This window comes from Dendrobates tinctorius, unplaced genomic scaffold, assembly GCF_039654945.1.
Source record: "Dendrobates tinctorius isolate UK_male_01 unplaced genomic scaffold, ASM3965494v1 ptg000019l, whole genome shotgun sequence".
NCBI classification, from domain to species: domain Eukaryota; kingdom Metazoa; phylum Chordata; class Amphibia; order Anura; family Dendrobatidae; genus Dendrobates; species Dendrobates tinctorius.
Window position 1 is genome coordinate 86,553,856 of NW_027361687.1, and position 144,179 is coordinate 86,698,034.

Sequence of the window (144,179 nt, forward strand, 5' to 3'; positions counted from 1 at the left end):
ATTCCGATACCAGAAGTCCCATTGACTTGAAGGGGACTTCCGGTATCGGAATCGACGATATCCTATATTTTTTTCGTATCGGGCGATACCATCCGATACGATATTTTTGGGTATAGAACGGTATCGCTCAACACTAGTTTTCATCCATTCCAGATCCTGATGCCAGTGCAGACCGTGCACCAGCTGGATCCAGGTGTTTGGGTGGTCATACACAGACATGTGAGGAGTCTGGACCCACGATTTGACAGCCCCTTCCAAGTCCAGCTGACTACATCCACCTCAGTAAAACTTGATAGAAAGCCCACCTGGATCCACGCTAGTCACTGCAAGAAGGTCCTTTCACCAGCAGAATGACTGTTCTAATCATCTTGCTGGCAGTGACAGGGTTATTGCACTCTACAGAAACACAGGATAAACTCTTAAATGTTGAGTCTATGGTAGGACTTTTGAGTTTATACCAATGTATACAGAACCCGGGTCACATTTGTGATCTCCCAGAAGGAGTGTTCTTAGTGTGCGGACATCGTGCCTACAGGTGGGTGAGCCCAGACATAAGAGGGGTTTGCACTCTTGCCAAACTAACACCAGCCACTGTAACGGGCTTGCGGAACGCACCAAATAATAAAGATGGAATAAGGTGTGTTCGCAGTCTGGGGTCCACAGTGCAGAGATGTTAAACTGCTTCTTGGTAATGGCAGAGAACTTAGTTAAAACCGGGGAGATATCTGCTGACCCGGTGTGCACAGGGGCGAACTCTGTTACCTCGCAGAGCGGCAGAAACAAATGCCGGAGCCTGTTAATACTCACAGGGCTCGGCTGGGTGAGCACTAGCTAATGGTCACAGAACTCTGCCTCAGAGACTCGGGGTAGAGTCCCTTTAGACCACTAGCGCTCGGTGCCACAGCTGCGGTCCAGCAAGAGAACAGAAAATATAAATTGCACCAAGTGCGCACTGCACGGCTTCGGCGGACGCCACTATCCACCCTGAGCAGGGAGGAAAGTGCTTAACTAGCGCACAGCGCGCTGTAAGGAATGCTGCTGCTCGTGCGGTGCAGAGGTGCCTTGTGCTGGATGGCACTGTATGGCGCTAACGCTTGTGTGGAGAGCGGGATGCTCTGTGGCACATAGACTATGCCACTGCTGGCGCATACTCTGACTCTGTAACCCCTATACAATACACAAACAAAGGGAGGGGATCTTAATGAGTCAGTCACCAGTCTCATGAATCCATCTTCACTCACACAGCTACCCATAAGAGTCTATACTAGAGCATGGCCGAGCGGCCATGCTGCTCTTTTATAGCGATGTCCTTCCGGGACCTTTCCAGTAGTGGACCAATCCGAGCAGGAACGGGACCTGCGCATGTGACCTCCAATGAGAGGTCGTCCCAGGGGCATGCTCAGTACCCAAAAGACGGGACTTAGTCCCAGAAGCGTCTACTTTCTTTTGACTCAAGCATGGATTATAGCAGAGCCAGAAGGAATAAGCAGACGCCTAGCATCAGCCTGGGCAAGATGTCTGGACTGACATCTCTGCTGAGCAGGAATCTCTGTGGCTGCAGAGGAATAGGAGACCGCAGAGGACATGGCTTGAGATTCCCCCCCCCCCCCGTGCAGTGGGAAAACTTGACGCCTAACAGCCACTTTCTTAGTTCCTCATAATAAAATAGACACAGCAGCAGTTCCAATTCATACTTTGTATAGAAGGGCTGCAGACTATAAACCCCACCCAAATGGTAGGCCACATCTAGTAGAAATGAGGATAACAAACAAAATATTCAGTAGTATGCTAATATACACAAATGTGGGATAAATTAGTGGAAGCTACCGACTGCCTGGATGATCAGATTCTTGAAGTTCTTAATGAAACTAATACAATACAGAGACAATTAATCGTAGTTACTAACCAACATACTATAGTACTAGATTACCTGAGAGCAAAAGAAGGAGGAATGTGTCAAATAATTGGTCCCACCTGTTGCAATTGTATCGACCCTGCTGGCAATCTCCAGATCAGGGCCAGTATAGACAAAATAGGTGAACTTAGAGACCAATGGTTAAAACAACACAGTGCAAATGGAGACGCTTGGTGGGGTAACTAGTGTTGAGCTTTTCGATACCGCAAGTATCGGGTATCGGCCGATATAAGCTGTATCGGAAATCCGATACTGACTTCCGATACTTTTTTCATATCGGATACCGGAATCGGAAGTTCCCATAATGCTATCAGCCCGCTCGCTTTGATTCAGCCAAAGGGATTCCTCAGAAGTAAGGGCACATCCTGTTAGGCATGTAGGCATGTTAACTATTGGCATGGCTGTGATTGGCTGCTGAAATGATGTCATGATGCACTATAAAAGCCACTGCCGCCGCCATTTCTGGTCACTCTGCTGTGAATTCAGTTAGGGACAGGCTGCTGTTGAAGACTGTGAGGGACAGTTAGAAATAGCGATTCTCAAAACAATATTGTGCTTTACTCAGGCTACATAAACCACCACTGTAGCTTGCTTTTCCCTAGCAGCAGTTTTCACAGCTGTCTGCAAGGCTGTGTGAGTGCAGCTCACGCTGTGGAGTGGGTCCTGCAGCCACATCTGGTTGTAGGCCGCCCAGCGTGCCTCACTGCTGCCTCATACATATTTTTCTTTTTGAGCTGCTTATTTAAAAAAAATTAGTGTGCTTCCATCCGTATCCATATACGTTGGTTGCAAACACTAGCAGTAGACAGCGGAGCCTTTCTGCAGCCTTCCAGTGCTAGTGCCCACTTAGCTGCACTGTTCACGGCTGTCTGAGAGGTCTCTGACTGTGTGTGAGTGCAGCTCATGCTGAGTAGTGTGTCCTGCAGCTACGTCTGGTTGTAGGCCGCTCAGCGTGTCACTGCCTCACACATTTTTCTTTTATTGCAGCTCATTTTTTCTCCTATTAGTGTGCATCCATCCGTATCCATATACGGTGGTTGCAAACACTCTAGGAGTACACAGAGGAGCCTTTCTGCAGCCTGTCAGTGCTAGTGCCCACTTAGCTGCACTGTTCACGGCTGCCTGAGAGGTCTCTGACTGTGTGTGAGTGCAGCTCACCCTGAGTAGTGTGTCCTGCAGCTACGTCTGATTGTAGGCCGCTCAGCGTGCGTCACTGCCTCACACATATATTTCTTTAATTGCAGCTCATTTCTTCTTCTCCTATTAGTGTGCATCCATCCATATCCATCTACATTGGTTGGTTGCAAACACTATATAGGAGTAGATAGAGGAGCCTTTTTTCTGGCTTGTGCCCTTCAGCTGCAGCCAGATTAGTATTACCCAATTTTTTTGGAGCCTCATCTTTTGCATTGTAGGTTACCTGCCTGCATTGCAATAGCTCCAGAAAATTGGTGATACTCTGACTTTCAAATCTTTGGTCACATCCTTTTAGTTTTTCCCCCCCCAAAAAAACAACAAAGTTCACCAAACACTACATTTGAAAGTTGTGTAGGCCACATTATCTCCTATTAAAGTGTAGTCGACACACACACTTCATAAAATTAGTGTTTCTTATACCTGTAACCAGCTGATCAGGAATAAGCACACTAAGGCCCCCTTTTGTACTTTTCTGCCTATCTTTCTCAGTCTAGCAAGATGAAGATGGCAGGGAGTAAGGCACGTGGCCGTGGGCGTGGAGTTTCAGCAGGGAGAGGACGTGGGGATTCTGCAGGGAGAGGACGTGGGGATTCTGTGCCTGCTGTTGGCACCAGTGAGTCAGCATCCCCCAGTTTTAGCAGGCAACAGTCCTTTATGCGCAGCTTTGTAGGACCTCACCGTACTCCACTGCTGCGGGAGGAAAAAATTGAAGCCGTGGTCGGATGGATGGCAGCTAACTCATCGACTTCAATTACTTCCACATCCTCTCATGGCCAGAGCACCGAAGAGCAACCATCTGTCTCTTCAGCACCTGACAAAGTGTCCAGGCAGTCAGAGAACCCTGGACAGGAGCCATCACAGTCTCTACTTCTGTTCTCGGAATCTGTTGGTTTTGAAAGAGTGGGCCAGCCAAGCAGCATTCCAGAATGTGAAGAGGGAGTATGCAGTGATGCGCAACTTCTTAGTCCCTCTGAATTTGAAGAGGCGGTTGGGCCAGTGCCTATGGTCAGCACACCTCAGTACGCATCAGATGATGACTAGACTCAGTTACCACTTTCTGGTGCGTACGGTGCTGGCGAGACAACCCAGGAGAAGCAGATGTTTGAAGAAGGGAGTGTAGATGATGAGGTCCTTGACCCATCATGGTGTGAGGAACAGGATGGTGGTGGGAGCAGCTCTGAGGAAGAGATTCCCCGAACGGCCAAAACCGGAGGGAGAGGTCGGGGGCAGACATGTTTGCCTGTAGCCTCCACTTCGGCACCCGTTAGGAGCATTCCACTTTCAAAAGGCAAAAAGGGCGCTCCCAAGACTTACAGTGCGTGGTCCTTTTTTGACACAGTTGCAGATGACATTTGCTTTGTCAAATGCAAGCTGTGTCATCAGAGAGTCAAAAGAGGGAAAAATGTCAGCAACCTCAATACCACTAATATGTGGAAACATGTGCGGACCAAGCACGAGGTGGAGTTACACAGACACACTGAAGACGTAGGCCAACGTACAGCACCACCTACCACCTCTTCAGGCCTCTTCCTCCAGCTCACACACAGCTGGTTCGGCTTCCTAACAGGATCGCCAAGCAAGAACATCTGGCACTGTTGTCCGGAGACCCTGTGACATTCCACCCACAGCACCACGTTCCAAGTCATCCTCACACTCCCAGGCCACTCGGCAGCCATCGGTAGCACAGGCATGGGAGAAAAGGCGGCCATACTCGGCAAACCATCCCCGAGCACAGGCTCTGAATGCTGGCATTGCCAAACTACTGGCCCTTGAAATGCTGTCATTCAGGCTGGTGGAGACTGACACCTTCCGGGACTTCAAGGCATTGGCAGTCCCACAATTCACTGTGCCCAGCTGCTTTTATTTCAGCAGGCGAGCCGTCCCTGCCCTGCAGAAACATGTGGAGGCAAACATAAAACATGCGCTACTAAACGCCGTCAGTAGCAAGGTCCACCTGACCACCGATGCGTGGACCAGTAACCATGGACAGGGACGATACCTTTCCTTCACTGCCTATTGGGTCAATGTTGTGGAGCCGGGTACAGATCTGGAGAGTGGCGCTCTACGTGTTCTGCCAACTCCACGGATTGCAGGAATCCAGTCTGTACACATTGGCTCCTCCTCCTACTCCAGTTCCTCTGAAACAGCGCAGCAGGAGCCTGTTACGACCGATATGAGCACAGCCGTGGCCAAGCGTCAACAGGCCGTACTGAAATTAATTTAATTGGGGAATCAAAACCACACAGCGCAGGAGCTCTGGAATGCCATCAAGCAGGAGAGCGACGTGTGGTTTCTGCCAGCGAATCTCCAGCCGGGCTTGGTAGTGTGTGACAATGGCCGAAATCTGGTGGCAGCTCTTGGCCTTGGCAACCTCACTCACCTCCCATGTCTGGCACATGTGCTCAACTTGGTCGTGCAGAGCTTTCTGAGGGACTATCTGGATCTTGATGCACTGCTGCACAAGGTCCGCATAGAGTGCGCTCACTTGCGGCGTTCCAGCACGGCAAGATCGCCCCTTGCTGCTCTGCAGCACCGATTACGCCTTCCGGAACATCGCATCATATGTGACCTACTTACCAGGTGGAATTCAACGTTACATATGTTGGAGCGGTTGTGTGAGCAGCAGGTAGCAGTCATGGAGTACCAGCTGCATCAGGCGCAAACAAGTCGCAATGTGCGCCGGTCACACTTCAGCACCACTGAGTGGGCCTCTATGAAGGACATCTGCTTCGTTTTGCGTGCCTTCAATGATTTCACGTGGATGGCGAGTGCAGATGATGCACTAGTCAGCATGACTGTCCCCCTTATCTGCATGCTTCAAAAAACACTGCAAGCACTAAGGGATGAGGTTTTGGAAGAGGTGGAGGATGAGGAGTCCCAAATGCCATCTGCTTCTGGACAGTCTGCGCTACATGCTTCCTCACAAAGGCCTAGGCAGGGGACACTTTGTGAGGAGGATGAGGAGTAGTCGATGGAGGAGGAAGACATCTCTCCACAGGAGGGAGGTACACAAAGCTGTAGTCAGTATGTACAGCGAGGGTGGGGTGATGCAGAGCAGGCAGAGATCACGCCTCAAGCAGGGGACAGCGGTTCTTTGGCAGTTGGGAGTCTGCAGCACATGGTTGACTTCATGCTGCAGTGCCTGAGAAACGACCGCCTCATCGCCCACATTCTCTACACGGCTGATTATTGGGTGTACACCCTCCTAGATCCTCGCTACCGGGACAACTTGCAAACCCTCATACCAATGTTGTACCGGGAGCATAAACTGCGGGAGTACCAAGACACACTAGTGCAGTCCATCATGTTTTCCATTACACCCGACAGCAGTGGTGCTAGTGCTTTGCAAAGCACCTCTGTGCGTCGACCCAGTGGAGAAAACTCGGCACAAAGAGGGAGCAGAGGCAGTGCCTCAGCACAAGGCAAGACCACTATGGCCCAAATGTGGCAAAGTTTTGTGTGTCCGCCACAATTGTCTACACCATCACTGACGGCTCCAGTCAGCAAGAGGCAACGTTTCCGTCAGATGGTGACAGACTACATGTCTTGCCCTGTCAGTGTACTCCCAGATGGCTCTTCCCCCTTCAAGTTTTGGGTCTGTAAGCTGGATACATGGCCAGAGCTTAGCCAGTATGCATTGGAGGTGCTGGCTTGCCCTGCTGCCAGTGTATTATCGGAACGCGTCTTTAGTGCCGCAGGTGGTGTACTAACAGACCGTCGCACGTGACTTTCTTCCGATAACGTCGACCGGCTTACTTTTCTGAAAATGAACTAGGCCTGGATCTCCCCAGAATTTGCCAGTCCTCTTCCCGACTAAATAATTGGTGGCAACTGTATCCGGGTCTCCTGTTGTGTTCATGTTTCTACCACCTGAACTATAATCCCTGGGCTTCAACACAGCCAGTTGTTGCTCAGATGTGTCATCTGCATGGAGAAAAACACTAGCTCCTGTGTTAGTGGGGTTCAGTAACGCCAGCTGCTCCCCTGCTGTGTGGACGGCAAAGTCTCCTGCTCCATCCACATTCAAACTACTACTGATTTTTAACCCTGCTCCACTTAGGCCTCTGGCTCCACTGTCTCTAGTATTTCCCCTGGCCTCCAACCCCGCCAGTGACAGCTCTTAAGTGGTGTCTGCATAATCCACACTTGTTCCAGTGTTATTTGGCCTCAGTCACGTCAGTTGATCCCCTGATGTGTGCCCGGCAAGGTCTCCTGCTCTGTCCACATTCCCATTACTAGTAGTGTGAATGAGGACAGACCAGGAGACCTTGCCGGAAATACATCAGGGGATCAACTGACGGGACTGAGGCCAAGTAACAAAGGAACAAGTGTGGATTGTGCTGACGCCACTTCAGAGCTGTCACTGGCGGGGTTGGAGGCCAGGGGAAATACTAGAGACAGTGGAGCCTGAGGCCTATGTGGAGCACAGTTACAATCAGTAGTAGTCTACAACCTCTATAAAACGTGCTGCAAGTTGGCCTCAGCCTGCTCCATGCCTCATCCTGGGCTCCAACAACGCCAGTTGGTGTTCAGAAGTGCCGTCTTCGCAGAGAAAAACACAATCGCTACTGTGCCTGTGGGGTTCAGTAATGCCAGCTGTTCCCCTGCTGTGTAGAGGGCAAAGTCTAGTACTGCCTCCACATGCCAACAACATCAGGCCTCAGCCTGCTCCATGCCTCATCCTGGGCTCCAACAACATCAGTTGGTGTTCAGAAGTGCCGTCTTCACAGAGAAAAACACACTAGCTCCTGTGTTAGTGGGGTTCAGTAATGCCAGCTGTTCCCCTGCTGTGTAGACGGCAAAGTCTCCTGCTGCCTCCACATGCCAACACCATCAGGCCTCAGCCTGCTCCATGCCTCATCCTGGGCTCCAACAACATTAGTTGGTGTTCAGAAGTGCCGTCTTCACAGAGAAAAACACACTAGCTCCTGTGTTAGTGGGGTTCAGTAACGTCAGCTGTTCCCCTGCTGTGTGGACGGCAATGTCTCCTGCTGCCTCCACATTCAAAAAACAGCAGGCATCAGCCTGCTCCATGCCTCATCCTGGGCTCCAACAACGTCAGTTGGTGTTCAGAAGTGCCGTCTTCGCAGAGAAAAACACACTCGCTACTGTGTCTGTGGGGTTCAGTAATGCCAGCTGTTCCCCTGCTGTGTGGACGGCAATGTCTCCTGTTGCCTCCACATTCAAAAAACAGCAGGCCTCAGCCTGCTCCATGCCTCATCCTGGGCTCCAACAACGTTAGTTGGTGTTCAGAAGTGCCGTCTTCACAGAGAAAAACACACTCGCTACTGTGTCTGTGGGGTTCAGTAATGCCAGCTGTTCCCCTGCTGTGTAGACGGCAAAGTCTCCTGCTGCCTCCACATGCCAACACCATCAGGCCACAGCCTGCTCCATGCCTCATCTTGGGCTCCAACAACGCCAGTTGGTGTTCAGAAGTGCCGTCTTCGCAGAGAAAAACACACTCGCTACTGTGTCTGTGGGGTTCAGTAATGCCAGCTGTTCCCCTGCTGTGTAGACGGCAAAGTCTAGTACTGCCTCCACATGCCAACACCTTCAGGCCTCAGTCTGCTCCATGCCTCATCCTGGGCTCCAGTTGGTGTTCAGAAGTGCCGTCTTCACAGAGAAAAACACACTAGCTCCTGTGTCAGTGGGGTTCAGTAATGTCAGCTGGTTCTCGGAAGTGTCTTTGGCACGGGCTCTCCCTCCTGCCCAGCCTTGGTTCCAGCACGCCTGCTGTTTCCGGGTAGTGTCATCGTCACTTTGCCACCGATACGTTGTCCTGTCGTGTTGCGGTCTGGTTCGCCGAGTCTATGGTGCCTGCAATTTCGGTGCTTCCTATGTGGGCTGCGGGTTCTGGTAATAAAGGCTGGTTCCGTAGTGCCAATAGGACAAGCACCCCTGTTTTTTGAATGTGGAGGCAGCAGGAGACATTGCCGTCCACACAGCAGGGGAACAGCTGACGTTACTGAACCCCACTAACACAGGAGCTAGTGTGTTTTTCTCTGTGAAGAGGGCACTTCTGAACACCAACTGACGTTGTTGGAGCCCAGGATGAGGCATGGACTGTGGGTTTTGGTAACTGCGGCCGGCTCACGGCCTTGCAACTTCAAGGTGGTTCTTGGCAGAGCCTTTGGCCTGGGTGCCTCCTTCTTGGTATCCGAGTTCCAGCAATGTCAGCTGGTCCTTGGTAGTGCTTTGTAGCACAGGTACCTCCTGCTTAGAAACCCTGTTACAGCACTGTCAGCTGCTCCACGGTACTCCCATTGGCTCTTGTTCCTTCTGCTGCCCCACTGGGTTTCAGCACCATCAGCTGGTCCTCGCTAGTGTCATTTGCTCTTGCAGCTTCTGCTACCCATCCGGGTTACAGCACCGTCAACTGGTTCTCGGCAGTGCCTTTGGCCTAGGTGCCTCCTTCTTGGTATCCAAGTTCCAGCAACGTCTGCTGGTCCTTGGTAGTGCTTTGGAGCACAGGTACCTCCTGCTTAGTAACCGTGTTCCAGCAACGTCAGCTGGTCCACGGTTGTGCCATTGGCTCTTGTTCATTCTGCTGCCCCTCCGGGTTCCAGTACCGTCAGCTGGTTCTCGGCAGTTCCTCTGCCTTCTTGTACCTTCTGCTACTTTTCCAAGTTCAAGCTTGTGGAAATGGTTTTTGATTCTCTCTCTGGATCTCCCTGACAATGACCCTGAAGACGACGACCCTGAAGACCACACAGAAGAATACCTAAAAGATGACCCTGAAGAAGATGACCAAGAGGACAAAGAACAGGAAGACAACCACCAAGATGCAGAATAACAAGAGACAGAAGACAAGAAGCATAAAAACCAAAAGCAGAAGAACATGAAGCATAAGACTAATAATCTGAGCAAATGATATTATCTAATTTATAAGTAGAAGAAGACTAAGCAGTGTATGGGGGTGAGTCCGTTCCTCCTCGTGGTGCCCTTGGAAAAGGCCTGCTGCTGCAGGCCAAACTGAACGCGGACAAATCCTGTTGTAAATCTTTTGTGACCGGCTGAACGGAAGGTGTAATCTTCAAACTTTTATAGATAACAACTACAGGAATGCCTGACACAAATAAGAATATGATGAAGAAGAATAGGAAGAAGATGAAGAAGTAGAATATGAAGAAGAATAAAAGAAGAAGAAGAAGAAGAAGTAGAATATGAAGAAGAATAGAAGAAGAAGAAGTAGAATATGAAGAAGAATAAAAGAAGAAGAAGAAGAAGTAGAATATGAAGAAGAATAAAAGAAGAAGAAGAAGAAGATACTGCTTCTGCTGAAGATGATGTAGAAAGTGTGGGAGAAGTAAAAAAGAAGGTGAAGAGCATGGAAGTAGTGAAACATACATATCTGACAAAAAATTAAAGACTTTAACATAGTCAATATCTTTGTAACTATGAACGTCTTAAAAAAAAAATACTGCGATTCCATTTGATTGGGCTAAAGCTCTATGGCTTTAATGTCTCCTACACCTCCCACAATACATTCTACATTATTATTACTTGTTTTTCTCCATGTAGAATTAACCAACAGGGAAAAAAAGGTTTTTTTTAATTCCGATATTTCTGTTCCTTTGACTTGAATGGGACTTCCGGGATCGGAATTGGCGATACCCGATACTATTTTTTAGATCTTCCGATACGATATTTTTCAGTATTGGGTGGTATCGCTCAACACTAGGGTAACACATTTTCTTATTTTTTTAAATCCAGCAAATTAGTTTACTAGCCTAGCAAGATAGATTTTTTGTATTGTACAGACTTGCATGCAAATTTTGTTTTGCTTATTGTTTTATGTATCCGAAAAAGCGCTAATATATGTATTACTTAAGCTACTGAATAATGTATGTGTGAAAAAGGAATCTAAGGCTGAACCTTCCGTAGTGTATGATAGACCCCAGATAGCCATTGCTGACAGGGAAAGTGAGTGTTCACACTGAGGGTGGATGGGCGAAGCAGGTAGGAAGCCCCCTTATGGGTACTAGACCCTTGAGACAGTAGCTCCTATGTGGACATCAGCTGACCCTGTGTCAAAGGTTATACTATTTACAAAAGGGGGAAATTGATATAGAAGGGTTAATTGTTTGCCTTTAACTGTCTTTAATTCTTGAATTGCCTTTTGCCTTTCATTGCTAGAATTTATTCTCATGATGCAGCAGTCTGTCAGTCTCCTCTTCAAGGAGACTATATTTCTTATCATATATGTTCTCAATAGTCAGCCACAAAGTGTTCTGGGTACATGGTAAATAAAGAATGACCCTGGGTAGCGGTGGGGGCTACATGAGCTACATAGAGCTACATTTGTTGTAAATGGTATAAAATATTGCCTTGTGTTTCATTATGTCAGATAAAGTGACTTGCTCACAACCTGTGTGCAGTTTCCTTTATCTCCAAGCGCTTGTAAATTAAGGGCATAAACTCCTAATTTGGCCTCACAGGTGATCTGGCATGCCTGACTTTGGGTCAAAACGAAAACAGCTACAACATGTGACTTTCTCTCTTAAATCTTTCTAGGCGTGCTTTCTCTAATTTAAGTTGCATTTCTTCAGCATAGCTTGCTCGCATTTTGGCAGCTTCAGCATTGCGTGGTCAATGGCAACCGCGCTGCTGATGGATACAGTCTTTGAGGAGACGGATGTAGCAGATTTTGTCCTGTGTGAGTTTTGGGACATGGTGTCTTGAGGGAATGCTTGCCTGTGCAGAGGTTGCTGTAGCTGTATTAGTCTCTGTATAGCCGGTGACTTGATTCTCACTATATGGATGGCTGCAGTTTCACTAGTTCTTGCAAGCTGAATGGAAGGCTGTCTTTTCCCTGAATTGCACTAGCTGGATGGCGCTGTGTAACTGGCCTCTGCAGGATGGAAGACTCTTCTATCTCTAAGTTCCCACTAGCTGGATATCTGCTGTTTCACTGCGGTCCTGCAAGATGGAAGGCTCTTCTCTCCATATTCCCACTAGCTGGAGAGCCGCTGTTTCACTGTTCTGTCCTCACTAATTGAAGCAGACTTCATGTAGCTTAAACAGGCAGCTAAACCGCTATACCGGGGTCCAATAAGGAGACTGTAGTTTGAATCTGTATTTTATTGAATGTGGTGGTATATTGATGCAGTGAAACTACAAACAAAAACATATTTTTTCAAAAAACAAAAACATATATATACACTGAGTCAATACTGGGTACATCAGGGATGCATATCATACATAATACATTAAGAATCAACATCTGCACTACGAGCTGAGGAGGGGAAACTAATTGAGCAGGCTGATCTGTGACAGGAATTAGACACAGGAAGCATGTTTGCTTACCAGCGATGCTGTCACAAGGGGGGAAGAGAAATGAGATGCTTCCGGGATGCAGGCTGAGAGAAAATGGAGAACTGGAAGGAAAATGGGGGCTGGACTTACCATGATCCTTTGCAAAACTTACCAGGGTGCCTTGCAACCTTCTCAGAATACATTGTGAACAGAGGGAAATTAGAAGCAAAAATGAAAGTAAAATAGAATAACACTGCGGTTATGACTCTGGCCACTAGATGGAGCCAGAAACAATGAAAACAATAGAATCTATAGAAAACTGAACATTCTATATATTCTCAAGACATCATTGGAAATATTATCAAATAGACAGTCAAAGGTTGTTAATTAGATTTTGGAGACAGAACACCTTGAGTTGTTTACCTGATCGAGTCACGCTGACTGAGAGACCGCCTTCAGCTGTAACAGAAGTGGACATGCCTGTTGTTTTTGACCAATCTCAGAGAATGATCACTCCAGATGTTGCTCAGTCCACACTAGAATCTCCGCCTGCACCTCTCTCACGGTCAAGCAGTTTGTCCGTTTCACCGTACTTCGCCCTCTCATATCACTGCATCCAGCCCACGGTTTTGCAGTTGTCATCATGGGAAACATTGTTTCCTCCTATGAATGACAAACCAAAGAGGTTGAACTCCACCATCTCTGTTCTGTTGACCACGGAAATGATGCCTTTTCACCTGGAAGAGTTTCCGAAAGCTGATGCCCATTGCAGTCACCCAGTACCAATTGCCCAGTTGCCAATATTTTTCAAAGAAAGCTGTGCCTGCTCTACACCAGCATGTAGCAGACAACATCACCTATTCCTTGACAAAATCTATGTCTGCCAGGGTCCATTTCACCAGACACTTGGACAAGTAAGCATGGCAAAGGGCATTACATCTCACTGACTGGGCACTGGGTGACTGGTTTCTGTAGGGCCAGGTGCTGCCCCACAAGAGTTGGAATCCCCAAGGCTTGCAGGCCAAACCTCTACAGTAAACACTTCCTCCACTGCTTCTGCCTCCTATTTCTCATCTAGGGTCTCCACCTGCATCCTCAACCTCTGCCTTCACGAGACAAGCATTCCAACAGTGCATAGCGAACCCCTGCCACCTTCGCACTGCTCAGCAACGGTGCACCGAAATCAGGCATCTTAAAATTGATATGCCTTGGAGATCGCAGTCATGCAGCTCTCCAGGCTGAGTTTGATCAATGGCTGTCTCTGCTGAACCTGCATCCAGGGAAGGCTGTGTTTGATAACGGTGCAAACCTGCTGGCAGCTGTATGGTGAGGCAACCTTACACATGTACCTTGCATGGCTCACGTCCTTAACCTGGTGGTGCAGTGTTTTCCCAGCTACTATCCTGGCCTGGGTGACCTGCTCCTGAAAGCACGTAATCGATACAGAGGTCTTTGTCCATGCTAGTTAACAGGTTGATATGCCATGTGCCGGCATGGTAGAATTGCACTCTGCACATGTTGCAGTGACTGTGGCAGCAGCAACGAGCCCTGACGCAGTATGTCATGTCGTAAAGCCTGGGCCAATACAGTACGGAGGTGGTGCATATCACATTTACAGAGTGGGCACAGATTAAGGACCTCTGCACCCTCCTGCACAGTTTTGAAATAGCTACTAAGATGGTTAGCGCTGATGACGCCATCATCGTCATCACTTTTCCGGTGACTTATATGCTGAAGCAAACTTCGAAGAGCCTGCGGGAGGAAATGGTGGTCCCAGAAGAAAAGGAGGAAGCAGAGGAGGCTGGGAAAAGGATAACATTGTCTTGAAGTTCAAGACTGTCATCACACAGGCGGGTGGCAAGGAAGGGTGGAGTACTGCGATCAAGGGGGGCTGGTGATGATGATAACAGGCAAACTGTTATCAAAGGTGCAAGACCTGAGGAACAAATATAGGAGGAAGAGGTGATGGGAGAGCAATTGTCAGATGAAGAGAATAATCCTCCCTGCTCTGTTTGGGGTTGGAAGGAGGGTACAGAGGAAATTAGCTTCATTGTTATACAGCCACCAGCACATCATGGTCTCGGACCTTATGGTAGAGCCCAAAATATGTGTGCCTTCTTGCTGCACTATCTGCAACATCATAACCTTATAGTTATGATTATGAATAATGCTGACTACTGGGTTGCCTCTTTATTAAATCCACATTATAAAACAAAATTTTGCCAGATGATTCCTGCCCTAGAAAGGGACCTGCAAATGCTGAAGTATTGAAACACACTTGTATACAACCTTAAGAGAGCTTTTTCCAAAGACAGCAGTGAAGCACACAGTTCGCATCGCAGCTGTAGACTTCCAACCTCCGGCCCATGAATTCGTCAATGCCCAAACATTAGCAGAAGCAGCAGAAGCAGTGGAAATGGAAGAAGCAATGTCTGAGAGTCCTTTGACACTTTTTTTTAGACCAACTCATGCACCAGAACAACATAGTCCAAGTCTTACACGTCGTGAATGAATGGAGAGAATGGTGCCGGAGTATCTAGAACTAAATATCAATACCATCAGTCAGGGTTTGGACCCTTTCACGTTTTGGTCTTCCAAAATGTAGGAATGGACGAAGCTTACCTCACATGCCTTGGAGGTTTTATCATGCCCTGGCAGCCAGCGTTTTCTCAGAACATGTCTTCAGCACTGCTGATGGTTTCCTGACTGATAAGCACATCCGGCTGTCCCCAGAAAGTGTTGACCGGCCAACTTTCATCAAGATAAACACGTCATAGATCTTCAAGGATTTTTGCATCCCAATCACAGACTTTACAGACTAGGTGATATGGCATTTTTATTTGAGCAGCCATGACAGCACAACCGATAGAGGGGATCCACCCTTCAGGAACAGGAAACCTACAGATACAAAAGGGTGGCACCTCTACCACGCATCAGTTGGTCTCCTGTTCCTGGAGGACAGCGATCCCTACAGATCATCCCGTCAGAGGAGCGAGTTTTTCAGGTTTAGATTGCTCGGCTGCCCCTAGAAGAGGCGAAGATTCCTCAGAACCCTCTGCTTCTTCCTCTTCGTCTTCTTCAGAGGTAGACTCCAGCAGCTGTTTCTGTTTCTCCCTGAATCAGATGGACAAGTTAGTCAAGGCTGTGAGGTCCACCATGGGGGTAGCGGACATGAAACCAGAACGTTCAGCACAGGACCTGATGTTTGGCGGCTTAGATCCAAGAAAACGCAGGTCTTTTCCATGAATGACAAGGTTCAGAGCTTGATAGATAGGGAGTGGAAGAAGTCAGAAAAAAAGGGCTCCTTACCCCTGGCATTTAACCGAAGATACCCCTTTGAGGACCCCTTGGTGAACAGATGGGATAAAGCCATGGCTAAAGCCTCCAAAAAGTCTTACATATCCTTTGATGACATGGCCTCCTTAAAGGATTCGCTGGATAAAAAAGCGGATTCATTTCTAAAATGGACATGGGAAATGTCAGCCAGCGCCTTGAGACCAGCGGTAGCCGCTACCTGCACAGCCAGATCCATGATGGTCTGGCTGGACCAGCTTGGATCTCAGTTAGGAGACGGAGCCTTTATTTTATCGCAGAAGGTCGTCCAGAGATTGAGTCAAATGCGATGAAAGGAAGAGGAAAGGTACAGGATTTATTTTTGGAGGCTCATCTCTTGAGACTAAGAAACCATCCCAATGACTAGCTGCTCCGGTAGGGGGTAGACTAGCTGCCTTCTACCCAGCCTGGCCCATAATTTCCAATAGTAATTGGATTCTGGGTATAATAGCTTCAGGACTGCGGTTAAAGTTTTCCTGTGTTCCTCGGAATAGTTTTAGGATTATTCCCCTCAGATCTTCCTCATCAGAACAAGCTGCCCCGGAGTCTGAAATTCATGAGCTATGCAACGAAAAAGTCCTGATAGAGGTGCCGGAAACAGAGAGGGGTAGAGGTTTCTATTCCCCTCTGTTTCTGATCTGGAAGCCAGATGGTTCCTTTAGGACGATAATTAATTTGAAAGCCCTTAATGATTTTCTCATCATATGTCCGTTCAAAATGGAATCTATCAATTCCACAATAAAATTATTGTTTGAAATTTGCTTTATGGTGGTTGTAGATTTAAAAAAGATGCCTCTTACCATATACCTACCGTATATACTCGAGTATAAGTCGATCCGAGTATAAGTCGACCCCCCTAATTTTGCCACAAAGAACTGGGAGAACTTATTGACTCGAGTATAAGTCTAGGGTGGGAAATGCTCCATAGATTATTCCCCCATATGGTGTCCTCAGAAGAAGCTCCATAGATTGTTCCCCCATATGCTGCCCCACAAGAAGCTCCATGTCATGATCTGACAGTTTTAAATTGCACTGGGTGAACTTTTTTTACTTTGGAAAGTTCAAAGGTGTTTTGACTGTCCCCGGTGGTGGTTGTGGTATTGCACCTTAGGTTAGGTTTGTGCACTTAATTATGAATCAGGTGTGACACCCTATAAAGGTGTACTAGGGGGTGCAATCACTGCTTGTGATATTGTGAGTTTGTATTCACTCTGAGTTGGAGAGCCTGGAGGAAGGATGGAGCTGGTGAGGAGTCCTGTGCAGCTTAGCCAGGGGGGATGTGTTTCAGCTATGGTGTCTGGACGAAGGGCTGGCATGGCGTGGTGGAGTCGCAGTGATGGTGTCAGCGGGAAGTGTCTGCATGGGCTGGTGGAGTGGCGACTATGGAGAGTGACACTCACCATGTGGGACTTGGCTGCTGAACTGGACTCAAGCATGCTCGACTTCGGGTCAGAAGCTGAACTCATCCTTGGGACTCTGGTTCTAAGCAGCTGCAACTGGTGGTGGACTCTGCTCCAAGGCTGCACTAAGGTGAAGGATCCTGTTATGGTGATGGATCCGGGTGGAGGAGAAGACGCACGCAGGTGGTGGGCTCTGTTGCTGGGAGCGCACGCAGCAGAGCAAAGCTAAGTGGCATTTCCCCTGTATTGTCTCTTTCCTCGTGTGTTATTAGTGCAGTGGTGGGATTAGTCTCCGCACCGACCCATTCCCTAGTGAGGGTTTAGGGTCAGGGTGAGCAAGGGCGTTAAGGTACGCGTGCAGCGACAGGTGCGGAGCCTGTTTAGGGAATGTAAGGAGTGCAGGGACACTGGCTCAGGGGAGCTTAGGAGGTCTCCATGTCCCCATTCCCTATCGCAGGGCCCACCATTGTTAAAGTTTCCCAGGTTCCCCCTTTATTATTTAAATTCGCCATACTGGAGGCGGGGTTTCCAGATTTTATGTATATAACGTGTAATTCCCAAATTCGCCAGGTGGAGGCGGTGTATCCACCTGCACGTTTTATTATTTAAATGCGCCCCACTGGAGGCGGTGTATCCAGGGTCACGTGTGTCACATGGGTTCGCCTTGCGGAAACATCTGCGTCCAGACACACGTGACCATGACATTATCACAGGCCCTTCAGTTTTTTTTTCTGGTGAGCTTTGGCCATGTGGAGACCGCTGAGTAATTGCTGCCAGGCCTCACTGATGTGAGTGGGGAGCGGCAAGGTGTTTAGAGCCGCTGCAGCAGCAGTTATCAGGGTCTGGGGCCTCTGCTCAGCTAACCAGAAAATAAAAAAAATAAATAAATGGCGGCTTTGGTAAATTGCGGGTCTGGCAAAAGCCCCTGGAGTCGCTGCTGGGGAGCGGGACTTGCTCATGCACGTGGGCGTACCCAGGCAGGTGGGAGGAATGGTGCCCCACGGAGCTGCTTGGTGTTCCCCGAGGTGAAGGGGTGCGTTCCAGTGATGAGCAGACTGATGTAGAGTCCGCGGGGTTTACGCCAAATCTTCAAATACCACCGTAGAAGCCGCCCCTCCTGGCCGTGTGGAGGCGGCCAGTGAGTGTATATTTCCTCCATATGCGTTCCCTCTCCTCCTGGTGTGAGCAGCAGGTGTGCTGCGGGGGAGTAGGGACAAATCTCAACCCTCGCCATTAAACCAACCCTGGGAGGCGCAGACCTCATGGTGAAGAGGGTTGGAGGGTGGTGACCCCTTGGTGAATAGCGGGGGTGTGAGTGTGTTGACACAGGGGGACGCCTCTGTTATCAGGTCCTGAATGAGTTCACCAATTTTTTGACAATCGAATGTGTGTAATAAACGTTCAGGTCCGGACCTGTGTGTGAACGAGCGTGTATGTGTGCCACCAAAAAACATCCTGTGGAAGTGTGTTGTGGAGCCTGATCAGCTCATAACAAACAAACATACACATACATAAACTCGTTCCCCAGGTCGGCGCTGTGGAGATGTGGTGCCTCCAAAATGAACTTTATTGCCAATACCAGCGGTGCGTTTGTCATAAACCTGAAGTGTCAGGTAATGGTGGGGTGAACTCAGGGTCTGGGCGTCCCCGCTGTGGGTGTTTCCCTAATGAGGGGTGGTCTTGAGGGTCCAGAGGCCCCTCATTAAGGGGGGGGTACTGTCATGATCTGACAGTTTTAAATTGCACTGGGTGAACTTTTATTACTTTGGAAAGTTCAAAGGTGTTTTGACTGTCCCCGGTGGTGGTTGTGGTATTGCACCTTAGGTTAGGTTTGTGCACTTAATTATGAATCAGGTGTGACACCCTATAAAGGTGTGCTAGGGGGTGCAATCACTGCTTGTGATATTGTGAGTTTGTATTCACTCTGAGTTGGAGAGCCTGGAGGAAGGATGGAGCTGGTGAGGAGTCCTGCGCAGCTTAGCCAGGGGGATGTGTTTCAGCTATGGTGTCTGGACGAAGGGCTGGCATGGCGTGGTGGAGTCGCAGTGATGGTGTCAGCGGGAAGTGTCTGCATGGGCTGGTGGAGTGGCGACTATGGAGAGTGACACTCACCATGTGGGACTTGGCTGCTGAACTGGACTCAAGCATGCTCAACTTCGGGTCAGAAGCTGAACTCATCCTTGGGACTCTGGTTCTAAGCAGCTGCAACTGGTGGTGGACTCTGCTCCAAGGCTGCACTAAGGTGAAGGATCCTGTTATGGTGATGGATCCGGGTGGAGGAGAAGACGCACGCAGGTGGTGGGCTCTGTTGCTGGGAGCGCACGCAGCAGAGCAAAGCTAAGTGGCGTTTCCCCTGTATTGTCTCTTTCCTCGTGTGTTATTAGTGCAGTGGTGGGATTAGTCTCCACACCGACCCATTCCCTAGTGAGGGTTTAGGGTCAGGGTGAGCAAGGGCGTTAAGGTACGCGTGCGGCGACAGGTACGGAGCCTGTTTAGGGAATGTAAGGAGTGCAGGGACACTGGCTCAGGGGAGCTTAGGAGGTCTCCATGTCCCCATTCCCTATCGCAGGGCCCACCATTGTTAAAGTTTCCCAGGTTCCCTCTTTATTATTTAAATTCGCCATACTGGAGGCGGGGTTTCCAGATTTTATGTATGTAACGTGTAATTCCCAAATTCACCAGGTGGAGGCGGTGTATCCACCTGCACGTTTTATTATTTAAATGCGCCCCACTTGAGGCGGTGTATCCAGGGTCACGTGTGTCACATGGGTTCGCCTTGCGGAAACATCTGCGTCCAGACACACGTGACCATGACACTCCATAGATTGTTCCCTCATATGCTGCCCCCATAAATAGCTCCATAGATTGTTCCCTCATATGCTGCCCCCATAAATAGCTCCATAGGTTGTTCCCCCATATGCTGCCCCCATAAATAGCTCCATAGGTTGTTCCCCCATATGCTGCCCCCATAAATAGCTCCATAGGTTGTTCCCTCATATGCTGCCCCCATAAATAGCTCCATAGGTTGTTCCCTCATATGCTGCCCCCATAAATAGCTCCATAGGTTGTTCCCCCATATGCTGCCCCCATAAATAGCTCCATAGGTTGTTCCCTCATATGCTGCCCCCATAAATAGCTCCATAGGTTGTTCCCTCATATGCTGCCCCCATAAATAGCTCCATAGATTGTTCCCTCATATGCTGCCCCCATGCTGCTGCTGCATGTAAAAATAAAAAAAAGACATACTCACCTCTCCGTCGCTGGGTGTCAGATTCTCACCTGTCCTGCGTCCATGGCTGCTCACCGCTATCTGCACGTCATCAGTCAGTGACGTTCAGACAGCAGGGGGCGCGGCGCGCACTAATCACGTCACCGCGCCCTCTGCTGTCTGAAGTCACTGACCGATGACAGACAGCAGCAAGCAGCCATGGACGCAGGACAGGTGAGTATCGCTATACTTACCCGTCCTGAGGCTGTCGCTTGAGTCCCCAGCTTCTCCACGCTCTCTCTTCCTGCATTCAGCGGTCACATGGTGCCGCTCATTAATATGCGCATATTCATGAGTTTTAATGAGCGGCACCACGTGACCGCTGAAGGCAGGAAGAGAGAGCACGGGGAGAAGCTGGGGGCTCAAGAGACAGCGTCAGGGCGGGTAAATATGACCTGACACCCCCGCCCCCCCTCCCCCTCTGACCCCCTTTGTATATGACTCGAATATAAGACGAGAGGGGGACTTTCAGACCAATTTTTGGGCTGAAAATCTCGACTTATATTCGAGTATATACGGTATTCATGTAGCCCATCAGCGCTTTCTTAGAGCGGCAGTTCATTTAGGGAGATTAGTGCGACATTTCCAATATAGCGCCCTTCCCTTTGGCCTTGCGGTTGACCCTCTTGTGTTCACTAAAGTAATGGCCGAAGCGATGGCCCATCTACGAGAATCTGACATCCTTGAAATCCCCTACCTTGACGATTTCCTTATTATAGGCAAAACAGAGGACCATTATTTGGAACAGTTGCAGAAGGCATTGTCTGCCCTGGAATGGTTAGGATGGCTGCTAAATATCAAGAAACCCGGCTACAGCCCATGAAAGTGCAGCAGTTTTTAGGCCTAATTTTAGATTCACAGAAGCAGGAGTATCGTCTACCGCCCGAAAAGTAGATTCGCCTATGATATAAGGTTCTAAACTCCTCTAACAACCCCACCTTGTCCCTCAGAAAAGCCATGTCCCTATTGGGCTCTCTCTTGTCCTGAATCTCTGCGGTCCGGTTGGTGCAATTTCATACAAGAAAATTACAGGGCGAGGTTTTATTGCATCAAAGGATTCTTGGTGGTTGTCTGGAAGACCAAATGATTTTATCCCTGATCACTATAAAATCTCTGGATTGGTGGCTGAAAGGGAATAACTTATCTAGAGGGGTGACCTGGGAGTTTAACATAACCCAAATAGTCACCACAGATGCAAGCCCTACTGACTGGGGGGCTCATATTGGTGAGGTTTTTGTCCAGGGTCTATGGGAGCTTCATGACGTAGAGATGTCTTCTAACCTGAAAGAATTAACAGTAGTAGAACAGGCTATTAAGAGGCTCCTTGTGTATCTACAGGGTTATCACGTGCGAGTGCTCTCTGACAATCAGGTCACAGTGGCTTATATCAACCACCAAGGCAGGACTCGTTCCAAACCCCCGATGGAAGTAACAGACCGCTTGTTCCAGTTAGCAGAGCAACATTTTCTATCTTTAACAGCTGTGAACATAAGAGGAAAAGAAAACACCACAGCGGACTTCTTACGTCGCAATCTTTTAAAGCAAGGGGAATGGTCTCTAAAAACTACCATCTTCAACCTGATTGTACAAAGGTGGGGTCAACCAGATCTGGATCTCTTCGCCATCAGAGAGAACAGAAAAGTGAGACCATTCTGTTCACTAAATCCCAGGGAAGATCCTTTAGCAGTAGATGCCTTTCTGATAAAATGGGACTTCAGACTAGCCTATGCCTTCCCTCTCCTATCTCTGCTACCCCTAGTGGTGAGGAAAATCAGGTAAGACAAGGCGAAGATAATAGTGATCGCTTCATTTTGGCCCAGGAGAGCATGGTTCTCATGTCTCAGGACTATGTCCATGTCCGATCCTTGGGTCCTGCCGGACATCCCAGATCTCCTATCCCAGGGCCCAATCTACTATCCTCAGGTAGCTGGCCTTCATCTGACGGCGTGGATTTTGAACGGGCATTGCTAAGGGATAAAGTCTTTTCCCCAAATTTAATAAATACCCTTAAGATCAGGAAGGAAATTAAAACCAGAATCTACGTCAGAACCTGGAAGAAGTTTTTACAGAGTTCAGGAGTGGTAGCGGGAGAATCAGTTCCAATAGGTCAGATTCTGGAATGTCTTCAAAAAGGGCTAGACATGAGGCTTTCCACCAGTACCCTCAAAGTGCAGGTGTCCGCCTTGGGGGCACTTTTCAGCTACAAGATCGCCGGTAATTACTGAGTGAATAGGTTTAAGGTGGCTGGTGTAAGGAATGGAAGCGGAGGCAGAGATGGTGAAGTTCACATTCGTTTTTTATTTTTAAAGTGGAACCTCAGGACCACGGTCCAGGAAGCTCCGAAGGGGGCGTGACTAGTGAGCCCCGGGTACCCGTAGTAAAGCCCCTCAGACAGGATCAGAATGGAATACCCAGAGGACACAGGTGCTACCTCCAGATAGACCCCGGACACGTGGCAGCTGTCCGAGCGGGGCCAAAAGGGATAACAGAAGTGACAGCAGAGTCCATAATAATAAGAAAAAGAGAAAAGCTACAGACTGAAACCAGGATCACCTAAATAAACAAAATCATTATATTGGATACAGAAAAGGACATAACCCATTAAAAACAATTAAAAAGTCATAGATATGACAGTAAACCCTGCTAGCCCAAAATACAGCTAGAAAAGCTCCCCCAAAAAGGACAAAAGATGTACACAAATGGTTAATATTGGTTCACATCACAAAAGACATGGTTTTTGGAGCAAAATAATAAATATAAGGATCAATAGTAATAGCTCAATAACTATAAATAATTAAATATAGGTATAGTAAGTCAACTCCATTTAGGAAAAGTTAATAACCATTCATTAATCACCAACAAATAGATATAAAATATAGATATGCAACCATAAAAAAGCCTCAATAGCTACAATCACTATGTGAAATCATAGGAAATCACAAGCAGGGAAGGAAACACCATCCCACAAAATGTGAGATGCAATAATCACAAGGGATATACATACAGAAAACCGCATGAATGTCACAAATACCAATCCCTCCAGGTGGAAGCTGAATATAATCAGCTAGGTATATCTATTGCAGGGGGAGCTTGTGGAAATGCCTGACGCGTGTCGCCACAACTGGGTGGCTTTGTCAGGGGCAAGTGGTTATACCAAGACATATCCTATATATATATTCAACCAATTAGCAAATAAATGAAATGCAGCTGCAGTGTTACCTCATCGAACACGTGCCTTGGGACGCAGTGGCAAATCCTAAGAGAGTCCATGGTGATGTGTACACTCCACGTGTGAACAGAGATAGATTCCGTATAACCCGGAAGTACTAGAGAGTAGAGTTGAGCGACTTTTGTTTTTTTAGGGTCGCGTTTCGTTTCGTGAAACCCGACTTTTCCAAAAGTCGGGTCGAGCAAGATCGAAACATGAAACACGAAACCCAAAGTAAGTCAATGGGGAATAAAAGTCGGCAGTGAGAGGAGGACAGGAAACACACCTACAGTGCCCATTTGAATGCCAAAAGCATCAATTCTTCTTACTTAAGCTTGTCAACCTTAATTAACTTCATAATACAAGTTACGCACTGAAAAATGGGGGTTATTTGGCTAAAGTTGTGAGGGGGGAGGGCTGGCTGCAGGTTTTCATGTGCCCTGGGCGAAAGAGCGCCCCTTTAACACATACCACAACTCATCATGCTCCGATACGGCAGAGAAACAGCGGTATAGTACAATGAAAAATACCTCACTTTTTACATCTCATGACGAGGCCCATCTATTTCTCCATACAGAATTATTGGTCCCATATAATGTTTGAAACAGTATATGATGAGCTCCACATAATGCTACAGTATATGTTGGTCCCCATGGATGAAGCTCCACTGTCTTATGGGCCCAAATAATGCTCCAAACATAATTGGCCCCATTTCTAATGCTCTAGTGTATAATGGGCCCTGTAAATGCTGCTCCAGTGTCTGATGTCCACCTTTGGAATGTTCCAGTGTATGGTGGAATGTTCCAGTGTATGGTGGGCCCCATCTATCATTCTCCAGAGTATAGTGCTCCCCAAAAATTGCTGTCCCAACATTGAAAACAATCAAATAAGTCTCCTCGCTAGGGAATCCCTGTACTTGTCTGGACTCCTCGTCGTCCCCATCTTCAATCTCACTGCACAGTATTTCAACTTTGCAAGTGCTGTGATCCTGGGCAAGCAGGGGGGGCCCACTCATTGGCGACGGCACTGGCACAGGGCCCCTGATAGTACGGTGGTGTGTCTGATGGCGGGTGGGCCGAACCTGCACTTTCATCTGCAGCTTCCTCTTTGTCACCGTGTAAGATGGAACTGTATATGGGAAGGGTAACCTGAGTTTCATCAGGGTCAGATTCAGGTCGTGTAGCGTGCGAGGGGAATGTAGTGGTCTGGGTCAATGTACCAGCAGATTCATCGAGCAGTGGCTGGGCATCAGTGCACTTGTGTCGCCCCCAGGAGTACGGTCGCCACAGTGGCATTACCTTCTTCCTAGGGAGTGTGATGTCATGCTTGGGAGCAACGAAGGATCTCTCTAGCAGGTTAACTGATTGGGCGGCGTTATTCCCACGAGTCATGACCCTCCAAACAGCATTCATGAAGGCAAAGTGATTGTTTTACGTGGGCAGTATGGTTGCAAAGCTGAACCTTAAAGGAATGTCCAGAAGGACACCACCAGGAGTGGAGCCTACGGTTAAATTCGACTCCACCTGGGAAACCTCAACCATGCCAGCTACAGAACAGATGCACACATTGCAAGCTTAATTCCGTTAACGAACGAGACTCCGTCAGGCCCCGCGGTCCGAGTCCGGCTTACTAGAGGGACACATGAGGCTCTGGCACATGAGATTGGCCAATAACTGGTGTGTCATGCCCTTACATGTCCGTGGCTGCATGTGCGCTACACTGAAAAGGCCAGCGTTTGTCGCTTACAGGTGCAGATAACCCGCTGAACAACGTTAGTGATGGGGATCACTGATTACAATTATTACCCGCGAACAATGATTTCCCAGTAAGTGCAGGTCAACCGCAGTTCCGGAATTAGGCCTAACCGTCATTCCTGAAAAAAAGAAAAACTTACGTGTGCAAACCACAGGTGCTGTAGCTTGCTTAACAGCTCGCCAGCCGTTCTCACGCCCAGTATGGATTACACGTGATTGCACAAAGGTGAGAAAGGGTACCGTATCCCCGGATAACATGTATGGATAGCGTACACATTCAAAATATATGTCTATACATCAGGAGGCAGGCTCAGATGGTGTTAGGCCCAGTATGGATTGCACGTGATTGCACAAAGGTTAGAAAGGGTACCGTTTCCTCGGATAACATGTATGGATAGCGTACACATTCAAAATATATGTCTGTACATCAGGAGGCAGGCTCAGATGGTGTTAGGCCCAGTATGGATTGCACGTGATTGCACAAAGGTTACAAAGGGTACCGTATCCCCAGATAACATGTATGGATAGCGTACACATTCAAAATATATGTCTCAGGAGGCAGGCTCAGACGGTGTTAGACCCAGTATGGATTGCACGTGATTGCACAAAGGTTAGAAAGGGCACCGTTTCCCCGGATAACATGTATGGATAGCGTACACATTCAAAATATATGTCTCAGGAGGCAGGCTCAGACGGTGTTAGGCCCAGTATGGATTGCACGTGATTCCACAAAGGTTAGAAAGGGTACCGTTTCCCCGGATAACATGTATGGATAGCGTACACATTCAAAATATATGTCTATACATCAGGAGGCAGGCTCAGACGGTGTTAGGCCCAGTATGGATTGCACGTGATTGCACAAAGGTTAGAAAGGGTACCGTTTCCCCGGATAACATGTATGGATAGCGTACACATTCAAAATATATGTCTATACATCAGGAGGCAGGCTCAGACGGTGTTAGGCCCAGTATGGATTGCACGTGATTGCACAAAGGTTAGAAAGGGTACCGTTTCCCCAGATAACATGTATGGATAGCGTACACATTCAAAATATATGTCTATACATCAGGAGGCAGGCTCAGACGGTGTTAGGCCCAGTATGGATTGTACGTGATTGCACAAAGGTTAGAAAGGGTACCGTTTCCCCGGATAACATGTATGGATAGCGTACACATTCAAAATATATGTCTATACATCAGGAGGCAGGCTCAGATGGTGTTAGGCCCAGTATGGATTGCACGTGATTGCACAAAGGTTACAAAGGGTACCGTTAACCCGGATAACATGTATGGATAGCGTACACATTCAAAATATATGTCTCAGGAGGCAGGCTCAGACAGTGTTAGGCCCAGTATGGATTGCACGTGATTGCACAAAGGTTAGAAAGGGTACCGTTTCCCCGGATAACATGTATGGATAGCGTACACATTCAAAATATATGTCTCAGGAGGCAGGCTCAGACGGTGTTAGGCCCAGTATGGATTGCACGTGATTGCACAAAGGTTAGAAAGGGTACCGTTTCCCCGGATAACATGTATGGATAGCGTACACATTCAAAATATATGTCTATACATCAGGAGGCAGGCTCAGACGGTGTTAGGCCCAGTATGGATTGCACGTGATTGCACAAAGGTTAGAAAGGGTACCGTTTCCCCGGATAACATGTATGGATAGCGTACACATTCAAAATATATGTCTATACATCAGGAGGCAGGCTCAGACGGTGTTAGGCCCAGTATGGATTGCACGTGATTGCACAAAGGTTAGAAAGGGTACCGTTTCCCCGGATAACATGTATGGATAGCGTACACATTCAAAATATATGTCTCAGGAGGCAGGCTCAGACGGTGTTAGGCCCAGTATGGATTGCACGTGATTGCACAAAGGTTAGAAAGGGTACCGTTTCCCCAGATAACATGTATGGATAGCGTACACATTCAAAATATATGTCTATACATCAGGAGGCAGGCTCAGACGGTGTTAGGCCCAGTATGGATTGTACGTGATTGCACAAAGGTTAGAAAGGGTACCGTTTCCCCGGATAACATGTATGGATAGCGTACACATTCAAAATATATGTCTATACATCAGGAGGCAGGCTCAGATGGTGTTAGGCCCAGTATGGATTGCACGTGATTGCACAAAGGTTACAAAGGGTACCGTTAACCCGGATAACATGTATGGATAGCGTACACATTCAAAATATATGTCTCAGGAGGCAGGCTCAGACAGTGTTAGGCCCAGTATGGATTGCACGTGATTGCACAAAGGTTAGAAAGGGTACCGTTTCCCCGGATAACATGTATGGATAGCGTACACATTCAAAATATATGTCTCAGGAGGCAGGCTCAGACGGTGTTAGGCCCAGTATGGATTGCACGTGATTGCACAAAGGTTAGAAAGGGTACCGTTTCCCCGGATAACATGTATGGATAGCGTACACATTCAAAATATATGTCTATACATCAGGAGGCAGGCTCAGACGGTGTTAGGCCCAGTATGGATTGCACGTGATTGCACAAAGGTTAGAAAGGGTACCGTTTCCCCGGATAACATGTATGGATAGCGTACACATTCAAAATATATGTCTATACATCAGGAGGCAGGCTCAGACGGTGTTAGGCCCAGTATGGATTGCACGTGATTGCACAAAGGTTAGAAAGGGTACCGTTTCCCCGGATAACATGTATGGATAGCGTACACATTCAAAATATATGTCTCAGGAGGCAGGCTCAGACGGTGTTAGGCCCAGTATGGATTGCACGTGATTGCACAAAGGTTAGAAAGGGTACCGTTTCCCCGGATAACATGTATGGATAGCGTACACATTCAAAATATATGTCTATACATCAGGAGGCAGGCTCAGACGGTGTTAGGCCCAGTATGGATTGCACGTGATTGCACAAAGGTTAGAAAGGGTACCGTTTCCCCGGATAACATGTATGGATAGCGTACACATTCAAAAAATATGTCTATACATCAGGAGGCAGGCTCAGACGGTGTTAGGCCCAGTATGGATTGCACGTGATTGCACAAAGGTTAGAAAGGGTACCGTATCCCCAGATAACATGTATGGATAGCGTACACATTCAAAATATATGTCTCAGGAAGCAGGCTCAGACGGTGTTAGGCCCAGTATGGATTGCACGTGATTGCACAAAGGTTACAAAGGGTTCCGTATCCCCAGATAACATGTATGGATAGCATACACATTCAAAATATATGTCTCAGGAGGCAGGCTCAGACGGTGTTAGGCCCAGTATGGATTGCACGTGATTGCACAAAGGTTAGAAAGGGTACCGTTTCCCCGGATAACATGTATGGATAGCGTACACATTCAAAATATATGTCTCAGGAGGCAGGCTCAGACGGTGTTAGGCCCAGTATGGATTGCACGTGATTGCACAAAGGTTAGAAAGGGTACCGTATCCCCGGATAACATGTATGGATAGCGTACACATTCAAAATATATGTCTATACATCAGGAGGCAGGCTCAGACGGTGTTAGGCCCAGTATGGATTGCACGTGATTGCACAAAGGTTAGAAAGGGTACCGTATCCCCGGATAACATGTATGGATAGCGTACACATTCAAAATATATGTCTATACATCAGGAGGCAGGCTCAGACGGTGTCAGGCACAGTATGGATTTGACGGCCCAGATTACACAGCGGAGGAGCAGGGAGAGGTAAAGATTGCAAATGCTGGGGCCCTGCCCAAGCAAGGGGGGCCCACTCGTGGGCGTCGGTACTGGCACTGGGCCCCTCATAGTACAGCGGTGTGTCTGACGGCGGGTGTGCACCACCACCGTCAGAGACACTTGATTGCACTATGAGGGACCCTGTGCCAGTGCTCGCGCCCAAGAGTCGGCCTACCCACCTGTCCAGGGCAACGGCACTCGCACGGTGTCGTGCGCTAGGTGGTGACCCCGGCCATGGGGGGAGGCAGCACAGTTAGGGAGTTTTAGAAAGTGGCATATGTTGATGTTGGACATTCAGCTGATGCAAAAGGCGAAATAGGTGAAGTCCCAGGAAGAGGTGGACCAAAGCAAGCCATTTTTCTGTCACCCTATGTGTCATCAGGGGAAGGTGGGACAAAATCCTTGGAAACCCATGCATGGTTCATTTTAATGAAGGTTAGATCATCCACATTTTGGGTTGACAGACGGGTCCTTTTTTCTGTCAGGATTGATCCAGCTGCACTGAAGACTCTTTCCGATAGCACACTTGCAGCTGGGCAAGCGAGCTCCTGTAAGGCATATTGGGCCAATTCAGGCCAGGTGTCCAGTTTAGCGGCCCAATAGTCAAAGGGGAATGACCTGTGTGGGAGAACATCGATATGGGAGGAAAAGTAGTTTGTAACCATAGTTGACAACTGCTGTCTCCTGTCCCTTTCCATCGATGCAGTATTACCAGTTGTGTGAGCGGAATTTGAAAAATCAGTCCACAACATTGTCATGAAACCCTGTCTCCAACGCCACTTCTGCTGTGTGCACCACGAACACCTCTGCCAAGCTGCCCCCGGCCCGTACGGCTCGTGTGAGAACCATCACCGCTGCTGTGTGCTGGGAATGCCTCAAGCAACCGATTTACCAGTGTTGCTTGTTTATTAGCCAATATTAGGTCAAGGTTCTCCTGTGGCATGATGTTTTGTAATTTGCCTTTATAGCGTGGATCCAGGATGCTGGCCAACCAGTAGTCGTCATCGTTCATCATTTTGGCAATGCGGGGGTCCCTTTTTAGGATCTGCAAGGCATAATCTGACATGTGGGCCAATGTTCCCGGTGTCAATGATGCACTGCGAGTGCTGGGTGGAGGAGCACTTTCTGGCAAATCCACATCCCTCCAGTCACGCACAAACCCTGTACCAGACCTTGCCACGACAACATTTTCACTTGCCCCACGAGATGCATCCTCCTCCCCTAAGTAATCATCCCCATCATCATCCTCCTCCTCCTCTTCTTCCTCCACCTCATCCAGGAGAGGTCCCTGAGCAGACAATGGCTGAATGTCATCAAGGATTCCCTCCTCATCAACATTGGCTGCAGACGCCTGCTCCTTAAGGTGCGTCAAAGTTTGCATGAGCAGACGCATAAGTGGGATGCTCATGCTTAGGATGGCGTCGTCTGCGCTTACCAACCGTGTGCATTCCTCAAAACACTGAAGGAATTTACAGAGGTCTTTCAGCTTCGACCACTGCACACCTGTCAACTCCATGTCTGCTCTCAAAGTGCCTGGCCGTGTATCCTCCCACAAATGCATTATGGCCTGCTCGCACAGCCTCTCCACCATGTGCAGGGTGGAGTTCCACCTTGTTGCAATGTCGATAATGAGGCGGTGGTTGGGAAGGTGGAGCAATCGCTGTAGCTTCTGCATACGAACGGAGTGTACAGGCGACCGGCGGATGTGCGCGCACAGTCTTCGCACCTTCTGGAGCAGGGCTGTTAACTCCGGATAATTTTTGAGGAAGCACTGCACCACCAGGTTCAAGGTGTGAGCCAAGCAAGGTATGTGGCTGAGTTTTGAAAGGGCTATGGCTGCCACAAAATTACGGCCGTTATCACTAACTACCTTGCCTGCCTCAAGATGTACACTGCCCAGCCATGACTCAGTTTGTCGCTTCAAGTACTCGGCCAGCACCTCGGCGGTGTGTCTGTTGCCCAAACACATCATCTGCAACACAGCCTGCTGACGCTTTCCACTAGCTGCTCGATAGGGGGACACATCGTGTGCAACAGTGGCAGCTGCAGATGGAGTGCTCGTACGACTGCGCTCTGTGGACGAGCTTTCGCTTCTGGAGGAGGAGGGTCGAACGCCTACAGCCAACTGTTTCCTATACCGTGGGCTAGGCAGCACTGTCCCACCACTGCTGTCCCCTGTGGACCCTGCATCCACCACATTAACCCAGTGCGCAGTGATGGACACGTAACGGCCCTGGCCATGCCGACTGGACCATGCATCAGTTGTGAGGTGCACCTTTCCGCTCACTGACTGCTTGAGTGCATGGACAATGCGGTCTTTCACATGATGGTGGAGGGCTGGGATGGCTTTGCGAGAGAAGAAGTGGCGACTGGGTAGGTCATAGCCTGGTACTGCATAGGCCATGAGTTCGCGGAAAGCTGTGCTTTCCACCAACCGAAAGGGCATCATCTCAAACGAGATTAGTTTGGCAATGTGGGCGTTCAAACCCAGTGTACGCGGATGAGAGACTGAGTACTTTCTTGACCTACTCATAGTGTCTGGGAGGGTGAGCTGGACTTGAGAGCTGCATATGGTGGAAGTAGCGGTGGACAGGGCGGACTGAGAGAGGGTTGATGATGGTGATGGAGTTGGTGTTCTTTCTGATGGCCTAGAATCAGTCTTTCGTTGATATAACAGTGGGATTCCCTGACTGCTGTGGCCTTGCAACGACACCTCAACATTTGCTGCTGTGCTAACCGGTGGGCTTACAGTGGGGGAAACAATGTAGCGTTGCTGACTACCTTCGTTGTGATCAGTTGCACATGTGGCACTTGAGGTTTGGTGTTGTGTCCACGCTTGCAAGTGCATGCTGGTTAAATGTCTAAGCATGCAACTGGTATTCAAATTTTTCAGATTTTTCCCTCGGCTAAAGGTCTTTGCGCACTTCTTACAGATAACCTTGGCCTGATCATGAGGATTTTGTTCAAAAAAGTGCCACACTGCACTCTTCCTACTTTGGCAGACATTTTGCGGCCTAGCACGCTGTGATCTTTTGACCCTCTGGACAAGCTGTCCAGCAACTCTTTTGATGTTTGGAACCTGTCTTTGGAGTGCTCCGGGCCTGCCAGATAACAGCTGTTGCGATGTCGATGTCTGGTGTGGATGCTCCTCATCTGAGCTATTGGAAGCAGCACCCTCTTCCCCCAATGGATGCCAATCTGGGTCAACAACTGGGTCATCCATCACCTCCTCTTCTATGTCATGTGCACCTTCCTCTGTGTCACCGTGTATGGTGGTATAGTGTGCGGGAAGGGGCACCTGAGTCTCATCAGGTTCAGAATCTGGCTCTGTACACTGCAAGGACAATGTAGTGCTCTGAGTGAATGTACCAGCAGAATCATCCATCAGCGGCTGTGCATCAGTGCACTCCATGTCAGATTCATCTTGGCCTGGGTAATTCACCATTTCACTTGATAATCCAGGCATGGTATGTGAAAACAGCTCCATGGAGTAATCAGTAGTATGGCCTGCGTCATCCTTCAATCTTGGTTGGGGTGAAGGACACAAGGAAAGGTGTGATTCATGAACATGAGCCTCCAATGATGACTCAGTGCTTTTACTTTTTACAACTGAAGAAGAGGAGGCGATAGAGCTGGAGGCTGAGTCAGCAATGTAAGACAAAACTTTTTCCTGATGCTCTGGCTTTAAAAGCGGTTTGCCAACTCCTAGAAAACTAAGCGTTCGAGGCCTTATGTAGCCAGACGATGACGCAGGCTCAACACCTCCTGCATTCGGTCCTATTTTGCTCTTGCCACTACCATCAGATCCACCACCAACACCATCATTACCAGCTGCCAACCCCCGCCCAATTCCACGGCCTCTTTCACCAGCCTTCCTCATTTTTGGTAGAAATGTAGAAAAAATCCAACAAACTATATAGTAATGTAAAACAAGGTACAAGGTGTCTATAGGACAGGGGAGATTTTGAATTTCTGCAGACACTTGTGGACACTGGACACTTTTGGATTGTGTGAGGCCCACTGATATCTGAGCGCTAGGGCAGCACGGTGGCTCAGTGGTTAGCGCTGCAGCCTTGCAGCGCTGGGGTCCTGGGTTCGTATCCCACCAAGGACAACATCTGCAAGGAGTTTGTATGTTCTCCCCGTGTTTGCGTGGGTTTCCTCCGGGCACTCCGGTTTCCTCCCACACTCCAAAGACATACTGATAGGGAATTTAGATTGTGAGCCCCATCAGGGACAGTGATGAAAATGTGTGCAAACTGTAAAGCGCTGCGGAATATGTTAGCGCTATATAAAAATAAAGATTATTATTATTATTATGTCACAGGCTCGATGGCACAGCTGTGACCAAAGTGACTAGAGGATAAGGGAGATTTTGAATCTCTGCACTCACTTTTGGACACTGGACACTTTTGGATTGTGTGAGGCCCACTGATATCTGAGCGCTATGTGACAGGCTCGATGGCACAGCTGTGACCAAAGTGACTAGAGGATAAGGGAGATTTTGAATCTCTGCACACACTTTTGGACACTGGACACTTTTGGATTGTGTGAGGCCCAATGAATATCTGAGCGCTATGTGACAGGCTCGATGGCACAGCTGCTGTGACCAAAGTGACTAGAGGATAAGGGAGATTTTGAATCTCTGCACACACTTTTGGACACTGGACACTTTTGGATTGTGTGAGGCCCACTGATATCTGAGCGCTATGTCACAGGCTCGATGGCACAGCTGTGACCAAAGTGACTAGAGGATAAGGGAGATTTTGAATCTCTGCACACACTTTTGGACACTGGACACTTTTGGATTGTGTGAGGCCCACTGATATCTGAGCGCTATGTGACAGGCTCGATGGCACAGCTGTGACCAAAGTGACTAGAGGATAAGGGAGATTTTGAATCTCTGCACACACTTTTGGACACTGGACACTTTTGGATTGTGTGAGTCCCACTGATATCTGAGCGCTATGTCACAGGCTCGATGGCACAGCTGTGACCAAAGTGACTAGAGGATAAGGGAGATTTTGAATCTCTGCACACACTTTTAGACACTGGACACTTTTGGATTGTGTGAGGCCCAATGAATACCTGAGCGCTATGTGACAGGCTCGATGGCACAGCTGTGACCAAAGTGACTAGAGGATAAGGGAGATTTTGAATCTCTGCACACACTTTTGGACACTGGACACTTTTGGATTGTGTGAGTCCCACTGATATCTGAGCGCTATGTCACAGGCTCGATGGCACAGCTGTGACCAAAGTGACTAGAGGATAAGGGAGATTTTGAATCTCTGCACACACTTTTGGACACTGGACACTTTTGGATTGTGTGAGGCCCACTGATATCTGAGCGCTATGTGACAGGCTCGATGGCACAGCTGTGACCAAAGTGACTAGAGGATAAGGGAGATTTTGAATCTCTGCACACACTTTTGGACACTGGACACTTTTGGATTGTGTGAGGCCCACTGATATCTGAGCGCTATGTGACAGGCTCGATGGCACAGCTGTGACCAAAGTGACTAGAGGATAAGGGATATTTTGAATCTCTGCACACACTTTTGGACACTGGACACTTTTGGATTGTGTGAGGCCCACTGATATCTGAGCGCTATGTCACAGGCTCGATGGCACAGCTGTGACCAAAGTGACTAGAGGATAAGGGAGATTTTGAATCTCTGCACACAATTTTAGACACTGGACACTTTTGGATTGTGTGAGGCCCAATGAATATCTGAGCGCTATGTGACAGGCTCGATGGCACAGCTGTGACCAAAGTGACTAGAGGATAAGGGAGATTTTGAATCTCTGCACACACTTTTGGACACTGGACACTTTTGGATTGTGTGAGACCCAATGAATATCTGAGCGCTATGTGACAGGCTCGATGGCACAGCTGTGACCAAAGTGACTAGAGGATAAGGGAGATTTTGAATCTCTGCACACACTTTTGGACACTGGACACTTTTGGATTGTGTGAGGCCCAATGAATATCTGAGCGCTATGTGACAGGCTCGATGGCACAGCTGCTGTGACCAAAGTGACTAGAGGATAAGGGAGATTTTGAATCTCTGCACACACTTTTAGACACTGGACACTTTTGGATTGTGTGAGGCCCAATGAATATCTGTGCGCTATGTGACAGGCTCGATGGCACAGCTGTGACCAAAGTGACTAGAGGATAAGGGAGATTTTGAATCTCTGCACACACTTTTGGACACTGGACACTTTTGGATTGTGTGAGGCCCAATGAATATCTGAGCGCTATGTGACAGGCTCGATGGCACAGCTGTGACCAAAGTGACTAGAGGATAAGGGAGATTTTGAATCTCTGCACACACTTTTGGACACTGGACACTTTTGGATTGTGTGAGGCCCACTGATATCTGAGCGCTATATGACAGGCTCGATGGCACAGCTGTGACCAAAGTGACTAGAGGATAAGGGAGATTTTGAATCTCTGCACACACTTTTGGACACTGGACACTTTTGGATTGTGTGAGGCCCAATGAATATCTGAGCGCTATGTGACAGGCTCGATGGCACAGCTGTGACCAAAGTGACTATAGGATAAGGGATATTTTTAATCTCTGCACACACTTTTGGACACTGGACACTTTTGGATTGTGTGAGGCCCACTGATATCTGAGCGCTATGTGACAGGCTCGATGGCACAGCTGTGACCAAAGTGACTAGAGGATAAGGGAGATTTTGAATCTCTGCACACACTTTTGGACACTGGACACTTTTGGATTGTGTGAGGCCCAATGAATATCTGAGCGCTATGTGACAGGCTCGATGGCACAGCTGCTGTGACCAAAGTGACTAGAGGATAAGGGAGATTTTGAATCTCTGCACACACTTTTGGACACTGGACACTTTTGGATTGTGTGAGGCCCACTGATATCTGAGCGCTATGTGACAGGCTCGATGGCACAGCTGTGACCAAAGTGACTAGAGGATAAGGGAGATTTTGAATCTCTGCACAGACTTTTGGACACTGGACACTTTTGGATTGTGTGAGGCCCTATGAATATCTGAGCGCTATGTGACAGGCTCGATGGCACAGCTGCTGTGACCAAAGGGACTAGAGGATAAGGGAGATTTTGAATCTCTGCACACACTTTTGAACACTGGACACTTTTGGATTGTGTGAGGCCCACTGATATCTGAGCGCTATGTCACAGGCTCGATGGCACAGCTGTGACCAAAGTGACTAGAGGATAAGGGAGATTTTGAATCTCTGCACACACTTTTGGACACTGGACACTTTTGGATTGTGTGAGGCCCAATGAATATCTGAGCGCTATGTGACAGGCTCGATGGCACAGCTGTGACAAAAGTGACTAGAGGATAAGGGAGATAGGATTGCCTTTGAAAAAGCAGTTTGCGGAGCAGTGGGTTAACAGCAATGCCAGCCTGTCAGGAAGCCTTAAAAGGCAGCCCAACAACCAACACCACTGATACACCACTATATAGCCTCCCCTTGCACTGCACACACAGTGACTGGTGTGTTGTGCAGGCCAAATCGCCAGCAGCAGAAGCAGTTTTTTTGTCTTCTTCCCTGCCTAACGCTCTCCCTACAGAATCAGCAGCAACCTCTCCCTATACTGAGATCGGCAGAAGTAAGATGGCGGTCGGCGTGCACGCCCTTTTATACCCCCTGTGACGCCCACCAAAGCAAGCCAATCACTTGCATGCCCTTCTGAAAGATGGTGGTGACCCCTGCCTATGTCATCACGTTGCCCACAGTGTCCGTGGATCCTGATTGGCTGAAAAAGAGCGCAAAACAAACTTTTGAAACGCGACTTTGGTGCGTAAGTCGCCAACCTCGTGGCCGACCTCATCCTAGGGTCGGGTTTCGTTTCATGAAACCCGACTCTGCCAAAAGTCGGCGACTTTTGAAATTTTCGCCCGTTTCGCTCAACTCTACTAGAGAGTATAGAACGCGCAGGTCTTAGCATAGTCGGCACTTGCGCAGTCACATTGCTCGCATAGCGAAATGCCCAACGCGCAGGTTTTAGCAAAGTCGGTGCCTGCGCAGTCACATACAGGCATCTAAAGCAGAAGTACGTCACAGGAAGAAGGGAGTAACCATGATGACGGGAAAAACAAGTACAGAACATATTATACCGTGCGGTGATAGCAATCGTACAGCATAAGTAAGTCGAGAACAATCGCATTACACGCATACAATACCTAACATGCAGGTCTTGACTAAATTGGCGCCTGCGTAGTCACAAGCCGCCTCCTCACAACACAAGCGTCTGAAGCGGAGGTACGTCACAGGAAAAGGGGAGTAACCATGGTGACGAAGAAAACAAATACAAAATATGTTATACAGTGCGATGATTGCGATCGCACAGCATAGATGCATCAAGAACAGTCCTGTGCACTAGTATTAGACTAAGAATAATTGAAAAGACCATCGATCACTAGTTTGTAGATGTTAATGTACAAGAGTAAGTGACCTAACACTGCGCCTGTCTAGATGCAATCGACACATGCGCAGTATCCTAGTGACTACACATGACCCGATGCATTATCTTCAAAAAAGATATCGGCGCAACCAAAAGCCAAATAGAAATTAGCAATGTCACACTGTGCAACCCCTATGAATGATAAATCCAATCTCAATAGAAGTGAGCGGTTCATCAAATAGATGTTAACCTGAGAACTATATGTTTTCACATTCACATAGTATATTCATATGTCAACGAATAGACAAAGCTAACATATAAAATGTCCCATAAGTCGATTGCTTCGCAGTGCACACACATACTGAATGCCCTACAAAAAGCAAGGAACCTAATTAGATGCCAATAGAGCCGGATAACCTATACAGATAAGATGGACGCCTGCGCGAAAGTGGCCAATCGTACATAGCGTTTAATAAAACCTAGAGGCCATCAGTTGAGAAACAAGTTAAACACAATAGAGTCAGCATAAATACAGTAGCATAGCCACTCCCTACAAGTTATTATAATCTCAGTAATACCCCAAAAGTATCATAATAGCTTTTGCCCTATCTAGACCATGATAAAATGGTCATCGAAGTTCAGAGGACACAAATGTTGTAATAATATAGTAATATCACAGTTTTTCTTAGTGAATCAAATCTATAATAATAAATGCCCTAACCAGCTTCCGGTTGTAACAACTTCCGTCCAGTTGTAACCGGTGACGTCACCACACACACACTCCCTTTAACCCTCAACACACCACACTGCCTCAACACACACTCCTCTCACCTTTCACCTCCACTCACGTCCACTCACTCTTTCACTCCACATACGTTACTTTCTCTCACTCCGTTTCTCATACTCACACCGTCATCGTCGCTGCCCCGACATCTTCCTCCGCCGCCGCGATCCAGGATCCAGACGTTCTCCAGGCCGCCGACATCGGGATCCAAAAAGATGGCGTCGGCGAAATCTCGCGAGATTACGCCCACGCCATTTTGGATCCCGATGTCGCCCATGCCAGCGACATGTCGTTGCGGCGACGCCATCTTGAATATCGCGGGACTTCACGAAATCCAAGATGACGTCCCCCAAGAACATGTCGGCAGCCTGGAGAACGTCTGGATCCTGGATCGCGGCGGCGGAGGAAGATGTCAGGGCAGCGACGATGACGGTGTGAGTATGAGAAACGGAGTGAGAGAAAGGAACGTATGTGGAGTGAAAGAGTGAGTGGACATGAGTGGAGGTGAAAGGTGAGAGGAGTGTGTGTTGACGCGGTGTGGTGTGTTGAGGGTTAACATGGCAAGAGGTGTGAGGCTGTGTGCACACGCTGCGGATTTTGCTGCGGTTCCGGCCGCTGCGGACCCGCAGCAGTTTTTGCTGCGGTGTACAGTACCATGATTCCCTATGGGAATCAAAAACCACAGTGCAGACGGTGCGGAATTTTCCGCGCGGATTATCTGCGGTTTTCAATCCGCAGAAAGAATTGACATGTCAATTCTTTCTGCGGATTCTCCTGCGGTTTGCCATCTCCTCTATTGAGGAGATGAAAAACCGCAGGGCAAAACCGCAGAGCAATCCGCAGGTAAAACCGCAGGTCTTTTGACCTGCGGTTTCACCTGCAGATTTTACAAAATCCGCGCGGATGAATCCGCACCTAATCCGCAGCGCGTGCACACAGCCTTAACGACGTTGGCGAGGTCACGCGAGATTTCACCGACGCCATCTTGCATTCGTGAAATTGCGTCATTTACCTCACGCCGACTTGCTGTGCGGACGCTTGGCATTGCCTGTACCACCATAACTACTGCTGCCTTGGTCCTATGCCTGTTTACTGCCGGTGTCTAATTACAGGGCCAATTTGCCTATACTGCCATAACTATTGCTACCTTGCTACTCTGCCGGTGTCTAATTACAGGGCTAATTTGCCTCTACCGCCAAAACTACTGCTGCCTTGCTCCTCTGCCGGTGTCTAATTACAGGGCTAATTTGCCTCTACCGCCATAACTACTGCTGCCTTGCTCCTCTGACTGTTCACTGCCTGTGTCTAATTACAGGGCCAATTTGCCTCTACCGCCATAACTACTGCTGCCTTGCTCCTCTGCCGGTGTCTAATTACAGGGCCAATTTGCCTCTACCGCCATAACTACTGCTGCCTTGCTCCTCTGCCGGTGTCTAATTACAGGGCCAATTTGCCTATACCGCCATAACTACTGCTGCCTTGCTCCTCTGCCGGTGTCTAATTACAGGGCTAATTTGCCTATACCGCCATAACTACTGCTGCCTTGCTCCTCTGCCGGTGTCTAATTACAGGGCCAATTTGCCTATACCGCCATAACTACTGCTGCATTGCTCCTCTGCCGGTGTCTAATTACAGGGCTAATTTGCCTATACCGCCACAACTACTGCTGCCTTGCTCCTCTGCCGGTGTCTAATTACAGGGCCAATTTGCCTCTACCGCCATAACTACTGCTGCATTGCTCCTCTGCCGGTGTCTAATTACAGGGCTAATTTGCCTATACCGCCATAACTACTGCTGCCTTGCTCCTCTGCCGGTGTCTAATTACAGGGCTAATTTGCCTCTACCGCCATAACTACTGCTGCCTTGCTCCTCTGCCGGTGTCTAATTACAGGATCAATTTGCCTCTAACGCCATAACTACTGCTGCATTGCTCCTCTGCTGGTGTCTAATTACAGGGCCAATTTGCCTCTACCGCCATAACTACTGCTGCCTTGCTCCTCTGCCGGTGTCTAATTACAGGATCAATTTGCCTCTACCGCCATAACTACTGCTGCCTTGCTCCTCTGCCGGTGTCTAATTACAGGGCTAATTTGCCTCTACCGCCATAACTACTGCTGCCTTGCTCCTCTGCCGGTGTCTAATTACAGGATCAATTTGCCTCTACCGCCATAACTACTGCTGCCTTGCTCCTCTGCTGGTGTCTAATTACAGGGCCAATTTGCCAATACCGCCATAACTACTGCTGCCTTGCTCCTCTGCTGGTGTCTAATTACAGGATCAATTTGCCTCTACCGCCATAACTACTGCTGCCTTGCTCCTCTGCCGGTGTCTAATTACAGGGCCAATTTGCCTCTACTGCCATAAGTACTGCTGCCTTGCTCCTCTGACTGTTCACTGCCTGTGTCTAATTACAGGGCCAATTTGCCTCTACCGCCATAACTACTGCTGCCTTGCTCCTCTGCCGGTGTCTAATTACAGGGCCAATTTGCCTCTACCGCCATAACTACTGCTGCCTTGCTCCTCTGCCGGTGTCTAATTACAGGGCCAATTTGCCTCTACCGCCATAACTACTGCTGCCTTGCTCCTCTGCCGGTGTCTAACTACAGGGCCAATTTGCCACTACCACTTCATAACTACTGCTGGGCAATTACAGGGTCATTTAGTATCTGTTTACTCTACAATACTCCAGGATGCCTTCTTCACTGCCAGATAACTGCCAAATAGACTCCTTTACCTGTGCCAACATGAGTCATAACAAAAAGTATGCCAATGCCAGTGAAAGGAAAGCAGCTTTAGCACTACAACAAAAACAACGCCGTGCTAGTGAGACTCCTGAGGAAAAACACCATCGCCTTGAGAAGATTAAGGCTTATAAACGCCGTCGCCTCACACACGAATCCCCTAACTCTAAATCCATAAGATTGGCTGAAGAAGCCTCTGCACGCCGTCACCGCCGACAACAGACGGCCTCTTCCTCATCATTATTATTAGACTCACAACAGGATGCTTCCACATCAGCATGTGGAACAATTTACTGCTACACTTCATCCCATATGCCGTTCACTGACATAACTAATCAGCAATCTGTTTCTGCCCTATCAATACCACCATTCAATACCGATGTACAGTATGCCAATGCCAGTGAAAGGAAAGCAGCTTTAGCACTACGACAAAAACAACGCCGTGCTAATGAGACTCCTGAGGAAAAACAGCATCGACTTGACAAGATTAAGGCTTATGAATGCCGTCGTCTCACACACGAATCCCCTAACTCTAAATCTATTACATTGGCTGAAGAAGCCTCTACACGCCATCACCGCCAACAAACAGATGGCTTCTTCCTCATCATCTATAATAATAAATGCCCTAAGCAGCTTCCGGTTGTAACAACTTCCGTCCAGTTGTAACCGGTGACGTCACCACACACACGCACATGTTAACCCTCAACACACCACACCGCCTCAACACACACTCCTCTCACCTTTCACCTCCACTCACGTCCACTCACTCTTTCACTCCACATACGTTCCTTTCTCTCACTCCGTTTCTCATACTCACACCGTCATCGTCGCTGCCCCGACATCTTCCTCCGCCGCCGCGATCCTGGATCCAGACGTTCTCCAGGCCGCCGACATGTTCTTGCGGCGACGCCATCTTGGATTTCGTGAAATCCCGCGAGATTCAAGATGGCGTCGCCGCAAGAACATGTCGCTGGTGTGGACGACTCGGGATCCAAAAAGATGGCGTCGGCGAAATCTCGCGAGATTACGCCGACGCCATTTTGGATCCCGATGTCGTCCACGCCGGCGACATGTTCTTGCGGCGACGCCATTTTGGATTGGCGAAATCCCGCGATAGTCAAGATGGCGTCGCCGCAAGAACATGTCGCCGGCGAGGACGACGTCGGGATCCAAAATGGCGTCGGCGAAAACTCGCGAGATTTCGCCGACGCCATTTTGGATCCCGACGTCGTCCACGCCGGCGACATGTTCTTCCGGCGACGCTATCTTGACTATCGCAGGATTTCACGATACTCAAGATGGCGTCGCCGCAAGAACATGTCGCCGGCGTGGACAACGTCTGGATCCAGGATGGCGCCGACGGAAGAAGATGTCGGGGATCGTGGAGCAGCGGCGATGACGGCGTGAGTATGAGAGACGGAGTGAGAGAAGGGGTCGTATGTGGAGTGAAAGAGTGAGTGGAGATGGTGAAAGGTGAGAGGAGTGTGTGTTGAGGAGTGTGTGTGTTGAGGGTTAACATGGCAAGAGGTGTGATGCTATCGCATCCTCCCGATGCGATAGCATCGGGCCATAATCTAGTAGAATAATAAAGATATTGTGTCTGTAACATATATTACATTGATCTGAAAAGCAATGGCCAAAGTAAAAAAAAAAAAAAAAAACGCATCATTTTTGAATTAGGGAAGTCAAAGCACATGTTAAGTATTAGTGCTGAGTTGAATAAAAAATAGAGGCAGCCCAATAAAGTCAGGATTAGAATAAGGTCTAGCCACACATTCATTTAGTATATACTAGAGGTAGAAAGAGGAAATAAACATCCCTTCCTTGTGAATGGATCCTGATTTAGATTGTTACACATGATTATTGGAAAACACCGACTGTCTTCTAAAAGGTATCCACAAGCTCCTCCAACAATAGACATTAGAAATTAGAGTACATAAACTTTATTCAGAAGGGGAAATATCTCACGAAGCAACACCCATGTACACCTCCACATGAAGCAAACAAATCAATAAGCACATAAAGTGACAACCATTAGATGATAGTATACTCCATGAATTAAGTATGGGGTTACGTGGACAAGGAAAAGTAGAGCAGACATCGACCACCGGAGTAAGTATAGAAGCAGGATATAACCATACATTCATTCCATATACGTGGATGGTAAACAGAGGAAGTAGACAACCCCCCCTTTTTTATGGAGAGAGCCTACCTAAGAGTATAACAAATAAGAATGGAAAACAACTGTCTTCCAAATATTTTCCACAAGCTCCTTCCACAGTGGACGTGAGAAATAGAGAAACATATACTTTATTCCAAACGGGGAGATATTCCAAAAAAAGAGACCAGTTAGATACGCCTCAACATAGAACAAACGAAGAGAAATGAACACGCAGGATGGCAACCAAGAGGTGTTGAGATATTCCAGAAACAGAGTCCACACTAAGAGTTTCTCAAATTGATGATGTCTTGATAATCGTCCAATAGAGAAGTCCAGTATTTGCCAAAAGCACCTATAAAGGCAAAGAAAAAAGGATACTATCAATGACCAACCATCAAGACAAACAAATGGGAAAATAAGGCCAGGTCCAAAGACTATATATATGGATCAAAGCTGTTTATAAAAAACAGTAAATAAAAGATCCTCATTGAGTCCCATGGGTGCGAGACTACGTAGATTGAAAATCCATTTGGACTCACGTTTAAGAAGTTCCAAAGTAATATTACCCCCTCGGATGTTAGTCTGAATGGATTCCAGGCCCATAACCCTAACATCCCTACTGCAACCACCATGTTCATTCAAAAAATGTATAACAACCGATGTCACGGTTTTGCCTTTCTCTTTGTCCAATTTGGCGGTATTGATATTAGAGAGATGTTGTTGAATTCTCTTTCTAAGTTCCTGAGTTGTCTGACCAACATAGATCTTTGGGCATTTACAAATCAATGCATAGACCAAATATCTTGATCTACAATTGAAAAAGGTTTTGGAATGAACCAACAACGTCAGGGTGGGAAGAGAAATCCCCTCACTTCCAATGGTCAAGTTATAGATATTACATCCCCCACACGCCAAGGTGCCTCGTAGACGTGTACCCCTAAACTACGTGTGGGTCTCTTAAAGTGACTGTGACACAATGAGTCCTAAGAGACAAGGCCCTCTTAGCAATAAGACTGGGCTTTGAAGAGATATGTGGAATAAGTCTTGGTTCGCTAGCAAGCATCCCCCAATATCCTGTAAGGATGCTGCGAATGTCCTGCCTCTGATTATTAAATGTTGCTACCACCCCCAATGGTTTGGTAGTCTGTCGTATTTGTGAACATAACAGTTTGTCTCGATCGCTGTACCTTGCCATTAAAAATGCCGTAGAGATTACCTTTTTGAGATATCCTCTGGTTTTAAAAGGTCCAGTAAAAGCCTGTGCTTGCGTCAAAAAGTGTAGTTGATCGGTACAATTTCTTTTTAGTTGATAAAATTGTCCCTTGGGAATACCGTTTTTCAAGTCATCCAGGTGAAAACTTGAGTAATGCAAAATGCTGTTTGTAGATGTAGGTTTTCGATAAAGGGTGGTCTTGATATGTGATTCCTCAACAGCCAAATGAAGACCAAAAATTCTGGCACTGATCCCGAAAAGTTAGCTGTAAGTCGAATGGTTAAATTATTATCATTAAGACCATCAACAAATAGCTTGCACTCCTCCAGTGACCCCGTCCAAAGCAAGAGAACATCGTCAATATACCGACACCACTTAAAAACGTGCTCTTGAAATGTTGTTAGACAAAAGACTTGAGTAATCTCCCACCACCCGAGAAAAAGATTTGCATATGATGGGGCACATCGTGCCCCCATCGCGGTCCCAGATACCTGCCTATAGAACACTTGGTCGAACACGAAGTAATTCTTGTCCAGAACAAAGTGTAAGAGGTCCAAGATGAAAGAATCATGTCCACGATTACCAGTAGAATGTTGTTCCGGAAAAAAGGACACTGCCAGGGCTCCCAAATCATGCCTAATACAGGTATAAAGAGATTCGACATCGAGGGTCACCAAGATAATGTTAGATGGAACAACCAGATCTTTGAACAAAGTTAACAAATGAGAGGAATCCCTCACATATGAGGCCAAAGAAGTCACTATAGGTTGCAAGAAAAAGTCAACATAAATACATGGCCGTTCAAAGATACCCCCGATGCCAGACACAATGTGCCTACCTGGTGGCTCCCGTAGACACTTATGCACCTTAGGCAGCATGTAAAATGTGGGAACTCTCGGGTGGTGGGTAGTCAAAAAGTCTCTTTCTTTCTTGTCAATGCACCTAAGTGTGAAAGCAGTCTGTAACAGTTTGTCCAATTTGGATTTGAAGCAAGAGTTAGGGTCCGACGGAAGCACCTGGTAACATAAAGAATTATTAAGTTGTCTTTTCGCTTCTTTGATATACAAATCCACAGGCCAGATGACAACATTGCCACCTTTGTCCGCCTCCCTAATCACCAAATCCCTATTGTTTCCCAAATCACGAATAGCCTTCTTTCCAGATTTACTCACATTATTCAGATGATTGATTTTCATATCAAGGGATTGAATATCTCCACACACTGAATCGAAGAATATCTGGACCACTGGAAAAAGTGACAGAGATGGAGTTGCTTGTGACGGTGTCCTCCCCAAAAATCGTTTCCTGGAAGACGGGTTTTTGTTTTCTTCAAGCAAAGAAACCAAATCTCTAAAAGTTTGTCTGTCTTCCATGGGTAGACTATCAATAACCGATGGTTGGTGATAAAGTAATTTGAATGTCAATTGACGGCAAAAAAGATATAGGTCTTTAATGAAAGTAAATTTATCAAGCATATTTGTGGGACAAAAGGACAACCCTCGCCTAAGTACCGATATTTCAATAGCAGACAGCTCCTAGTCAGATAGATTAATAAATTGAAGCTTACCCAAGTCGCCTGAAGAACCAGTAGGAGGGGGAGGGTTGAAAATAGACTTCACCGCCTCCGGTTCTGTCGAGTGTTCCTCTGATATTTGGGGGACCACCGTTGATATCCCCTGGTCATTTTTCTGGGATCTCTTTCTTCACTTGCCCCTCCTAAAGCGCCTTCTGTGTCGCTTTGCTCCGAAGATAAAAAATCACTGGATTGTGATTCCACTGCTAAGGGGGTGTTTTTGGTACTTCTGTTGTCAGGGTAAATACGTCTCTTGTTACCCTTATGAACCCACCTATATGACTTTCCATTTCTAAAGTCCAACTGGTCCCATTTAAATTTATGTTTCTTGCCACCAATAATACCCTTCTCATATTGGTCAATGGTGGACTTTAATCTAGCCTGAAAAGGCTCAACCAACAACTTAGCGTCAAAAGCATTCAGTTTTTGTTCACATAATTTGATCTTCTCTTTAATATTAGATAACAAGGAGCGATCATGCTCAATGAGTAAATTCATAATAATGGAAGAACATTGGAAAAGACCACTCTCCCAGGTTTTCTGGAAGGAATTTTTCTATATTAAGCAGAGTCCATAATGAGACGGGTCCTGGATCCAGGTAGTTGGTAAGTAGCTGGTTCTAGTGACCTTGACACAGTCCTCAGACTCGGATGGCTGTTGGCAGAACGGGATGGCTTCAGCCCAGATGGTTGCAGATATAACCAGGATGCTGATATTCTGAGGAGACAGATAGCATTAGAGAATGAACAGAGACTGCAGACACAGCGCAGACAGGTTAGCAAGAGAACCGGATGTAGCGATGATTGATACTCGTTGCTCTGACGCTATCCCTATGGAGGAGAGGCCAGAAATAGCAGCCAGTGCGCTGCCATTGGATAATTGCCCTTTTTGAAAAATGCACGTTGTCCCTTTAAGAAGGCAGGAGAGCACGCAGGCGTGCCCTAATAGCTTTAGTTACAGATCTGCCGACAGGACGCCAGGAGGTGGGGGCAGGGGAGAGACCTGAATGCTGAGCAGCAGCATGAGACACAGAGGGAGCCGGCTGCTGCCTATGGAGAGCGTGCGAGGCACGATGTGAGTGCCAAGAACGGGGGGCAGCGGTAGACCTGGACGCAGCATCAGGACAGGGACTGGGTGTAACAGCGGGTAGGTCCAGGCCGATAGAGATAGGTTTATGCCGTGAGATTTAATCCTAGTTCTCACAGCCATGACGAAGGCCCCATTTGAACCCATCTCATAGGCCTTGATAAAGAACCTTTACCTCAAAGCAGCCTTCCTGGTGGCACTGACATCAACCCGAAGAGTGAGTGACATCCAAGCATTATCCAGGCTTCATCCATGTACACAATTCCGGGACGATAGGGTAATACTTAGGCCTGATCCAGCATACTTACCTAAAGTAGTTTCTAGCTGCCATAGAACACAGGAAATAGTCCTGCCATCCTTCCTCACTAATCCAATCAACCAAAAGGAAGAGAAGCTCCACACCCTAGACATTAGAAGATGTCTCTTAGAATACCTAGCAGTCACTGACTCCTGGAAAAAGGAGAATGCCTTGTTTGTCTCTTTTCAAGGTGCCAGGAAGGGCATTAGGGCTGTCAAAAACACACTAGCTAGGTGGATTAGAGAGGCTATTTTGCTAGCATACACCTCGAAGGGCAGGTCGGCACCTGGAAAACTGAGGGCGCATTCCACTAGATCCATGGCAACCACGTGGTCCGAAAGATCTGAAGTCTCCATTGACCAAATATGTAAGGCAGCTACTTGGTCCTCTCCGAGCAAGTTTTACAACCATTATAGGCTAGACCTTGACGCGTTCTCATACCTCTCCTTTGGTGTAAAGGTGCTGCAGGCTGTAGTTCCTCTCTAAGTAATTATTACTCTCTGTAATTCTCTCGGTGGTGCTGTCATGGACGCTCAAATAATGTCTAGTTACTTACTGGTTAACGGTATTTCCATGACAGCACCCTTATATTCCCTCCCCTTCTTCTTTAAGGTTTGCACTTATTCCTCTTATATGGTCCACATGTGATAAATAATTAGTTGTAATAGTATTGTACATAAATTTTGCCATTAACCTTGGATGTCCTCTTGTGCTCTGTAATCCAAATGATGCATGGGAGAGGTGCCGCCCTTTTGTATCTGAAGGTTTCCTGTTCCTGAAGGGTGGATCCCCTCTCTTGGTGGTACTGTCATGGACTTTGAAAAATATAGTTAACCGTTAAGTAACTAGACTTGTAGTGTGACACATTAATGTCACTTAACTGCACTTTGTGATATCTTTAGTGTCACTTCTGTGGCGTCTGCTAATGATGCTGTTAACACAAAGTTGTGGAAATTTGAACAGTCATGGTTGGTCTACATCTGCTGTGTTAGCAGTAGTGGAAGAAGTGTCAGTCCCAATTAAACTATTTCAATTCTCATGAAAAATATTCCACTTCGGTTGTGCCAGGCCCTCAATTTTAAAAATTTGAAAACTACAGTTTGGGTGCCCACCTGCTGGTTTGGGTGTTGTGAAGGACCTATTGGTCCCTAATGAACTATTGGTGAAATTGATGGTACTTTGGGGGTGTCTGCCAATAAGTTTTGGAAATGTGAATACTCCTGGTTAGCTGTCCATCTGCTAGATTGGGTATAATGAAAGACCTGTTGGTCCTTATTCTAATGTTTCTAGTGTGGTGAAATTGATGGCACTCTGGTGGTATCTGCAAATAATTTTTGGAAATGTGAACATGAACACTCATGGCCGAGTCTCCATCTGCTGAATTGAATGTAGAGAAAGACCTTTTGGTCCCTATTTGACTATCTCTATGGGGGTGAAATTGATGGCACTTCTGTGGGGTAAGGCCCTCAATTCTTTAAATGTGAACACTCCTTATTTAGTGTCCATCTGCTGGTTTGGGTGTAGTGAAAGGTCTATCAGTCCCTATTCTGCTATTTCTAGTGTGGTGAAATTGATGCCACTTCTGTGGGGTAAAGCCCTCATTTCTTAAATGTAAGCAATCCTTGATGAGTCTCCATGTGCTGGTTTGGGTGTAGTGAAAGAACTGTCAGTCTCTATTATACTATTTCTACTATGGTGAAATTGATGCCACTTTGGTGGTATCTATAAATATTTTTTGGAAATGTGAACACCCATAGTTGAGTATCCATTTGCTGAATTGGGTTTAGAGAAAGACCTGTTGGTCCATATTTGACTATTTCTACTCTGGTGAAATTGATGCCACTTCTGTGGGGTAAGTCACTCAATTCTTTAAATGTAAACATTCCTTGTTGAGTGTCCATGTGCTGGTTGGGTGTAGTGGAAGACTTGTCTGTCCCTATTTTTCTATTTCTAGTGTTGTGAAATTGATGCCACTTTGTGATGTCTGCCAATAAGTTTTGTAAATGTGAACACTCCTGGTTAGGTTTCTTTCATGCATGTTGCCTGTAGCAGTAGGCCTCCGAGACCTTTAGGCCTCATTTTCCTTGCACTCCACTACCCGTGTTACTGTTCTTAAATTTTTATGACAATGGTAGTCTAGAAAACTTATATTTGTGCCACCTGTGTGTGGCTCTGCATGAAAGCAGGTACAGGTGTTGCATGTGGTATCAGGACTTCCAGCAAAGGGTCCCTACACTGATCCGTCACCCACCTCTTCATACTGTGACGTTCATTGGAAAGCTGTAAGTGCTGTCCCAGACCCTGATACTTGCTGCAGGTCTATGCTGCAATTTGTTTTGTGGGTGAATTGAGGCCACTTTCCTGGTCTCTGTTCTTGATTTGATATGTTTTGGCAGCATTTAGGGCCGTTCTAAGGTGTTGTGCATGCGTTTGCTTTTGCCTCCCTTTAATTATAATGGTGTTCGGGTACGTTTGGCGATTTTTCGCCGAATTAATATGTGCTCATTTGGCGAACGTGACCCCAACCGAATATGAGATATTCGCTCATCTCTATTCATGACTCCACCATAAGAAAGAGACTGAGCAAAATTGGCCTCCATGGCAGAGTTTGAAGAATGTGAAGGCTCTTCTCACTTTTGACAGAAAACATCATGATGATCCCCAAGACTTTTGTGAGAATACTCTGTGGACTTACATGCCAAAAGTGAAACTTTTTGGAAGATAGAAGTAACAGAACATTTCAGAAAAGCAACATTGTACCAACCGAAAATATGGTGGTGGTAGTGTGATGGTCTGGGGCTGGCAGCAAAACCAAACGTCTATATTTTTTCTTTATTTTACTGGTCAAATAAGAGACATTTGTAAAAATCAATTTTAGTTTTCTGAGACCCAAAATTTTCTTATTTTTCCTTCAATTGAGATGTATGAGGGGTAATTTTTGGCTTAGTGAGGTGATCATTTTATTCTAGCGTTTTGCTTTTTTTTTCTTTATGGTGTTTACTTTATGGGTTAAATAATTTTAATAGTTTGTTAACTTCAACTTATCTCTGGGCTTCACAAGAATATGAAATTGGTAGCTATAGATACCTTCAGTCGGCCCTCGGCTGCCATGGCAGTACATGATCACATTGCTAGGGACTGATGATGTCCCAAAATAAGCATGCCCAAAATTGAATACCTTTAAAGCTGCTGTGAGGGATTGACAGCGGCATTTAAAAGGTTAACTGCAGAGATCAATGCTCGACTCAAGGCACTGCTAGTACAAATAGATGCCGGATATGATCGTAGACTTCTTCTTGCAACATTAATGAACACGTACAGTGGATATCAAAAAGGCATTTAGGAAAAAATGAATGTGGATGCTCAACTAAAGGACTGTATGATCTAGCAAGCAAATGGACCTACAAATAATTTTGATAAAGAAAATTAGGTGGATAGAAGGATGTTATTGGTGAAAGCTCTTATTGGAAGCTGTGTGTTGAGACATTGGACTGGAGCCTTCATAAAATATCTTTGGCAGGCAGATCTTGACATGGCAAGCATTATCACTAGTATTGAGCATTGCGATACTGCAAATATCGGGTATCGGCCGATATTCGCTGTATCGGAATTCCAATACTGAGTACCGATATTTTTTCAATATCGGATACCGGAATCGGAAGTCCCCATAATGCAATGAGCCACTGTTGTGGCTGTGATTGGCTGCTGAAATGATGTCATCATGATGTGCGGTCTGTGCGCATCATGATGGGCGGTCTGTGCTGACTGCGGGGGGCCTGTACGGGCCTGCCGGGGGGCCTGTGCCAGCTGTCGGGGGTCTGTACGGGCCTGCCGGGGGTCTTGTGTGTGTGCAGGCATCGTCCGATGGGACTACAAGTCCCATAGGGCGATTCCTGCTACAATGATAGTGATTGACACATTAGCCAATGATGGGACAGTAGTAGTCCCATCATCCAGCTAATGTGTTGAATGTAAAACAAAAAAAATTCAATACTACATGCACACTACATGCACACTACGGAGGAATACAGTGCGGAAGGATATCTACCTCCCGTCATTGGATTCCTGGAGCCCCATAGAGAGCGGTCGCAACAGCTGATGCTGCTGTTCTCCACGGGAAATCGGCATGGGACACTCACTCGTGGATTTCTGTGTATCAGGAAGTATTTGGTGGTTTGCTATTTTCATATTTTTTCATAGATGACACTGGCTTCGGGGAACAATGTGACAAGTATTGATGAGTATGTACTCTATGTTATACGTATTGTATGTTGTATGTATGTTGTATGTCTGTAGCATGTTGTATGTATGTAGTATGAATGTAGTATGTATGTATTGTATGAATGTATGTTGTATGCATGTAGCATGTATGTTGTATGTCTGTAGCATGTTGTATGTATGTAGTATGTATGTAGTATGTAGTATGTATGCATGTTGTATGAATGTAGTATATATGTAGTATGAATGTAGTATGTGTGTTGTATGTATGTTGTATGTCTGTAGCATGTTGTATGTATGTTATATGTATGTATGTTGTATGAATGTAGCATATATATGTATGTATGTAGTATATATGCAGTATGAATGTAGTATGTATGTAGCATGTTGTATGTATGTAGTAAGTATGTAGTATGTATGTAGTATGAATGTAGTATGTATGTTGTATATATGTTGTATGTCTGTAGCATGTTATATGTATGTATGTAGTATATATGTAGTATGTATGTATGTTGTATGAATGTAGTATATATGTAGTATGTATGTTGTATGAATGTAGTATATATGTATGTAGTATTTATGCATGTATATTGTATGAATGTAGTATATATGTTGTATGTATGTTGTATGTCTGTAGCATGTTGTATGTAAGTTGTATGAATGTAGTATATATGTAGTATGTATATAAATATCTTTTTTTTACATTCAACACATTAGCCGGATGATGGGACTAATACTGTCCCATCATTGGCTTATGTGTCAATCACTGTCATTGTAGCAGGCATCGCCCGATGGGACTTGTAGTCCCATCGGACGATGCCTGCACACACACAAGACCCCCTGCAGGCCCGTACAGTCCCCCGCCAGCCGGCACAAGCCCCCGGCAGGCCCGTACAGACCCCCGCCAGCTGGCACAAGCCCCCGGCAGGTCCGTACAGACCCCCGGCAGCTGGCACAAGCCCCCGGCAGGCCCGTACAGACCCCCGGCAGCCGGCACAAGCCCCCGGCAGGCCCGTACAGACCCCCGGCAGCCGGCACAAGACCCCGGCAAGCCCGTACAGACCCCCGGCAGGCCCGCACAAACCCCGCCCGCATACACCGACACGCACCACCCACACTCTTCCCCCCTCCCGAACTGGATGTGCAAGTAAAGAAAGGGGTTTTTTTCATTCCGATATTTCTGTCCCATTGACTTGAATGGGACTTCCGGTATCGGAATCGGCTTATACCCGATACTTTTTTTGTATCGGGCCGATCCAATCCGATCGGATATTTCTCTATATCAGATGGTATCGCTCAACACTAATTATCACACACCTTTGCATAATCACATACATATTCAGTCATTCAAAATAATTGAATATGGAGCTTCATATAAGATGCAATTAGAAACTTTATTAGAGTACCTTATTAAAAAAAGGAGTGTATATGAGGCCCTAAAGAAAATTTTAATGATTCCATCATAATTAATAACTAAAATTTGCTAAAATAAAAAAATTAAGAACATCACAGATAAATTTTCAGAAAAGAGGTGGTAATTTCCAGGACAATGAGGATTCCAGAGTGTGGTCATCTCCAATTATACTGTAGAGAAAAGAGGGATAAAGATAAATTAGAAAACCATATAACCAAAGTCATATTGAATACATTTCGTTATACACTGCGCAAAAAAATAAAGGGAACACTTAAACAGAATATAACTCCAAGTAAATCAAACTTCTGTGAAATCAAACTGTCGACTTAGAAAGCAACACTGATTGACAATCAATTTCTCATGCTGTTGTGCAAATGAAATAGACAACAGATGGAAATTATTGGCAATTATAAAGACACCCTCAATAAAGGAGTGGTTCTGCAGGTGGGGACAACAGACCACATCTCAGTACCAATGCTTTCTGGCTGATGTTTTGGTCACTTTTGAATGTTGGTTGTCCTTTCACACTCGTGGTAGCATGAGACAGACTCTACAACCCATACAAGTGGCTCAGGTAGTGCAGCTCATCCAGGATGACACATCAATGTGAGCTGTGGCAAGAAGGTTTGCCGTGTCTGTCAGCGTAGTGTCCAGAGGCTGGAGGCACTACCAGGAGACAGGCCAGTACACCAGGAGATGTGGAGGGGGCCATAGGAAGGCAACAATCCAGCAGCAGGATGGCTACCTCCGCATTTGTGCAAGGAGGAACAGGAGCAGCACTGCCAGAGCCCTGCAAAATGACCTCCAGCAGGCAGGCCACAAATGTGCATGTGTCTGCACAAGCGGTTAAAAACTGACTCCATGAGGATGATCTGAGGGCCTGACGTCTACAGATGTGGGTTGTGCTCACATCCCAACACCGTGCAGCCCTCCAAATAAATGCCACCCCACACCATTATTGATCCACTGCCAAACCGTTCATGCTGAAGTTATGGTTCTGCAGCACAGGACTAGGGTAAGAGGAAGAGAACTGACCCTGCACTGTGACTTGTCAGGGTATCTGGAATTTTGGTCTTGTGTGTGTTTAGTGCAGTGGTGGGATTAGTTTCCGCACCGACCAATTCACTAGTGAGGGTTTAGGGTCAAGGCGAGTCAGGGTTTTAAAGTTCCTGTGCGTCGCCCAGTGCGGAATCGGCATAGGGAACGTTAGGAGTGCAGGGACTCTGGCTCAGGGGAGTGCAGGAGGTCCCCACGTCCCTATTCCCTATCGAAGGGCCCACCATTGTTAATGTTACCCAGGTTCCCCTTTATTATTTAAATTCGCCTTACTGGAGGCGGGGTTTCCAGACTAAGGTATAAATACGTGTAATACCTAAATTCGCCAGTTGGAGGCTGTGTATCCAGCTGCACGTCTTATTTAAATTCGCCCAACTTGAGGCGGTGTATCCAGGGTCACGTGTGTCATATGGGTTCGCCTTGCGATACTCGCTGCGTCCAGACACACGTGACAGTGACAGTTTTTTTATTATAAAGATCTAAAATATTTGGGTGGCTCATGTGTATGTATCAGAGGTGAGAATTAGAATAAAAGCATCTCTCACTCTGTATGATACAGAAAATCAAGGAATTACATGGACGAAAACTCAATAGTTTAAAAAAGAATTGTGAACTGCTCATTTACTTAGTGGTGGACTTTGAAGATCTAGGAATTACAGAGAGAACCCAGTGAATTCAACAACAACTTTACAATTCTCAGTTCCTCAGTGGTGGAATCAAAAGGATCCATGAATTCCATGAACCATCCAATTTAAATATTTATTTCTTCATAATTGTCTTAAGTTCCATAAAGAAGCAATGCATTCTGGTATCCTCCATTTTGATACCGAGGACTCTCGAATTTTAATATTTATTTTATTAGCCATTAATGATCTCAGTTGGAATTGATTAATGTTCATTTCCTCAGTAGTGGACTCAAAGGATCTGAGAATTATATTGAAAAGCCAATGATTTTAATTAGAATTGGGTAACGCTCAATCCCTCAGTAGTGTATGTGGGGGGGAATTACAGAGAGAGCCTAATGATTTTAATTAGAATTGGGTTATGATCAATCTCTCAGTAGTGTATCCGGGGGGGGGGATTACAGAGATAGCCTACTGATTTTAATTAGAATTGGGTAATGCTCATTCCCTCAATGGTGAACTCAGAAGGACCTGGAATTACAGAGACAACTTAATGAATTCAACAAGATCTACGTAATTCTCATTTCCTCAGTGAAGGCTGTTTATACTACTTTAGCTTACAGAAAACAGGATACAGCAAATTGTCATATTATGATGAACTTATCATCTGCACTCTCATCTAACAAAAGAAGATAATCCAAATAAAATTACTTTCTGAAGTTTCTTGAATACCTTATTGTGGAATTTTGAGTTAACTGAGGTTGCCTCAATTTTGAACCCCATATCATGGCCATAATAAAGAATAATTATAAGTGTCTAACTCTGGAAGACCTGTCCTGTTATACATCACATAAGAAAACCATTGACTTGAATGGACGCTGAGTAAAGAATATTTTTCACTGCAAGGGTGTCACTGGGAATTTGAAAACTTGCGAACATGTTTCAGCGCAGATTATAGTTGATTTCCAAGAAACTAAAGTGATTGATTCTTGGTCTTAATGGGGCTCACAATCTAAATTTTCTACCAGCATCAGTATGTCTTTGGGGCATGGGAAGAAACCCACGCAAACGCACAGAGGAAATGTTGTACTTGGTGGGATTTGAACCCAGGACAACAGCACTTCAAAGCAAATGTACTAACCACTGAGCCACCATGACACCATCCCTTGTCACCATATTAAGCTTTTTACTGAATTATTCAACCATTAATGAATATTTAAAGAGAACTTATCACTGGATTTTTTAATTTAAACTCAGATCCTTTTCCAACTGCTACTGCTCCACTAATTCTACAGTCATGGCCAAAAGTTTAGAGAATGACACAAATATTAATTTTTACAAAGTCTACTGCTTCATTTTTTCTAATGGCAATTTGCATATACTCCAGAATGTTATAAAGAGTGATCAGCTTAACAGCAATTACTTGCAAAGTCAATATTTGCCTAGAAAATTAACTTTATCCCCCAAAATACATTTCAACATCATTGCAGCCCTGCCTTAAAAGGCCAGCTAACATCGTTTCAGTGATTGCTCCATTAACACAGGTGTGGGTGTTGATGAGGACAGGGCTGGAGATCAATCTGTCATGATTAAGTAAGAATGACACCACTGGACACTTTAAAAGGAGGCTGGTGCTTGGCATCATTGTTTCTCTTCTGTTAACCATGGTTATCTCTAAAGAAACACGTGCAGTCATCACTGCACTGCACAAAAATGCCCTAACAGGGAAGAGTATCGCAGCTAGAAAGATTGCACCTCAGTCAACAATCTATAGCATCATCAAGAACTTCAAGGAGAGATGTTCCCTTGTTGCCAAAAAGGCTCCAGGGCGCCCAAGAAAGACCAGCAAGCGCCAGGACCATCTCTTAAAAGTGTTTCAGCTGTGGGATCGGGCTACCAGCAGTGCAGAGCTTGTTCAGGAATGGCAGCAGGCAGGTGTGAGTGCATCTGCACACACTGTGAGGCGGAGACTCTTGGAGCAAGGCCTGGTCTCAAGGAGGGCAGCAAAGAAGCCACTTCTCTCCAGAAAAAACATCATGGACAGACTGATATTCTGCAAGAGGTACAGGGAGTGGACTGCTGAGGACTGGGGTAAAGTCATTTTCTCAGATGAATCCCCTTTTCGATTGTTTGGGACATCTGGAAAACGGCTTATTCGGAGAAGACCAGGTGAGCGCTACCACCAGTCTTGTCTCATGCCAACTGTCAAGCATCCTGAAACCATTCATGTGTGGGATTGCTTCTCAGCCAAGGGAATGGGCTCTCTCAGTCTTGCCTAAAAACAAAGCCATGAATAAAGAATGGTACCAGAATGTCCTCCAAGAGCAACTTCTCCCAACCGTCCAAGAGCAGTTTGGCGATCAACAATGCCTTTTTCAACATGATGGAGTACCTTGCCATAAAGCAAAGGTGATAACTAAATGGCTCAGGGAACAAAACATAGAGATTTTGGGACCATGGCCTGGAAACTCCCCAGATCTTAATCCCATTGAGAACTTGTGGTCATTCATCAAGAGATGGGTGGACAAACAAAAACCTTCAAATTCAGACAAAATAAAAGCATTGATTTTGCAAGAATGGACTGCTATCAGTCATGATTTGATCCAGAAGTTGATTGAGAGCATGCCAGGGAGAATTGCTGAGGTCCTGAAGAAGAAGGATCAACACTGCAAATATTGACTTGCTGCATTAACTCATTCTAACTGTCAATATAACCTTTTGTTACTCATAATATGATTGCAATTATATTTCTGTATGTGATAAAAACATCTGACAAACACACATAAAAACCAGAGGGCAGCAGATCATGTGAAAATATAATATTTGTGTCATTCTCTAAACTTTTGGCCATGACTGTAGAACAGTTCTTTTTTGTTTTTTTCTGAACCCTTCAGTTCCAAGGTTTTGCCTGTTGGTAATAATGGTGCCGATTTTACCATCAAGAAACTAGACCTCTACCACAAATATTCTGCGGGTGCTTTATTTCTCTTCTCTGACCAATATAAACATGGCCACACACAAACAGGGAAGTTCTGTATTATATGACTATATGGTTGCAGGAAAAATGTGCATCATTATTTCTGAAGGGCAACATTTTGTAATATAAGGGAAAGCTGTTCCAGAATCATTGGAGCAGTGCTAATTTGAGAAAGTACTTAGTTTTCAATTAAAATCCAGTGAAAGGTCCTCTTTTATTGTCCTCTTAAATGAAAATATAAAGATGAGGCTGTAATACTCACTGAATTTATATGACCCCTTGAACCCTTTAAACTCTTCGCTCCAATCACTATAAAATGTTATCACCAGGCTATTGGCATCGGAGGTAATGACAGGGATGCTTCTTTCACCACAGTATGGTCCATATTTAGTTTTTACATCTTGGATTTGTATATTATCGAACATGCATAAAGTTTCATCCTCCATCTGGAATTCAGTGATGGTCAGGACAATCTGAAAAAAAATACAAAGCATACATTTTAGCTAGTGAAACTTAGGCTGCTTTCACACATCCGGCTTTTTGAATCCGGCACGATGCAGCGAAATTTGGAACAACCGGATCCGGCACCGGATCCGGTTTTGTCCCATAGAGTTGTATTGTCGCTGCACCGTGCCGGATGGGTATGCGGAGCATCCGTTTTTTGCTGGATATGGCAAGAAGTAGCCGTCCGGCGTCTGCAAAAAACGTTCGCTGCAACTTTTGACAGCGCCGGACCGGTTTTTCTCACAGCGCATGCGCAGAGACTGTGAGTCTTGCACTGCTCTTTTAAATGTGGGCGCCACCGTATCCGGCCACACAGGCATCCTGTGTCTCCGACACATCCCGGATCCGCCCCTACGGCTTTTCGCCGCACGGCGCCAGAGACACAAAGCCGGATGTGTGAAAGCAGCCTTAGTTTGGTCTAATGGATCACATTCCAACATATGGATATTAATAAAGCATACAAAATAGAAAACTACAACTTGAATATGGTTGTGATGAATCATGGGGCAAATTCATGCATTGAAAATGTGGATTATAGAACTTTTTACTTATATGATTGTAATGAGAAACAAGAAAACCTTACCCTACGTCCAACTGGAGCTGTGATTGTATAATTGCAACTCAGGTTGCCACCATATTTATTAGGGTAATTGGGGGAAGTAATGTTTCTTAAGGCTTCATAGTACGTTCCTCCGCATTGAACTGTAAAAAATTAACTTGCCACAATATAATATAGCACAAAAAATAGGATATTTAAAAAAAATAGTAAAAAAAAATTTGAATAAGTTTTAATTAACTTCTTTCACAACTCAACAGTAATGTCTTAAAGGTAGTGTGATGGCGCAAATTGATTTTTCAAGCCAAGCACAGGCACTCAAAGCTCCATTGGCGTGGCCAAACAGATCAGTGCACCTTCCCACTTACTTATTTTCGTTTTATCTCCTCCCTTATATCTCTTTTGATTGACAGCCAGAAAAGGGCAGAGATAGATGGAAAACAAGTAGGTGGGAAGATTCACCAATCTGTTTGGCCATGCGAAAGATGCACCGAGCGCCTGTACCTGGTTTGAACACTCATTCTGTGCTGACTGTCTCCTTTTATTGTGTGCAATTTTGTAAAAATGACATTTTTTCTTGAGCAAAATTGATAGAGATGTCAGATTAATAAGGATCTGGATCTTATAGTTCTATTGATCAATACAAAACAGTATACTAAATTATATTGCCAAAAATAGAAGGTAACACTGTACCTGTGCTGTATAAAGCTTTGAAGCCCATCCCGGTAATACTGCTATCACTGGAAAACTCAACCAGTAATTGGTTGGTAGATGCAATAACTGGAGGGACCGCTCCAGAGCCACAAGTTCTGTTTATAATTGCAGGATACCTCTTAGTAGGACCATCATAAATCATAATGTAGTCAGATGCACAATTAGGAGATGACTGGACATCAAAGGCAACAAAGTTCAATGAAACCTAAAATCATAAAAAAAAAATCATAATTTAGGTCTTAATAATGAATCTGCAGAGAACTATCCAACTCCATTGTAGAGCGGCAAAGAACAACGTCTAATAAGTTGGTGTGAGTAATAAACAATAGAAATGATTTAGAAAAAGGTCATGAGCATCAACAGAAGGAAACAGTAATATTGTAAGTTGGATCATAGTGATGGTTTTACAATTGAAACTTTACAAGTATAGATTTATAGATACTTATACATAATGAATATATGGAGATCACAGTTGGGTAATCTAACCTATGTGTATAGTCCAATAAAAAATGTGGTTTCATTTATACCACCATATAACAGGAGGGATAATCCATTAATGTTGTCAGAAAGGAGCATCTTCCTGATATACAGAAATATTGTTATAAAATATTGTCCTGTGTCAAAAAAAGGAGAGCTTGACAATAATTCTGTTTCTTCATTACTGCACCTGATCAGATGGTGTTCTAATCAGGAAAACACAGTTGGCATTATTTGGGTACGCAGATGGGTAGTTGGCTGAGGTCAGATTTCCACTTTGTTGATTAAATAAATTGCCACAAACATCTAAGAGAAGGGAAGAATAATTTAAACAATGTTTAAAACTACTAAACAAATCTTTATTATCCTATTATGGTTCTAATGTTCCAATCTGTTAAATGTTAGTTACAACTTTATGAAAAATGTGGACCTGCAAATACTTACTGCACTGATACAACCGGTTGATTTTGGAAACATCAAGAACACTCAGTCCATCTCTTTGTCCAATTGGGACATTGGGATCAGGTTTGGGCACAATGGTGGCTTCTCCTGAAGTGATGCTGAATGCGTAACTGTCAGATACACCAGATTAAGAAAAAATGAGTGGAAACGTGAGATTGTGACAGAATAACACATCATAGAATAGAAGATTCCAGATTTTATATTAGTTTTGGTCTTTCTAGTAATGATGTACAACTCCTGATGTCACTAACCAATAACTTACCGGTCATAATGCATCACGGAGGAGTAGTCATACTCCAGACCAAGATTATTAGTGTTTAGCTTAATAAAGTTTGGAATATCACCTATAAGACAAGACAACTGTATTAGACTGGATCTTATAATGATAAAAATAACAAATAAATGGCGACTTCTTACAGCATTTGTGTGACTAGCGTTCACAAGATATTCAGAGCCATAGCATTAGGTTGACTTTGGATTTGATCAACCCTTTTGCACAAATTCCATGCAAAAATTCACAATTTTTCAAATTTGTATATCTGAAAAATGTTCAATTTGTTATGAGCATATTTTTACAAGGTTGTGTAAAAATCTTAGCAAAAATTTCAGCAATTGGGGCTTCAAAATCACCACAAAAATCTGAATTTTTTTTGCGCCTCTGTGGCAGAAAAACAAATAAAATTAAAACAAAAATGTTACTTTTTTCACACATTTTAATAATTCTCAGCTTGATTCTCAATGTGTGTTCTGCTAAACTTAAGATCACCTAAGCTCTATTACTCTCTGTGGTCCCAAACTGCTTTTCTGTTCACTCAGCAACATGACCATTCTGATAACAAGATATACACTTTTATACATTTTAATTGGTTAAAAAAATAGTGAGAATTGAAAAAAATTGAATTTCGTAACATAAAAAGCATCAAACTTTTTTTAGAATTTTTAAAGAGGACTTTTTTCTGGCGGGAATCTTTTCATCCTTAGGACCTTTTTTCTTACTTTTTTATAGACATTTGAATTTTTTTTCATGGCTTTTAATAATCCATGGACAAAAAATATGTAGACTTTGTAGAAAGTAAGAGAAATATTGCACCCTGTAGAAATGATTCCTCTCCACCCATGCGTAATGTATAAACTGGTCACATCAGCTGATGAGCGGTAAAAGATAAGTGGTCAGGAATAATATTTACTGCAATTATGGAGGGCATGGTATAGAGGGTAGAAGGACTTCGATTAAGCAGATCTTTCTGTACTTGACTGTCAGACATGTGCTTAGAGTAAACTGCCACGTCTTATTTGTGAAGTTTAAGATCAGCTTGGGAATAACTATTGAGAGTTGAGTAAATGCAAAAATAATTGGTGGCCATGCAGTCTGCACAGGATAACATAGCCCTGGGCAACTCACACAGCAAACTCTGCTCTTTCACAGTTTTATTGTTGATCCTGGCTCTCGTAAAATGTAAGTAGAAAAAAATAAAGTGTCTAACTCATGGTTATAATTTGTAGAAAGTCTTTATTTTATCCAAGATAAAATTTGAAAATTGGTCCCAAGACAGTTAGCATGAAAAACAAGAAACAGGTTTCAAATAGAATTGTTCTTTCGCAGAGCTGTCTTGTTCGAAACGCATCGCTTGTTTCTCATGCTGTCTGTCTTGGGACCAATTTTCCCAATTTATCTTTGATGAAAGAAAGACTTTCTTCAAATTTTAACCAGGCACTGGAAACTTTATCTTTTCAACTTATATTTTTCATGAGCAGTTGGATCGTGGTGTTCTATGCACACTGGGCCATATGCGGTAAGCTGGAAAATCTCTCTGCTTTCCATTTTCTCATAAAATGTGCAGGAGCGCTCTATGGGCCAGTGCAATTTGAGGGTGCAAAGTGACCTCAGTAATAAAGTGCATACTGCAACCCCCAGGTACAAAGCATAACAAAAAAGCAAGACAAGAGGGACCAGATCACTTTCATGACTTACTGCTGGCCATTATTATTTCTGATCCAGTCGTATTTGGGACAGGATTAAAAACACATGTGAAATGCACAAATGTGAACACGTCGGTCAGACAGTGTTCACACCACCCATTAACTAAGATATAACAAGAGAACATAGAATGGCAGATTTGCAAAAATTTGCAAAAATTCTCTGCAGCCAAAAATATGGCAAGTGCTGAAAAACAAATACAGGGTGTTTAGTCGATACTTTTTTTTGCAAAAAAATGTATACCAAGCTGCCTCACCAACGTCAAGGTAACCCGTGTCGAAGCAGTCCCTATCTAATGTATTTAATACCTGAACATCTGAACAGTGTCTTGACATGAACAGGATTCAGACAGGCTGCTCCACAGTGTGGGCTTATGGTCTGAGACAGCTCTTTTGTACACCTAAGGCTGGTTTCACATTAGCGCTTTTTAAGCGCACGCACGGCCGGGGGTAGCTCCGCCCCCGAGCCGACTCTCTGCCTGGCGTGCCCGCCCCTTGCTTGTAGCGCCGCCTCCTGGCGCACCCTATCTTTAGCATAGGGTGCGCAGATCGTGCGCAGATCGTGCGCTAGTTGCGCTTTGACCTGCGCTGCGCACTTTTGACGGTGCGCCGTGCACGCCAAAATCAAACTTTTCGGATTTTGGCGCGCACGGCGCACCATCAAAAGTGCGCAGTGCAGGTCAAAGCGCAACTAGCGCACGGCCTGCGCACGATCTGCGCACCCTATGCTAAAGATAGGGTGCGCCGATCGCAGGCGCCGCTGTGCGCTAGGAGGCGGCGCTACAAGCAAGGGGCGGGCACGCCGGGCAGAGAGCCGGCTCGGGGGCGGAGCTACCCCCGGCCGTGCGTGCGCTTAAAAAGCGCTAATGTGAAACCAGCCTCACACAGGAGAGGGGTGGGGTCTCCCAAACCATGCTAAGCATGGAAAAAATGGATTAAAAACACATGTGAAATGCACAAATGTGAACACGTCAGTCAGACAATGTTCACACCACCCATTAACTAAGATATAACAAGAGAACATAGAATGGCAGATTTGCAAAAATTTGCAAAAATTCTCTGCAGCCAAAAATATGGCAGTAATCAGCAAGTGCTGAACAACAAATACAGGGTATTTAGTCGATACTTTTTTTTGCAAATCTGCCATTCTATGTTCTCTTGTTATATCTTAGTTAATGGGTGGTGTGAACATTGTCTGACTGACGTGTTCACATTTGTGCATTTCACATGTGTTTTTAATCCATTTTTTCCTTGCTTAGCATGGTTTGGGAGACCCCACCCCTCTCCTGTGTGAGGTGTACAAAAGAGCTGTCTCAGACCATAAGCCCACACTGTGGAGCAGCCTGTCTGAATCCTGTTCATGTCAAGACACTGTTCAGATGTTCAGGTATTAAATACATTAGATAGGGACTGCTTCGACACGGGTTACCTTGATGTTGGTGAGGCAGCTTGGTATACATTTTTTTGCAAAAAAAAGTATCGACTAAACACCCTGTATTTGTTGTTCAGCACTTGCTGATTACTGCCATATTTTTGGCTGCAGAGAATTTTTGCAAATTTTTGCAAATCTGCCATTCTATGTTCTCTTGTTATATCGTATTTGGGACAGGAGCAGTAGCTGAAATGTTGTGGTCATCAAAAGAGGATAGAATGATAGGCAATCATGCTATATATTGCTTTTGTGGAGCCTCAGTATTGATGAGACCAAGATTAATTCAATAAAATTGTGTCACCGCTTCCCTGCCTTCTTGCTGTGAGGTGGCATCTTAGAGAGGTGCCTATCCCAGTCTACTCCTCTGCAATTCAGCATTCAGATCAAGTGAATTACCTGGTGATATATACTGGTACATGATGGTGATATAGCTGTCACGGTCACTCCTCACATGCTCATGGTAGAACCCCAGGGCATGGTTAAGCTCATGTTGTATGATTCCTTTAGACATGCAACCATTTATGTCTAATGCAAGCGACTGTCCTCCTCCGACACGGCCATAAATTGATGAACAACTAGATAGAAAGATGAAAAAATAACACTTTACTATATTGCTCCTTAAAAAGTTATCAACAGAGGCTGAATTATAAGTTGTAAGATATAAAGCTGTAGGTAGGAGAGACATAGAAAGTTATCTAATACTAGCTGAAGAGCCCGGCGTTGCCTGAGCATGGTAACCAACTGTGGTTAGTTATAACAAATTATAATGATTATATTGCACATAAAAACATTTCACATCATATATTCAACACTACAGATTTGCAACACAAATTAACTAAACGATTACCCAAGTATTGATAGTATTTTATTTTCAACTCATTCAAGATTTTTGGTTTTTCCTTTCGGTGCAAAGATGAACAGATTTTTGGCAGTTCCAACTCTTGAACAGACCACGTAAAGTTGACCATGAGAAAAGCATGGAGATTGCAAATCAATCCCTACTTCTTTCAAGGACTGTCCCTGAGCATTGTTAATGGACATTGCAAATAGCAGTTGAACTGGAAACTGGAGGCATTTAAAAATCAAAAAACAAATCAGATGGAGTGAGTGGAATTCTTGAAATGAAAATGTCCTCTCCTTTGGCACATCCTGTTTCTGAGCTGTGTATCTAACCCTATCCTGTGTGATAATGTCTGCTGAGCTGTGTACCTAATCCTATCCTGTGTGACACGAACTGCAGAGCCATGTATCTAATCCTCTCCTGTGTGATACTGTCTGCTGAGCCGTGTATCTAATTCTCTCCTGTGTGATACTGATTGCTGAGCTGTGTACCTAATCCTCTCCTGTGTGATACTGCCTGCTGAGCTGTGTACCTAATCCTCTCCTGTGTGATACTGCCTGCTGAGCTGTGTACCTAATCCTATCATGTGTGTTACTGACTGCTCAGGTGTGTATCTAATCCTATCCTGTGTGATACTGTCTGCTGAGCCTTGTATCTAATATTATTCCATGTGATACTGTGTGCTGAGCTGTGTATCTAATCTGATCCTGTGTGATGCTGTCTGCTGAGCCATGTATCTAATCCTATCCTGTGTGATATTGACTGCTGAGCTGTGTATCTATTCCTATCCTGTGTGATACTGACTGCTGAGCTGTGTGTCTAATCCTCTCCTGTGTGATACTGATTGCTGAGCAGTGTACAGTATCTAATCCTGTCCTGTGTGATGCCATTTGCTGAGCCATGTATCTAGTCCTATTCTGTGTGATACTGTGTGCATCTAATCCTATCCTGTGAGATACTGTCTGCTGAGCCATGTATCTATTCCTATCCTGTGTGATACTGACGTGTATCTAATCCTATCCTGTGTGATACTGATTGCTGAGCTGTGTATCTAATCCTATCCTTTCAAATCCTATGTTACTTTTTTGGACTTCGTGCACTGCTTGACATAGTACACGATTTCTAATGTATTAAAATATCAATGTTTTTATTCCCAATGCGTTTCGAAGTATGGACTACTTCTTCAGGGGATGACATACCTATCCTGTGTGATGCTGACTGCTGAGCCGTGTATCTACTCCTATCCTGTGTGATACTGGGCTCCCCATGCAGTCTGTGTCAGAGGGTGGTCTGTGTTGGCACAGTAATAAATTGTGTTATTTCCAGCTCTACAGAAGGACGATAACACCATAGAAATGATAAGAATAATAGGCCAAATTGTTTGGTGAGTTGGAATGCGCGGGGTTAAAATTTTGCCTCACAACATAGCCTATGACGCTCTTGGGGTCCAGACGTGTGACTGTGCAAAATTTTGTGGCTGTAGCTGCGATGGTGCAGATGCCAATCCCGGGCATACACACTTACATACAAACATACACACACATTCAGCTTTATATATTAGATTCCATTTCACATCATGTTATATCGCAGCCAGAATCAGCACTTTTATAGCAATAAAACTGTTTCTTACAATTTTATTTAAGGACTGTGATTGAGTTTAAACTCACAATTCTAGTCCTTAAAAAAACAAACTGTTTTATTGCTATAAAAGCTTGTAAGAGTGTTTATTAATAACTGTTTAAGTGTTTTTAAGACATATTTCTTCCCTGTGTATCACCCAGTGACCTGTACAGGTAAGGTAACAATAATGCGCCACTCACCACTATTTGCATATTCACATTCACAAGCAGTAAATGGAGACCTACAACTACAACTGTTTTGTGTACTGTTACTTCTTCTAGGCCTGGAAGGTGGCCTGAAGGAAGCATGATAAAATGCAAAGCAGCTGTAGCCATATGTGTTCATTTTAATACTTGATAGATTAGTGAGTGCCACATCATCTTTATCTGCTTATGTGAAGGTTATTGATGCTGAGCACCCTTGTGCATGACAACAACATCTCAAGAGGCGTGTGTAGAGCAGTGGACGTGCTTTGGACGGATTGTGCTCTACAGAGAATGAGTTTGGTAAATCTCCTGAGTCATTATGCCTGCTCGCACAAGAGCTGCTCTTTATATCAGCTCTTCACTCAAAAGACTAAGGGTCCCGTTTCTCTTAGCGATGCACCAGCGATCCCAACAACGATACAACCTGGTAGGGATCGCTGGTGCATCGCTAAATAATCGATAGTAAGCTGCCAAACAGGCAGATCTCTTCAGCGACGCAGCAACGATCCAGCGATCAAACACAGCGATGCGCGCTGGCCAGTGGGACACCGATGACGAAAAAATGGCCCAGGACATTCCTGCAGGATCAGCGATATCCAGCAGGGGGGCGGTCGCTGCTGCGTGTCACATGTAGCGAGATCGCAGGAGAGAAAGCTGTAGCGCCACAAAATCGGTGATGCATTAGCGATCTCGCTAGCGATCTCGCTATGTGAGACGGGGCCTTAAGGTAGCTTACAGACAGTTGCTGAGAGATTTCCGGTCTTCATTTGAATTTTGTACATTGTAATGGGTCATATTCGCAAAGTTGACCTAATGAGTAAATCTTCTTATTTATACACAGATGAGAGAATCGATTCCCAGTACTCTGGTCTGTATAGAAAATATTAAAATCTCTGAAGCCCCTAATGAGGGGGCATTCACCCCCTCCTCTTTCTCTCATACAGAATTGCAGTAGCAATAATAGCTGACTTTCTGAGTCTCTTAGAATTAAAATGGTACAATGACCATAGAAGTGCAGCAAATTAGGTATAGTTGGATAAAGACAAACCTAATTAAAATTCTGGCAGCTCCTAAATAAGGGCCCTTGTAATATGAAGGAGGATGTCTTTTGTGTGCAGACAAAGGTATATAGATTGGACAGGTAATTAAGGCAGGAAAGGACTATTCAGAGGGTTGGATATCAAGGGTACATGAGTTTAAACATAGACAGTAAAAGATGCTAGTATTATCCTCCAGACTTGGGGTCTCTGAAAGAAAATTATAAATATTGGGGCTTGAAAACTTCCGATAGTGATGGGACATACATTTTTAGCTTCATGATGAATCAGGGATGAAGATGCATGCTATTTCATATCGTTTTGTATTAAATATAAAATGTAATAGTTCTGTTCCACACCCCAAAAACCATATGTTATCAGAACCAGAACCAGGCCTCCAGTCAGCCTGTATTAAACTTGAATGGTGGTGGCAGTGAGTAGTCTTGGGTTATCATGGAGTTTGTAGTGACTTTATTGGGGATATATACATATATTCCATGTGTGGAATCAGAGCTGTATATAACATACACTCACTGTTAGTTTATCAATAACTGGCCTATTAGTGGAAACAGCATGCTGCCTCCTCTGTTGCTCATCAATCGCGTAATTGCCCATAAGATAGGGGCAGCAGAGAGCTGTTTAGTCCAAAGATAACAGCGGGTGGGTCCAGTTACGACCCCCACCGGCTGCAATCTTTGACACGGTACATCAGCCAGGTCAGTACTCTATGACCACTGGATGTGAGACCTACACATTTCCTTCCTTTCCAGCATTCCTAGCCTTCCTTTGATCAGCAGTAAAGGCACGATGTCATGTGTACGTACGGCCTCAATAATGACATTGCGCTAGCCCGGCTAGTCAAATGAAAAGCTAGGAAAGCCATGGGGTAAGGAGGTTTGTAGGTCTCTTATCCAGCACTGACCTGACCGTTGGACCATAGTCCTCTAAATTGATTCTACCATCCCTAATACATTTACTATACTCATAGGTAACAATGACGTGTCCAACTTTACAAGTGAGGTCGATTTCATATTAAGCCTTGAAACTAGTGGGACATGTAAAATCAATGATCACAGAAAGCAATAAAAAAACAAACATACAGTCACAGAAAAAATCCTATTTAGCTAAACTATTGCAGCAATTCTACAAACTCATCTAAACTTCAATTTTGGTATTTGGACAACCTGGTTCACGTTTAGAATGTATCCTAAGAAACTAAACACAATCATATCAATTATAGAGGTGCTACCAGTGGATATTTGTAAAATGATGACTGCATTCCAACATACCCCAAAAAATGGTCTAGGTATAGAACTTACGCACTCTTGGAAGGATGTCGCTTACTGACTAACTCCACTGGAACTTATCTGGTGAGTGTCCTTGCACCCCTTGGTTTCCCAAATCTCCACTTCTCATGGTGCTATTATTAACAAGGCTCTATTTGGCAGCTTAGGAAACATAAATTACGTGAACAAGGTTGTCCACATGTGAGATTTTATAATTGCTACAAAAAGTTATGGAAAATCTACCTTTTCATTGATTTGATTCTTCAATTAATGAAACATGTATTTTCAGAAAGTTTTTGTTGAAAACTGTGATATTTCCAAGTCATATATTCAGTCATTATATTCTATAGACATAGAATCTATTGACAAGCATAGGCAATGTTGGGGAATGTGACTTTACTCTTTTACCAAAATGTTCAAAGCTATGACTAAATATGACTGCATTAGGGGATTCATCTCTACAGTCCACCATACACATCAGATGGCTGTCGGCCAAATCATGCTTCAGCTGATTGTTTGGCAGAAAGACCATCTCAGCTGGTTGCTGAATGCACAGGAGACCTTGTTGAGCCGAGAGCTCCTGTGTTCTCTATGAGAAAGCCATCATTGAATATTTCTCTGGAGGAACAATACAAAACACAGTCTGAAATTGAACATGGCCAATTGACCAGCACCACCAAATACATTAGTGTATCAATCAAACCCGTCAATATTGGTGGGTTCGGCCAATATTAGACTTATCTGTTCACATTAGTGCTAACCAGGCTTCAGAATTCCTCTTGCTTCACCTGATACAGATCTATAAGACTAGACTATAATACTAGAAGAATATTTTACTCAAAGAAATGTGATAAAACCTGAAAAGAAGAACTCACCCATCTCCAGATACAATTCTGATGTAATCATTCTCTGCTACCCGAGGCGTAAACCTTAGACAGGTCAGTGATTCGTATTCCTCCATGGCGGTCTTAAACATGTTGCGATGCCAATCGTCTAGTGTTATAAAAATATTTATGTAATTAATCTTTTGTCAAACAATTAGCATGGTCTGCTTAGGTATAAATAAGGCAAGAAACTCTTACTATAATAAGGTGATGATAACGTGTAGGGCACAATGACCTTCCCATCTGCAGATTTGGGCCACAAGCACTCTCTACAGTTTGTAGCACTGCGTCCAGCTTTCACCAATATGTCACCCTCTAGTACAGGCAAGGTTTTGTCTAAATGTAGAAAATAGCGATAGCTTAAATGCTACAAGAGAAATGTTTACATCGAGTAATTGTCTTACTTATGCAGTTAACAGATTAAATTAAATTTTATTACACATTAATTAAATATTACCATAAGTTCTTACTTTTGTTAGCCTTCAATATTTTAGAAAAGACTCCTTCAGGTTCTTCTTCCTTAATATCTGTAAGATAACACATGTACATAATAAAGCAATCCTATATTGTAGCTTTATCTTCAGCTATTAGATTTTCTATGGGAATAAATTTCATATTTATGTATTGTAACACCATGAAAAAAGGTAGGATAGATCTGGGTCGCCCTCAGAGTGGCTGGTGTGGTACTCGGTACCGGGCCCGATGAGCTTCAATGGGAGATGTCACGGCAGCTGGGACCCGGCCCGTGGCCCTGGGCGCCCATTGTAAGAGGGGAATGTTCAGTGTGCTTATGATGATTAAAGTTTATGAGTGATTCGTGACTCCACCTGTGGTGTTCGGCAAGGGAGGTGTTAAGCCGACGCTGCAAGCAGATTCTCTGGGACAGATGGTGTGGTGCAGCAATGATGGTGTGGCCCTCCACAGGTAGGGCTGTAGTCCCAGGGCAGAGTAGGTGAAGTGACGGTGAAGGGAAGGCGTAGAGGGTGCTGTGTCAGGCGCGGAGATGTAGCAGTGCTGAGGAGGTTGACGCGAGAATAAGTGGAGGACACCAGAGCATGTAGTTCCAAAGCTTTACTCACAGTCTGTTGTGGTACAGGTGCCCGCATCCATGCTGTGTCCTCCGGGTCTGGAGCTCAGCCAACCTCCAGGCAAGATGAAGTCCTCCATTCCAACACTTCGCCAACATGTGCCTTTTCTGAATGTCTCCCTTCTTGTGCCTACTGTGAAGTACTCACAGTACTGAGTTACACTGGAGTTCCTCCTGTCAGATGTTCCTAAGAACTCTACTTGTACGGCAGACAGCTGTAGCCTGCTTCGGGGACTCCTTACTACCTAGTCCCGGCTCACTCTTGATGCTGTTGTGCCCCCAAGTCTTGTGTGGGAATAAAGTGGTGACAACTTCTATTCCTCCGGTGTCTGGTGCAGGACCATTAGTATCCATACAACCTCGGGGACCAGACCCCGGCCTTGCGCTGTGAACTTGGGAAGGGTTCTCCTCTAACCCTAATTTTTAGTCTTCCACTCCTTATGTTCCATGCAAATCCTTTGTTCTTATGGAGAGTCAGGCTTTCTATCAATGTCTCTTTCCTGTGCCAGTGGACCCAGGTCACTGAGGTCGGCTGCAGCACTTCCTTCATCCATCCCACTCTGGGGATCTTCTCTCCTCATCTGACTCTGTCAGACTCACTAAATCCTAAACTCTTCCCGCTCTTTTGGTGCAAACTAGGCTCCACCCGCCTCCCAGCATGCTTTGTGTTCTAAGCAGAGAGCCACCAAAGGTGCTTTGCTACACTACTATGTTGTGTGAGATGTAGGTGTTGGAGTGTGGTCAGGTGTCTCCACCTTACCTGGATGGTGGGGTACCACACCTCAGGAGGTGGTGCAGTACCTCTGTGGCGACTGAACCCTCAGTTGCGCAACATACCCCCCGTTAAACACAGCACGTCCGCGGGCTGCAAGAGAAACAAAGATGCACAAATACAGGAACATACAAAAAAATGTTAAATGCTAAATAAACAATTCTTATCTAAACTTCCCAATGTGGGAGGCACTGACTCTTGAACGTTGCAAAACAATTTTAACTATCTGTGTCTTAATATAGTACCTAATTCAAAAGTGCTATTGGCAGTAAACTCACTACCAGTTCAAGTATTAACACATCAACACATTTCTTCATCACATTTTCTTTTTCTAGACTCTAAGTGACAACCGCTGATGCCTGGTTCGTCACCTGCAATTTTAAATCTTTATTCAAATTTTCGCATCTTTATTCAAATATGAGCATGAGTCTAAACTCTGTAAAACATTCACTAGCAATCAGATTTCTAAATTTCACTACCGACTATAAAATCTGTTCTATCCAAAATGCTAAACATTATTATTAAGTGCAATTAGGTAAAGTGGACACTGATCCAGCCAAGTTGTTTTGAAATGTCCTTATTCTAAGAGCAAAATGCCAATTCTTGAGGTAGTCCTTATTCCTAAAAGGCCTATGTAAAGCCAAGAGGGGGCACCTAAAGAGGTGCAACTATATACAGGAAAGTTCTGGATCATTCATTGTCCATGATCTTTACAGTTCAAATATAAGAACATTGCCAATTAAACTGGGCAAACTGGAGAACAGGGGAAAGAAAACATGATGCACAACAAAAATCAAGAAGAAGACACAACGGTGCAAATACCCTCCTGGGTGACAGTTAATTATTCTGCATTCTTAGTGATGGTTGCCCCCTCCTGGGGTGCTGGAAGCTGGTCGCTTGGGCTGCTTCCAGGGGACAACTGGTGGACATCCTCTTCTTGCTGATTGTCCCCAAATTGCAGGTATTCTTCCTCCCAAGGAGTGAGTTTGGTATCTGCTTGCACTGATGGAATGGCAGCGGGTGCATCTACTGCCTGTGCGGGTAGCACGTCAGCTGCTGCTGGTGCTATCTTGGCTGCCAGTGATTCTGCAGGAGTTGAAGCCGGTATCTCAGTTAGCAGCGCTGCAACCGGTCGCTGCTGGCATGGTGCGATTTGGATGCTGCCACTGGGTGTCTGAACAATAACTGGACCATTTCTGTCCAGGGGTGTAGTTCCTAGCACCAGGATCATGGTTGGGGCGGTGATCGTACCTGGTGCTTGCTGATGATGTTCTGGCTTCTGCACGAGAACAGGGTGGCGAACTATGGTGGCGGCAACCCCCGGAGCTGCCTGATGAGCGGACAGCAGCTGGGGCAGAGCTGGTGGAGGATGGATGCCTGCCACAGTCTCCGGGGTGGACCTGCTCGGCCACGCCAGGTCTGTGTAGGGCCTCAGCCTCTGCTCTAACGCTTGCTCCAGGACTCTCATGTATCTCCTCTTGGCAGGCTGCATCCAGTGACAGCTTTGGCTTGGAGGCGGAGGTGGGCACTGCAAATGATATCGCAGCGGCCGTATGCCCGGCAGGGGCTGCCTGGGGGCAAGTGGTTTTTCTCCACTGCGATCTCCTGGCCTCCCTCCTTCCTCCATCTTGGCGTTCTTCTTCCTGTCTGGACTCTTTTCCCGCCACTGGCTCTCGCTCCTCCTTCTGGGGGCGGCGTCTGCTTCCTACTCCTCCATACCAAGCCAGTATACGAACCCCTCGGGGGGGTGGGCCATGTTGCAGTTGCGTAGAAGTTCAGGCAGGGGAGGCCCAGGACAGTTTGCGGTCTTTTCTTAGGACCACCCATGTTGTCACGCCCTTCTTCACAGCGCCCGTGGCCATTTTTAGAGTCCATTTTACAGTCTATAATTTTGGTTATTCGGCACATTTTCAGCAATGTTTAAATCCAATAAATCTTAGGCACACAGAACCCGGTGGTACCGGGCTTTGTCATCCTGTTCGTGACGCCAAGTTGAGTCGCCCACCCAGGGCTGGTGGGGTACTCAGTACCGGGCCCGATGAACTTCAATGGGAGATGTCACAGCAGCTGGGACCCGGAGCGTGGCCCTGGGCACCCATTGTAAGAGGGAATGTTCAGTGTGCTGATGATTAAAGTTTATGAGTGATTCATGACGCCACCTGTGGTGTTTGGCAAGAGAGGTGTTAAGCCGACGCTGCAAGCAGATCCTCTGGGACAGATGGTGTGGTGCAGCAATGATGGTGTAGCCCTCCACAGGTAGGGCTGTAGTCCCAGGGCAGAGAAGGTGAAGTGACGGTGAAGGGAAGGCGTAGTGTTGTGAGTTCATTTTCCCCTTCATTACTGAGGCCCGAGGAACTCCCTCTTCTGGTAAAGAAAGGTAGTGAGCCTGATTATCAAACACCTGAGGCTGATGATGATGACTGGCTGAGTGGAGTTACTGACTGGATATAAGGCTGCCAATGCCCTTCTGCCCTGCGGGTGATTTCTCTGTGGGATCCTTGGAGACCAGTCTGAATTCCTGCTCCTCTAAAGCTAAGTTTGCTGCTCGGCCTTTTGCATTGGTGCTTTGACTTTGTTTTGCTTTGTTTTTCTGGATTTCTGCCATTCCCTGCTGGGGTGTGCTTCTGAAAATACCTGAGTGCTGATTTAGTTTTTGAAGCCTAGCTGCTTCAGGGCCTTTTTCATATCAGCTTGTTGGCTTATGTCTATGATAGGGTTTTGGCAGATTGCAGACAGCAGCCTTCCTGTCCTTTCCTATCTAGGTAGTTTTGGGCCCCGTCTTTGCTCAGTCTATCTTTCTGTCTGTGTTAGTGTTTTCATCTTGCTTCACCGTCATTATATGTTGGGGGCTGCCTATTGCTTTGGGGTCTGCTCTGGGGCAGTTTAGATTTCCCCTTTCTTTCTTTAGGCCTATTTAATTCTCCGGCTGTGATCGAGGGGTCTAGGGCATCGTAGGAACCCCCCACGGCGACTGCTAGTTGTGTTGATAGGTTCAGGGGTCTGCAATCTGATAGTTGCCAACTTCTCTGGTTTTCTGGACTTAGCTTGTATTTCTGTTTTTGTCTCCTACGGTGACTCATTCATAACAGAATCGCCCGCCATACCGCAGATCCTAGGGTACTCAATAGCAGGAAAGAATTGTAAAAAAAAAAAAAAAAAAAGTGTGTATATTTTTTCCTCTATATCTCTGAGGCCGTAGGGGGAATTTTTTTTTCTCTCAATGGAGATAAAGCAATTGTCTGATCGTGTGGAGCAGCTCGCTGCGGAAGTGCGGGGAATTTCCGCCTACCTTGCTCATTCACATGCTGCTGAACCAAAGATTCCTACACCTGATGTATTTTTTGGGGATCGGTCTAAATTTTTGAATTTCAAAAATAATTGTAAATTATTTTTTGCCTTGAAGCCTAACTCGTCAGGGAGCTCATCGCAGCAGGTTAAAATTGTCATCTCTTTGCTGCGTGGCGATCCCCAGGATTGGGCGTTTTCTTTGAAACCAGATGATCCTATTCTGACTAATGTGAACGCATTTTTTCAGGCCTTGGGGTTGTTATATGACGAACCTAATGCCATTGATCAGGCTGAAAAGACCCTGCTGGCATTGAACCAGGGTCGTGATTCTGCAGAATTGTACTGTCAAAAATTCCGAAAGTGGGCAGTACTTACTACCTGGAATGATAATGCCTTGGCTGCTCTCTTTCGGAAGGGGTTGTCAGAAGCCGTAAAAGATACTATGGTGGGATTTCCTGTTCCCTCTGGTCTTGACGATTCTATGTCATTAGCCATTCAGGTTGATCGGCGTTTGCGCGAACGCAAAGCTGCATGAGAGGTGTTGCCACCTGTTGAACAAATGTCTGAACCTATGCAATGTGATAGAGTTTTTTCCAGAGAGCAGCGTCAGGAGTTCAGAAGACGTAATAAGTTGTGTTTTTTCTGTGGAGATGCCTCGCATATTATTTCTGTCTGTCCTAAACGAGAGAAACGCTTTGCACACACGTTTTCTGTTGGGGGTGTTCAACCTAAGTTTCTTCTGGCTATTACTCTGATCTGCTCCCTGTCCACATTTTCCGCCAAGGCTTTTGTGGATTCGGGAGCAGCCCTAAACCTAATGGATTTGGATTTTGCTAAACGTTGTGGATTTCCAATGACACCTCTTCAGACGCCTATCCCTTTGAGGGGGATTGATGCTACTCCTTTGGCTAAAAATAAACCTCAGTTTTGGACCCAGGTGGTAATGCGGGTCGCCCCAGACCATCAAGAAAATTGCAGATTTTTGGTGTTGCATAATCTGCATGATACTATTGTTCTGGGGTTTCCCTGGTTACAAATTCATAATCCAGTTTTGGATTGGAAATCTGTGTCTGTGGTGAGTTGGGGTTGTCGGTGTGCCTTTAGTGAGGCTCCGGTGTTTTCCACCTCTCCTCAGTCGCATGATGTTCCTGATTATTTGGCGGACTTTTATGATGTATTTAGTGAGAATGAGTCTGCGTCTCTGCCTCCTCATAGGAGTTATGACTGTGCAATTGAACTGAGCCCGGGGTGTAAATTTCCCAAGGGTCGGCTCTTCAATTTATCTGTACCCGAGCACGAGGCTATGCGATCCTATATTAAGGAGGCGTTGGAGAAGGGTCATATTAGACCATCCTCGTCACCCTTAGGTGCCGGGTTTTTTTTGTAGCCAAAATGGATGGATCATTAAGACCTTGTATTGATTATCGTGCCCCCAACAAAATTACTGTTAAATATCAGTATCCGTTACCCATGATTTCTGATCTATTCTCCAGAGTTAAAGGTGCTTGCTGGTTTACCAAGCTTGACCTCAGGGGGGCGTATAATCTTCTTCGCATTAAGCATGGGGATGAATGGAAGACGGCGTTTAATACTCCGGAGGGACATTTTGAGTACCTGGTGATGCCTTTTGGGCTCACTAATGCCCCTTCTGTCTTCCAGTGCTTCATGAATGATATTTTCCGAGATTTTGTCGATAAATTTTTGATTATCTATCTGGATGATATTTTGATCTTCTCCAAGGATTGGGATTCTCATGTGGACCATATTCGGACTGTGTTCCGGATCTTGAGGGAGAATTCCCTGTACGTCAAAGGATCTAAATGCCTTTTTGGAGTACAGAGGATTTCTTTTTTGGGATTTATTTTGTCCCCGTCAACTATTGAAATGGACCCGGCCAAGGTACAGGCCATTTACGATTGGGTCCAGCCCACTTCTTTGAAGGCCCTCCAGAAGTTTTTGGGTTTTGCTAATTTTTATCGGAAATTTATAGTAAAATTTTCTAGTATTGCCAAGCCATTGACTGATTTGACTAAGAAGGGTGCTGATGTGTTAAATTGGTCTCCGGAGGCTGTTTCTTCCTTTCAGGAGCTGAAGCGAAGATTCACCTCCGCCCCGGTTTTGCGGCAACCTGATGTCTCACTTCCGTTCCAGGTAGAGGTGGATGCTTCTGAGATTGGTGCAGGAGCTGTTTTGTCCCAAAAGGATCCTGTAACATCTAAAATGAATCCCTGTGCTTTCTTTTCCTGAAAGTTCTCTCCATCTGAACGTAATTATGATGTGGGGAATAGGGAACTGTTGGCCATGAAATTGGCATTTGAGGAGTGGAGACATTGGATGGAGGGAGCTAAGCATCAAGTCATGGTCCTCACTGACCACAAGAATTTGATTTACCTAGAGTCGGCTAAGCGCTTGAACCCTAGACAGGCTAGGTGGGCCTTGTTTTTTACACGTTTTGATTTTGTGGTTTCTTTTCTTCCTGGAACGAAGAATGTCAAGGCAGACGCCCTCTCTAGGAGCTTCTTTGCTGATTCTCCTGTGGTGACCAAGCCTGCTACCATCTTAGGCGAAGGGGTAGTTCTTTCTGCCATCTCGCCCGATTTGAGACGTGCTCTGGAAGAGTTCCAGGAGGACAAACCTGAGCGTTGTCCCAGTGGAAAGTTGCATGTTCCTGATCCTGACCAGTGGAAGAAGAGAGTGATGTCTGAAGTTCATTGCTCTGCTTTGGCTGGTCATCCAGGTATTTTTGGTACTAGAGATCTGGTGAGTCGGTTTTTTTGGTGGCCCTCCTTGTCTCGTGATGTCAGGAATTTTGTGCAGTCCTGTGGGACGTGCTTCCGGTCTAAACCGTGTTCTCGCTCTAGTGGGTTGTTGATGCCCTTGCCTGTCCCCAAGAGGCCATGGACCCATATTTCAATGGATTTCATCTCTGATATGCCTGTCTCTCAAAGGATGACTGTTATTTGGGTGATTTGTGATAGGTTCTCTAAGATGGTTCATCTTGTACCACTCCCTAAGTTGCCGTCTTCCTCTGAGTTGGTGCCCCTGTTTTTACAACAGGTGGTTCGTTTGCACGGGATTCCTGAGAACATTGTATCTGACAGAGGAGTCCAGTTTGTGTCTAGATTTTGGAGAACTTTCTGTTCCAGGCTGGGAATTCAGTTGTCCTTCTCCTCTGCTTTTCACCCTCAGACCAATGGGCAGACAGAGAGAACAAACCAGACCTTGGAGTCATATTTGAGATGTTTTATTTCTGCTGATCAGGATGATTGGGTTTCATTTTTGCCCTTGGCCGAATTTGCTTTAAATAATAGAGCTAGTTCTGCCACTTTGATGTCACCTTTTTTTTGTAACTTTGGGTTTCATCCTCGATTTTCTTCAGGGCAGGTGGAGCCCTCTGCATGCCCAGGTGTTGACACTGTGGTGGAGAGAATGCACCAGATCTGGGACCAAGTGGTGGATAAGTTATCTCTCTCCCAGGAAAAGGCCCAGCGGTTTTCCAACCGACATAGGACCATTGGTCCCCAGTTTAAGGTTGGTGATATGGTGTGGTTATCATCAAAAAATATTGCTATGAAGGTGGCTTCTCCTAAGTTTAAGCCTAGATTTATTGGACCTTACAAGATTTTGGAGATTATTAATCCGGTCTCTTTTCGTTTGGCTCTTCCTGTCACATTTAAAATCCATAATGTGTTCCATAAATCTTTGTTGAAGAGGTTTGTTGAACCTGTTCCGGGGGTGGCACCTCCAGACCCTGTATTGGTTGAAGGTAACATGGAATATGAGGTAGAGAAAGTACTGGATTCCCGTCTGGCTAGACGGAGACTCCAGTATTTGGTTAAGTGGAAGGGTTATGGTCAGGAGGATAATTCCTGGGTCTCTGCCTCTGATATTCATGCCAAAAGATTGGTGCGTGCCTTTCATCGGGCTCACACTGATCGCCCTGGTGGCGTAGTTGAGGGTTCGGTGACCCCTCCTCAAGGGGGAGGTACTGTTGTGAGTTCATTTTCCCCTTCATTACTGAGGCCCGAGGAACTCCCTCTTCTGGTAAAGAAAGGTAGTGAGTCTGATTATCAAACACCTGAGGCTGATGATGATGACTGGCTGAGTGGAGTTACTGACTGGATATAAGGCTACCGACGCCCTTCTGCCCTGCGGGTGATTTCTCTGTGGGATCCTTGGAGACCAGTCTGAATTCCTGCTCCTCTAAAGCTAAGTTTGCTGCTCGGCCTTTTGCATTGGTGCTTTGACTTTGTTTTGCTTTGTTTTTCTGGATTTCTGCCATTCCCTGCTGGGGTGTGTTGAATTCCTTTTGCTCTGTCTTCTGAAAATACCTGAGTGCTGATTTAGCTTTTGAAGCCTAGCTGTTTCAGGGCCTTTTTCATATCAGCTTGTTGGCTTATGTCTATGATAGGGTTTTGGCAGATTGCAGACAGCAGCCTTCCTGTCCTTTCCTATCTAGGTAGTTTTGGGCCCCGTCTTTGCTTAGTCTATCTTTCTGTCTGTGTTAGTGTTTTCATCTTGCTTCACCGTCATTATATGTTGGGGGCTGCCTATTGCTTTGGGGTCTGCTCTGGGGCAGTTTAGATTTCCCCTTTCTTTCTTTAGGCCTATTTAATTCTCCGGCTGTGATCGAGGGGTCTAGGGCATCGTAGGAACCCCCACGGCTACTGCTAGTTGTGTTGATAGGTTCAGGGGTCTGCAATCTGATAGTTGCCAACTTCTCTGGTTTTCTGGACTTAGCTTGTATTTCTGTTTTTGCCTCCTACGGTGACTCATTCATAACAGCGTAGAGGGTGCTGTGTCAGGCACGGAGATGTAGCAGTGCTGAGGAGGTTGACTCGAGAATATGTGGAGGATACCAGGGCATGTAGTTCCAAAGCTTTACTCAGAGTCTGTTGTGGTACAGGTGCCCGCATCCATGCCGTGTCCTCCGGGTCTTGAGCTCAGCCAACCTCCAGGCAAGATGAAGTCCTCCTTTACAACACTCCGCCAACATGTGCCTTTTCTGAACGTCTCCCTTCTTGCGCCTATAGTGAAGTACTCACAGTACTGAGTTACACTGGAGTTCCTCCTGTCAGATGTTCCTAAGAACTCTACTTGTACGGCAGACAGCTGTAGCCTGCTTCGGGGACTCCTTACTACCTAGTCCCGGCTCACTCTTGATGCTGTTGTGCCCCCAAGTCTCGTGTGGGAATAAAGTGGTGACAACTTCTATTCCGCCGGTGTCTGGTGCAGGACCATTAGTATCCATACAACCTCGGGGACCGGACCCCGGCCTTGCGCGGTGAACTTGGGACGGGTTGTCCTCTAACCCTAATCCTTAGTCCTCCTCTCCTTACATTCCGTACAAATCCTTCCTTCTTATGGAGAGTCAGGCTTTCTATCAATGTCTCTTTCCTGTGCCAGTGGACCCAGGTCACTGAGGTCGGCTGCAGCACTTCCTTCATCCATCCCACTCTGGGGATCTTCTCTCCTCCTCTGACTCTGTCAGCCTCACTAAATCCTAAACTCTTCCCGCTCTTTTGGTGCAAACTAAGCTCCACCGCCTCCCAGCACACTTTGTGTTCCAAGCAGGGAGCCACCAAAGGGTGCTTTGCTACACTACTATGTTGTGTGGGATGCAGGTGTTGGAGTGTGGTCAGGTGTCTCCACCTTACCTGGATGGTGGGGTACCACACCTCAGGAGGAGGTGCAGTACCTCTGTGGCGACTGAACTCTCAGGGGCGCCACAAATCCGGCTACTCTAACTAAAAGGTTGAATCTGTATTTGATCATGTTACAATATTGAAATATATCCCAAATATATAAATGGACCAAACACCAACACATTTCTAAGTGTGTAGCACAGCATTCATCTGAAATCTAATCTCTTTAAAATATTAACATTCAAAGTATATTAATTTATCATTAGTTTGTTTCATTTTTGTTTTAACCTTTGATGGTTAATTAAAATAAATAGGGCAAATAACATAAGTGAGTGTTATGAAATTGGCGCATTAGTTTATACACTCTATATGGATATCATTATTGGGATACAATTCTTAATTAATGAATCCAGAGTTTTTCCTAAGTCCCATTAGATGCAGTGTATAACATCTGTCCTCATTTTCCCTGATGTATAACTCCCAGCCCCTCATCATGCCATCTGCCTTTACTAACATGTGACAAATGGCTGGGTGTAAAGAGCTCAGTGATACTGTTATAGGAACCACCGATGTAACAAGTCGGTACATGGCATTTTTTCCCTCCTAACTCTTCCCTATCACCTGTGAGTGAAATTATTGAGAAGCGGAAGGAGCTGAAGCAATTTGACCATGTAACGAAAGCAGCCACCACTGGACTCTGGAGCAGTTGTCTGTGATGTGACAGATCACGCTTCTTTATTGGACAGTCTGATGTTCATGTAAGTCTTTATGAATATGTTACCTTCACTATTAGTTACAGTTGTGTCTTGACCGGAAGACCTCATTACTTTTTCACGGACTGATTGCTAAGGACATACTGCCTGACAAGCCCATTTAATAAGACCCCGGTTGTAAAGCAATGCATCCCAAGCATCCAGGCTGTCAGAAGTCAATTCATCCCAATCATCGTTACCTCAGGTTATTGATCAGATTCGTGCAAATAGACATTTATATGTGAAACCTCAGGAATAAATGTTTATCACAAGACATGACATTGTCAAAATTATTAAACTTAAAATGTTTTTACAATTCTAGTTATCATTTTTCTCCATTAAACATCGAAAAATCATACCTGATACAGGCTTTGCCAATTTCTCCTTTCCATCTAATACAATATCTGTTAAATTAAGAAGTGTACCAATAATTAAAACAATCATATAAAATACTGAAGGGTATTAATGGCTTCCTAAATGTTAGAGCCCTGGTGGATTTATGGATTGACTAGAGGTAACAAAAAAATCTGTTTTGTAAAATTCTGTGAAAATGGAGCCGTGATCAATCAGGTGCACCTCCACTCCATTTATTCTTATTGGGATTGCCAGAGGTTGAGAGCTGCTCTTGGCTGGTGTTCAGCACTCCCGTGAGAACAAATGGAGTGGCAGTGTGCATGACTGACCCATGCTTCATTCACATCAGGTCCTTCAGAGACCCAGTTCTTGGGATCTATGGGAGTCCAAGCAGTCAGACCCCCAGCAGTTGGAAAGTTATTGACTACCCTTTGGATAGGGGATCATGTCCAGATTTAAGAATACCCATTTAAGAGGAAATCCTACCGGCTTGTTTCTACATAAAACACATTAGATGTGATATGCCATAGTGTAATGCACCTGCTAGATTTGTATACCAATGATCTTCATCTCAATAACGATATTTCCATTGAATGTAATCAAAGACTAGGGTTGTGTTCCTCAACCAGTGATATAGTAGTCATATTTGGTTCAATTATCTCTACACATGGTTCTCCAGCATAACATTCATATGCATATTAGAATGATTTACAATATTTCACCATTTTTGGACAATCTTTGACTAGTATTCAACAATTCCCCTAATTTTCCCCTATTTAGTACATCATCCAGAAGTACTGAGCAGTGTATCTGTGAATTCTGTACTAGGATATAAAATTCTGCCTGGCCATCCTTCCTCGGCTCCCCACCTTTCTTTCCCCTTTCCCTACCCTTTAATTTGATTGCTCAATGTGTTGCATGTCCATTTTAGCAAGAATCATTTTAACTGTTTTTCAGAGTGAATGATAAGATCAAAAGGCAGGATAAGGAAGAAGTGGCTCATAAGTGGAAGCAAAAGCATATTTGAATGATGGCTTACAGTATATTCAATTGTTTCGCACATTTGCTTGTATAATTGAGATTTGAAAGTTCGGCGTGTGTTCATGAATTTACTTTATTGAATACTTTTATATTTACTATATGAAATTAAGACAGAAAGTAAGAATAAAGGGAGGACACTGGACAATAACCAGCATCATATCTGAGAGGGAGCTTACCATTTTCTTTTAACCCTGATACGGAAAACTGTAGAAGAAATGTGGGCAATCGTTACTTACACTTTGTGAAATTTTTGCTGGAAATAAAGTCAACATAGACAAGATGGAATATTCTGTGCTAAAATTTCCAACATAAACTTTGTATTTTATATAAACTCTTAATCATTTCCCCAATAAACAAAAGAGGAAATAGAAATTACTTGCAGTTTCCATTATTACGAATTTGAAAAGATAAATGTCCCAGAATGTCCCTTTGAGGATCTAACGGGAACCTGCCACCTCCAGAAGCCTCATTTATCTGCAGATATAGTGGCAATCGGGCGGGCGATGACAACGTGCTCACTGCCCCGTCCCAAGGACTTACAAAAGAGTGGTAACATTTCAGTGTCTGCTCCAGGGAGTCACCTGCACTGGATTTCACCGCTCTTTTCTTGCAGATTAACACTATATCTAGAGGTAATTAGCTGAATACGACAGGCTCTCCCTAAAGGCACATTTAGTAGGCAAAAAATCCTCTAAAAAATCATAAAAAACAACTATTAACATGAAGGGTGCCACAAAAATGTATCAGAACTGTACCAACTGGTAAAACCAAAATATAGGCAATAACAAAAAAGTAAATGGCTTTATTGTTCCCCAATTTTGTCTAATGTTGCAGAAGGAATCTGTCCAAATGATCCACCCATCCACCTAAGTAGTTTATCTTTCAGAGAGCAAAATGTTGTTTACACCTTCCCCTAGGCAACCCATTGCTCCCTCACTGGTAAATCTCTGTTTTAATTCAAATGCAAGTTAAACTTAAGTGCTCTGGGAGTGTTAAAGCACTTACCAAGCCATTGTCTCCCTTAAGCTATTTCCTACCCAGTCCCACCTTCTTCTGCTTGATTAGCAACTCACTGGATGCTGTGCAGTCAAGCCAGTGAGCTGTCAGTCAAGCGTCAGAAAGTGTGCCTGGGTGGAGTACAAAATCAAAGAGACCGTACTTGAGAAGTGCTCTGATCATGCCCCGAGCACTTAAGCTTCATTCAGATGTGAACTAAAACATATTGCATAGGGGAAGGTATGGATAGTACTCATCTTTCAGAAAGCAAAATGACTATATACACAGTTTCAGAGGTGATGGTGGTGGATCGTTCTGATAAATTCTCTTTAGCCAAACTAAACTAAGGATTAAAGAATGGAGAAGACATGAAGAACACTTCAGAAAAGGCTTTTCTAATGGGGACATAATAATGTATCTTACCTGTAGAGGTGAAGGAAAACTGGTCACGGGTCCCACTACAAAAAGTAATAAAAGGAGGATTATCTTCACATCCATGTTGTTATTTTTATAATATTGGATGGATTTGTCGAGATGCATGCTAACCTTCATGTCAGGTCTGCTTATATACATGCATCTATCCAATCACAAAGCAGAAATAAAGATATCTGCAACGGTCTGAAGAAGATCCGGGAACAGATATAAGCCTGTTATAGATGTATCATTATTTTTAGATTTTGACTACCATGGAGAAGTTCTTTAATTCGCTCAGCAAGTCCAAGTCTACTGATGGGATTTATAATTTTGTGACTGTCTCAAAACTGACTTGAAAAAACAATGTTTACACCCTGTCACTTATACATATTATTTTATTAATTTATTTCTATAGATACATTTATAATGTCTCCTTTACATGTTTTCTACTGCAGTAACCTAGAATGTTCATAATTAGAGTTGAGCGAAACAGGTCAGTCAAATTCAAAAATAGCCGACTGTCGCTAAAGTTGGATTTCGCCGATCGAAACCTGACCATAGCGTGAGGTCAGCCATGAGGTCGCCGAACGCCAAAGTCGCATTTCAAAAAATGATTCCAGTGCCTTTCCTCAGCCAATGATGGAGGACGCACACTGTGGGCAACACGATGACATGCTCAGTGGCCACCACCATCTTAGAGAAGGGCATTGAAGGGATTGGCTGGCTTTGTGTGGCGTCACAGTGCCTATTAAAGGCCGTGACCGCCGACCGCCATCTTACTTCTGCCGATCTTAGCATAGGGAGAGGTGCTGCTGCTGATTCTGTACAGGGAGAGCGTTAGGCAGGGAAGAAGAAAAAAAAATTGCTTCTGCTGCTAGCGCTTTTCACTGTACAGTTAGTGTGCAGTGAAAGGGGAGGATTTTTGTTGTGTGCAGCAGCACTGGTGGTGATTGGGCTGCCTTTTAAGGCTCCCTGATAGCTGCATTGCAGTGTGCACACTGCTGTTCAAACTACTTTTTTCAAAGCACTCCAACTTTTATTATTTTGTTCTGGTGAGTTACTGAGCGTTCATTTTTTCACACACCTTATAGCGGTGTACGCTCCTCACACACTTGTTAGGAGTGGCGGAAGGCACTAAAAAAAATAAATAATTAAAGTGCCTTCGCCACTCAGGGTCCACTGTGCGGTGGATGACAAAACCGCTGCTGAAAGAGGCAGAGCACTAAAGCGGTAATATGCACAGAGTTCTAACTCACCCAGGTGCAAAAAGGCAAGCTCTGTTAAATGACACAGAGCTGCAGGGAAAAATAATACCAAAAGTATCGCTGAGCCTGTTAACAGCACAGGAGCTCAGCGGCACATGTGCGGTAGCCAGAAACCGGAGTAGTTAAATGCAGTCACTACAACCGAGCGGACTTACCGTGTACACGTGTGCTCGGCGTCGCAACTGCGCACGCCTAGACAGGCTGCAATCGCAAATATCGCAAGCGCGATGCAGGATGCTAAGCTGCTGGAAGATGGAGCTTGTGCGCGCTGGCGCAGGTGCTGACAGAATACCACTCACTCACACAGACGTAATAACCGAGGGAAGGGGTTTCTTAATAAGTCAGTCACCAGTCCAAGCACAATCACCATACACACAGCAGCAGTATAAAAATACTAGCACATGGCATAATGGCCATGCACACTTTTTATAGCGTACGGGACCGGAAATCTCCAGAGCCCTGAGCTAAGCCAATGAAATCAGGACCAGGACCTGAGCACCTGAGTCCTAGACTCCAATGGGAGCTCGTCATGTGGGCATGCTCAGAAGCTGGGGAAAAGGACTTAGCCTCTGGAGACAAATGTGTTAATCTGGATTCCCGCATAGGCATTATAGAACCCAGATTCCTAACATTACCCCCCCCTCCTAGGGCCCCCTCCTCCCTGAACCCTCTGGTCCACCAGCCTGTACCCAACAGTGGTACAGGTCTCAGACTCGTCAAAAGGCGAGCCTGATGTCCCGATAGGTGAAACTGAAAAGTGGGACACACGGACGGTATCAGGGGAGGCCAGATCACCAGGTCTCAGGAGGGACACCCGGGAGTCAATGGGAGTTTTAGGAGATGGCCGCCGTGTATCGACGGGCGTAGCCACACTCTGTTCGGGAAGGCTATCCCGAGCACATAGGGTGCATGCCCGAATACATTTTTTTACGTCCCGAGCCCTGTGCGGCCACCAATACGAACCGGCCAAAGACTTCATGGTCTGCATATAGCCACAATGGCTGTCCGCATTGGGCGCGTGTGCCCACGCGAGGGCTTTTGGCCACTGGCAAGGAGGGACAAAAGTCTCGCTTACCGGCTCACAGTCAGAGCATTGCGGGAAACTGTCTTCCTGGGAAGCAGCAAGTAGGTGGTGACAACCGCATATGGGCTCTTGAGCAGGACATGTCTCAGAAAAGGCGCGAGACACCTCCATGGGTTCAGGAGGTAGAACCTCTGGCTCGGGCAGGTCCAGAGGCTCAAAAAATTTGGAAGCCGGAGTACCTCTCCGTTTGTAGTACGCTCGCTCCAAACCACGCTCAGAAAACGGAGGTCAATCCATGAGGAGATAGATATTAACTCCTCCAGGGTGGTAATAATTTCTCTCGTGGAGAGAGTATCATTGACGTGCTCCGCTAATCCCTTCCAAAATACAAGAATCAGAGCCTTGTCAGACCACTCTAACTCGGACGCCAGTGTCCGAAAACGGACGGCGTATTGACTGACCGAGAGTGATCCCTGAGACAAGGTGAGCAGTTGGAGAGAGGTGTCGTGTGCAACATGTGGACCGAGAAACACCTGCCTGATAGCAGTTATCAGATTATATGCGGTCCGGATATCCGGGTCACCACACTCCCATAGTGGTGTAGCCCATTTCAGCGCCTTGCCCGACAGTAGGGATATAATAATAAAGGCCACCTTGGCCCGCTCTGTAGGGAATTGCGCAACCAGCAGCTCCAGGTGAATCGAGCACTGGCTGCTAAAACCTCTACAGGAGGCGTCATCCCCAGAATATTTTTCGGGTAACGAGAGGCAGGTAACTGTTGGCGCATGGACATACGCCCAACCGCGTCCGTGAGTGCTTGGACAGCAGCATCTGTGGCCTGCGAAGCTGCAAGAGCTCTCTCAAGGGTAACCAAGCGAGTGTCGAGCTGTTGCACACACTGTAACAGTTGCTGCTGATCTGCCATCTCCAGCCAGACCCTGGCGCTAGTATTGTTTGGAGTGACAGAAGGCACTAAAAAATAAATAATTAAAGTGCCTTCGCCACTCGGGGTCCACCGTGCGGTGGATGACAAAACCGCTGCTGAGAGAGGCAGAGCACTAAAGCGGCAATATGCACAGGGTTCTAACTCACCCAGGTGCAAAAAGGCAAGCTCTGTTAAATGACAGAGCTGCAGGAAAAAATAATACCAAAAGTATCGCTGAGCCTGTTAACAGCACAGGATCTCATCGGCACACGTGCGGTAGCCAGAAGCCGGAGTAGTTAAATACAGTCACTACAACCGAGCGGACACACCGTGTACACGTGTGCTCGGCGTCGCAACTGCGCACGCCTGGACAGACTGCAACCGCAAATATCGCAAGTGCGATGCAGGACGCTAAGCTGCTGGAAAGATGGAGCTTGTGCGCGCTGGCGCTAGCGCAGGTGCTGACAGAATACCACTCACTCACACAGACGTAATAACCAAGGGAAGGGGTTTCTTAATGAGTCAGTCACCAGTCCAAGCATCCGTCACCATACACACAGCAGCAGTATAAAAATACTAGCACATGGCATAACGGCCATGCGCACTTTTTATAGCGTACGGGACCTGCCAGAAATCTCCAGAGCCCTGAGCTAAGCCAATGAAATCAGGAGCAGGACCTGAGCACCTGACTCCTGGACTCCAATGGGAGTTTGTCCCGTGGGCATGCTCAGAAGCTGGGGAAAAGGACTAGAGACAAATGTGTGAATCTGGATTCCCGCATAGGCATTATAGAACCCAGATTCCTAACAACACTAACGTGTACCGGCTGGTATCACGGACAAATAGAAGCTATCTGGGTGTGACTCTGGAAAAACAAATTGGGGAGTTTTTCCATTTTTCCAGACCTACACCTAATAGAGCTGTCCGCTTTTCAAACAGTGAAGCTATCTGTGTGTGACTCTGGAAAAAAAAGCCGAGGAGTTATTCAATTTTTCCAGACCTACACCTCATAGAGCTGTCCGCTTTTCAAACAGTGAAGCTATCTGTGTGTGACTCTGGAAAAAAAAGCTGAGGAGTTTTTTCATTTTTCCAGACCTACATCTTAGACAATTGTCTGCTTTTCAAACAGTTTGGTATATCTGCTGTTTGAATACGGTCAAAACTAGACAGAGACAGCGTGTGTCAGTCCGTTTACAAATAGACGGAGATTGACAAGTTTCCATACACACACCGTATAGCGGTGTACGCTCCTCACACACTACCGTGTACAGGCTGGTATCACGGATAAATAGAACCTATCTGGGTGTGACTCTGGAAAAACAAGCCGAGGAGTTTTTCCATTTTTCCAGACCTACACCTTAGACAACTGTCCACTTTTCAAACAGTTTGGTATATCTGCTGTTTGATGACGGTCAAAACTAGACAGAGACAACGTGTGTCAGTGTTAGGGCTGGCGGAACGCACCAAATTATAAAATAATAGTAGGTGCGTTCACAGCCCGGGGTCCACCGTGCAGAGGTGGTGCACAGCTGCGAAGTAATGGTGGAAGAATTAAGCGCTGTGAAACCAGTCACATGTGGGTTATGTCATCCAAAGTGAACAGGTGCGAACTCTGTTAATGCACAGAGCCGCACAACCGCTGAACGTAGATGCCGGAGCCTGTTAAGCTCACAGAGCCCGGCCACAAGAGCGCACAGTGTATGGCCACAGAACTCTACCCCAAGGACACGGGGTTAGAGTCCTTCTAGGTCCACTGAACGCGCGAACGCCACTATAGACGCTGGCTATGGAGCACGTGCACTGAGGCGTGCCGAGTCCCTGGTGAGGACTGATGCCTGACTCAACCTCTGTCCTACCTACACCTAAGCCTGGGCACTAGCAGGCTAGGCTGCACAACACAGGCGTACCAAGGGTAAGAGTTTCTTAATGAGTCATTCACCAGAGACATTCATGCGTGCATACATCACTCACTCCACATAGTCTGTAAATACAGTCTTATCCTAGCGCATGGCCGAGTGGCCATGCGAACCTTTTATAGCCGCGAGCGTCCGGGACCTTCCTGGCTTCTCGGATGGGCCAATGCGAACAGGAGCAGGACCTGAGCACATGACCTTCGATCTCCAATGGGAGATCACTCCATGGGCATGCTCAGTGGCCCGACATGAGGACTTAGTCCCTGGAGAATCTCGCTGCTGAGCAGCATGCATAGTCATAGCTGTACCAGAGGTGGCAGCAGCTAGCAAACCCATGGAGTCGGCCTGGGCAGAGCGCTGGGACCAACGAATCTGCTGAGCAGGCTCCACTGCGGCCGAAGAAGAATGGGAAACCGCTGGATGCAAGGCTCTGGATTCCTGCTGTGCAGTGGCAGGAACCCAACGCCTAACATGGTCCCCCTCCCCTCTGAGCCTCGCTACGCTCAAACACCACAATGAGGAGCAGAGCGTGGATGTTCTCCACTGGCTCCCAGGTCCGAGCCTCTGGACCATGACCCTTCCAATCCACCAAATAAAACTGTTTGCCCCGCATCACCTTGCATCCCACGATGGCATTGACCTCAAACTCATCCGAAGACAAGTCTGATGTCCTGGCAGATGACTCGGAGAACCGGGACAAGTGAACAGGCTTAAGGAGGGACACATGGAATGTATCAGCGATAGCCAAGTGTGTTGGAAGGGCCAGACGGTAGACCACAGAGCTGATCTGCTTGAGGACCTTGAAGGGGCCAATGTAGCATGGTGCGGACTCTACCCGCAGCCTGATGTTTCGGACGGAGAGCCACACCAAGTCGCCAGGGGCAAAAGTCGGAGCAGAGCGCCGGTGTGCATCAGCGGAGGTCTTCATTCTCTCCTTGGAAGCCCGGATAGCATCGTGGGTGCGATCCCAAATGTTGCGTGCCTACACCGCCCAGTCTGCCACCCTGGAGTCGGTGGATGACACAGGCATGGGCACAGGGACGCGTGGATGCTGGCCGTAATTTAGGAGGAATGGGGTCTGACCGGTGGAGTCGGCCACAGCATTGTTCAAAGAACTCTGCCCACGGCAGCAAGGATGCCCTGTCGTCCTGCCTGGCCGAGACAAAATGTCAAAGATATGTGATCAGGTTCTGGTTGGCTCTCCCTACCAACCCGTTCGTCTCGGGATGATAGGCCGAGGAGAAATTCAACTCAATGCTGGGCAGGGAACAAAGCTCTCTCCAAAACCGGGACGCAAACTGAGGACTCCGGTCACTGACAATCTTGTCCGGCATGCCATGCAGGCGGAAAACGTGCTTAGTGAACAACACTGCCAGGCCCCGCGCAGAAGGTAACCAGGAGAGAGGTACCAGGTGCACCATCTTAGAGAAATGGTCGGTGACAACCCAAATGACCGTGCTGCCACTGGACTTGGATAGCCCCACCACAAAGTCAATACAGACCATCTCCCAGAGCCTGTCCGCTACCGACAGAGGAAAAAGAAGCCCAGCAGGCTGCTGCCGAGAGGACCTATTCTGGGCACAAGAGACGCACGCCTGAATATAGTCCCTGACGTCACGGGCCATATGCGGCCACCAGTACGTCCTCGCCAGAAGCTCAGAGGTCCGTTTTGTCCCGAAATGTCCACCCACCCTGGACGAATGAGCCCAATAGAGGACCTCCGGTCGCAGACTGGCAGGGACAAATGTCTTGCCCGGAGGTACTGACTCAAGGGCAAGCAGAGCCACAGTCCTCAGGCTCTCGGATGGGACGATCAGCCGAGGCGCCTCCTCCGATGACACCACGGAGCGGGAGAGAGCATCGGCCCAGACGTTCTCCCCGGAGAAAAAATGGAGGATAAAGTGGAACCAGGAAAAGAACAAAGACCATCTGGCCTGGCGGGAATTTAGCCGCTGGGCTGTTTGTAAATACACCAAGTTTTTGTGGTCGGTGAACACCTGGAAAGGGTGGCGAGCCCCCTTCAGGAGGTGTCTCCACTCTGAGAAGGCCAACTTCATTGCTAGCAACTCCCTGTCCCCGATGGCATAATTGCCCTCCGCCGGTGTGAAGGTCTTGGTGAAAAAGAAGCATGGGTGCTTCCGACCTTGCGTATCCTTCTGAAACAGGACCGCTCCAGCACCGACGGAAGAGGCATCCACTACCAGAATGAAGGGCGTATCTACATCGGGGGCAATGTAGAATGGGAGCGCTAGCGAAATGGGACTTAATGGAGGAGAAGGCCTTGAAGACAGGTTCCGACCACAACTTGGGGTTTGCACCCTTCTTGGTGAGGGCTACCAAACAGGAGCAGGACCTGAGCACTTAACCTTCAATCTCCAATGGGAGATCACTCCACGGGCATGCTCAGTGGCCCGACATGAGGACTTAGTCTCTGGAGAATCTCGCTGCTGAGCAGCATGCATAGTCATAGCTGTACCAGAGGTGGCAGCAGCTAGCAAACCCACGGAGTTGGCCTGGACAGAGCGCAGGGACCGACGAATCTGCTGAGCAGGCTCCACTGTGGCTGAAGAAGATTGGGAGACTGCTGGATGTAAGGCTCTGGATTCCTGCTGTGCAATGGCAGGAACCCGATGCCTAACATTCAGTCCGTATACAAATAGACGGAGATTGACAATTTTCCATACTCACACCGTATAGCGGTGTACGCTCCTCACACACTACCATGTACCGGCTGGTATCACGGACAAATATAAGCTATCTGGGTGTGACACTGGAAAAACAAGTCGAGGAGTTTTTCCATTTTTCCAGACCTACACCTTATACAACTGTCCGCTTTTCAAACAGTTTGGTATATCTGCTGTTTGATGACGGTCAAAACTAGACAGAGACAACGTGTGTCAGTTCATATACAAATAGATGGAGATTAATAATTTTCCATACACATACCGTATAGCGGTGTACGCTCCTCACATACTACCGTGAACCACCTTGTATCACGGACAAATCAAAGCTATCTGGGTGTGACTCTGGAAAAACAAGCCGAGGAGTTATTCCATTTTTCCAGACCTACACCTTACACCAAACTGTTTGAAAAGCGGACAGTTGTCTATCTGCTGTTGATGATGGTCAAAACTAGACAGAGACAGCTTGTGTCAGTCCGTATACAAATAGACGGATATTGACAATTTTCCATACAGACACCGAATAGAGCTGTCTGGTTCTCCAACAGTATTGTATATCTGCCATTTGCATTACAGTCACATCTATACAGAGTCAGCGTGTGTGTGACGCTCCGTAAATACATATACGGAGATTGTTAGTTACGCAAAAAATGTATACAGCTGTACACTTCTGATACAGTTCCGTATATCTGCTTGTTGGATTACGGTCAAATACATATTGTGAGAGCGTCTGTGAGTAACAAAATATATACGTAGATTTAATTATTTTAATACCCATTACACAGGTGGGCGCTCCTCATACAATACCATCTCTCTGCTGGTATTTTTGGTACATTTTCCCAAACATGAGGAAGTATGGTGGAAGAGGCCGTGGACGTGGGCAGGGGGGCGCAGCTGATTCTGATGGTGGTGGTGCATCGGCTGGTTCTGGCAAAAGCACAATAACAGCTAAGGCAGGAGGTGTTGAGCCTGCATCATCGTCTGGCCTGTAAGGTTCCCTTTTCTTGGAGTAGGAAAACCGCTTTTAAAGCCGGAGCATCAGGAACAGGTTTTGGCGTACATTGCCGAAACAGCCACCAGCTCTATTGCCCCCTCTTCTGAACGTTCGAAACCTGCAAGCACTGAGTCGTCAGTGCAGGGTTCTTGTCAGGAAAAACACCTTCTGTCCTTCACCCTCACCAAAAGTTAAGGATGCGGCAGCCCACACTTCAGATTACTCTATGGAGGTCTTTTCACGTACCATGTCTGGGTTATCCAGTCAAATCCTGAATTCCCCAGTCCAAGATGAATCACTCAGTGAATCACAATGGATTTGCAACACAACACTGAATCTAGGCCATCACCACCAATACCATCACCAACTCCCTCTCACTCCGTCTGGTCCACCGCTACTTCCCTCATATTCAGCTCTCCAGTCCAGCTCACCCTACCAGACACTCTGAGTAGGACAAGAAAGTATTCATCCTCCATCCGCGTACACTTTGCTTGAACGCCTACATTGTGTAATGCTGCTGTGTTTGGACCTTGATTCATGGCGCTACTCTGCATCTCTGCTTTAACCCTTCACTCTTTTTCCCTCTAAAGTGCTGGAATGCTGTTGTCAGTTCTCTGTGTGGATGCTGCCCAGTGTCCGGCACCGCCGCATAGCGGTACATGCGTGCGTGGTTTCTCTGCGCTGCATGACCACCCGTGTGTGTGGTCCCTGGCAGCCACCCATGGGTTAATAGGTCTGCTACACATTGCGTGTCTTACCACGTGTGTTCAGGCTTCAGCTTCTGCCAGGTGTCCTTTGCATTGCAGATTATGTTCTGTCTTGCTTAGGGCACGTGCGGCCACACCTCCCTTCCTTTTATCAGGAAAGGGTGTGTGCTACAATTGCTGCTCCAGCCTATGGCTGTCTGGCAGCTCCTATATAAAGGTCTCTCCTCCTTTGGAGCGTTGCCAGAGCTTCGCATTGAGTTCCTGAACCTTGCCATGTGAGTCTGTGTTCTGCTCCTGCTCTGATTCTGTTCAGTTCTGGGGGAGCTGTTGCTCTTTATCCCTCTGTGAACTGTGTCTTGTATCTTGGCCTGCTCTGGGGGCATAATACCCAGATCGCCTTTCCTGGAGGTTGCATATCCAGGCCTGTCTGAACTGTGCTCACTGTGTGATGTTCCTGAGGTCCTTCCATGTCTTGAACCCTGTGCCCAGTGACTGAGACTCTTTGCTACCTGACTTTCCGTGATCTAACCTGGGTTCATCCAGGAAGTAGGAGTCCAGTGTGTCCGCTGAGTTTCTGCTACTCAGTACTCAGCTGGGGATTCGGTGCAATTCCCTGTCGGCTCCTGTCCAACCCGGCAGGGTTTGCACCAGATCGCTTGGGTTCCATTCTAGGTCGCTTCCAGATGTCCGGAGCCTGATGACTGTGGTCTCTCATCCGGAGCCTGTCGTCCACGGCCTGATGTCCCGTGTCTGACGTGACGACCCCTTCCAGATGTCAACTTGGCATCCAGATGTCCACCTGATGTCCTGATGTCTACCTGATGTCCACCAGATGTCCAGATGTCCACCAGATGTCCAAATGTCCACCAGATGTCCTGATGTCTGATGTCTTCCTGATGTCCACCTGGTGCCCCGATGTCCGACCTGGTGTTCTGATGTCCACCTGGCATCCAGATGTCCACCTGATGTCCTGATGTCCACCTGATGTCCACCCGGCGTCCAGATGTCCTGATGTCTACCTGATGTCCACCAGATGTCCAGATGTCCACTAGATGTCCTGATGTCTGATGTCTTCCTGATGTCCACCTGGTGCCCCGATGTCCGACCCGGTGTCCTGATGTCTGCCTGGTGCCCTGATGTCCACTCCGTGATCCTGATGTCCACTCCGTGATCCTGATGTCCGACCTGAGTCCAGATGTCTCTCTGAGTTCTGATGTCCAGCCTGCGTCCAGATATCCAGTCCGTGGTTTTGGTGGTCCAAGTTGTGCTCTTAAGCCGGTCCCATTCTCTTTCCTGGATAGAATCCTCCTCCATGGTTTCCGTGAGTTTCCAGCTCTGCTCCCTGGTGACGGTCCCACCTGCGAGTCCTGGATCTGACCAGCCTATGCCTGGTGCTGTAGTGCCACCACTCCTGGACCTGCGTTATCCAAGTCCTGTTCTGTTGTCCTGTCGGTTCCCTGGGTCTTACCCGTGATGACCTCTGCCATCATCTGAAGTCCACCTGTGGTCGGCGTCTGGTGTTCTCCTGCTGTGCCTGTGCTACGCCCGTTGCCGTACATGTGTGCGTGGTTCCACTGCACTGCATGACCACCCGCACATGCGGTCCCCCCTGGTAAGCCCGTGCCTGACAACCCTGGACCGCGTCAACCCATGATGACCTCCTGCTTTGCCTGTCAACCTGAGATGGGTTGCCTTCATGATGTGCATATTTTGGAACCTGGTGTTTCTATGTTTTTGCCTTATTTCAGTAAACTTTTATTTTTCCTTCATACCTGAAGTTGTGCAGTGTCTTTTAGTCCTGCTTATGGCCATCTTGTCCACAAACTCAGCTGCCACAGACCACGGTCGCTACCCTTCCCTAATCCGGGTAGGTCCAGGTCCCCCCTGTGGTCTAGTGGGTCCACATTCCATGACCGCCTGGGACGCATACCCCATCGTCGTTATAGCTTGACGACACGGGAGCGTTGGCTGTAATCCATGCTGCGTCCGCGATCGTAACACATTGCCAAACTAATCTCATTAGAGATGATGTCCTACCGTTTGGTTGAAAGCGAAGCTTTCTGTGAGCTCATGGCCTACGCTGTCCTACGCTATGACCTACCCAGTCAGCACTTCTTTTCTCGAAAAGCCATCCCTGCCCTCCTCCGGCATGTGAAAGACTGCATTGTCCATGCACTAAAACAGTCAGTGAGTGGAAAGGTGCACCTCACAACAGATGCGTTGACCAGTAGGCATGGCCAAGGCCGTTACGTGTCCATCACTGCATGCTTGGTTAATGTGGTGGATGCAGGCTCCACGGGGGACAGCGGCGGTGGAACAGTGCTGCCTAGCCCACGGTATAGGAAATAGTTGGCTGTAGGCTTTCGACCCTCCTCCTCCTCCATCAGCGAAGGCTCGTCCACAGAGCACAGTCGCACAAGCACTCCATCCGCAGCTGGGCAGTGTTGCACACAAGGTGTCCCACTATCGAACAGCTAGTGGTAAGCGGCAGCAGGCTGTGTTAAAGATGATGTCTTTGGGCAGCAATAGACACACCGCGGAGGTACTGGCCGACTACTTGCAGTGACAAACAGAGTTATGGCTGGGCAGTCTACATCTTGAGCCAGGCAAGGTAGTCAGTGATACCGGCTGTAATTTTGTGGCAGCCATAGCCCTTGCAAAACTCACACACATACCTTGCCTGGCTCACACTTTGAACCTGGTGGTGCAGTGCTTCCTTAATAATTTTCCAGAGTTAACATCCCTGCTACATAAGGTGTGAAGACTGTGCTCGCACATCCGTCACTCAAACGTCCACTCCACTCGTATGCAGAAGCTGCATCGATTGCTCCACCTCCTTAAGCACCGCCTAATCATAGACATTGCAACAAGGTGGAACTCCACCCTGCACATGGTTGAGAGGCTGTGTGAACAGAGGCAGGCTGTAATGCATTTGTGGGAGGATACACTGGCAGGCAGTTTGAGGGAAGACATGGAGATGTCGGGTGTGCAGTGGTCAAAGCTGAAAGACCTCTGTAAAGTCCTTCAGTGTTTTGAGGAAAGCACATGGCTGGTAAGCGCAGATGACGTCATCATAAGCATCCCACTTATGCTACTGCTCATGTAAAGTTTGATGCAGAATAAGGATCAGGCATCTGCAGCGGAGGAGTAGTAGGGAAGCATTAATGATAACAGTCAGCCATTGTCTGGTTAGGGAACTCTCCTTGACGAGGTGGAGGAAGAAGAGGAAGAGGAGGATGAGGGGGATGATTCTTTTGGGCAGGAGGATGCTTCTCATGGGGTTAGAGAAAATGTTGGCGTTCCAAGGTCAGGTACAGTGTTTGTGCATGACTGTAGGGATGTGGATTTGCCAGAAAGTGCTCCTCCGCCCAGCAGTGGCAGTGCATCATTGACACCTGGAACATTGGCCCACATGTGCGATAATACACTGGCTTTGAATGCCTACATTGCCAAACTGATCTCATTAGAGATGATGCCCTTCCGTTTGGTAGAAAGCGAAGCTTTCTGAGAGCTCATGGCCAATGCTGTCCCACGCTATGACCTTCCCAGTCGGCACTTCTTTTCTTGAAAATCCATCCCTGCCTTCCACCGGCATGTGAAAGACCGCATTGTCCATGCACTAAAATAGTCAGTAAGTGGAAAGGTGCACCTCACAACAGATGCATGGACCAGTAGGCATGGCCAGGGCCGTTACGTGTCCATCACTGCGCACTTGGTTAATGTGGAGGATGCAGGCTCCACAGGGGACAGCGGCGGTGGAATAGTGCTGCCTACCCACGGTATACAAAACAGTTGGCTGTAGGCTTTTGACCCTCCTCCTCCTCCTACTCCATCAGCGAAATCTCATCCACAGAGCGCAGTCGCACATGCATTCCATCCACAGCTGGCAGTGTTGCACTCAAGGTGTCCCACTATCGAACAGCTAGTGGTAAGCGTCAGCAGGCTGTGTTAAAGATGATGTCTTTGGGCGACAACAGACACCGCGGAGGTGCTGGCTGATTACTTGCAGTGACAAACAGAGTCATGGCTGGGCAGTCTACATCTTGAGTCAGGCAAGGTAGTCAGTGATAATGGCTGAAATTTTGTGGCAGCCATAGCCCGTGCAAAACTCACACACATACCTTGCCTGGCTCACACTTTGAACCTGGTGGTGAAGTGCTTCCTTAATAATTATCCGGAGTTAACATTCCTGCTACATAAGGTGTGAAGACTGTGCTCGCACATCCGTCTCTCAAACGTCCACTCCACTCGTATGCAGAAGCTGCAGCGATTGCTCCACCTCCCCAAGCACCGCCTAATCATAGACGTTGCACCAAGGTGGAACTCCACCCTGCACATGGTTGAGAGGATGTGCGAACAGAGGCAGGCTGTGATGCATTTGTGGGAGGATACACGGGAAGCAGTTTGGAGGAAGACATGGAGATGTCGGGTGTGCAGTGGTCAAAGCTGAAAGACCTCTGTAAAGTCCTTCAGTGTTTTTAGGAATGCACACGGCTGGTAAGCACAGATAACGTCATCATAAGCATCCTACTTATGCGACTGCTCATGCAAAGTTTGATGCACATTAAGGATCAGTCATCTGCAGCGGAGGAGGAGGAGGAGGAGGGAGGCCTTGATGACAGTCAGCCATTGTCTGGTCAGGGAACTCTCCTTGATGAGGTGGAGGAAGAAGAGGAAGAGGAGGTAGAGGAGGATGAGGGGGATGATTATTTGGGCAGGAGGATGCTTCTCATGGGGCTAGAGAAAATGTTGGCGTACCAAGGTCAGGTACAGTGTTTGTGCGTGACTGTAGGGATGTGGATTTGCCAGAAAGTGCTCCTCCACCCAGCAGTGGCAGTGCATCATTGACACCTGGAACATTGGCCCACATATGCGATTATGCACTGGCTTTGAACGCCTACATTCCCAAACTGATCTCATTAGAGATGATGCCCTTCCGCTTGGTAGAAAGTGAAGCTTTCCGAGAGCTCATGGCCTACGCTGTCCCATGCTGTGACCTACCCAGTCGGCACTTCTTTTCTCAAAAAGCCATCCCTGCCCTCCAGCGACATGTGAAAGACCGCATTGTCCATGCACTAAAACAATCAGTGAGTGGAAAGGTGCACCTCACAACAGATGCATGGACCAGTAGGCATGGCCAGGGCCGTTACGTGTCCATCACTGCGCACTTGGTTAATGTGGAGGATGCAGGCTCCACAGGGGACAGCGGCGGTGGAATAGTGCTGCCTACCCACGGTATACAAAACAGTTGGCTGTAGGCTTTTGACCCTCCTCCTCCTCCTACTCCATCAGCGAAATCTCATCCACAGAGCGCAGTCGCACATGCATTCCATCCACAGCTGGCAGTGTTGCACTCAAGGTGTCCCACTATCGAACAGCTAGTGGTAAGCGTCAGCAGGCTGTGTTAAAGATTATGTCTTTGGGCGACAACAGACACACCGCGGAGGTGCTGGCTGATTACTTGCAGTGACAAACAGAGTCATGGCTGGGCAGTCTACATCTTGAGTCAGGCAAGGTAGTCAGTGATAATGGCTGAAATTTTGTGGCAGCCATAGCCCGTGCAAAACTCACACACATACCTTGCCTGGCTCACACTTTGAACCTGGTGGTGAAGTGCTTCCTTAATAATTATCCGGAGTTAACATTCCTGCTACATAAGGTGTGAAGACTGTGCTCGCACATCCGTCTCTCAAACGTCCACTCCACTCGTATGCAGAAGCTGCAGCGATTGCTCCACCTCCCCAAGCACCGCCTAATCATAGACGTTGCACCAAGGTGGAACTCCACCCTGCACATGGTTGAGAGGATGTGCGAACAGAGGCAGGCTGTGATGCATTTGTGGGAGGATACACGGGAAGCAGTTTGAGGGAAGACATGGAGATGTCGGGTGTGCAGTGGTCAAAGCTGAAAGACCTCTGTAAAGTCCTTCAGTGTTTTTAGGAATGCACACGGCTGGTAAGCACAGATAACGTCATCATAAGCATCCTACTTATGCGACTGCTCATGCAAAGTTTGATGCACATTAAGGATCAGTCATCTGCAGCGGCGGAGGAGGAGGAGGAGGAGGGAAGCCTTGATGACAGTCAGCCATTGTCTGGTCAGGGAACTCTCCTTGATGAGGTGGAGGAAGAAGAGGAAGAGGAGGTAGAGGAGGATGAGGGGGATGATTATTTGGGCAGGAGGATGCTTCTCATGGGGCTAGAGAAAATGTTGGCGTACCAAGGTCAGGTACAGTGTTTGTGCGTGACTGTAGGGATGTGGATTTGCCAGAAAGTGCTCCTCCACCCAGCAGTGGCAGTGCATCATTGACACCTGGAACATTGGCCCACATATGCGATTATGCACTGGCTTTGAACGCCTACATTCCCAAACTGATCTCATTAGAGATGATGCCCTTCCGCTTGGTAGAAAGTGAAGCTTTCCGAGAGCTCATGGCCTACGCTGTCCCATGCTATGACCTACCCAGTCAGCACTTCTTTTCTCAAAAAGCCATCCCTGCCCTCCAGCGACATGTGAAAGACCGCATTGTCCATGCACTAAAACAATCAGTGAGTGGAAAGGTGCACCTCACAACAGATGCATGGACCAGTAGGCATGGCCAGTGCCGGTACGTGTCCATCACTGCGCACTGGGTTAATGTGATGGATGCAGGCTCCACAGGGGACAGTGGCGGTGGAACAGTGCTGCCTAGCCCACGGTATAGGAAACAGTTGTCTGTAGGCGTTCGACCCTCCTCCTCCTCCAGAAGCAAAAACTCATCGACAGAGCGCAGTCGCATGAGCACTCCATCCACATCTGTCAGTGTTGCACACGAGGTGTCCCACTATCGAACAGCTAGTGGTAAGCGGCAGCAGGCTGTTTTAAAAATGATGTCTTTGGGTGACAGTAGACACACTGCAGAGGTACTGGCCGACTACTTGCATCGACAAACTGAGTCATGGCTGGGCAGTCTACATCTTGAGCCAGGCAAGGTAGTCAGTGATAATGGGCAGAATTTTGTGGCAGCCATAGCCCTTTCAAAACTCACACACATACTTTGCCTGGCTCACACCTTGATCCTGGTGGTGCAGTGCTTCCTAAATAATTATCCGGAGTTAACAGCCCTGCTCCATAAGGTGCGAAAACTGTGCTTGCACATCCGTCTCTCAAACGTCCACTCCAGTCGTATGCAGAAACTGCAGCGATCACTCAAACTCCCCAAGCACCGCCTAATCATAGACGTTGTGACAAGATGGAACTCCACCATGCACATGGTTGAGATGCTGTGCGAACAGAGCCAGGCTGTAATGCATTTGTGGAAGGATACACAGGCAGGCAGTTTGAGGGCAGACATGGAATTGTCGGGTGTGCAGTGGTCAAAGTTGAAAGACCTCTGTAAAGTTCTTCAGTGTTTTGAGGAATGCACACGGCTGGTAAGCGCAGATGATGCCATCACAAGCATGAGCATACCACTTATGCGTCTGCTCATGCAAACTTTGATGCACATCAAGGATCAGGCGTCTGCAGCTGAGGAGCAACAGGAGGAGGAGGACGAGGGAAGCCTTGATGACAGTCAGCCATTGTCTGGTCAGGGAACTGGCATGGACGAGGTGGAGGAAGAGGAGGAAGATGAGGAGGAGGATGAGGGGGATGATTATTTTGGGGAGGAGGTTTCTTCTCAGGGGGCAAGAGAACATGTGGGTGTGCCAAGGTCAGGTACAGGGTTTGTGCGTGACTGGAGGGATGTGGATTTGCCAGAAGGTGCTCCTCCATCCACCACTGGAAGTGCAGCATTGACACCTGGAACATTGGCCCACATGTGTGGCTATGTCTTGCGGATCCTAAAAACGGACCCCCGCATTGCCAAAATGATGAGGGATGACGACTGCTGGTTGGCCAGCATCCTCGATCCACGCTATAAAGGCAAATTACACAACATGATGCCACAGGAGAGCCTAGAGCTAATATTGGCTAACAACAAGCAACTCTGGTAAACAGGTTGTTTGAGGCATTCCCAGGACACATTAGCGGAGCTGGTTCTCCCACGAGCCATAGTGGGCAAAATGGAAGAGGTGTTCGTGGTGCTCACAGCCGAACTGGTGTTGGAGACAGGAGTTTCCTGACCATGTTGTGGTCTGATTTCTCAAGTCTTGTGCACACGACAGCTAATGCAGAATCGATTGCAAGTGACAGAAGACAGCAGTTGTCAACTATGGTTACAAACTACTTTGCCTCCCATATCGAGGTTCTCCCTCACAGGTCACTCCCCTTTGATTATTGAGCCTCAAAACTGGACACATGGCCTGAATTGGCACAATATGCCTTACAGGAGCTCGCTTGCCCTGCTATCTGAAAAAGTCTTCTGTGCTGCTGGATCAATCCTGACAGAAAAAAGCACCCTTCTGTCGACCCAAAATGTTGATGATCTAACTTTCATTAAAATGAACGATGCATGGGTTTCAAAAGATTTTGTCCCTCCTTCCCCTGATAGCACATTGGTTGGCAGAAAATAGGCTCGCTTGTGTCCTCCTCTTCCTCTGACTTCTCCAATTCCTACATTTGCAGCAGCTGAAAGTCCAGCCTACACATCAACATATGCCATCCACCCGAAATGGGCTGCCCCCCCACCCCAGGCCCAGGGTCAACACCTGCCACACCCGGGCAACTGTTGCCCTGAACAGGTGTGTGGCCCCACCCTTGGGCGACGGGATTGGCACAGGGCCTCTCATAGTACAATAAAGTGTCTCTGATGTTGAGGGGGCCCACTCGCCGTCAGACACACTGGCGTACTATGAGGGGCCCTGTGCCAGTACCGGCTTCCATGAGTGGGTCCCCTCTGCTTGCTCAGGGACACAGCACTTGCAATACTTACCTCCATGCTCCACTGCTGTGTAGTCTGGCCAGTTAAATCCGTCACAGGGACGGCCACTCCAAATTTGGTGTACTGATCGATGATGGTTAAGATGTAGCTATGTCCTGTGCTGCTGGCCTCTACCTTCAGATTACCAATGGCAACCATTTGTAACGGACGTCAACTCCCAATCGGATGCAGTGGTGCTTTATGATCACCATTCACATTTTTCATAGTCACAGACGTGTGACATTCCTGCCACCATTTTTCAATGTCTCCTCTCATGGCAATCCCATAGAATCCCCTACGGCCTGTGGCTTGTGTGTTTTGCACTCCAAAGTGACCAGACAGATCATGATAGGCAGTAAGGACCAAGTCTACAGCTCTCCCTGTGATCACAATTTGATGGAGACCAGTTACTGTGATGGAATCGACGCTACTGCGATACAGCAACCCTTTGTTCACTAATTTGTGTTTTAGCTGTAAGCACAGTTAAAGTTATTGAGGGTCAGCATCGCCTGTGCGAATTCTCCTGGGAGGTTTTCCCATAATTAATAATTTAAAAACATCTAAAATCACTCGATTTTACATCTGTACTTTTATCCATTTACCTTCCTCTAGCGGAGAGTCTGGACTGGCAAACTGACACTGAAATATAAACGAAGATTTCAAAGTACTCAAACACTGTATACTGGTATATGTTTTGAATACATTTCCCTTTTTCTCATTTTTATATTCTGGTGTAATCCATACTGAGCCTGTGAGAGTTTGTGTCTTGCTCTGGTAAAATATAAGGAGATTTAAAATGACACCAACACTGTATGCAGCTGAACGATTGTAAAACATTACCCTTTTTCAAGTTTTTATATTCTTGTGTAATACATACTGAGCCTGTGAGAGGCTGTGTGTTACTTTTGAAATATATATGTAGATCGCCAAATGACCCCAACACTGTATACAGCAGTACGCTTGGGATCCATTCCCCTTTTACTGCATTTTATATTGTTGTGTAATCCATACTGGGCCTCAGAGCGTCTGTGTCTGCCTCCTGAAATAAATAGATTTTGAATTTTGAAACTATACTGCATATACCTTGGATCTGGTGATACTGTACCTTTTTTGACTTTTTAGATTGTTGTCGAATCCATACTGGCCATGACAGCGTCTGTGTCTGCCTCCTCAAATATCTACGTAGCTTTATAATGTTGAAACTATACAATATAGCCCTGTTATCTGGTGTTAAAATGAAATGCCATGCAGGGCCAGGGGTTACTCAGTACCGGGCCTTTCAGGCTCTTTTAAGGGGGAAGTATGCCGCGGTGGTGATTGGGACCCGGTCCGTGGCCCTGGGTGTCTAATAAAGAATATGACAGTTCAGATGAGGGGGAAGATGGTATGATAATTAATTTGGAAAAGGGGCATCGTGACGCCTGTGGTAATTGGCTAGGGTAGCCAACGCTGCAATGCAGATCCTCTGGGCCGGTGTTAAAGCAGCCAAGATGATGAAGCTCTCCACGGGCAGAGCTGTATCCCAGGGCAGTTGAGATAGTGTTTGTGAGCCATTGACAGTGATGGTGAGTGTAGCGTTTGTAGCAGGCGACTTGTAAAAGCCACCAAGGACACAGTTGGGTGCAGTTTCTGAGTTTTTCCTCTAAAGTTTTGTGCACAAGATGACCCGATTGGTACCGTGTCAACCGAGGGAGGGGTACGGCAAACTCCAAGCTAGATCAGGAACACCTGTTCAAGACTCCTCCTTTTGTATCCTTTCTAGGTCGTGTCTCTGCGCTGATCTCTCCCTTCCTTCCTGCTATGCGCCTTCACAAACAGTGTCACAAGCCGGCAGCCACGGATCACACCAGGCGACATGGGTGAGGCTCCGGGGTCCTTCATTCCAACATCTTCCTTTTTGACTATTGAATGCGGCTGTGACTGAAGCACTTAACCCCTTTCTGACATCAGATGTACTATCCCGTCCATGGGACCTGGGCCCCTATGCCCATGGACGGGATAGTACGTCTAGCGCGATCAGCAGCGCCCACGTGGTGAGCGCCGCTGATCGCAGCCGGGTGTCAGCTGATTATCAAAACTGACACCTGGCACAATGTGTCAGGGGCGGTCACGGACCGCCCCCGACACGTTAACCCCTTGCACACCGCGATCAAACATGATCGCGGTGTACCGGGGGTTAAAGGGAAACATCGGCAGGGAGGTGGCTCCCTCCATGCTTCCCTGAGCCCCCCACAGCAGCGCAATGTGCAGCGCTGCTGCGGGGGACTCCTTCCCTGCAGGCCCCAGAATCCAAGATGGTGACGGGGGCCTGCAGGGAGCTGACTTCCTCAGTGCCTGCAAAGCGCAGGCATTAGGAAGTCTGCAGCAGTGCCTGTGACAGATCGCTGATCTGTCACAGTGATCTGTGATGTGACAGATCAGCGATCTGACACAGGACAGTGATGTCCCACCTGGGACTATGTATTAAAATTAAAAAAAAAAAATATTGTTAAAATAATTTTAAAAAAATCGCCAAATAAAGTAGAAAAAAAAAATATTCCCCCAATAAATCCATTTTTTGGAAATAAAAACAAAACAATAAAAGTACACATATTAGGTATCACTGCGTCCGTCACAGTCTACCCTATAAAATTGTCCCATTAGTTAACCCCTTTAGCGAACCCCTTAAAAAATAAAAATAAAAACGAAGCAAAAAATAATAATTTATTATCATACCTCCAAACAAAAAGTGCAATAACGCGCGATCAAAAAGACACATATAAATATCCATGGCACCGCTGAAAACGGCATCTTGTCCCGCAAAAAACGAGCTGCCATAAAGCTTCATCAGCAAAAAAAAAAAAATGTTATAGCTCGCAAATTAAAGTGATGCAAAAATAATTATTTTTTATATAAAATAGTTTTCATTGTATAAAACTGACAAAACATAAAAAAACGACCTAAATGAGGTATCTCTGTAACCGTACTGACCCGAAGAATAAAACCGCTTTATCAATTTTACCGCACGCAGAATGGTGTAAACGCACGCCCCCAAAAGAAATTCATGAAACGCTGGTTTTTGTTCATTCTGCATCCCAAAAATCGGAATAAAAAGTGATCAAAAAATGTCACGTGCCTGAAAATGGTACCAATAAAAACATCTACTCGTCGCGCAAAAAATAAGACCTCACATGACTCGGTGAGTCAAAATACGGAAAAATTATAGTTCTCAATATGTGGTGATGAAAAAATATTTTTACAATAAAAAGCGTCTTTTAGCGTATCACAGCATCCAAACATAAAAACCTGCTATAAATAGTAACTCAAACCCCCCGTTTTCACCCCCTTAGTTAGGGAAAGATAATAAAATTAAAAGAAAATGTATTTATTTCCTTTTTCCCATTAAGGTTAGGGTTAGGGCTAGGGTTAGGGCCAGGGCTAGGGTTAGGGCTAGGGCTAGGGTTAGGGCTAGGGTTAGGGTTAGGGCTAGGGTTAGGGCTGAGATTAGGGGTGTGTTGGGGTTTGGCTTGGAGTTAGAATTGGGGGTTTCCACTGTTTGGGCACATCAGGTGCTCTCCAAATGCAACATACATGGCGTCTTATCTCAATTCCAGCCAATTCTGAGTTGAAAAAGTCAAATGGTGCTCCTTCCCTTCCAAGCTCTGCCATGCACCCAAACAGTGTTTTACCCCCACATGTAGGGTATCAGCCTACTCAGGACAAAGTGCAAAACAACTTTTGGGGTCCAATTTCTCCTGTTACCCTTGGGAAAATAAAAAATTGGGGGCAAAAATATCATTTTTGTGGAAAAAAATGATTTTTTTATTTTCATGCCCGGGCGTTATAAACTTCTGTGAAGCACTTGGGGGTTCAAAGTGCTTACCACACATCTAGATAAGTTCTGTGGGGGGTCTAGTGTCCAAAATGGGGACACTTGTGGGAAGTTTCAATAGTTTAGGTACATCAGGGGCTCGCCAAACGCACATGACACCCGCAGACCATTCCATCAAAGTTTGCATTCCAAAACGCCACTACTTCCCTTCCGAGCCCTGACGTGTGTCCATACAGTAGTTTTCTCCCACATATGGGTTGCCAGCGTACTCAGGACAAATTGGACAACAACTTTTGAGGTTCAATTTCTCCTGATACCCTTGGGAAAATAAAGAAATTGTGGACTAATTGATCATGTTTGTGGAAAAAATGTGATTTTTTTTTATTTTCGTGCCCGGGCATTATAAACTTCTGTGAAGCCCTTGGGGGTTCAAAGTGCTCACCACACACCTAGATAAGTTCGTTAGGGGGTCTAGTTTCCAAAATGGGGTCATTTGTGGGGGGTTTCCACTGTTTAGGTACATTAGGGGCTCTCCAAAGGCAACATGACACTCGCAGACCATTCCATCAAAGTCTGCATTCCAAAACGTCACTACTTCCCTTCCAGGCCCCGATGTGTGTCCATACAGTAGTTTTCTCCCACATATGGGGTATCAGCGTACTCAGGACAAATTGGACAACAACTTTTGGGGTCCAATTTCTTCTGGTACCCTTGGGAAAATAAAAAAATTGGTGACTAAAAGATCACGTTTGTGGAAATAATGCAAATTTTTTATTTTCACGCCCGGGCGTTATAAACTTCTGTGAAGCACTGGGGGGTTCAGAGTGCTCACCACACATCTACATAAGTTCCTTGGGGGGTCTAGTTTCCAAAATGGTGTCTTTTGTGGGGGTTTCCACTGTTTTGGTACATCAGGGGTTTTCCAATCGCGACATGGTGTCCGATCTCAATTCAAGCCAAAAACGTCAAATGGCGCTGCTTCCCTTCCGAGCTCTGCCATGCGCCCAAATAGTGGCTTACCCCCACATGTGGGGTATCAGCGTACTCAGGATAAATTGCACAATAACTATTAGGGTCCTGTTTTCCTTGGGAAAATAATAATTGGGGGTGAAAAGAACATTTTTTAGAAAAAATATGATTTTTTAATTGTACCGCTGTACGTTATAAACTTCTGTGAAGCCCTTGTGGGTTAAAAGTTCTCACCTGATATCTAGATAAGTTCCTTAGGGGGTCTAGTTTCCAAAATAGTGTCATTTGTGGGAGGTTTCCACTGTTTTGGTACATCAGGGGTTTTCCAATCGCGACATGGTGTCCGATCTAAATTCCAGCCAAAAACGTCAAATGGCGCTGCTTCACTTCTGAGTTCTGCCATGCGCCCAAATAGTGGTTTACCCCCTCATGTTGGTTATCAGCGTACTCAGGACAAATTGCACAATAACTTTTAGTGTCCTGTTACCCTTGGGAAAATAAAAATTGGGGGTGAAAAGTTCATTTTTGTGGAAAAAATATGATTTTTTAATTGTACCGCTGTACGTTATAAACTTCTGTGAAGCCCTTATGGGTTCCAAGCTCTCACCACATATCTAGATAAGTTCCTTGGGGGGTCTAGTTTCCAAAATGGGGTCACTTGTAGGGGTTTTCCACTGTTTAGGTACATCAGGGGCTCTCCAAACGTGACATGGCGTCCGATCTGAATTCCAGCCAATTTTGCATTGAAAAAGTCAAACGGCGCTCCTTCCCTTCTGAGCTCTGCCATGCGCCGAAACAGTGGTTCCCCCCCACATATCAGGTATCAGCGTACTCAGGACAAATTGCACAATAACTTTTGCCGTCCAATTTCTCTTGTTACCCTTGGTAAAATAAAAAAAAAATTGAACCTGAAGTATTTTTTTTGTGAAAAAAAGTTAGATGTTCATTTTTTTTTAAATATTCCAAAAATTCCTGTGATGCACCTAAAGGGTTAGTAAACTTCTTGAATGTGGTTTTGAGCACCTTAACGGGTGCAGTTTTTAGAATGGTGTCACTTTTGGGTATTTTCTATCATATAGACCCCTCAAAGTGGCTTCAAATGTGATGTGGTCCGTAAAAATAAAATGGTGTTGCAAAAATGAGAAATCGCTGGTCAATTTTTAACCCTTTTAACTTCCTGACAAAAAAAAATTTTGGTTCCAGAATTGTGCTGATGTAAAGTAAACATGTGGGAAATGTTACTTATCAAGTTTTTTGTGTGCTGTATCTCTGTGATTTAAGGGCATAAAAATTCAAAGTTGGAAAATTGCGACATTTTCAAAATTTTCGCCAAATTTCCGTTTTTTTCACAAATAAACGCAAGTTATTTGAATGAAATTTTACCACTACCATGAACTACAATATGTCACGAGAAAACAGTGTCAGAATCATCGGGATCCATGGAAGCGTTCCAGAGTTATGACCTCATAAAGGGACAGTGGTCAGAATTGTAAAAATTGGCCCGGTCATGAACATGCAAACCACCCTTGGGGGTGAAGGGGTTAAAGTTACCTCAGCCTCTGTCTTTAGAGCTGAGCCCTCTATTTTTCCACTATATTTAGGAGCCACCTTCCCGAATGAGGCCTGGTCCTTCCTTCTCCAGAAACGGGCTTCACAGGTGGCTTATTGCACTTCCTGTGACCCAAGGACACCTTCCTTCCAGTCTATGAGCTTGGACAAGATTTTTCTCTCTTATCTGACCCTCAGCCCTCTCACAGCAATCCTGCTCTTACTCTGTCCTGTCACCGACTGACAACTCTCTAGAAAGATCCATTTACCTCAAACTAGCTGTCACCGACTGACAACTCTCTAGAAAGATCCATTTACCTCAGACTAGCTACATCAACCTAGCTAGCTACATCTACCAGCTACTAACTAGCTACATCTACCATCAACTGTCAGCTTGCTCTCTCTGATTGGATGCCCACAATCACTCCCACTTTACCTACCTTCCACACTAACCCCCAACACCCTTTCATAGTCAGTCTGGGATGAGGCCATCCTCCCGCCGGGTACACCCAGGAAGCACTGACTAACTAGTGTGTGTGTTGAGTGCAGGGTTAGGAGTCCTGAGTGGTGATACCTCCTTAACTGAGGGTGGGATACCACACTTTTGGATGAGGTGCAGTACCTCTGTGGCAACCGTACCCTCAGGGGCGCCATAGAACCCTTTCTCAACTTTCGATATTGTTGTCGGATCCATACCGGGCCTGAGAGTGTCTGTGTTTGCCTCCTGAAATGTACATGGAGATTCAGTATGTTTAAACTATAATATATATACCTTGTATCTATTGATACTGTACCCTTTTGCAAATTTTTAGATTATTGTTTAACTCATACTGAGCCTGTGACCATCTGTGTCTGACTCATGAAATATATACAGAGATTTGCAATTATCCCTAGACTGTATAGAGCTGTCCGCTTCTGAAACAGTACCATATATCTGCTGGTATTTTTAGTCCATTTTCACAAAAATTATTACATATGGTAGAAGAGGTAGCGGACGTGGGTGTGGGGGGTGCCAGCTGGTACTGATGGTGGTGGTGCATCTGCTGGTATTGCCAAAAGCACAATAGCAGCTAAGACAGGAGGTGTTGAGCCTGCGTCATTAGCTGACACAAGAAGGCCTTTAAGGCTCCCTTTTCTGGGATTAGGTAAACTGCTTTTAAAGCCGGAGCATCAGGAACAGGTTTTGGCTTACATTGCCGAAACAGTCTACAGCTCTATTGCCTCCTCTTCTGAAGTTACAAAAACTGCACGCACAGAGTCGTCAGTGCAGGCTTCTGGTCAGGAACCACCCCTTTCCTTGTCTGCTTCACCCCCACTAAAGGTGAAGGATGCCGCAGCCCACACTTCAGATTACTCCATGGAGCTCTTTTCACAGGCCATGCCTGTGTTATCAAGTGAAATTCTGAATTCCCCAGTCCAACATGAATCGGAGATGGAGTGCACTGATGCACAGCCTCTGCTAGATTATTCCGCTGGTACATTCACCCACATCAATACATTCCTCTCACACTCTATAGAGCCAGAATGTGACACTGATGAAACTCAGGTGCCCCTTCCCGCATACTATACCACCTTACATGGTGACACAGAGGAAGGTGCAGATGAAAGTGCCTGTTCCCTGAGCAGGTGAGGGGGTCCTACTCGTGGGGGATGGCAGTGGCACAGGGCCCCTCATAGTATGCAAAAGTGTCTCTGCCGGTGGGAGGACCCACTTGCCATCAAACATACCGTCGTACTATGAGGGGCCCTGTGCCAGTGCCGTCGCCCACGAGTAAGCCCCCCATGCTTGCTCAGGGCCACAGCACTTGCAATACTTACCTCTCCCTGCTCCACTGCCGTGACGTCTTCCGCCTTTCCTGACAGTGACATTCAGGTTACAGAGCGCGATGACATCACATCTGTATGCCCTCTACCGAAACAGTACAAGTGCAGAGAGCTAAAAAAAGGCAATGCTGAGGAGTCCAGAGTAGAGCAGTGCCCAGTGAGGTATTTAAATTTTTTAAAATGTTGGGAGCAATTCTTAGGGAGCACTATACACTGGAGAATGAGATATGGGGTCCATCATACACTGGAGCATCATCCATGAGGCCCATCATATACTGGAGCATTCCAAATGGGGGACATCAGACACTGGAGCAGCATTTACAGGGCCCATTATACACTGGAGCATTAGAAATGGGGCCCAATATACATGGAGCATTATTTGGGCTCATAAGACAGTGGAGCATCAACAATGGGGACCAACATATACTGTAGCATTATGTGGAGCTCATCATATACTGTATGGAACATTATATGGGACCAATTATTCTGTATGGAGAAATATATGGGGCTCATTATACTGTATGGCGCACAATGTGGTGGCCATAATACTGTATGGAGTAATATACTGTCCGTTTTTTGAACTATTGTAGAATTTAAAATAGATAATATCAGTCATGTCATGTAAGCAGTGAAGTATTTTTCATTGTACTATACCTATATTTCTGTGCCGTATCGGAGCATTATGTATTGTGGTATGTGTTAAAAGGGCGCACTGACACTGGCGCCAACCCTACCCCCCACAACTTTAGGCAAATAACCCCCAGTTTTCAATGCGTAAACTATTATTATAAAGTAAATTAAGGTTGCCAAGCTTAAGTAATAATAATTGATGTCGGCATTGAAATGGGCACTGTAGGTGTGTTTATTGTCCTCCACTCCCTTCCGACTTTGCTTCCCCATTGACTTGCATTGGGTTTCGAGTTTCAGTCAGACCCCGACTTTTTCCTATAGTCGGCAGATTTCGTTCGTTTCGGTTTCATGAAACCCGACTCGACCCGAAAAAAGGCAAAGTCGCTCATCTCTATGGATGACCGATCCAACTTCCCCAGGAGAGATAGGTTTATTTAAAATTTCTCTTTGAGAGATGGAAAGTTTTAGTGGATCAACCTTGTGAAGGAAATTATAGCCTTCTTCCTGAGAATCGTTGGGTGGGCCATAGAGATCTGCAGAAAAATCTCTAAAACCCGCGCATATTTGAACTGGGTCACAGATAATGGAACCATTATGATGTTTGATGTTGGTGATTTTAGTAGCCTTTTTGAAGCGTTTCGTTAGTGATGCCAAAAGGTGCCCAGGTTTATTGCCGCAATGAAAGAAGCGGTTACGTTGGTAAGCAAGTTGGTTATGCGCTTGTTCATGCAGTAAGGTGTCTAGAATATGTTTAGCAGTGAGGTAAGCCTCCTTGGATGAGGAGGTATTGTGTAGAAGGAAATCTCTGTAGGTTTGAGTGAGCTGGTCAAGAAGAGGCCGCAAGGAGGACATCGATTTCTTCTTTTTCTGAGACAGATAAGAGATAATATGTCCTCTGAGCACTGTTTTAGCGGTAACCCAGAATAAACTGATGTCTTCTAAGCGTTCCAAGTTATCCTCCAGGTATGTCTCCCACCAGCCAGCCAAACTGTCATGATCCATGCTGAATTGTGACAGATAAAAGCACTTGTAACTAGTGTTGAGCATTCAGATACCGCAAATATTGGGTATCGGCCGATATTCGTGGTATCGGAATTCCGATACCGAGTACCGATATTATTACAATATCGAATACCAGAATCGGAAGATCCCATAATGTTATCAGCCAGTTGTGTTAGCCATGTTAACTAATGGCATGGCTGTGAATGGCTGCTGAAATGATGTCATCATGATGCACTGTCTGTGCGGGCATGCCGGGGGTCTGTGTGGGCCAGCCGGGGGTCTGTGCGGGCCTGCTTGGGGTCTGTGCGGGCTGCCGGGGGGCTGTATGGGCCTGCCGGGGGTCTGTGCGGGCCTGCCAGGGGTCTGTGCGGGCTGCCGGGGGTCTGTACGGGCCTGCCGGGGGTCTGTGCGGGCTGCCGGGGATCAGTGTGGGCCTGCCGGGGGTCTGTGCGGGCTGCTGGGGGTCTGTATGGGCCTGCCAGGGGTCTGTGCGGGCCTGCCGGGGGTTGTGTGTGTGTGCAGGCATCGTCCGATGGGACTACAAGTCCCATCGGGCGATGCCTGCTACAATGACAGTGATTAACACATTAGCCAATGATGGGACAGTAGTAGTCCCATCATCCGGCTAATGTGTTGAATGTAAAAAACCCCCCCAAAAAAACATACATACTACATATAATGTATACTACATTCATAAAACATACATACATACATACTACATACTACATGCATACTTCATATATACAACATTCATACAACATACATACAAACTACATACATACTACATACATACAACATTCATACAGCATGCATACATACATACTACATACATACTACATATATACTACATTCATACATACATACTACATACTACATACATACTACATATATACTACATTCATACAACATACATACATACATACTACATAATACATACTTACTACATACATGCAACATACATACATACTTCATATATACTACATTCATACAACATGCTACATACATACAACATACATACTTACTACATACATACAACATACATACATACTTACTACATACATACAACATACATACAACATGCTACATACATACAACATACATACTACATACAATACATTCCTACATTCATACAATACATACATATACATTAGACATACAGTACATATAACTAGTGTTGAGCATTCCGATACTGCAAATATCGGGTATCGGCCGATATTCGCTGTATCGGAATTCCGAAACCGAGTACTGATATTTTTACAATATCGGATACCGGAATCGGAAGTTCCCATAATGCAATGAGCCAGAGTTGTGGCTGTGATTGGCTGCTGAAATGATGTCATCATGATGCGCAGTCTGTGCGGGACTGCCGGCGGTCTGTGTGGGCCTGCCGGGGGTCTGTGCGGGCTGCCGGGGGTCTTTGGGGGCCTGCCGGGGGTCTGCGCAGGCTGCCGGGGGTCTGTGCGGGCTGCCGAGGGTCTGTACGGGCCTGCCGGGGGTCTGTGCGGGCTGCCGGGGGTCTGTGCGGGCCTGCCTGGGGGTGTGTGTGTATGCAGGCTTCGTCCGATGGGACTGCCGGGGGTCTGTGCGGGCTGCCGAGGGTCTGTACGGGCCTGCCGGGGGTCTGTGCGGGCTGCCGGGGGTCTGTGCGGGCCTGCCTGGGGGTGTGTGTGTATGCAGGCTTCGTCCGATGGGACTACAAGTCCCATCGGGCTATGCCTGCTACAATGACAGTGATTGACACATTAGCCAATGATGGGACAGTAGTAGTCCCATCATCCGGCTAATGTGTTGAATGTAAAAAAAACAAACATACATACTACATACATACTACATATATACAGCATTCATACAGCATACATACATACATACTACATAGTACATATATACTACATTCATACAACATACATACATACATACTACATATATACTACATTCATACAACATACATACATACTACATATATACTACATTCATACAACATACATACATACTACATAAATACTACATTCATACAACATACATACTACATACATACTACATATATACTACATTCATAGAACATACATACTACATACAATACATTCATACATTCATACAATACATACATATAGACATACAGTACATATAAAATAGAGTACATACTCACCATCATTTGTCACTTTGATCCCCGAAGCCAGTGTCATCTCACTGTAAAAAATATTAAAATAACAAACAAGCAATATACTCCCTGATCCGCAGAAATCCACGAGTGTCCCATGACGATCTCCTGCAGTGCATCACTGACAGGTTACTATCGTTCACTGGTCTCACTTTATGGCAAAAGCTGCGTGGGAACTTTCTCACACAGCAATGCCAAAAGTGAGACTAGGGACTATTTTTTTACAGTGGCGGAGGAATACAGTGCGGAAGGATTCCTACCTCCCGTCATTGTATTCCTGGTGCCCCTAAAGAGTGGTCACATCAGCTGATGCTGCTGTTCTCCACGGGAGATCGTCGTGGGACACTCGTGGATTTCTGCGGATCAGGGAGTATGTTGCTTGTTTGTTATTTTAATATTTTTTTACAGATGACACTGGCTTCGGGGATCAAATTGACAAGTGATAGTGAGTATGTACTCTATGTTATATGTACTGTATGTCTATATGTATGTATTGTATGAATGTATTGCATGTAGTAAGTAGTATGTATGTAGTATGCATGTTGTATGTCTGTAGCATGTTTTATGTATGTTGTATGTCTGTAGTATGTATGTACAGTTGTGGCCAAAAGTATTGACACCCCTGCAGTTTTTGCAGATAATACTCAGTTTCTTCCTGAAAATGATTGCTATCACAAATTCTTTGGAATTATTATCTTCATTTAAATTGTCTTAAATGAAAAAACACAAAAGAGAATGAAGCAAAAAGCAAAACATTGATCATTTCACACAAAACTCCAAAAATGGGCCAGACAAAAGTATTGGCACCCTCAGCCTAATACTTGGTTGCACAACCTTTAGCCAAAATAACTGCAACCAACCGCTACCGGTAACCATCAATGAGTTTTTTACAATGCTCTGCTGGAATTTTAGACCATTCTTCTTTGGCAAACTGCTCCAGGTCCCTGATATTAGAAGGGTGCCTTCTCCAAACTGCCATTTTTAGATCTCTCCACAGGTCTTCTATGGGATTCAGGTCTGGACTCATTGCTGGCCACCTTAGAAGTCTCCAGTGCTTTCTCTCAAACCATTTTCTAGTGCTTTTTGAAGTGTGTTTTGGGTCATTGTCCTGCTGGAAGACCCATAACCTCTGAGGGAGACCCAGCTTTCTCACACTGGGCCCTACATTATGCTGCAAAATTTGTTGGTAGTCTTCAGACTTCATAATGCCATGCACACGGTCAAGAAGTCCAGTGCCAGAGGCAGCAAAGCAACCCCAAAACATCAGGGAATCTCCGCCATGTCTGACTGTAGGGACCGTGTTTTTTTCTTTGAATGCCTCTTTTTTTCTCCTGTAAACTCTATGTTGATGCCTTTGCCCAAAAAGCTCTACTTTTGTCTCATCTGACCAGAGATCATTCTTCCAAAACGTTTTAGGCTTTTTCAGGTAAGTTTTGGCAAACTCCAGCCTGGCTTTTTTTATGTCTGTGGGTAAGAAGTGGGGTCTTCCTGGGTCTCCTACCATACAGTCCCTTTTCATTCAGACGCCAACGGATAGTACGGGTTGACACTGTTGTACCCTCGGACTGCAGGGCAGCTTGAAATTGTTTGGATGTTAGTCGAGGTTCTTTATCCAACATCCGCACAATCTTGCGTTGAAATCTCTTGTCAATTTTTCTTTTCCGTCCACATCTAGGGAGGTTAGCCACAGTGCCATGGGCTTTAAACTTCTTGATGACACTGCGCACAGTAGACACAGGAACATTCAGGTCTTTGGAGATGGACTTGTAGCCTTGAGATTGCTCATGCTTCCTCACAATTTGGTTTCTCAAGTCCTCAGACAGTTCTTTGGTCTTCTTTCTTTTCTCCATGCTCAATGTGGTACACATAAGGACACAGGGACAGAGGTTGAGTCAACTTTAATCCATGTCAACTGGCTGCAAGTGTGATTTAGTTATTGCCAACACCTGTTACGTGCCACAGGTAAGTTACAGGTGCTGTTAATTACACAAATTAGAGAAGCATCACATGATTTTTCGAACAGTGCCAATAATTTTGTCCACCCTCTTTTTTATGTTTGGTGTGGAATTATATCCAATTCTTTTTGTGGTTTTTCATTTAAGACAAATTAAATGAAGATAATAATAACAAAGAATTTGTGTTTGCAATAATTTTCAGGAAGAAATGAGTATTATATGACAAAATTGCAGGGGTGTCAATACTTTTGGCCACAACTGTAGTATGTACTATGTATGTAAGTATGTATGTTGTATGTATGTAGTAAGTACGTATGTATGTTGTATGTATGTAGTATGTATTATGTAGTATGTATGTATGTATGTTGTATGAATGTAGTATATATGTAGTATGTATGTATGTATGTTGCATGAAAGTAGTATATATGTAGTATGTATGTAGCATGTAAGTATGTTGCATGAATGTAGTATATGTAGTATGTATGTAGTATGTATGTATGTTGTATGAATGTAGTATATATGTAGTATGTATGTAGTATGTATGTATGTTGTATGAATGCAGTATATATGTAGTATGTATGTATGTTGTATGAATGTAGTATATATGTAGTTTGTATGTAGTATGTATGTATGTTGTAAGAATGTAGTATGTATGAAGTATGTATGTAGTATGTATGTCTGTTGTATATATGTAGTATGTATGTATGTATGTTGTATGAATGTAGTATATATGTAGTATGTATTTATTATGTAGTATGTATGTATGTTGTATGAATGTAGTATATATGTAACTCTTAATGGAGCAGTCCCTATCTAATGTATTTAAAACCTGAACATATGAGCATGGTTTGGGAGACCCCCACCACTCTCTTGTGTGACATGCACATAAAGAGCTGTCTTACACCACGAGCCCATACTAGGAAGCGCCTGTCGAAATCGTGTTCATTTAGACACTGTTCATATGTTCAGGTTTTAAATACATTAGATAGGGACTGCTCCGTTAAGGGTTACCATGATGAGGTGGAGCAGCTTGGTATACATTTTTTGCATAAAACCTATCGACTAAATACCCTGTATTTGTTATCCAGCACTTGCTGATTATTGTCATATTTTTCACTGCAGAATATTTTTGCAAATTTGTCATTCTGTGCTTTCTTGTTGTGTTTCAGTCAGTGGGTGGTGTGAACACTGTCCTACCGACTTGTTCATATTTGTGCATGTGACATGTGTTTCTAATAATATAATAGTAGGATGCCAGCTATGGATGACTTCTACCAGCTTAGAAAAAAGGAAGAGCTAGCCTTATAAGGTGCATAAACATTAATAAGGCAGTATTTCCTCTGCTCAGCAAGGATCCTAATCAGCAAATATTGTCCAGTCTTGTCTCTTACCACATCTTGAATGGAGTATTCAAGGTCTTTATGAAACAGGATGGCAACCCCACGTTTCTTCTTTGAAAAAGAAGCCTCTATGCAGACCTGGTAATGCTTGTTACGGAGTGGAGGATGTTTTCTACGAATCCAGTGAGTGTCCTGCAGAAACACAATGTGTGCGCATATACGGGTAACATGGTCTAAAACTTTCATGCGTTTCACCATAGTATTGAGCCCAGCCACGTTCCAAGATAACAATTTGAGAGAGTCTACATTAATGTGAGGAGGTACAGTATTAAAGTCAGCCATATTAGCCTATACCACATTGAGGCCATGAAAGAGTAATATCAGAGAAGAAAAAACTCGGCAAAGGTCTGTCCCAGCAAGCAAACCCCAACACCCAAAAAAACAAAAAACCGTGCCTAGGGAAGAAGAGCCCACCCCCCAACAAACCCACAAGCAATAGAGAAACCACAATAAACATTATATAACAGTATATCGACTAAGACCTCCCATAATCATAATGCAATAAAAAATAACAAACAACGTGCATTAAGTAGAAGCTGAAAGATTAATCATGCAGATATATATAAACAGATGTAACATGGCTATCAACTAGAAAAAAATTATAAAAAACATGAAACTGAAAGAAAGTGGCCTGAGAAGAGGCTCGGGAGGAGAGCTTCACCCCCTCCATGGCTTCATATTAGGGTCAACAAAAAACATCATCTTTCCTCGGAGTTCCACCCTCAGACATGCCGGGTAGAGAAGGGTAAAATGGGATTCTCTATCATGCAGCAGTTTACAAACTGGAGCAAAGGCGCGGCTGTGACGAGCGTCAGCTTGTGCTGAGTCGCTTTTCTTTAGAGAGTGGACCCTCTGGGCCGTAGCACCCACCCACCTAGGGCGAGCTGACCTAGTGACAACCCACCCCCTGTACAGGGATTGTCAGGGGCAAGACCAAGGGGGTGAGCCACCACGTCAGCTGGACCAGACGGCCGGCTCAGGGAGACGCTATTGAGTGTCTGGCAACAGGACGAACAGGATATGAAACATAAGCGAGGTCACAGGGGTTCTTCAGCAAACGTGGTTACACACTTTAATCAGCTACAAGGCATAAACAGAGAATCAGGTGCAGGGCACAAACGGTGAAGTGCAAGAGCACGCCAAGTGTCCTAGACATAACACGTGCTAGAAAACATACCAGGGTCCAGGGCAGGGTAAGTGTTACGGGTAACACCAGAGTTCCTAGGAAGGATGCGTGCTAGGACACGCTAGAGTCCAAGACAAGGTGCATGCTAGGAGACACGCCAGAGTCCAAGGCAGCTGCAAAGGCATCAGATTCCGGACGACTGGCAAGGACTGACAGGATCCAGGCATCAGGATGTAGTCATCTGGTTCCGGACCTCTGGCAACGGTCGGCAGGCTTCGGGAATCCGGCAGACAAACCAGGATATGAGGCAGGGTGCATGCTAGGAGACACGCCAGGGTCAGGTTCAAGGACGGAAGCCTGCACGTACAGAGGGAATGCCAGGGACAGGTACAACATACAAACAAGGTGCGTGTATACAGACACGCCAAGGTCAGTGCTCAAGGCAGAGTCCTGCGCATGCAGAGAGACATGCCAGGGTCAGATTCAAGGCAGAGTCCTGCGTGCGCAGAGGGCACGCCAGGGTCAGGGTTCGAGAACAGGGTTAGGGCCTGTGTGTGCAAGAGGGCACGACAGGGTACATGGCAAGGCCTGCATGTACTTTTACAGAAACACGGGGAGGTATGCCAAGGAGCAGGCGAGGGCCTGCGCGTGTTTTAGAGAGCACGTAGAGCACAGTGCAAAAACAGCGTGAGGTGCAAGGAAGCACAGAGAGCATTGGCTAGCTGGATGGGCTGCAGCACTGACAGACGGGCAAGACTCCAGCAAACCCGGCTGAGGCATAGCAGGCGACAGAGCTGTCACTGACCAACGAGCACGGCTGAGGCACAAGCAGGCGGGCACGGCTAGGGCAGGCACAAACAGGAGGCTAGGAAGGCCAGGCGCATGCAAAGGGCACACGAAGCAACAAGACAAGGCAAAGCAAGAAGCAAGGCAAGGTAAAGCAGGGAGCGGAACACGGAGAGGAACATAGGCAGAGACACAGGTCAGAGCGAGAACAGAGCTAGCAGCAGAGCGTAGGCCGAAGCCCAGAGCAGTGCCAAGGCAGGGCCTTGGGACTAGTCAGGGAGTGTGCTAGAGAGCACCAGAGGACAGAGTCTAGTAGCAGAGCATAGGCCAGAGCCGGGCCAAGGCAGAGCCTGGGGACTAGACATAGGAATGTGCAAGCGAGCACAAAAGGTAAGAGAGAAGGAATGGTGCGTGTGCCAGGAAGCACTACAGAGCACAATAGTAAGAGAGCAAGGCAGAACAAGCAAAGACCGAGAATATAGGAAGGAACACAAGACAGAGCATAGTGAAGGCAAGACATGGCAGAAACAGGCAAGGCAGAGAACACCGCAAGGACAAGTCCAAGCAGGACAAGGACGAAACATGGCACAACGGACAAAAATAAGACAAGGCACGGGACAAGAGACAGAGTACAAGCACGGAGCGTGTGCAGAGACGCACGACAGGGCAGAGTGCAGGGGCACAGAATACAGGGAGCGACCCTGCAGACCAAGCAGCCATGCAGGGAAGCAACACAATACTCAGGCCCCGACCAAAGGAAGGGGCGGTCTGATATAGCACCATAGCACCAGTAGTTCTTGGTCAGGACCAGGGAGGGACTTTGGGTTCAGATCCTCCAGGATCATAGAAAGCATTGCTAGAACAGCCTGGGTAGAACCATGGAGAAGGTCACATGATCAGGGGTTCCAGGAGTACAGCGGATTGCAGAACCAGAGCAGGGCTGGAACATAGAAAAGGACACATGATCAGGGGTTTCAGGAATACAGCGGATTGCAGAACCAGAGCAGGGCTGGAACATAGGAAAGGTCACATGATCCAGGGTTCCAGGAATACAGCGGATTGCAGAACCAGAGCAGGGCTGGAACATAGGAAAGGTCACATGATCAGGGGTTCCAGGAATACAGCGGAGTGCAGAGTCAGACAGAGACGGATGGTAACCCAGCAACAGCCATAAGGTAAGGAGCGTGTGCACACTGCTCCAGGCATCTTGCGGCATAACAGACATGGCGGACATGACAGACATGGCGGACATGACAGCGGCGCTTGGCGCCACCATGGCAGAATGATCTTGAAGCATAAGAAGAGAGTGACCCTCATATTTCTCATATTTCACAGCAGACATAGCCTGAAATGCCCGAAACATTAGCATTTTGTCCTGAAAATTAAGTAACTTAAAAATAACAGGAAGAGGGCGGGCATTGGATTCTGGAGTTGGAGGTCCAAGTCTGTGGTCTCATTCAACTATCATGGAGTCAAGTCGGTCAGGCAAATTAAGTGCTCGTGGGAGCCAGGAGGAAGTAAAGTGGTGGAGATCCTTTACCGACTCGGGAACTCCGATGACGCGGAAATTGTTTCGGCGGCTCCTGTTTTCCAGATCATCAAATTTGTCTTGGAGCTGCTGTATCACATGGTCCTTATCTTTAAGCTGAGCAGCATAGGACTGTACAGTGTCCTCCAAATCACTGATCCGCTGTTCTGCTGCCAAAATTTTGGTGGAATGGTCAGACAACTGAGATGTGATCGAGTCCAATGATGATTGAAAGGAAAGAAGTCTTGCATCTATTTTTGGCATAAGTTGCTTTGTGATAGAGTCAGCAATGGTTTGTAGGGATTCGTTAGACATGACTGAGTTAGAATCTGGTGATTCAGGAGATTTGGTGGCCTGTGCCCTGGTTTTAGTAGCCTTGGAGCTACTGGGATTTACAAATGTTTCCATGTAGATGGAGAGAGATAGAAATGCACTTGTAAGGAGAGGGGAGACGTCTCAGTTGAGATTAAGTGCAAGAACCTACATAACTAAGTAGTTTAGGTAGAACATCACAGAGAATTGGTCCCGAGGAGATCCAAGATGGTTTAAGGGATTTGGACCACTGAGAAGATCATAAAGGTAAACAGGCTGAAAAGGGTCCCCAATTGGGCCGGTATCCACAGCAGTTTAGAAGATGAGCCCTTAGGAGAGGAGTCTGTGTATAAAAGAGAGCACTGAGTGCCGCTCAGCAGTGGTAACCGGAGTGGTAGTATATTGCAGCCTGTATCAGTGCATTATTTTAGTTATGAGCAGTAGATGGCAGTAGAGCTCCAACTTAACTGGTATGTTGGATGAAATAGTAAATCAGGGATAAGGTGGCTTTTGGAGTAGATAGTCTCCTGCTTTATATGTGTCCACTCTGCGCCCACCAAAGGTAACCAGTGCCACGAATAATAGGTCAATACCTGGTTCCTCACAAAGCCCCTCATTCACAATTATTGGCGTTTCTTAACAAGCTCCTCTGGCCACTATTGGGGAGAGGCAACAGCACTGCTCAGGCTACAGTAGAGGAAATCTGCAGTGTCCTTCCAAGGCCCCAGGCTGCTCAGTGATTCTGCAGCAGATGGGGAATTCCCCTGCTGTATAACTGCACAGGAGGAGAGGAAACACAGCCCCCGGCAATCACACAGAACCCCATCAGCAATCTTTCCTCTCTCCCTCCCTGGGTGCAACAAGCATCAGCATTAGCAGGTAGGAGAGCAATTGGGTAGGGAGAGGTCTGGTCCCGAGGACATCTTACTGCCAGCAGGGTCTTCACCACAGATGCAGTGGGGCGACCCCACCGTGTTGGATGATGATGGCAGGCCTCCCTAAATGCTATGTGCTGGAGGCTCCCAGAAGTTCACTCACCCCTCAGCCGGACCTCCACTGTAGATCTGTCACAGGTGGATGAAGAGGAAGGAGTGCAGGGACCATTCCCAGGAGCAACTTTTTCCGGCAGGGGGACCATGATTCAGGCCCTGTAGTAGGCCGCAGATTGAATAGGCTGCGCAGGCAATCACAGGCTGGAGAAGTTGGTTTAAAACTGAGCACCCACCAGAGCAGAGCAGGATGGTTAGTAAAGCACTATTAAGGATGGATGGCACAGATTGACTGCTCTAGGTGTGGAGCTCCCTCATGTGTGTCTGATCCCTGCGGCGGCCATCTTGGAACTCCCTGGTGCATCTTTTTATCACTGATGCACTGAGTCTCATCACATTAGGTCAAGATTTCTAGCTCTGATAAGTAGAGGTGAGTGGAAATGTGGAAGTTCGAGTTTGTCAGATTCAGTTGAACTTTATTCCAAAGTTCAGTTTGGATACCCGAACTTGACCTCTAACCCCATAGCACAGAACAGGGATCAGAACATTTGTGTGGTAGAATAGCTGTAAAATGGTCATAAAAGGGTTAGGAGTAGAGTTGAGCGAAATGGGTCGGCCAAATACAGAATCCGCCGACTTTGGCTAAAGTCGGGTTTCGCCGATCGAAACCCGACCATAGCGTGAGGTCGGCCATGAGGTCGCCGACTTGAGCACCAAAGTCGCGTTTCCCACAATCCTTCCAGCGCCTTTTCTCAGCCAATAATCAAGGACGCACACTGTGGGCAATGCGATTACATAGGCAGTGGCCCCCACCATGTTAGAGAAGGGCATGCAAGTGATTGGCTGGCTTTGTGTGGCTTCACAGTGCCTATAAAAGGCAGTGACCACCGACCGCCATCTTACTTCTGCCGATCTTAGCATAGGGAGAGTTTGCTGCTTATCGTTCTCAATAGGGAGAGTGTTTAGGCAGGCAAAAAAAAAAATTGCTTCTGCTGATAGGGAATGTGACTGTAAAACACAACAGTATAGTGTGCAGTGACAGGGGAGGATATATTTGTATGCAGCAGTTCTGTTGGTTATTAGGCTGTCTTATAAGGCTCCCTGATAGCTGCATTGCTGTTTGCACACTGCTGTGCAGAGTGCTTTTTTAAAAGCAAAAATTTTTTTTTTCCTTTTTTCTGCAGTTAGCAAGCATTTTTTCACACTTTTTTGTGCATCAGCTCTGTTGGTGATTAGGCTGCCTTATAAGGCTCCCTGATAGCTGCATTACTGTTTGCACACTGCTGTGCAGACTGCTTTTTTAAAAGCAAAAATCCTTTTATTCCTTTTTTTCTGCACAGTAGATACTGAGCATAAATTTTTTCACACACCCTATAGAGGTGTACGCTCCTCACACACTACCGTGTACCGTCTTGTATCACGGACACATACATGCTATATGTGTGTGACTAACATTTTTCCATACATACACCGTATAGAGGTGTCCGATTCTCAAACAGTATCAGATATCTGGTGTTCTTATTATGGTCACATCTACACAGAGTCAGCGTGTGTGTGTGACACTCTGTAAATACATATACGGACATTTCCATTTCTCCATATACCATATTGAGCTGTCCGATTCTCAAACAGTATCGGATATCTGGTGTTCATATTATGGTCACATCTACACAGAGTCAGCGTGTGTGTGTGACACTCCGTAAATACATATACGGACATTCCTATCTCTCCATACACCGTATTGACTGCTGTCCGATTCTCAAACAGTATCGGATATCTGGTGTTCTTATTACGGTTACATCTACACAGAGTCAGCGTGTGTGTGTGACACTGCGTAAATACATATACGGACATTTCCATTTCCCCATACACCGTAATGAGCTGTCCGATTATCAAACAATATTGGATATCTGGTGTTCTTATTACGGTTACATCTACACAGAGTCAGCGTGTGTGTGTGACACTGCGTTAATACATATACGGACATTTCCATTTCCCCATACACTGTATTGCGCTGGCCGATTCTCAAACAGTATCGGATAGCTGGTGTTCTTATGACGGTCACATCTGCACAGAGTCAGCGTGTGTGTGTGTGACACTCCGTAAATACATATACGGACATTTCTATTTCTCCATACACCGTATTGACTGCTGTCCGATTATCAAACAGTATCGGATATCTGGTGTTCTTATTACGGTCACATTTACACAGAGTCAGCGTGTGTGTGACACTCCATAAATACATATACGGACATTTCCATTTCTCCATACACCGTATTGACTGCTGTCCGATTATCAAACAATATTGGATATCTGGTGTTCTTGTTGCGGTCACATCTACACAGAGTCAGTGTCTGTGTGTGTGACACTCCATAAATACATATCTGGAGATTGACATTTTCACCAACAACATATACAGCTGTACTCTTCTGATACAGTACTGTATGTCTGCTTGTTGGATTATGGTGAAATACATACTGGGTGAGCATCTGTAACTCACAAAATATACACTCACTGGCCACTTTATTAGGTACACCATGCTAGTAACGGGTTGGACCCCCTTTTGCCTTCAGAACTGCCTCAATTCTTCGTGGCAGAGATTCAACAAGGTGCTGGAAGCATTCCTCAGAGATTTTGGACCATATTGACATGATGGCATCACACAGTTGGCGCAGATTTGTCGGCTGCACATCCCTGATGCGAATCTCCCGTTCCACCACATCCCAAAGATGCTCTATTGGATTGAGATCTGGTGACTGAGGAGGCCATTTGAGTACAGTGAACTCATTGTCATGTTCAAGAAACCAATCTGAGATGATTCGAGCTTTATGACATGGCGCATTATCCTGCTGAAAGTAGCCATCAGATGTTGGGTACATTGTGGTCATAAAGGGATGGACATGGTCAGCAACAATACTCAGGTAGGCTGTGGCGTTGCAACGATGCTCAATTGGTACCAAGGGGCCCAAAGAGTGCCCAGAAAAAATTCCCCACACCATGACACCACCACCACCAGCCTGAACCGTTGATACAAGGCAGGATGGATCCATGCTTTCATGTTGTTTACGCCAAATTCTGACCCTACCATCCGAATGTCGCAGCAGAAATCGAGACTCATCAGACCAGGCAACGTTTTTCCAATCTTCTACTGTCCAATTTCGATGAGCTTGTGCAAATTGTAGCCTCAGTTTCCTGTTCTTAGCTGAGAGGAGTGGTACCCGGTGTGGTCTTCTGCTGCTGTAGCCCATCTGCCTCAAAGTTCGACGCACTGTGCATTCAGAGATGCTCTTCTGCCTACCTTGGTTGTAACGGGTGGCAATTTGAGTCACTGTTGCCTTTCTATCAGCTCGAACCAGTCTGCCCATTCTCCTCTGACCTCTGGCATCAACAAGGCATTTCCGGCCACAGAACTGCCGCTCACTGGATTTTTTTTCTTTTTCGGACCATTCTCTGTAAACCCTAGAGATGGTTGTGCGTGAAAATCCCAGCAGATCAGCAGTTTCTGAAATACTCAGACCAGCCCTTCTGGCACCAACAATCATGCCACGTTCAAAGGCACTCAAATCACCTTTCTTCCCCATACTGATGCTCGGTTTGAACTGCAGGAGATTGTCTTGACCATGTCTACATGCCTAAATGCACTGAGTTGCCGCCATGTGATTGGCTGATTAGAAATTAAGTCTTAACACACAGTTGGACAGGTGTACCTAATAAAGTGGCCAGTGAGTGTATATGGAGATTTCACTTTTTACATACACTTTACAAAGCTGGACACTCCTCATACAGTACCATTTCTCTGCTGGTATTTTTGGTACATTTTTCCCAAACACGAGGAAATATGGTTTAAGAGGCCGCGGACGTGGGCATGGGTGCGCAGCTGGTACAGATGGTGGTGGTGGTGGTGCATCGGCTGGTTCTGGGAAAAGCACAATAGCAGCTAAGGCAGGAGGTGTTGAACCTGCATCATTGCCTGGCACAAGAAGGCCTTTAAGTGTCCCTTTTCTAGGAGTAGGTAAACCGCTTTTAAAGCCGGAGCTTCAGGAGCAGGTTTTGGCTTACATTGCCGAAACAGCCTCCAGCTCTATTGCATCATCTTCTGAAGTTACAACAACTGCAAGCACAGAGTCGTCAGTGCAGGCTTCTGGTCAGGAACAACACCTTTCCTTGTGTCCTTCACCCACACCAAAAGTGAAGGATGCCGCAGCACACACTTCAGATTACTCCATGGAGCTCCTTTCACATACCATGCCTGGGTTATCAAGTCAAATGCTGAATTCCCCAGTCCAAGATGAATCTGACATGGAGTGCACTGATGCACAGCCACTGCTAGATGATTATGCTCGTACGTTCACCCACAGCACTACATTGCCCTCGCAGTCTACTGAGCCCAAATCAGACCCTGATGAAACTCAGGTGCCCCTTCCCGCATACTATAGCACCTTACACGGTAACACAGAGGAAAGTACAGAGGAAGGTGCACATGACATTGAAGACAAGGTCATGGATGACCCAGTTGTTGACCCGGATTGGCATCCATTGGGGGAAGAGGGTGCCCGTGAAAATAGGTTAGAACAGGAGAAGGATCCGCAGCAGGCATCGTCATCGCAGCAGTGGTTATCCGGCAGGCCCGTAGCTGTCAAAAAACTTGTTAAGAAAACTAAAAGAGGTGCAGGACAGCTTGGCTACACGGTCAAATTAGCACAGCGTGCAAGCCCTGAAAATTTGTACCATAGTAGGAAGAGTGCAGTGTGGCACTTTTTTTAAACAAAATCCTACTGATGACGCAAAGGTTATGTGTAAGAAGTGCCGAAGGACCTTTAGCAGAGGGAAAAATCTAAGAAATTTGAATACCAGTTGCATGCTCAGACATTTAACCAACATGCACTTGCAAGCGTGGATGGACTACAAAACCTCAGGTAGCATATATGCACCTGCTCCAAATGAAGGTAGCCGGCAACGCTCCACCCACAGTAAGGCCACCGCTAAGGACACCAACATCAAGAAATGTTGAGGTGTTGTCGCTAGGCCAAAGCTGTCTGGGAATCACAATATTTTCGTGAGGAAACACTGAATCTAGGCCATCAACACCCTCACCATCACCAACCCCTTCTCAGTCCGTCCGGTCCCACGCTAGTTCCCCCATATGCAGCTCTTAAGTCCAGCTCACCCTACCAGACACTTTTAGTAGGACAAGAAAGTACTCATCCTCTCATCCGCGTACACTGGCTTTGAGCGCCTACATTGGCAAACTGATCTAATTAGAGATGATGCCCTTCCATTTGGTTGAAAGCAAAGCTTTCTGCGAGCTCATGGCCTACGCTGTCCCATGCTATGACCTACCCAGTCTGCACTTCTTTTCTCGCAAAGCCATCCCTGCCCTCCACCAGCATGTGAAAGACTGCATTATCCATGCACTAAAACAATCAGTGAGTGGAAAGGTGCACCTCACAACAGATGCATGGTCCAGTAGGCATGGCCAGGGCCGTTACGTGTCCATCACTGCGCACTGGGTTAATGTGGTGGATGCAGGCTCCACAGGGGACTGCGGCGGTGGAACAGTGCTGCCTAGCCCACGGTATAGAAAACATTTGGCTGTAGCCGTTCGACCCTCCTCCTCCAGAAGTGAAAGCTCGTTGACAGAGTGCAGTCGCACTAGCACTCTATCCACATCTGTCAGTGCTGCACATGAGGTGTCCCACTATTGAACAGCTAGTGGTAAGCAGCAGCAGGCTGTTTTAAAAATGATGTCTTTGGGTGACTGCAGACACACCGCGGAGGTACTGGCCGACTACTTGCATCGACAAACTGAGTCATGGCTGGGCAGTCTACATCTGGTGCCAGACAAGGTAGTCAGTGATAATGCGCAGAATTTTGTGGCAGCCATAGCCCTTGCAAAACTCACACACATACCTTGCCTTGCTCACACCTTGAACCTGGTGGTGCAGTGCTTCCTAAATAATTATCCTGAGTTAACAGTCCTGCTCCATAAGGTGCGAAGACTGTGCTCACACATCCGTCGCTCGCCCGTACACTCCAGTCATATGCAGAAGCTGCAGCGATCGCTCCACCTCCCCAAGCACTGCCTAATCATAGACATTGCTACAAGATGAAACCACCATGCACATGGTTGAGAGGCTGTGCGAACAGAGGCAGGCTGTAATGCATTTGTGGGAGGATACACGGGCAGGCAGTTTGAGGGCAGGCATGGAGTTGTCAGGTGTGCAGTGGTCAAAGCTGAATGACCACTGTAAAGTCCTTCAGTGTTTTGAGGAATGCACACGGCTGTAAGCGCAGATGACGCCATCATAAGCATACCACTTATGCGTCTGCTCATGCAAACTTTGACGCACATTGAGGATCAGGCATCTGCAGCGGAGGAGCAATAGGAGGAGGAGGACGAGGAGGGAAGGCTGGATGACAGCCATTTTCTGGTCAGGGAACTGTCGTGGATGTGGGCCTGGAACACTGGCCCACATGTGTGATTATGCCTTGTGGATCCTAAAAAGGGACCCCCGCATTGCTAAAATGATGAGGGATGACGACGACTGGTTGGCCAGCATCCTCGATCCATGCTATAAAGGCAAACTACACAACATCATGCCACAGGAGAACCTAAAGCTAATATTGGCTAACAAACAAGCAACTCTGGTAAACCGTTTGTTTGAGGTATTCCAGCACACAGCAGTGGAGCTGGTTCTCCCACGAGCCGTAGTGGGCAAAATGGAAGAGGTGTTTGTGGTGCACACAGCCAAACTGGCATTGGAGACAGGGATTTCCTGACCATGTTGTGGTCTGATTTCTCAAGTATGGCGCAGACGACAGCTGATACAGAATCGATTGCAAGTGACAGGAGACATCAGCTGTCAACTATGGTTACTAACTACTTCTCCTCCCATATCGAGGTTCTCCCTCACAGGTCATTCCCCTTTGATTATTGGGCCTCAAAACTGGACACATGGCCTGAATTGGCACAATATGCCTTACAGGAGCTCGCTTGCCCTGCTGGTAGTGTGCTATCTGAAAGAGTCTTCAGTGCTGCTGGATCAATCCTGACAGAAGGACCCGTCTGTCGACCCAAAATGTGGATGATCTTACCTTCATTAAAATGAACCATGCATGGGTTTCCAAGGATTTTGTCCCACCTTCCCCTGATAGCACATAGGTTGGCAGAAAAAAGGCTCGCTTTTGTCCTCCTCTTCCTCGGACATCTCCAAATCCTCCATTTGCAGCTGCCGAAAGTCAAGCCTACACATCAACATATGCAATTTTTTAAACCTCCCTAGCTGTGCTGCCCTCCCAGGACCGGGGTCACCACCTGGCGCACACGGACAAGTGCTGTTGCCCTGAACAGGTGTGTGTACCCACCCTTGGGCGACGTCACTGGCACAGGGCCTCTCATAGTACAATAAAGTATCTCTGATGGTGGGGGGGCTCACTCGCCGTCAGACACACTGCCATACCATGAGGGGCCCTGTGCCAGTCCCGGCACTCACGAGTGGGACCACCCTGCTTGCTCAGGGACACAGCACTTGCAATACTTACCGCTCCCTGCGCCACTGCTGTGTAGTCTTGCCAGTTAAATCCTTCACTGGGACGGGCACTACAAATTTGGTGTACTGATCGATTATGGTAAACATGTAGCTATGTCCTGTCCAGCTGGCCTCTACCTTCAGATGATCAATGGCTACCATTTGTAATGGACGTCAACTCACAATCAGATGCAGTGGTGCTTTATGATCACCTTTCACAGTTTTCATAGTCATAGACATGTGACCTTCCTGCCACCATTTTTCAATGTCTCCTCTCATGGTAATCCAATAGAATCCCTTATGGCCTGTGGCTTCTGTATTTTGCACTCCAAAGTGACCAGTCAGATCATGATAAGCAGTGAGGACCATGTCTACAGCTCTCCCTGCGATCACAATTTGATGGAGATGAGTAACAGTGATGGGATCGACGCTACTGCGATACAGCAACCCTTTCTTCACTAATTTCCATTTTAGCTGTATCCACAGTAAAAGTAATTGAGTGTCAGCATCGCCTCTGCTAATTCTCCCAGGAGGTTTTCTCGTGATTAGTAGTTTAAACTTTTCTGAAATCACTCGACTTTCCGTCTTTACTTTTATCCATCTAGCTTCCTGTAGCGGAGAGTCTGGACTGGCTTACTGAGATTGAAATATATATCTTGTGTAATCCATACTGAGCCTGTGAACGTCTGTCTGTAACTCCAGGAGTATATTTGTACATTTAAGATTACCCCAACACTGTATACAGCTGTATGCTTGTGATACCTTACCCATTTAATGCTTTTTATATTGTGGTCTAATCCATACTGATCCAGTGATACTCTGTTTCTGACTCTGGAAATATATAAGGGATTTACAATGCCCCCTACACCGTATACAGCTGTACGCTTCTGATCCATTACCCTTTTACTGCTTTTTATATTGTGTAATCCATACTGACCCTGAGAGCATCTGTGTCTGTCTCCTGAAATAAATAGGGAGATTTGTAATGTTTAAACAATACTATATCTACCTTGTATCTGGTGAAACAGTACCCTTTTTCTACTTTTTATATTCTTGGCTAATGCATACTGGGACTGAGAGCGCCTGTGTCTGCCTCTTGAAATGTCTACAGAGATTTTGAATGTTTAAACTATACTATGTATACCTTGTATCTGGTGATACTGTACCCTTTTTCTCCTTTTTTGATTGTTGTCGAATCCATACTGGCCATGACAGCGTCTGTGTCTGCCTCCAAAAATCTAAACGTAGATTTTGAATGTTGAACTATACTATATATCCCTGGTATCTGGTGTTAAAATGAAACGCCACGCAGGGCCAGGGGTTAAACAGTACCGGGCCTTTCAGGCTCTTTTAAAGGTGAAGTATGTCACGGTGGTGATTGGGACCCAGTACGTGGCCCTGGGTGTCCAATAATGAAGATGACAGTTCAGATGAGGGGGAAGATGGTATGATAATTAATTTGGAAAAGGGGGATCGTGACCCCACCCGTGGTACTCGGCTAGGGTAGCCGACGCTGCAATGCATATCCTCTGGGATGTGTTAAAGCATGCAAGATGATGAAGCTCTCCACGTGCACAGCTGTATCCCAGGGCAGTTGAGATGGTACTTCTGAGCCGTTGACGGTGATGGTGAGTGTAGCGTGTGTAGCAGGCGAGTTGTAAAAGACACCAAGGACACAGTTGGGTGCAGTTTCTGAGTTTTTCCTCAAAAGTTTAGTGCACAAGATGGCCCGCTTGGTACTGTGTCCTCTGACGGAGGGGATCCGGCAAACTCCAAGGTAGATCAGGAACACCTGTTCGAGACTCCTCCTTGTGTATCCTTTCTAGGCCGTGTCTCTGCGCTGATCTCTCCCCTCCTTCCTGCTGTGCGCCTTCGAAAACAGTGTCACAAGCCAGAAGATATGGATCACACCGGGTGACGTGGGTCAGGCCCCGGGGTCCTTTATTCCAAGTGCTGCCTTTTTGAGTATTGAATGTGGCTGCGACTGAGGCACTTAAAGTTCCCTCATCCTTCGTCTTTCTAGCTGAGCCCTGTATTTCTCCACTACCTTCAGGAGCCACATTCCCGAATGAGGCCTGGTCCTTCCTTCTCCAGAAACGGGCTTCACAGGTGGCTTATTGCACTTACCGTGCCCCAAGGACCCCTTCCTTCCAGTCTAGGAGCTTGGACAAGATGTTTCTCTCTTCTTTGGTCCTCAGCCCTCTCACAGCAATCCTGTTATTACTCTGTCCTGACACCGACTGACAACTCAGACTAGCTGCACCCACCAACTGTCACCTTGCTCTCTCTCATTGGATGGCCACAATCACTCCACTACCTAAGCTCCTCCCACTATACCTACCTTCCACACTAACCCCCAACACCCTTTCCTAGTCAGTCTGGAATGAGGCCATCCTCCCGCCGGGTACACCCAGATGCCCTGACTAACTAGTGTGTGTGTTGAGTGCAGGGTTAGGACTCCTGAGTAGTAGGGTGGGATGAGGTGCAGTACCTCTGTGGTGACCGTACCCTCAGGGGCACCATAGTACCCTTTCTCAACTTTCTATATTGTTGTCCATACTGGGCCTGAGAGTGTCTGTGTTTGCCTCCTGAAATGTATACGGATATTCAGTATGTTAAACTATACTATACATACCTTGTATCTAGTGATACTGTACCCTTTTGCAAATTTTTAGATTATTGTCTAATCCATAATGAGCCTGTGACCGTCTGTGTCTGACTCATTAAATATATACGGAGATTTACAATAATCCCTAGACTGTATAGAGCTGTCCACTTCTGATACAGTACCATATATTTGCTTGTATTTTGAGTCCATTTTCACAAAAATTATTAAGTATGGTGGAAGAGGCCATGTACGTGGGTGTGGGGGGCCAGCTGGTACTGATGGTGGGGGTGCATCTGCTAGTAGTGCCAAAAACACAATAGCAGCTAAGGCAGGAGGTGTTAAGCCTGCGTCATCGTCTGGCACAAGAAGGCCTTTAAGGCTCCCTTTTATGGGAGTAGGTAAACTACTTTTAAAGCGAGAGCATCAGGAACTGGTTTTGCCTTACATTGCCGAAAAATCCTCCAGCTCTATCATCTCCTCTTCTGAAGTTTACAAAAATGCAAGCACTGAGTCATCAGTGCAGGCTTCTGGTCAGGAACCACCCCTTTCCTTGTCTCCTTCACCCCCACCCAAAGTGCAGAATGCAGCAGCCCACAATTCAGATTACTCCATGGAGCTCTTTTCACATGCCATGCCTGTTTTATCAAGTGAAATCCTGAATTCCCCAGTCCAACATGAATTGGAGATGGAGTGCACAGCCATTGCTAGATGATTCCGCTGGTACATTCACTCACAGCACTACATTCTTCTCGCACTCTATAGAGCCAGAATGTGACACTGATGAAACTCAGGTGCCCCTTTCGGCATACTATACCACCTTACACGGTGACACAGAGGAAGGTGCAGATAAAAGTGCCGGTTCCCTGAGCAGGTGGGGGGGTCCTACTCATTGGAAACGGCAGTGGCACAGGGCCCCTCATAGCACGGAAAAGTGTCTCTGCTGGTGGGAGAGCCCACTCGCTGTCAGACCTACCGTCGTAATATGAGAGGCCCAGTGCCGTCGCCCACAAGTGGGCCCCCCATGCTTGCTCAGGGCCATAGCACTTGCAAAACTTACCTCTCCCTGCTCCACTGCCATGACGTCTTCCACGTTTCCTGACAGTGACATTCAGGTTAGAGAGCGCGTTGACATCACGTCTGTATACCCTCTACCGAAACAGTACAAATGCAGAGAGCTTGAAGATGGCAATGCTGAGGAGTCCAGAGTACAGCAGTGCCCAGCGAGGAGAGGTATTTAATTTTTTTAAATGTTGGGAGCATTTTTTGGGGAGCAATATACACTGGAGAATGATATGGAGCCCATCATACACTGGAGCATCATCCATTTGGCCCATCATATACTGGAGCATTCCAAATGGGGGACATCAGACACTGGAGCAGCATTTATGGGGCCCATTATACACTGGAGCATTAGAAATGGGGCCCATTATATATGGAGCATTATTTGGGCTCATAAGACAGTGGAGCATCATCCTTGGGGACCAACATATACTGTAGCATTATGTGGAGCTCATCATATACTGTATGAAACATTATATGGGACCAATTATTGTGTATGGAGAAATATATGGGGCTTATTATTCTGTATCGCGCACTAGGTGGTGGCCATAATACTGTATGGAGTAATATACTGTCCGTTTTTTGAGCTTTCATAGAATTTAAAATAGATAATATCAGTCATGTCATGTAAGCAGTGAAGTATTTTTCATTGTACTATACCTATATTTCTGTGCTGTATCGGAGCATTATGAATTGTGGTATGTGTCAAAAGGGCACACTGGCACTCTTTGGCCCAGGGTACACAAAAACCTGGCGCCAGCCCTACCCCCCCACAACTTTAGCCAAATAACCCCCAGTTTTCAATGCGTAAACTATTATTATAAAGTAAATTAAGGTTGATAAGCTTAAGTAATAAGAATTGATGTAGTTGAAATGGGCACTGGAGGTGTGTTTACTGTCCTCCACTCTCTGCCGACGTTGCTTCCCCATTGACTTGCATTGGGTTTCGTGTTTCAGTCGGACTCCGACTTTTCCCTATAGTCGGCCGATTTTGCTCGACCCGATTTTTAAGAAAGTCAGGTTTCATGAAACCCGACTCGACCCAAAAAAGGCAAAGTCGCTCATCTCTAGTTAGAAGGCTAAAAATAGAAGGATGATGGGGTAAAACTGGTTTCACATTAGCATATCTGTGTGCAGCGTATGATCCGCATACACAGAATTATTAGGCAAGTTGTATTTGAGAGGATTCTTTTTATAATTGAACAACAACTATGTTATCAATCAACCCAAAAGACTCATAAATATCAAAGCTTAATATTTTTGGAAATTGGAGTGGGTTTTTTTAGATTTGACTATCTTAGGAGGATATCTGTTTGTGCAGGTCACTATTACTGTGTAGAAATATTAGGCAACTTAATAAAAGTTTAGACTTTTACTGGCCAGCCACGCTGTGGAGTATTTGGATGCATGGATGCATGTGATGGAGCATTGTCCTGCATGAAAATCATGCTTTTCTTAAACGATACCGACTTCTTCCTGTACCACTGCTTGAAAAAGGTGTCTTCCAGAAACTGGCAGTAGGTCTGCGAGTTGAGCTTCACTCCATCCTCAACCCGAAAAGGTCCCACAAGTTCATCTTTGATGATACCAGTCCATACCAGTACCCCACCTCCACCTTGCTGGCATCTGAGTCGGAGTGGAGCTCTCTGGCTTTACTGATCCAGCCTTGGGCCCATCCATCTGGCCCATCAAGAGTCACTCTCATTTCATCAATCCATAAAATCTTACAAAAATCTTTACATATTTCTTGGCCTAGTCTTGACGTTTTATCTTATGTTTCTTGGTCAAAGGTTGTCGTTTTTCAGCCTTCCTTACCTTGGCTGAGTATGGCACACCTTGTGCTTTTTGATATTCCAGTAATGTTGCAGCTCTGAAATATGGCAAAACTGGTGTCAAGTGGCATCTTGGCAGCTTCACGCTTGATTTTCCTCAATTCATGGGCAGTTATTTTGCGCCTTTTTTTTATCAACACGCTTCTTGCAACCCTGTTGGCTATTTGCCATGAAACGCTTGATTGTTCAGTGATCACGCTTCAAAAGTTTGGCAGTTTCAAGACTGCTGCATCCCTCTGCAAGACTTATCACAATTTTTGCCTTTTCAGAGTCCGTCAAATCTCTTCTGACCCATTTTGCCAAAGGAAAGGAAGTTGCCTAATAATTAAGCACACCTTATATAAGGTGCTGATGTCATTAGACCACACCCCTCATTACAGAGATGCAAATCAACTGATTTACATAATTGGCAGTTGACTTTCAAGCCTATACAGCTTGGAGTAGGACAACATGTACAAAAAGAATGATGTGATCAAAATACTCATTTGCCTAATAATTCTGCCCACAGTGTAGATCCGCATGTGTCATGCGTACATATCTTTAACATGTTGTACGCAGGGCATGCGTTTGCATTAGTTCGCATGTGGATGCGTATGCATGCATCGTTGTGCGGCGGTGAGCGGCGAGTGCAGCATGTTGTATTTTTTGAGTCGTCAATTATGAGCAGCCATGCGCACGCAGATAAGTGCATCAAAACAATGCATTACTGTCTATGGGAACACATTGGTACACAAGGACATGTGTACACATGCATCCGATATGCATGCATACTTCATAATGAGAAGGTCCTGGAAGTGATTTTAATTGCCAGCTGTATAAAAGGAAGTGTCGACACTGCAAGGCCATTACTCTCCAGACTTTTGATGTGAGAACAAGACTGCCTATGTGTGTTTTTTTCTGTTCCTTGTAGACTGTTTACTGCTCCGATCCTGGTGCTGCCATCCTGGTGCTGCCATTTGGTGCTGCCTTCCTGGTGCTGCCTTTCTGGTTTTGCCTTCCTGGTGCTGCCTTCCTAGTGGTGCCTTCGTGGTGCTGTGCTGCTGTACCTGTTCTGTGCTGCCTGACTGCTGTGCTGTTGAACTACTGCCTGTAATGTAAATATAGGAGACAAAAAAGGCTATTCAGCTCACCATTGAATGAATTCCTGTGGCTTTGGGACTCCAGGATGGTGCTCGGAAAAAGCGGCTGTGGTAGTCAAACAAAAAAGTTCCAGCAACAAACATCGAAATCACATTGTTGAATAGACGTTAAAACTTCATCTTTATTGCAATATCTTTAAAATCATGCTGTTAAAATTGGAAACCCAGGGAATTATGGGTCGCCCTCGCACACCCAGGGCAGCGGGGTACTCGGTACCGAGCCGGTTTGAAGACGGGAATGTGTCACAGCAGCGGTGACCCGGTCTGTGGTCCTGGGCGCCCAATATCATTGGCGGTGATGTTAATGGTGATAAAGTTTATATGAATAGCTCGTGACGCCACCCGTGGTGTTTGGTAAGTAAGATGGTCAGCCAACGCTGCATACAGATCCGCTGGGACTGATGGTGTGGTGCAGCAGAGATGGTATAGCTCCCCACAGGTGGAGCTGTAGTCCCAGGGCAGTGTAGGTGCAATGGATGAGGAGAGGCGCAGAATGGTATGGAGGCTGGTACCCAGGTGTAGTGGTGCTGGAATAACTGGAGGACACCAGAGTATGCGGTTCCAAAGCTTTACTCACTGTTTGCAGTTCACACAACTGCCTGCCTACGTACTGTGTTCTCCAGGTCAGGGCTCCAGCCAACCTCCAGGCAGGATAGGATTCTCCCTTCCACACTCCGCCAATATGTACCTTACTGAACGAGACCTCCAATGTGCCTTTAGGTGCGAAGCACTCCAGTAATTAGTTACCCTGGAATGCCTCTCTCTAGGTGTACCTAGTCTTTACTTGTATGACAGACAGCTGTAGCCTGCTTCGGGGACTCCACTCTGCGTCCCAGCTCTCTATTCAGTTGCTGTTGTGTCCCAAGTCTATGATGGGAGCAAGGCGTTAGTGGCTCACTACTCCTCCGGTGTCTGTTGCCGGACATAAAGATCCAATCAACCTCGGGGACCGGGCCCCGGCCTTTGCGCTCTCTGGACTGGAAGGGTTCTCTCTCTTTCTCAACCTGCTCCCACCGTCCTTCTATTCTCCTTCGTTCCGATCTGTTCTCTCTCTCTCTTATGGAAGGTTAGGTTTTCAATCTTATCAGTCTCTTTTTCTGCTCTTTCACGTGCCAGCAGCCCAGATCACTGGGACCTGTTGCAGCACGTCCCTCAGACTCCCATCTTCTCTCTTCTCTCTCCTCTAACCAACTAACCACTAACTCTCACTCTTCCCACTCTTTTATATCTAACTCCACCCACCTCCCCAGAACCTCTCATGTTACGAAGCCAGGGACCACAAAAGGCACTCAATGACCTTTCCAGCATAAAGCATGGATGGGTCCCTGCTGAACTATCCTGTGTGTGGGGTGCAGGTGTGGAATGTGGAAAGGAGCTCCCAGCCTACCTGGATGGTGGGGAACTACACCATAGGAGAAGGTGCAGTACCTCTGTGGCGACTGAAGCCTCAGGGGCGCCACAATTGCGCGTTTCAATCAAAACTGTTCTTAGCCATAACCATGTCTGTGATCAGTACAAAAGCAGAGTTAAATAGAAAAGAAAGAAGGAAAAGGAAATGAAGTGAGCAAGTAATCATGCAAATAAGACAATTATGCTAATAACACGAAGAGAAAAAAAAAAACCTCTGCTTTTGTACTGATCACAGACATGGTTATGACTAAGAACATTTTTGATTGAAATGCGTAATCCCCTGGATTTACAAATTTAACAGCATGATTTTAAAGATAATGCAATAAAGATGAAGTTTTAAAGTCTATTCAACAATCTGATTTGGATGTTTGTTGCTGGAACTTTTTTTTTTTATTGCCTGTAATGTAAGTATTGGTGTTTTTTTTTTTTTTGCTTCATTGTGTTTGGCTCTTAACAAGTTTAATTTTTCTTCTCTCTTCTTTACTCTAGTGTTTCACTTGACTGCTGCCTGCTATCTCAACATGTCCTCCAGTGAAGCTTCTGAGATTGGCATGACACCAATTATGTAATCATATTTGATATACTCATTGGTATGTATTGACTGGCAATACTAGCCATGTGGTAAATCAGGTATTTTCTTTACAGGTACCATTCAGTGCGGAACAGTAGGAGCAGTCAAATGGAAATGAATCTTCCCAGGGTCGTCGGCCTCAAGTTTCTGAGGAGGAAAGACGGGATGTAAGTAGTGTTTTATTTATCAGAGTTGTAATTGAATTGAATTTGTTTTCAGATTTACTTACAATTTTTTTTTTTAATTCATCTATAGGTTTCTTAACGTGATGAAGGCAAACCAGGCATTGACAACGACCAAGTAATTCAATCGGTGCAAGAGCAAGCAGCGTTGTGGGACCCCCGTGATCATAGTCATTCTGACCCTAGCATGGATTCAACGACTCTGGGAAGAAGTGGCAAGATCGCTGCTGGCTGATTGGGACCGTGCCATGCAACATGACAGAAATGTATTTCGTAAGTATTCCAATGTGAAAACAATATATAAAGTGCTCTCAGTGAGAGAAACAAAATAAGAATCTTGTGGGTATAATACCTTTTAATGGCTAACAAATAATAGTGAATGTAAAAGCAAAGTATGAGAACTGATTTGGCTAGGTGAGAGGCTCTGGACTGAGGTCTAAGGTTTCTCCTTTTATCCTAAGTCATATTACAAGACTCTTTAAAGGGATGATTGTGACTTGTAGAATCGCTACTACCGACAGGTGGTGCTATAGAGTTCAAGTCCTCTTCCTCTCTGAAGAGGCAATTTGCATATTATTTTCCCAGAGGAGCATTGTATTGCGAATAAGCCTCCTTACCTTGACAAGCCAGAGCTGATATGTCACTCTCCACAAGGAGAAACCTTACCCCATAGACCTCAGTCCAGAGCCTCTCACCTAGCCAAATCAGTTCTCATACTTTGCACTGACAAGGACCAATAGCCCGAAACACCGTGTCTGCAAATTGAGATTCTGATTAGGCTTTCATCCTAAGTCATATTACAAGACTCGTTAAAGGGTTGATTGTGACTTGTAGAATCGCTACTACTGACAGGTGGTGCTATAGAGTTCAAGTCCTCTTCCTCTCTGAAGAGGCAATTTGCATATTGTAACATTTAACAACCCTATCTGGCCATGTGGTGTGTGACACATAAACAGACACATCTTGCTTCATTTATGTAAGAGGGACACCTAAAATCACAAAGCCTATTTTTACAGGGGCATCAGGCAGCAATAATCTGCTTAAAGGGCCATTATTAAACAGTGGGTCTCCTAAACTGATGTAGCCTGCATGTGTCCAACCTTTATCATTCATCTTTGCAGCATATATAATGGTATTTAACTATTTCAAGCAACTTCACTGATTCCTGCATGTGTCCAACGGTTTTAGGAAGGTTCGCCCCCAGGTACACTTCGCCCCTGAACATTTTGCCCCCCCCATTTCACCCCCAGGTTGTTTTGCCCCCGCACATTTCGCCCCCAGCAGTTCGCCCCCGGATGTTTCGCCCCCAGCAGTTCGTCCCCGGATGTTTCGCCCCCAGCAGATCGCCCCCGGATGTTTTGCCCCCAGCAGTTCGCCCCCGGATGTTTCGCCCCCAGCTGTTCGCCCCCGGATGTTTCGCCCCCAGCAGTTCGCCCCCCGGATGTTTCGCCCCCAGCAGTTCATCCCTGGATGTTTTGCCTCTAGCAATTTGCTCCTGGATCTTTTGCATCCAGGAAAGACCTGCCTGAACTGAACATTGGCAGGTTTGCTTATCACTAATAATACACCATATGAGTCTAAGATATAGAATTCTGATCAAATTAGTTTTTTTTTTCTCAAACTTTGTTTTCTAGATGAGTAATTTTACAAACAGACAGGAAAATAGTAGGATTTCATTGGTTACTAAGGAGGTCAGCCCCCTTGGGAGCAGAATGGATCCTGGCTCCCTATGATACATTCAGGGCTGCTTGTTCACAGCCCTCTGCAAAGCTCCCCTTCACCCTCCGCTCATGTGCTCTGTCCTGGACAAGAGGAGGGCTCCCCCCTGCCTGTGTAAAGCCGTTACAGGACGGGACACATAGGGGGGGCTTTGCAGAGGGCTGTAAACCAGCAGCCCTTTATACATCATAGGGAATATATTGTTAGCTGCATGCTCCTGTGCAGCCACGCCCTCTAGAATCCATCCACAAGTACTGCTACTAAGGAGAAACAACCTCCTTAGTAACCACTGAAATCCTGCAGCACATGGACAGAAGTGAAGCTGCTGGAAGGTCTCCTTTGGAAATGAATATCATGGACACAGGTACTATAACACAACATGTTTTTTGTAGAGTTATGCGTTAACTGTATATATCAAAACTGTTTTAACAAGAAACATAAAAGGTATAGAGGGGAAGGATTAGAGAAAAAGAGAAAGTACAAATTACAGGTTATAATGCTTGAATTATTTTACAGCTAAAAACACTGCTCTCAAAACATACAATATGTGACCATGAACTAAAAATCAAAGCTGTAGGCAATGCCTCTCAGATAATCCATCAATCTTCTATTATTGAAATCTTGCACGATACGTTTAACCCTTGCTGAAATTGCAGCATACTTTTTGTTTCTTGCAGCAATGGGATTTCCTGCTATTATCTGAATAATTTCAAAACTATGGAGCTCTTGCTCATGTTTCAGACAGTTAATGAACTGGTATATATTTTGGAAAAGAGTACCACATGTTTCTCGAAAGCTACGGTGCCATCCTTCGACATCATTATTTGTTCGCTGTTGATCATTCAATGTTCGTTCATACACATTGCAGAATTGAACTGGAAACAAAGGTGCTTGACGTCCTCTGCGATTCATTCGACCGATATAGCTGTCTTCAAAATAGTTGGCAATAGGTATTGCTTCTTGTGGAAAGTCAGGATCTTCCACCAATTCTTCAAATGATTGCACAACATTCTGTGGTGGTAGAAAGGCCAGGGCAGGTATCATGCGTATCCAACGGGCAAATTCATGGTCACCTTGGTATTGCATCTTGAGTCCTTCATTTTGAACTTTACGCCAAACTGACTGTGATAGGTGGAAAGAGCAACCAGTCTTCACAAGGTTGGGGAATTCACTTTCAAATGCCTGTATTGCAGCTAGTTCAAAATCCAACATCAGGTTGTCTGGCTGCAGTCCAGGCTGCAAGTTCTTCAGCTCTTGCAGCAACCTCTGGTAGGTAGAACGGCTCTTGTCTGTCAGCAAGCTGTACACTACAGGAACAACAAGGCCGCTGTGGACTACATGGATTGTGTAAAGTTGCTTAAACAAGGCTGGTGTAGTGAAAAACATGCCATCAGCAAACCACTCTTTACTTTGTGCCAGTAGATGGAGATTGTCTCTTGTTCCAAATATCAACATACGGCTGTGTCCATTTCCTAATTTAAAATGAAAGTATTAGTAGAGGAAATAACAGAAAAAGTGTAACAAGCAGCAGACAGAGTTTTGGGATAAATTCCCAAAAAAATATCCTAATCTGAAGCCTCCATTCATATCTCACATTAAATACTCACATTTTGCTCCACATTTTCTGATTTCATAATAAAAAAACAAACAAAATCTAGTGTGAAGGGGCCAACCAATAGTTTTTTACAACATATATTGTCCCAGTGGAAAATTATATATTTTTGTTTAAAATTACTTCCAAACTTGAAATAGGTCACATTTTTAGGGTAGCTTTAGACCCTTCAACTAGACGGCCGTTCAGCATGGCCGATCGCCGCCATGCTGAACGGTCGTCAAGTTGACAGCCGCATCCAGACGCGGCGTGCGGCTGGACGTCTGAATGAACGACTGGGCGGGCCGCCCGCCTGAATGGGGCATTCCATTCAGGCGGATGGGCGCGCTAGTCGTCGGGTGGGCAGCGTGGATGTTTGTATGCTGTCTCATTGAGAGGATTGTGCAGGACGCAAAAAATGCCAGTAAAATCACCAGTGTGCTTTTGGCCTAAGGCATAACTGAATGGTCCATTAGGCTGGGGTCATATGCAGCATTAATGTGTAAATCCCATCCACATGCTGATGAAAAAATTTTGTTTACAAAAAAAAAAAATATGCAGTGCAGCATAAAAGTAATAAAACAAACTGATGGCACATCTAGAACTAGTCTGAATAGGTGCATACCAAAAGGCAACTTACATATTAAATTAGAAAATGGTAGCACACCAAATATGAAATATGTGAAATACGAATAGCAAAATGGCTTTAGTAATACATTTCATAATGGCTTTAGTAAGGCATATCAAATATGAAATAAGTGAAATATGAATAGCATAATCGCTTTTGTAATCTTGAAAAACATATGAGATACTTAACACAAAATTTGGCCAAAAGATGTGAGCCCATTCACCAACGACAAGGTGATCTCAGATTGAATGGGTCCCTATACTGACTGCCTGGTGTGAACCATTCAATCTGAGATCACCTTGTGTGTGCCCGGACAGTGTTTTCAGATTACGGAGGATTCTGATTTCTAATTCAGATCATCATCATGATCTGGCTACAAATCAGATCGTAATTTAAAATAACGATCAGCCTGAAAATCATAATAAATTACGATCTTCAGTGATCGGACTGGCCAACACTAATTTTGTAATCTTGAAAAACATATGAGATACTTAGCACAAAATTTGGCCAATGGTTCACACCAGGCAGTCAGTATAGGGACCCATTCAATCTGAGATCACCTTGTCGTTGGTGAATGGGCTCACATCTTTTGGCCAAATTTTGTGCTAAGTATCTCATATGTTTTTCAAGATTACAAAAGCAATTATGCTATTCATTTTTCACTTATTTCATATTTGATATGCCTTACAAAAGCCATTATGAAATGTATTACTAAAGCCATTTTGCTATTCGTATTTCACATATTTCATATTTGGTGTGCTACCATTTTCTAATTTAATATGCAGTGCAGCATGTCAATGTATGCTGCCATTATACAAACAAAATTCCAGCCATTCAGACAAGGGGCTGAAATCCTGCACTAAAACCTGCACCTAAATCCATAGAGTTAAGTGAAAATTTTGATACAGAATTAGGGTACCACAATAGTGGCCACAATTGCAGGCACAAATAGATTCCTGTGGGATCTGCAATTGCTACCGCAATTACAGCCGCTGCAGAGATGCCGCTCCGCAATCCCCTTTCGTCAGTGGGCACGAGGCCTCAGGCTTTATCCAGACAAGCTGGATTTACAGGCGTATTCCATGCTGTGTTTCCTGCCTGAAACCCGCCCTTTCATATCTATGGTGTGGGTTACGGGCGGATTCCGGCCGGGGTCGGAAAACGCCCCACCGGAAAATAGCCTCAAAGCTATTTTCCGGCGGATCCCGGAAGGAATGGGAATGGGCAAGAGGGAAACCTCCCGAAAAATGCCTGCAAACCACGCCAAATACGCTCGGTTTAGGCCATAGCAGGCATGGCCACGCCCATAGCAGAGCTTGGCCACGTCCCCTATTTGCAGAAGCGTTTTGCCAAAGCGCTTGCAAAGTGCTTAAAAAGTGCTTGGAAGCAGCAGGCAAAATGCATCTGCAAATCCTGGCGTATCTCACCTGAGCTCCGGAGTTCAGCCCGACCTGTCCACGGATCTGCAGGACTGAACTACGAGAGCCGAGGAATCAGCCGGTGATGGCAGTTCAGCCCGTGCATGCCGCAGACAGGCGAGGCTGAACTCCGGGTCAGCATCCAGGACAGGTATGGCCAGTACAAT

General features: G+C 46.1%; 1 protein-coding gene and 1 long non-coding RNA gene across 2 annotated transcripts; one reads left to right on the top strand and one right to left on the bottom strand.

Annotated features, from left to right (window-relative positions):
• Positions 1-15,342: 15,342 nt before the first annotated feature.
• LOC141082674 (embryonic protein UVS.2-like) lies at positions 15,343-70,134 on the bottom strand. The gene is made up of 12 exons (XM_073566621.1): positions 70,062-70,134; positions 69,790-69,927; positions 69,583-69,700; positions 64,114-64,292; positions 60,571-60,652; positions 60,291-60,418; positions 60,037-60,152; positions 59,349-59,574; positions 58,683-58,801; positions 57,858-58,068; positions 46,198-46,372; positions 15,343-15,481 (listed from the first exon to the last, which is right to left on the bottom strand). The coding sequence occupies exons 1-12, from the start codon at positions 70,132-70,134 to the stop codon at positions 15,343-15,345; spliced, it is 1,704 nt and encodes a 567-aa protein (XP_073422722.1).
• Positions 70,135-138,429: 68,295 nt separating this feature from the next.
• On the top strand, positions 138,430-138,881 carry LOC141082746 (uncharacterized). Its single transcript, XR_012230575.1, has 3 exons — positions 138,430-138,468; positions 138,549-138,641; positions 138,730-138,881. It is a non-coding gene; the product is annotated as an uncharacterized lncRNA (long non-coding RNA).
• The last annotated feature ends 5,298 nt before the right edge of the window (positions 138,882-144,179 follow it).

What these genes read in the sequence shown, in the direction of transcription:
- LOC141082674 (XM_073566621.1), bottom strand. Translation starts at nt 70,134, where the DNA reads ATGTGTTATCTTACAGATATTAAGGAAGAAGAACCTGAAGGAGTCTTT. An exon ending in AATATTGAAGGCTAACAAAA is followed by an intron (nt 69,928 to 70,061) that starts GTAAGAACTTAT and finishes TTCTACATTTAG; the next exon opens with ACAAAACCTTGCCTGTACTA. An exon ending in AGAATTGTATCTGGAGATGG is followed by an intron (nt 64,293 to 69,582) that starts GTGAGTTCTTCT and finishes CTTTCTATCTAG; the next exon opens with TTGTTCATCAATTTATGGCC.